This window comes from Natator depressus, chromosome 24 (assembly GCF_965152275.1).
Source record: "Natator depressus isolate rNatDep1 chromosome 24, rNatDep2.hap1, whole genome shotgun sequence".
Lineage (NCBI taxonomy): Eukaryota > Metazoa > Chordata > Testudines > Cheloniidae > Natator > Natator depressus.
Window position 1 is genome coordinate 4685903 of NC_134257.1, and position 121896 is coordinate 4807798.

The following is a 121896-nucleotide window of genomic DNA, read 5'->3' on the forward strand; positions in this document are numbered from 1 at the left end:
GTTTCCCTGTAGCTGTCATCACCAACGCTACTGCTGCTAGATGCAATTCATCCACCGTAATGCATCAGCCCAAAACAGAAAAAAATAAAACATTAGAAAGACAAATGCTTAAAACGTTCAGATCCTCAGCTGGTGCAAATCCACCTAACCACCAGATTCAATGAAACTACCACCCCAGTTCACACCACTTGAGGATCTCTCTCTAAGTGACGAAACTTGGTTTTAAGTAGAATTCAATAATAAATATTAAAGACTTGATTCTGCTTCCTTTGCAACTCACGGCTACTTCTGTGATAGATGGATGTGGTCCATCAGTTCTGAGGATGAAGTACACGAGATAAGGATCTGGCCCTTAACGGATGTGTACCTGTAAATCTGCCACACTGCTCCAAACACGACAGGACAGAACAGACAATATTAGGGGCCTCTGTCTAATTAGAGCAAAACCCCTTTACACAACATACAGAGACCACAGGCCGAGATTCTCATTTGTAGCACAGCTCCTTTACACCGTTCTGGCAGTGAAATGTAGAGTGAATGTTACTGCAAGATACACCTATTGCAAAGCCCCTTCGCACTGCCAAAGCCTATGTAAAGGAACCTGAATGTAAATGAAAATCCAACCCTAATATTATATCGGTCTGATTCTTATCTCACCCTGGTGTAAATCAGGAATAATCCCCATTCAAATAAATGGAATTAGTCAGGCCAAAGCATGAAGAGGGTCAGACCTATTTGTCCTGATTCTTATTCACACTAGGACCCCTTTCCAGTTCTTTAACAGTGCAAAGGGCTCTTAAAGTGCGTGTAGACGTAATTTCAGTCTACTTCACGGCCCTCCTGGGGCAGCGAAAAGGGGCCTTGGTAGAAAAGAGAATCTGGCCCATTGCCATTTTGAGTCACGTGTTGCGGGCATTCATTTTTCTAGCATTTTCCACAATCTGCCTTTCTCTCTCTCGCCTTCTGTACGTTCAGCCCCAGGGAAGCCACACTGGGAGTGCAGTGCTAAGGCTTCTACCAGCAGAGGCTCCCACTGCCGTTCTTTCTGCCAACCGCACTGGCCTAAGACTCCTGGTTTTTCATGTTCCGAGCATCTGAAATGCTCCTGCCCACACTCGGAAAGGCTCGCCTGGGCGAGGGGCTGTGACGCCACTCGGGACAGGCTGCTATACGCTGCGGATAAAAAAATTAACACCCCGCGCCGCCATGGGTGCCGGGGAAGGAATCAAACATTCAGCAGCGACACTTCTTGGAACAACGGGCTTTTCCTTGGAGATCGGTTCTCGTCTTTTGTAAGATTTCTGACCCGGCTGGTGTACCCCGTCCACACGTGCTGGATGACACGGCTCTGTTCTTCGCTTTCTTGCTCGAACAGAGAGTCTCTGCGTATGTCCACTCTGCTCTAAAAAAAAAAACCCGGAGCACCCGATCTCAGGGCCCCGGTAGGCTGACTCAAGCTGGGGCTTGTGGGGCTAAACGTATCTTAGACAATTCAAGCTTGGGCTGTGAGACTGGCACCCCCCCACCCCACCCCGCAACCCTGTGAGGTCTCAGAGCCAGGGCTCCAGCCCAAGCCGGAACATATACACCGTCCTTTTATGGCCCCACCCTCTCAAGCCCCGCAAACCCAAGTCAGCAGACCCAAACGAGCCACAGGTCTTTTTTTGCAGTGTAAACAGTGTAGACGCAGCCTCCTTCTGTCACTGTAGTTTTCCCCATTGCTGTAGGAACTCCCGCTCCCGGAGCAATTGTAATTAGACTGATGGAAGCATTCTTCCATCACCTAGCTGCGTTTACACTGGGGCAGCACATCTACAAAGCGGAGGGCTGTGGATTTCTTCACGCTCCTGTGCGCCATCGCTATGTCAACCCAAAATTTAAGTGCAGAGCAGGTCTGAGTTTCATTCCCACCTCCTTTTATGCTGATCCGGAGAAGCAAAGGGGTCTTTAAGCAGGTGAAACTTATTTACAGCCACTTTATGCTGCCAGAACGGTGTAATGATCAAGCCGGGCGGGGCCTGATTCTCCATTGCCCTGCACCTTGCATGGTCATTTACACCATGACACCTGTACCAAGTGAGTAATGCGCTACCGGTCCGATCCAGTGCAAATGACTGCACAAGACGCAGAATAAATGGAGATGATCACTTCAAATAATTAATTAAGGGCCAGATCCTCAGCAGGGCTACGTCTGGCTAACACAAAATGGAAATTTTCATGCAATGTCCATGAATTTTTTTCAGGGGGTGGAGGGTCATTTAAAAGTTACACCACGGAGGGTCTGACCCCGTGAAACTCCCTCAATTTGCACTAGCAGAGAATTTGGCCCTCAGCCTTTTGGTTTACCCATATACCAAAAATACGCAGTATCACCCCCCCAAAAAAAACCCAACAACCCACTAAAAACCAAGCTGTTCTAACAAATGGTGTGAAGCCCAGCAATCAGTCAGGAAGCAGAGACAGGTAACCTGGGGGAATTTCAAAGGCGGCCAAGAAAACCTCTGGGATTACAGAAGGTGTAACCCCACTGAAGTGGATGGGGTTACCCCTGATTTACATCAGCATAATGGGGAGCAGGATTTGGCCCATGTGGGACGATAGTCCCTTGCAGGGAGTAAGGAGAGAGAGGCTATCGCTCAGTTCAGAGTGATGCTCCAGAGCCCTCTTTCCATGGCCCTGCTCTGGGTTCCTCCACATGGCTTTGTCGCCACTAGAAAGCTAGGGCCACCCCCCCAACACCACTCCCTTCTGCACAGGCCTCTGCCAAAGCTCTACAGAGCCCCGAACATGGGGGAAAGCCGGAAGGCTTCCCCTCGCGTCCCCATGCTGCAGAACCAGGGTAGTCTGGCTGCTCTGGGAGCCCCAGCCATCACGGGATGAAACTGACCCTCCGCCCCTTTCATTTCCTGGGTAAGGTTTTCCTTTGGCTATTAGCTTCAACTCACTGTTGCCTGGATCCGTCTGCCCCGTGGATCAAAGTTGCTTCTATCCACGCTGGAGTGAATCCTCTATGCCCAACTCTGCCATAGGAGAGACACTGCTGTGGCTCAGTCGGGTGAGGGGAGAGGTCTGTGTTGGCCCTTTGGTGGGGGCAGAGGGGTCACTTTGCAGGTGGAGAAGAGGTTCTGGAAAGGGGCGCAAAGGGATCCTCTAGAGCCCGCAAGTCTGGCTGGTCTGTCGGGGCTCGTGTGCAGTGGGATGCACTGAATGTGTCTGACTGGATGGGTGGTCTAGCATTTCCCTTTGGCTCAGGTGACCCCCCAGTTCAATTCCTGCTCCGCCACAGATTCCTTGGGTCTTTGTGCCTTGGCTTTCCATCTGTAAAATGGGGATAACTGCCCTTCCCCCGCCTCACAGGGGTGCTGACCAGATAAATTCACCTTTAAAATAAAATTGGTGAGGTGCCACAGACGTCCCTTCGCCAGACAGATTTCAGCACTGGTGTAGCTGTGCCATGGCAAAGCCAGCACAGGACAGCTCCCTAGGCCTGACTCCTTATTTACACTAGGCCCCTTTAGGCAGCTCTGGGGCCTGCTCTGTCTACAGTGCACAGCAAACCCCTGTCAGAGGGACCTGTGCTCGTGGACTCGGTGTTTCCAAGCCCGTGCTTGAGTGTCCACACTGCATGGTAAACCTGGGTTTACCATTGCTGGGCTCAGGTCTTACAACCATGCTACTGCATCTGCACTGCTCTGAGCCGACCTTCTGGCTCGGGTCTGCAGCTCGAGTTCCTTCCACCTTGCAAAGTGACAGGGCTTGGCCCGGAGTCACAGCAGCACTTGGGCTCGGCCCCCCCGGCTGGGTCCGTTAGCCTAAGTCCACGGGCCCAAGTCAGGCTGATGTGTGTGTGGATGGAAGGGGGGCTTGGGTTTAAGCCCAAGTCAGAGCCTGGGCTTAATGTACAGTGCCAGCACTCCCCACAAGTGAGCGTAAATGACACACGAGAATCAGACCCCAAGTATTTCAAAATGCTGTAAACTGCACCGGGGAGCCTGGTTCTCCGCTGGCCCGTCGCTTGTGTAATCATTTACACTAGTGCAAAAGGGGTGTGCATCCTCACTAGATCAGAGTGGCAGCTCTTGATTCTCATTTGCACCAAGCCCCTCCCCCAGGGTAAGGTAACGAACATTGTTAAGGGAGCTGCAGTTTTCACCCACTTTGAGGGCCCCCTGGAGCTGCTCAAGGTAGGGGAGGATCAGGCCTTGCCCTGTCGATGCAATAGTGTTTCACGCTCCCTTTCCACCAGTGTCAACAGCCACACACAGCGCGGCGTGTGGGGAAATCGGCTCCCCTTCCCGCAAATCTCCTCAACCTCTCTTCCTCAGGAGAATTTTCCCAGGCCCCTCGGCACACGGGAGAGACCGAGGGTGAGCTGGAAATGGACCCTAGGAGTCCTGAGAGCCCCTTGTTTGGGGGGCTCAACAAGCCCCTCTCCTCACTCCTTTGTGCTGCTACCTGGATGCGTCCACTCGTGAGAGGTCTGCTTGCCCAGAGCATTTCACTGAGCCGAGGGCGTCCCCGACACGGCTCCCTGTGCACGGACTATGCCAGCCTCGCGCCTACCACCACCCCTTTTGCTTTACAGCATTTAAAAAAAAATAAAATAAAAATAGCCCATTAACTTTTTTTTTTTTTTTGGTTCCATTCCTCCGCCCCTCTCCAGCCCCCTCCCTCGTCTCGAGTAGCGGGTCTGCACCGTCCCCCGTCTGGCACCAATACCCCTCGACACGAATGCCATGGCAAAGCTGTGCACAAAACGCATCGTGCAGGGCTTGCCTGGATCCCCCGGCTGCCATAGAAACCCTATTTAGCTGAAAGTATATTAATGGTGTCGCCCGCCCTGGCGATGAATTCGTCACATTGTATTCCCCCCCGGGGGGGGAACCCACCTCCCCTTTTGTCTCTCCCACTTGCTTTCTCTGGCTGAAAGACAGTCGTTTTATGGATCATTTTGCACTGGCAATTCCAACCCCTCCCCCCCCAAACTCCACTCAGCACGCCCCATCCCCGGGAATGACTGGTCACGCATCTCCCGCACCCCCTCTCTCGCGGCGGTCTTAATATTTTCCAGCCACCACCCGGAAGTACCAAAGCCTCCTTTAGAGCAACCGGCAGAAGGGGGGAGCTGGGGCAGGGGCAAGGGGAGGGGGAAAGCATTGGATAAAGCTGCACATCAGAGACCCCTGCGCTCTGGCTTTGCAAGAACGATGAGAAAGTGTTCACCCCGCGTCTCCCCCGCACTGCCCTCTGGGTAGCCCCTCGCCGCCCGTCTGCAAGCGGCAAACGACAGCACCGGCGCTCGCCTTTCTTTCCAGGTGCCGGCGGCGAAGACAGCTTGTGCCAAGCCACCATTTTGAGCCGCTTGCCCTTGCTGAGCCAGCCCCCCGACAAGCGAAACGGGGTTGGCCCCCGCTCTGATTTTGCGGGTTTCCTTTTCCTTAGACCAGGCTGGATTTTCAGCCGGTGTAAACACACATAGCTCACTGCAATCCAGTAGGAGTTAGGCAGATTAATAGCAGTTGCGAATCTGGCCCAGTGGATGAGCAGATCTGCCAGGGATCTACGTGGAAAAAAAAAATCGATTTGGGGCAGGGGGCAGAAATCAAGGCCAGCATTTCCCCCTTGACTGCTGCATCTGTATGGAACCGACAGCCCATTGCAGAACCCAGTGAAATCAATGGAGTCTTTCCATTGGCATCAATGGGTGTGGTCCTTACCTAGCACAGGAGACATTAAGTCTGGTACCAGATACCAAAGCACCGGGCACAGGTTTGATTTAGACTGGAGAGCGAGAGGCAGAACACGGCCGATTGTTCAGAGACACAGACAGGCTTCTGGCGGTCTGTTCGCCGTGTCTGTCTTAGGGTTTGCCTACATGATGCCGCGCTGTGACTCAGAGGTGCGTGAGGTCCAGAACACTAGCTGCCCCGTGTAGATGTTGCTGGCGTGGACTAAAAGCTGGCGAGTTTGTGCTTATGTAGTGCTAATTTAACCCACAACAGAGCGTGCCAGCAGCGTCTACACAGGGCAGTCAGCGCGCAAACGCATTAGAAGGCTCTGGAGAGTAGTGCCATGTAGACAAGCCCTTAAACGGCCGTCCAAGCAGCAAAATACCCCACAAAAATCAACTTCTGGATACAGATTTTTTTAAAATGCATTTGGAACATTCTGCTCCACTCACAAGGTCTCTAACCGTTTTACGCTTTCTGAGAGAGATGCTCCACACTTAAGCTTGGAGCAATGTGCTGGGGTGTTGCTCGAGAAGTAGCTGACAATTATTCCTCCTTCAAAATTCGAGACAAACGCCCGGAGTTATATGGCACTATTTGCCCAACGGTATCAAAAGCCCTTTCCCAAAGCTGGAGGAGGCGCATTATTAACCCTAGTTTTGGAGATGGATAAACTGAGGCACAGGGAGGGTGACTGATACGCACGGCCCACAGCCTGACACAGTGTCAGTTTGGAACACAAGTCGAGTCCCCCCATTCTCACTACGAGACTCGTCGAGCTGGCAGCGAACCCAAGAGCCCAGCCTCCTGCTCAATCCATTAGACTACACTCCCTCCTAGCACCGGGAATAAACCCAAGAGTCCTACTCCCAGCCCCCCACCTCCTGCTCTAAACCACTAGACTCCCCTCCCCTTCCAGAGCTGGGAATCGGCAGGACTCCTGGGTTCTATTCCCAATCTCCCTCTGACCACTACACCCTACTGCCACTGATGGCATCTTGGATTGCATACTGGTGGAGCAGAGCCCGTATGATGAACCTAGAAAGACACGTGTGGTTCAGGGATGAATTCTTGCACTGGCCTGCGTGAAGCCACAAAAAAAAAAAAAAAAAAAAAATCGGTGGGCTCGTACTGGTTCAAAGCGAATGGAAGGCCTAAGCGAACCACAGGCCTTGACTGAACAAGAGGAAGGGGTGAGGAATTGCTATACACACCCCGCAGGGATCCAGCGAGCACTGAGGTGGCTCACGTTTCCCTTGGCTTGAGCTCACCTGCTCACATTTCACAGGACAGTAAAACTGACACTGCCACTCAGAGCTCCAACCAAGACACGACTGCCCCCCGCAGTATATCATCCGCCACTCTGGTGTGAAATATCTGATCTCAGGGGGTTTCCACCGCTCCCCTCAGGGAGTTCGGACATTTTCTGTTGGTTTCTTTTCAGCCCATTACTCACTGGTACACCCCCTTGCAGCATCCTAACCTATTACCACGACTTGTATTAGACTAGCTCTAAAGAGAGGAAGCGCTTCCTAGTGGACAGAGCGTTAGTCTAGAAATCAGAAGATCTAAGTGTTATGTCCCCGTTCTGCCATTGGCCTGCTGGATGACCTTGGGCAAGTGACCGCCTCTGTCTGCCTCAGTTTCCCCATCTGTAAAATGGGGATACGGGTACCACCCTCCTATATAAAGCACAGATGAAAAGCACTATCGGGTTATTATTGTTGTTAAAATTGTGGTCTCACTGTGCTAGATGTGCTCCAGGCACATGAGGCCAAATTCTCATCTACACCAATGCCTCTTCAATTGAGCAATGTTGCTGACTTATGCACGTCTCACAGTACCTGCTGCTATTGAAGGCTCCAGCTCCTGGATTCACAGGATCCAGTGACCCTCTCAGTTTTCATTAAAAAAAAAAAAAAAAAGTATGTTTCTTGCCCTTGTGGAGAAAAGCTTGAAAATGGGACCCGAGTATGACCCTAAAAGGCTCAAAAGACATAAAAAAAGACCCACATTTTAGTGTTTGGCTTAAAAATCATGAGGGTTTTTTAAAACAGTCTCAGGATTTTGGAGCATGTGGGGTTGGTCATATTGTGACTAATTTATGCCCACTTTAAGACCCCTCTATGCTGCCAGAGTAGTGGAGAGGGGCCGTAGTATAAATGGAGATCGGGCTCAAAGAAACCCTTCCTTGTCAAACCTCACCTGTGTGTGACTTTGCCAGCCATCCCATGGTAACCAAGGAGGAAATGCTGGGAAGGCAGGGAGTTAATTTAGCTATTTCCCAGACACATCGGGCTGTTTCAGCTGGAAGACATCTAGTCAGTCGGATTTCACGCCCTGCCACTGGACATATCTCTATCAGAGTGGCCAGCAGAGGTCTTAATAGAGAAGTGTATTCACTGTGTGGCTTGTAGGTTGAGCCACACACAAACGCATATGCATGCACACACCCATGTTTTCCAGACACATTTCCACAGATGAGCACAGGTGTCGATTTCCACCCAGGAAAGGCCTTGGGGGAAGGTGAAAATTTTTGGATTTTCAATGAAGACCCAAAACCTGAAGAATTTAGGCTGAAAACCAATTTTTAAGCAGAATTTTTTTTGTCTTTCGAGTGGTAAAAGACACTTCCATTTTTGGCTGATGTTTTTGTTGCCACGCAAGAATGTTGGGTTTTGTTTTTTCAGTGAAAAACCTGAAAAGTTTCATTGAAAAAAAACCAGACAAGATGGGTGAGGTAATTTATCTTTTATTGGGCCCACTTCTGTTGGTGAGAGAGACAAGCTTTCAAACAAAGAAGAGCTCTGCGTGGCTTGAAATCTTGTCTCTCACCCCAACTGAAGTAGGTCCAATATAAGATATTGTCTCACCCACCTTGTGTCTCTAATATTCTGGGACTAACACAGCTATAACTGCCGCATACATCATTGAAAACAGACGTTTCCCCCAGAAGTTTCCATTTTGACGAAAAAACCAACACTTTTTGTCACAAAAAAGTTTCACAGGAAATGATATTTACCCTCCTGTGCAAGGTGCTTTTGAGATCTCTGGCTAAAAATAAAGTACGTTAGCACCTGAAGGCTCCAACTGAGAGCCTGGCCTCTTTTTGGTAGGCATACAGACACAATGAGAGACCGCCCCAGTCCCAAAGACCTTCCAGACTAAATAGACAAGAGAAATGGTATCATCCCCATTTTGTGAATGGGGAAACTGAGGCCCCGAGAAATTAAGTGACTTGCCCAAGGCAATATAGTATGATGGAACTGGAAAAAGAGGGCCAGGTTTCAGGATGGGCTTTATTTAATGTGATACCAGAGGCTCTGGTACCCAATAGAGGCCAAGCTGCTATTTCTAGAAATGTAGCACCTCAGCATGTAGCCCATCTTGTCTAGAGATGGTTGGGAATTTTTCAGTTAAGTGTGGAAAAAAGTGCCCATTTGTCAGAACTGAAACTTTGGGCGGGAAAGGGTCGGTTACGCAGAGTTTTCCTGGTTAGAAAAAAAAAACTGGAAAAATAGTTTCTATATTGTCGAAAGGAGACTTGACATTTTCTAAACAAAAAAAAGTTCCATTTTTGTGGTTCACAGCGACGTTTCACTTTGATATTTAAATTAATTCACAGTAAAAAAAAAGTTTTTAAATGAAGGTGGAAATCAAAGCAGAAATGGGTTGAAATTCTTCCAATGAAACCTTTCAAGGGGCCTGAACGGATTGACACTCCCCCTTAAGATTTCCGTTTTGTGAACATTTTCAAGATTTCCACCTCAATTTGGGACAGGAAACGGTTTCAAAAATCTCCAAAGTTTTCGTCCCACCCAGCTCTAAGCTCTTCTCTACAACTAGACCTGCTGCCTTGTGGATGAAACGGTTCACACCCGGCCTTTAGCGGAGGCGGAAAATTGAATCCAGAGCTCCTTGGTTCTAGTTCAGTGCAGGACAGACAAGCCTCTCTCTTCCTTCTAGAACAGGAGGACTTGTGGCACCTTAGAGACTAACAAATTTATTTGAGCATAAGCTTTCGTGAGCTACAGCTTTGATGAAGTGAGCTGTAGCTCACGAAAGCTCATGCTCAAATAAATTTGTTAGTCTCTAAGGTGCCACAAGTCCTCCTTTCCTTTCTGCGGATACAGACTAACAGGGCTGCTACTCTGAAACCTGTCTCTTGCTTCTGTCAGTGACGAATTTAGAACTTGGTCTCAACTGGATCCCTCCCCCTCCCTGGAAGATCAAAAACCACCTTTCTAGCTGGAAGGAAAAACTATTTCTCAGGGGAAAGTCTATGAAAACATTGGAATGTTTATTATTTCATTTCAATTAACGGGTGAAAGAAAAAAAATCCCTCTTAGCTAATACCACTCCAGACGGAGAAAAAAAATCTACACTTATCTCTGGGCAGGGGGAGAAATATTGCTGGCCATTTCTTGATGGCTGGGAACTCCATCAACAAAGGCCAGTTTCTCAGCTCAAGTATGACCCCTTCATTCACCAGCCACCCTCTCGCCCCCTCATTCAGGAAAGTTTTAAGATCCGTCTTTGCCAGGATAATCTCCTGCTGCACAGAATCATGTGAGGTGAATGTGATTGTGGGAGCGAAGTCCTCCTTTGGCGATGAAGGAGGGAATGAAAAACGAAAGAGGGAGAATGAGAGGGAAGCTTTGTTGTTATTCCAGTTCCCCTTTTCTCCCTCCCACAGCTCTCAACGTGATTTGATTTCAGCTGCTTCCCTGGAAGACAGGGTTGGAGAGGCTGAACTGGGGATGCATTTCAATGCAGAAGACCAGGGGGCAGATTTATCGTTGCCCTAGGGCCCCGGGGGCCAGACAGGCTAGTCCAAAGGGCTGGAGACTGGGGGGGGGGGAGGGAGGGACTCTGCCTGGTTATACTGCTGCTGCAAAGCCAGTCCTACAAGCCTTGCACCCCCTGGAGATGTGTCTAGGCAGTCCTCCACCCCAGCAGTTCCTCTGCTGGGTCACAAGCCACAGCAAAACCCTAACTCTGTTGCGGTCAACTGTTTTCCTATCTGGGTCCAGCTCCCATCTGGCCTCACATCCCTCCTCCCCCTTGCATTTTGCCATATGGGACAGGTAGGGTTAACAATAACCATTCATATTGCAAGTAGCTCCTAGGAAGCTCAGTCCTGGCCCAGGACCCCACAGTGCTAGGTGCTGTACAAACACAGAACAAAGAGGTCATGACCTGCTGCAGAGGGCAGGAGCCGAGCGTGTGTGAGAGTGCACAATCCCAGGCATGTGTCTGGGAGGGGCCGCGCAAGCTGGTTGGATGGATCAGAACACAGGCAAGTCCAGCCTAGCCCTGTCTGGTCCTACGTGTCACATGGAGACTCACCACCAGCACGCCCCCCCTCTGGTCGGGATGCAGCATTGTAGGGTTTCTTCCCACTCAAGCCACCCCTTTAGTTAGCGGATCTGGTTGGCAGCGGTTTTCTTTTGAGCGACTTCAAGTGCATCCCCTTCAGGGGTGAGAAAAGTCCAGCTGTAACCAGTCAGGTTTGAAGCTGGCCTCTTGAGAGACTCTCTGCCCAGCTCCCCCTGGGGCTGGCTGAAAAGTCCTTCCAAATCCAACAGAGCTCGACATTGGTCTCATCCATTAAGGCTGTGATGCAGTTAATTACAGCACAGGTGGGGTTGGTCGAACACGGTGGGGCTAGCCCCAGGCCTCCTAGCCCTTACAGAGGTGGGCCAACATGTTACACTCCTGCACCGTATCTTCAACTATCCATTGATAATACCCATCCACAGTATCCATTCATCCATGGTATTCCTCCATCCACAGCAGTCATCCATCCGTGCCTTCGTCTAGCCAGTGTCCACCCATCCCGTGTGACAGGGTGGGTGGCCCTTTAAAGGGAAGGGGGGTCTTAGAACTACTTGTTAACTCGCCTCCTCAGGATGGGGAAATGAAAGATGGGCCATGTGTTTTGATCAGGCCTCTGGGATATATAAGGGGAAGGCAGAGGAAAAGCTTCAAAGGCCTGGAGAAGATTGCAAATGAAGGTCTCACCCAGGAAACCCTGAGATGTCAGGAGAGTAGCAGAGGGGATGATTTGCTGGCCTCTGAGCCAGAGTTTTGGATCCTCTTCCAGGGGGGAAGGAAGGAAGGACGAACTCCAGATAGGAAGCCCTGGGAGTAGCTGCTGGATGAAAAGCCCTAAGAATGGCAGAAGACCTCAGAGCGGGGTATGACCGTCTGGGTTGTGGTGATGGACTTTATTTTGGGACTTAGGAGTGTTTTCAACTGTTTGTTATTAAACCAGCCCCACAGCGAGGGTGTTATTAGCCATGAGAAAGTCTTTGTGGATTATTTACAGGAATCTGAGGGAAACTGAGGCAGAACCACTCTTGGCCACAAGGGGACACTTTAGAAGCAGCAAACCTCTGACACAGTGTCCCAGGGTGCTGGAACAATTTGAATAGTGGGGGTGCTGAGAGCCATTGAACCAAACTGTTAACCCTGCATATAATGGAAAGCACTTCAAGCCAGTTCCAGCACCTATGACCATGCTTATCTATCCATGGTATCCACCTACCAATCTGTTCATCCATCCACAGTATCTATGTATACCATCTATCTTCAACCACACGCCTCATTAGCATATCCAAGCATGTCACAACCACACCCTCTGTGCGTGTGTGTGTAAAAAACCCCTACTTTGCATTAATTTAACTTGCCTTTCTAGTAATTTGGTTTGACGGAAGGGGAGTTTTCCTGTTATTATTATTCAATCAATAATCAAAACTTTTTTGACAAAAACAAGATCACTAAGTCTGTTGATAACTTTCGTAGCTTTTTGACAAAAGTTTGTGGAGTTTCTCTGGTTCCTCTCCCTCGCCCCCTTATCGCCCATGTTTCCAGTAGAAAGTGTTGAGAGCAAGTGGAGGGGGGGGAGGGTGGTGACCAAAACCAAACTGATTTCTCTAAAATTTTATTTCAGTTCATTGAGAAACTGATCAATTCTATGAAAAATCACCACCATAGCACTTAGGAGCCTGAAGTACGGACCAGGGTCCCATGGCGCTAGGTGATGTACAGATACTATGAAATAATAATTAAAAAAAACCAAAACCCAACTTTTCAAGTTTCACAGAAAACACTTGCCAGTTTCAACCAGCTACTTATTATTTATTATTATTGGGGGGTGGGGGATTGTGGACCCGGCCTCTAGTGCTCAGTCTGGTCTGGTCTCCACCAATTTCCATAACAAATGCCTCAATTCTTGTGAACCTGGGTGACCTCTTGCCCTCCCCGGCTCAGGGAGTGAATGGCTTTAGTCTGTAACCCCCCATCATGTCACTTTGATTAGTGCGTGAATAAACTCTCAATCCAGGAGGAGAGGCTTGCCTGCCAGTCTCTGGCCCCTTCCCCAACCCACCCGCCCATCTAGGGGCTAAACTTATTTAAACGTCTGCATCACATTCACCTCCTCTTTCTCTGAGACAAAAAGCGTATGGATCTCAAGATCTAGGAGCAGTGTTTGCTTCCCTTTCTCCCCCCGCCAACCCCAGGCTTCCCCCGTGATTTGGCCTAATCTGTTTAATCCACTTTTCTGCCTCTTGTAGGTGAATAACCCACAGCTCTGCCCCCTTGGCTTCGTTATTCACCCTCCGCTGTTTCATCCCCTCTGGTAGCAGCCTTCATTTGGGTGTTGATCTTCCCAAAGAGCCTGTAGGGTCCCGAGTGACTCTGCTACACCCGCTGATGACAGTGAGATCGCAGGTGCCCCGACCCACATAGGCCTGATCTGCCTTAAGCAGAACAAAAAGGACGGCCCTGTACCTCTAGCCTAACACTGGGAGGCCACTGTAGTTGGATAAAGGGCCTGGAAGAGGCTCCCTGAGAATCTGCCTCCCCAGCCAATGTGTAAATGGTGTGAGAGCCCTGTTCCAACCCCCAGATCTAATGGTGAATCCAGGGCACGGCCCGAGTGCACCGTGCTGTGGCTAGTTCCTGCTTTCAGGGCCGATAGGGAGCGTAAGTTAGTGGCCCTGAGTCTGCTCTGGTTTACCCTACAGGGCCCCAGAGCACAAGGAACTTAAAGGTGGCTTTGCACTACCCTAGGCTCCCTTCCTGGGAGGGAGAATGGAAGCCCTTCATTGCATTTCAACGCACCTGTGCGCGCACAAACACACACCCCCCATACAAGCAAAGCATTTCAAAAGTGGCCACTAATGTGGGGTGACTCCATTTTGGTGTTGCTCTGGTTCGGGCATCTGAGACCTGATCTTATTTCTGAACTCCAGTTTTCAAATCAACCAGGAGCTGTGGGGTGGGTTGGGACTCTAAAAGCCAGGCCTGAGGTATTAAGCTGAGAACCCAGGAGTCCTGGTTAGAGCGGGGCAAACAGTTGTGGGGTGGGCTGGGGTGAGGAGTTGATTCATGGGCAATTCTGAAAGAATTTTTTAAAAAATCATTTCAGGTCAAACTGAAAACAAATTCTTTCAAAACGTTTGGAATCCAAATTTAAAAAAGCCCTCTACTGTAGGTCAAACGTTTGACCCAAAATGAAAGGTTTCATTTTGATTAATCAGCGGTTCTCAAACTGTGGGTCAGGACCCCAACATCCTCTGGCAAGGAGTTCCACAGGTTGACTGTGCGTTGTGTGAAAAAATACTTCCGTTTGTTTGTTTTAAACCTGCTGCCTATTTTCCCCTCTACCAAGGTCCAGGAGAATTATTATGTATGTGACAGCAGTTGGAGACCCCACTTGAGAGAAGGCCTTCATTATGCTAGGTGCTATATAAACACATACTAGCTTAGCGGAGGATCTAGGGATACTTAATGGGATGGCCCAGGCATACTTACTCCTGCCTCAGCATGCGGTGGGTGGGGCAGCATGGCCTAGACCACCCTTTGAGGTCCTTTCCAGCCCTACGTGTCTATGATAAGACACTTCCTGTCCCAAAGAGTTCACTGTGGTATTGGGAACTGAACCTTTCCTGGGTTTGCTTCAGAGACAAGAAATCTGCAGAAGCCCCCGTTATGCAGAGGCAACTGGAAGTGGTACCTGAATCAAGAGGATCTGCCTCAAGCACCGATGTGATTATCGAGCACCACACCTACAATCTAAATGGGAAGGGGGAAAAAAAGAGTGAAAGATCCAGTTTATAAAGAACTTGTCTAAGGTCGCATGGGGTCCACAACAGCACTGGAAATTGAACCCAGCTCTCCCGAGTCCCACACCGCTGGGTCTGCTTTAAGCCCCCCGGAATCAGCACCAGTTTAAAAACATTGCCACTTATTTCACTTGCCCTTCTCTTCTTTCCGCATCACAGCAGCGCATAGGAAACCTCAGGCAAAAGCCCGCCAGTTAAACAGACTAGTAGTCGGGGGCAGATTGACAAAGTCCAATCCGGAGGTGGCAGTAACTGACATCACTCTGCCGGCTCCCCGTCTTTATGCCAGTGGAGGATCTGGCCCCTGTGTGCTTTTGCTTTCCTTCCCGAGCCAATCCACCAGGAGCCAGGCAGGCAGGCTTCAGCCAATCTTAGCTGTGATGATTCAGGAAGGCTGCAATTTTAGCATCAGCCAGCGCACAGCTGACCCGCAGAACCTGTTTGCTGCATTTCCGTGCAAGGAGGAGACGTGCAGAGATTGGCGGCAGAGGGCATCTGATCACTTTCAAATTAAAGAAAAACAGCAACGGCAGAATGTGCTTTCCGACCCTCCTTGCTTCGCTTTTTGTGCGTGCACACCATCTCCAGATACATTAACGGCCCACCCATGTGTTTCCATGACAACTGCAGCCAGGGCTGCTCACATGAAGGATGGCATCAAGGCTGTATCCATGTGCCAGGTTGTAGAGGGTGGGGGAGCTAAGGGTGGGCTGGATTTTGTGAGATTGGAGGCATGAGGCTTCAGCAGATGTTGGCTCCAAGGACCCAGGATGTGTTTGTGGCACTCAGGCAAGGCAGATTTTAAGGAGGGATTGGCCCACAAAGGACCAAAGATCCCATCCCCGACCCCACATCATCAGTAATAAAAAATACACTCAAAACGCTTCACAAAGGAAGTCACTATCACCCCCATTTTTAGGGCTGGCTAGAAAACAAATTCTGTTTCGTGGGGGGAAAACACTGAGGTTTCGACATTTGTTTTTGTGCCTAGGCAGAATGAAAACGCGATTCTGAATATTTTTGTGAAAAACAGAGCGAGAACCCAGAACAGCCAAGAGCCCAGCAGCTCGGGTACTCCGCTGGGATCTGCAAGATGCAGAGCAAGACAGATCCTGTTCTAAAAATCAGACAGAGCTATGACTTGAACTGGAATGTCCCACGTCTCCGGTAGTGCCCAAACCACCACTCTGCTGGCAGGACACGCACGCTGGCTGAACGGATCCATTCCCGCAAACAGGTTTGGGTTTTTGACAAACTGGCATTTTCTGACCAAAATAAATTTTCTTGTCAAAAAATTCCCGACCGGCTCTAAACCTATCTTATACATGAGGAAACAGAGGCACAGAGTGGGGAAACTGACTTGCCCAAGGTCACCAGCAGAACTGCAAAGAAAATTCCAGTATCCCAGCCCAGGACCCTATCCACTAGGCCCCAGGCTATGGCAAGGAACTCATGAGCAAGGACACACACACACCCCTCAAATAGGACACGCACACGCCCCTCAAATACTCATAAGCTTTGAGCAAGTTATTCAAAATCTTAAATCCTGATCCTGACATGGGATTTGCAGAATCAGCTTAAAAAAACAAATCATGATGTTTTGGGACCGACTCATGATTGGCTTTTTATACAAAATCATAAAAGTTGGCTTCTTTTCTTTTGCCTTCTGAAACTCTACAGATGCACTGGGCAGGGAGCGTGGGTTACACTTTCAAGCTTTTCTGTGCAGCCACTGGGACTAGACACTCTCTTGTTTTAAAATGAAGACTGAGATTTGTCGTGTCAGCACGTGACTCCAGCAGCTGGGGCTTTAAGACACAATGTTATGGGTGTTGATGGAATCATGAGAGCTCACAACACTGATTTTGCAACTAGCCCAATGCAACATCCTGGCATTTAACCACTTGCTGCTTTTCGGGGGAAGCTCAGGCACTTGATTTCACATATAGGGTCTGATTTACATTTGCACTAAAGTCCTTTACATCACTCTGGCAGACTAAAGGGGCCTTAAAAGGTAAGTCTACACTGCACAGCGAGCCCAGGCTCGGACTCAGGTTTAAGCTCATGCCCAGCTTCCGTCCACACACAAATCAGTTCGACTTGGACCCAAGCACTGTCCTTGTGCAGCGTGGATGCAGGTTGAGCCACTGATCCAAGTCACAAGGTCTGCATTGTGCAATACAGACGCGTTAGCAGGGTTGTAAAATCCGGGTACAGCAATTCTAAGCCCAGGTTTACAATGAAGCGTGGACCCTCAAGCGTGGGCTTGGAAACATCAACTCCACAAACCCGGGTCCCACAGACTCAGGTTTACAATGTGGTGTAGACATACCCAAAGTGAGAGCAAGGATCTGGCCTGTGATCAGTTTTTGTTTGTTTGTTTTTTAAATTAAAGAGTTTATAAAGATGAACTAAACGTTTGTTTCATTCATAGCTATCGATCCCCATACACGCCCACTGATCACAGTACATGCCCTACTATATCTATCCATCGCTCTGTCTAGCTCACCTGAAAACCTCTCTCAGCACCTAACAAGGCTGCCGTGAGGCCTTTTAATCTTCAACATAAAACTCAAAGGCCAGGGAGAGGGTTAGAATTATGGTACATTAGGCGCTGTGCTGGGGGCTCGACATGGGAAGTTAATGACCTTTTGTCTCTCCTGTCTACAGACAGGCCTCATTTGCATGTATGCGGTTGGAATAATTGAGCTCCTATTTAGAGGACGTGGCTGGACCTGCAGCTAGCCCATCTCCTGCTGTGCATTGCATTATAGCAGTGAGGCCACTCCTGCTGTCCTTTAAAACCACATGGGCTAGCCCCTGAAGGTAAGAAGGGAGTCGCTACCAGAGAGAGAGCTCCCTGAGCGCTAGCGTGCTTTTCAAATCATGATGCATGAGCGCAAAGCATTGCGTGCCCAGAGGCTGCACGCCTTGTGGTGGCTTCCCATGGAAGGCCCATTGCCCTGCACCTTGGGCCTGAATCTAATTTACATTAAAGCACCTTCGCACCCTTCAGCAGCGCTCAGGGTGGCTCAGATCCCCAACTATTGTAAATTTACAATTCAGGGAAGCGTTCTCGGTACACATTGCCAGAGGACTTCACGCTGAGAAGTCGAGAGATTTGCTCGAGGTCCCACCGGAAATGCAGAGGCAGAGATGGGGGTGGGGGGGCTAGAGCACTGGTGCATCTTGGCACAGAATAGTCTAGGTTCCTGAGGGCTGTAGTAACATGGTCTCCTTCCGTTTTGGGTTTGGTGTGCCGGTGCCGAAGGGTGTCGGTGGCCTGTGAAATACAGGAAGCCAGATTAGCTGGTTCCTTTTGGCCTTAAACTCTCTGACTCTAATCTCAAACTCTTCCAAAAGTATTGATGGCCCTAATTCTCATTTACACAACCTGGAGGGGCTTTAAAGTGGGCACAAATTACCGCTGTATTCGGGTCTGGGCCACATGCACAGCTCGGAGCAGGGCAACCCTTTCAGTTAGGAGGGTGATTTTTAACAGCTGCAGTTACGTTGGTACAACCTCTAATGTGGATGCAGAGAGACCGATATTGAAGGTGCCTAATCATAGAAGATTAGGGTTGGAAGAGACCTCAGGAGGTCATCTAGTCCAACACCCTGCTCAAAGCAGACCAACCCCAATTAAATCATCCCAGCCAGGGCTTTGTCAAGCCTGACCTTAAAAACTTCTAAGGACGGAGATTCCACCACCACCTTCCAAGGTAACCCATTGCAGTGTTCACCACCCTCCTAGTGAAATAGTGTTTCCTAATATCCAACCTAGACCTCCCCCACTGCAACTTGAGATCGTCTGTCATCTGCCACCACTGAGTACAGCCGAGCTCCATCCTCTTTGGAACCCCGCTTCAGGTAGCTGAAGGCTGCTACCAAACCCCCGCTCCCAGGTTAGTTGATTCTCCTTCCCATACAGGAATAGCTATACTGGTATGAAACACCTTTCTAAGGCTATAACTGTATCCACACGAGGGAGGTGGTAGCGTTTTAATGATACCAGTGTAGAAAGGGCAGTACAGTGTGGGTGTCGTTAGTTACACCTAGCTAGGCTGCCAGCGTGGTGGCAGGCCCAGATACTCCCCAGGAGGAGTTAGGCATGTAAATACCTTTGAGGATCTGAGCCCTCAGGTCAATGAGAATCAGCTCTATACATCCCTACAGATCTGCCTGAGCACGAGCAACTCCTGACCAAGTTTCTTCCGAGGGCAGGAAAAAGATCCAGACCCGATTCTCATTCGCACCGAGGCCCCATTGTTGCAGGCTGGTGTCCCTTTCCACTGCCGGTGAGAATTTACCACTGGGAGAGAAAACACTTAACAATAACTCCTCTTTTTTATGATCCCTGTGTTCGGCTCTGGGAAGGTGGCTTTGCAGTGAACGCAAGGCCTCGGACAAGCAGAGCTGTCAGTCCAGCTGGGATCTCTCAAAAGATTGATTGTTTAAGGACAAAAAAAAAAAAAAACCCCACAAACAAAAGAGAAAAGGAACTTATGGACGTAGGCTAAGGGGCGGGGTAACGGGGGGTGGGGGGGGGTCAGACGAACCAAGTTAAAATTCCGACAGAACGTGCAGTTGAACTATAGAGTCTAGACAACCATTCATAGACCAGGCCCCAATTGTTTCATAGCCACTATTGTCTTAATTAACCATTTTAGCTGAAATGGGAGCAGACAAATCTTTTCTTCTCCATTCTTCTCCCTCTTCTGCTGCACACTCATGCAGACAAACACGCAGCCAAGTCAAGTGCCTTGATTTAAAACATACACACCCCCCTCTTTCTTGGGCCATCTTTGCTAGGTTCCTTGAGAAACAAAATTACTCTTGCAAGAGAAGCAGTGGAGAGTGGCTAGTTCGAGGTAGGGAAAGAAATGCAAATTTCCCTCATGATGTGAACAGGAACAAACAGGTTGATTCTTTTAATCTCCTAATGGGCTTAATAAAGCATTATTGCAATGCAAATTTTATTTGAATGCTTATACGTATTTTATTTGATGTGCCGGTAATTTTAGTTGGCTGAACAATTGACTGCTTTGTTTTATTGGAGGGTTTTTTCTTGGTCCTGTGTTACTATTTGAAAACTCTGGGAATCTTTTGCAAACCGTGATTTTATTTTGGGGGTGGGAGGGTCTAAATAATAATCTGAGGGCTAAATTCTACTCTTACTGATGCCAGTGTAAATCCAGAGTAAAGGCAAGGCCCTGGATACTCCATTGCCCTGCTGCTTGGCCTGAATTCTTGTTTACACCATGGCCCCTTGACACCACTCCCTTAGATAAGATGCAGTTCACACTTCTACTCCGTTTAAGGCCCCATTGCACTCATGGGACCTTAGTGTAAATGGGAATCAGGCCTTTAGCATCGTAGTTTACCCCAGTGCAAAGTGGGTGGGCTTGATTCACATTGAGGCCCTTTTACACAGCCCTGGTGGCACCAAGGGGACTTAAATGGGGGGGGGGGAAGAGAGAGGAAAGGGACCTTCACACGAAGGAGAGCCCCTGCCCTACAATTCTGATTTGCTTGGCTTTTGCACTCCATTTGCCCCTATGCAATCACTGCCCTGTCACAGCCCCGGGCAGATGTTTACACCAGTGCAAAGCAGAAGCAGAACTAGATTAGAATTGGCAACGATCAGCGCGTGCTTTGCAATAGCGTCGATGCCTGCACAAGATGCAGAGGAACGGAGGATCGAGCCCCCGCTGTCCCTGCACAGAGCAGCAGGGATTGGAGGTGCAGTTGGAAGGACAGTGTGAGAAAGTCAGACCATCCCGTGGGGTTCCTGTCACAGCCCTCTGCAAGCCTGATCCAAAGCCCAAAGAAGTCAGAGGCAGGGCTCCTCATCACACCCTCTGTTTCTAACAATACCATGGACAGCGCCTCTTCCAGCATCTCTGAAGGCTGCACAAGAACATGGGCGCACCTCAGAGGCAGAGGAAGAAAGGAAGGATGGCCCAATGCTCAGGGCACCAGCCTCTTACTCAGGAGTCCCCTCCATCTGTCCTATAGCTGTAAATTATGCCAACTTCATAGACTTCAAGGTCGGAAGGGACCATCATGATCATCTAATCCGACCTGCCCATCGTAGGCTACAGAATCTCACCCACCCTCTCCTGTAATAGACCCCCTAACCTCTTCGCACTGACAGGGCAAATGTAAACAAAGGGACTGGCAGAGTGGGTCAGACCCATGTCCATCTAGCCCAGCATCCTCTCTGGCAGCAGTCAGCAGCGCATGCTGCATAAGAACATAACATAAGAACGGCCAGACTGGGTCAGACCAAAGGTCCATCCAGCCCAGTATCCTGTCTACTGACAGTGGCCAATGCCAGGTGCCCCAGAGGGAGTGAACTTAACAAGTAACGATCTAGTGATCTCTCTCCTGCCATCCATCTCCACCCTCTGACAAACAGAGGCTAGGAACACCATTTGTTACCCATGCAGAGGAAGGTGCAAGAACCCCCACAGTAACGGACATGGGATAATCTGTATCTCTAATAGTTGGAGAGTTTCTCCAACCCTGAAGCAAGATTTATGAATTTTGGAAGGGAAAATCAAAATGGAACACAGTCAGCCACCCCTCCCCAAAATCTGAGCTTTGCCCCACCGTCCGCCCCACACCACCTCCCTCCAGGATCCGCTCCGGCCTAGCCAGTTCAGTGGCAGTAATTAGCCAAGTGCGTTGATAATGCAACAGGCAGCCACTGGGTGGCCCTAATGGATAAACACGTCTCTTTGGACTCCTTGGAAGCCTGCAACCCTCATTAACATACCAATGAGGAGACATACAAGCGAAGGGCCTGAGATAAATGGGTGGGAGGAAGCTTAGATAAATTTTTGGTAGGGAGTAAGGGAAGAGGGGGTTGCATGAACTCTCCCCGAGAGACTGAATAGCCTCCTGGAGGTTAACTCCTTCCTTCCCTTCAGGAGACCCCCTCCCCTCAGCCTCTGTGCTAAACTGGGAGAAGACCACCTTGTTGAAGGGTGAGCGGCTCTTCAATCTCAAATACCCATCACTGTAATCCTCCGGGAGCAGGTTTTTCCTGGCACTTAGTATCTAAAACAGGGCTGGATTTTCCAAAGAGACCCGCTGCCACTCGCTGGCTCTGTGACTTAATGGGAGCGACGCTAATTTACGCCAGCCAGGGAAGCCAGCCCTCTGTGCTTGCAGAACCCTTTCTATCTCAGGCTCTCGAAGCAATGTAGGAATTAACTCAGCCACGCAGGGCGGTACCATGGGTAGCACCAGCCACGTTTTACAGATGGATAATTGAGGTGCAAGTCCTACCTTGCTCAAACTTGCATGAACCTCTGCTAGGACTCCTGCCTCCCTCCCTTTGCCTACTCTTCCCTCCCCCCTTCCCTCTCCCCAAAGCAGAGCTGAGCCCCCAAGGCACTCAGATCTTGGACTCAGATCGAAGCTGGCTCTGCCACCCACTCTGTATCACCTGGGGCACTTACATTTACTTAAATCTCTTGGACCTCAGCTTCTCCATCTGCCACTCAGAGATAGTAGGAGTCCTTTCATCTGTGCTCTCGATTGAGATTGCGAGCGGTTAAGAGCAGGAGGAATTATCTCTCTGTGGATGTACGGTACCTAGTCTCCCTTGAGGTCTCCAAATACTACTGCAATAGTAATGATAAATAATAACGTACAAGCCTTGACATCCCGGATCATGACCTCTGGGACCGGTTTCAAATGCATTCGAGCACCCAGCAGCTCCCACTCGGGCTTGATTACACCAATACCCAGATGCATGCAGGAGGGATGTATTCATCCCAGCTGGGGCATTTCCCAATCTCTGCAAACCTCCATCATTCATTCAACCCTCGGTCTTTCTTCTGAGGCTGGCACCACGATTTTCAAGAGCGACTAGTTGCCAAACAGAAAAATTAAGAGAGAAATCATTTCAGGCTGACCCCAAATGAACTTTTCCCATTTTTTTTCCAGCAAACTGAAGTTAAAAAAAAAATAAAATGCATGTCATGGGGGACAAAATGTTTCGTTCGACCCAAAACAAAAAGCTTGTTTTGTTTGAGGGTTTTTTCTTTAAAAAAAAATTGTGTAAAGAACACAAAATGAAAAGTCATTTTGAATGGAAAAGGGGAAACATTCTGTTTCAAAAATATTTTGAAATTTTTTGGGGGGGGAATGGCACAAAATTTTCTAAATATTTTGATCAAACAAAATCTGCATTTTTCTGAGAGGGGGAAAAAAGTCTCACCCATAAAGTGTCACTCAGGTCTTCTGGTGACCCAGGACTAAAGGCCCCATAACCCATTGCTAATTCACTCCCCCACGCCTCAACTGCCTTAGGGGAAACACTGTCGTAGCCAGCAGAGCTCAGAATGGTCTCCGTCATTTTGTGCAAAGGTGCAAACCTGATTGCAGGAGAAAGAAATTAGTGACAATTATAATCACCGTGGCGGGCTGCGGTTCACTAATAGAAAAATGTCAGTTTGGCATGATAAATGCCACGAGACGAGCTCAACAAAATAAAGAGAGCGTGTGCATGCTTCTTTGAGAGCAACTCTGTTGGTTCCCATTGGCAACTAGGTTTTGGAACGGAGCCAACACTTCTACTGGTTCTGCTGAATCCCAGGGCTGTTGGTCTCTCCCCAGTAGGCGCCAAGGGAGACCAGTTGAAAGATTTGAATGGAGGACGTTAGAAATTCCACTAAGGTGATCTAAGCTTGGCATTGCAGCTGCAGTTTAAAGTAATGGCCATGTGGTCTAGTTCAGGGTTTCTCAACCTCTTTGCTACCAGGGACTAGCTTGCTGCCTTCCTAAATAGCGTCAGGGAGATCTCACAGACTGGGCATGGGGAAACACTGGCTTGTAGATAGGGGTGCTGCATTTTCCCCTCCAAATAGTGGGGTTCTGAAGGTGGAAAATTTCCAGGTGGCAGCAAGGGTCTGGAGCAGAGCAATGAGTTGATGGGTCTGGATCTCTCCAACTGCAGCCATGCCCATGGCTGCTGATAGCACAAGCGGTTTTCAGAGGTCACCAGGGTGGGAGGGTGTGGATGATGGCTGGGGCCTTGTCCCTGCCCCCTTATCTGTCCCACATTGTGTTGGCGGAATGGTGGATGCCCACATCTGCCCCAGTTCCAGGCTCGAGCGCTGAGCTGGCAGATGGCGTGGCAGACAATCTGTCTCATCCCAAACAATCACCCCTTGCCCACGGTGGGAACGATTAACGTGGAGAATTTAAAACACTGCCACTCAGTGCATTGTGTTCATTCACTGCTCTCTGAATCACCAGAGAAAGAGCCCTGCGCCCTGCCAAGGGGAGAGAGGGCACCGTAGCGTGGTACCCCAGATGAGGTAGCAAAGCCCTTTGTCAGGATGGCATCTTCCACCCAACTCCACCTTTCATGCCAGCCCAGCAGACATGCCCCCCTGCATCGCTGAAATGGACAGATCTCAGACAAAAAAGGATTTCCTTCCCCCCCCATTTCGATTCTTCTTTGTCACTCTGATCATAAAACTGAGCCAGATCCCCAACTGGGGTAAATCAGGGGAGCTCCATCACCGCCAAAGGAGCTACACCTATTTACACCCGCTGAGCATCTGGCCCATCAACTCCAGTGGAGCTGGGCCCATTCACACCAGCTAGGGGTCTGGCTCTCTGTACTTACAGACCCTGTCAAAGGAGCTCAACCCATTATATGAATTAATTTTGCATCACAACATCCCTAGCAGAGCGGTACCAGGCACTGCATTAGCTACATTTTACAGATGGGTAACTGAGGTGCATGTTCTAACCTTGATAAACTTGCATCAGCCTGTACTAGGACTCCCCCCCACCCCCAGCCAGAGAGGAAGGGTAGCCTTGTAGGTAAGGAATTGGTGTTGGACTCAAGAGATCTGCACTCAGTTCCTGGCTCTGCTACTAACTCCCGGCATCACCTGGGGCAGTTCACTTAAAATCTCTCTGGGCCTTAATTTCCCAATCTGAGCTAGGACACCTTCTCCCATCTATGTTGTCTGTTTAGATTGTAAACTCTAGAGGGCAGGAATTGTCTCTTTCCATGAGGATGTGCACTACCTTGCACAATGGGGACTTGATCTCACTTGAGGTCCCCAAATAGTACAGCAATAGTAACGATAAATAATCACTTTCAAGCCTTGACATCCAGGATCATAACCTCCTGGACCTGATTCTCCAGTGCCCTGCATCTCCTGAAGTCATTTCCACAAGTGTGTGAAGCGGGCATAGAATGAAACCAGGTCAGAATGTTGGCTTTTTGCACTCATGAATGACTGGGCAAAGAGCAGGGTAAAACAGAATCAGGCACCTGGACTTCAGTCGTTGATTTCCCTAAAGTAAAGTCATACTCTGAATGGGAAACCCCCATCCAAGATCAGAAATCAGCTCTCACAATGCAGAGTCTGCGCTCACTTGCATTGGTGGGAATCCGCAGACTAATGCTAACACAGAACCAGAATGAGAGATGGATCCCAGCCCCTAATCCAGACAAACATAAGAGGCACTGGTTTTCAGCTTCAATGCTGTTTTAAGGTAGAGTGATCTGTAATTTTAGAAATGAAGGTTTGAGCGGTGATTTAGTCATCGTGTAGAGGTACCTATACAGGGAATAGATTTCTGGTAGTAGAAAACTCTTTAATCGAGCAGACAAAGTCATAAAGAGATCCCAATAGCTGGAACCTGAAGCTAGATAAATGCAGGCTAGAAATAAGGGGCAACTTCCTAACAGCCATGCTAAGTAATGCTTGGAAAACTTCCCAAAGTATGGGGTACATTCTCCATCATTTGAAGTGTTTAAATTCAAGATTGGACATCTTTCTGTAGACAGGTCTTCTAGCTCCACCACAAGATAGGGGCTTAATGCAGGGACTGTTGGATGAAATTCTCTGGCCTGTGCTGTTCAGACTGGATGATCACAATGGTTCCTTCTGGCTTTAAAGATCTAGAAACTCACTCGTGGATACGCTTCAGAGTAGCAGCCGTGTTAGTCTGTATGCTAATTCTGCTGCTGAATTACAATTTGTTGTGCTTATTATTTAAACAGAGATGGGCCTGACCCACAACAAGAAGTCTGGCTGTGGCAGACTACAACAGCCAGACTATCCACTAGAGTAGCAAGATGCAATCTGGAGAGTTTAAAAAAATATCATACCAAGACTGAGTTAAAAAACAAACACACCAACCAAGGACTATCTTCCAGCACAGAACTCCAAGGTCTCCTTCCTCCAGCAACTCTGACTACCAGCCCTAGGCTAGGGCATTTTATAAAGGGATTCCCTACCCAGAACTCTTTGCTGGGAAGTCCCGCCTTTGTCTCTCTGGGTGATTGACTGCCCATCAAGCCAATCAGCTCGCTTTTCCGCACTGCTGGTTCTACATAAGCATCACTCTGAGCCCCTCCAGGCAGCTGAGTTTTGGATCTAGAGCAAACTTTGCAGTGTGTGCTGTTCTCTATTGCTGGCCCACACCGGTACCCACAAGCCAAAGCACATTCAAACTTTCATCTGAATCCCTCTCCCAACTCTGTGTCTCAGCACCATATCCCTTGTTTTAGAGCTTGTGTTTGTTTCCAGTCACTACAAGCATGGGTGTTAAGGGAAGAATGTTGCCATATTGGATATATAGGCAAGGCCCTGCATACGGAGCTGCTTGAAATCCATCAGCTTCTGTTCATATGGCAACTTCATGTGTCTTTGCACCCACTACCCTTTGAATTCTGCATGGTTATTCACCATAACCAGTGTTGTGTCTGTCTAGATAGCTCAAGCACTTATCCCCATCACATCTGAGCGCCACACAAGCTGGAGTGTATTTATCCATGTGAGTGCCACAATCCCCGTGGTCCAGATGGAAAACTGAGGTTCAGTGACTTGGCCAAGATCATACACTCTGTATCAGAGCCAGGAGTTGAACGTAGCTCTCCAAAGTCTTACGCTAGTACCCAGCCCCCTGCACCAGCCTGCTGCTCCTAGGGCTACCAGCTGCTCCCTAGGTAAACTGTAAATCCCCCAGCCTCCCTCCCAACTTCCCCAGGGTTCATCTGAAAGTCGGTCCAATCTTGCCCTGAAAGTTCACAAATCTTAGCCAACAGGTAGGAATGAGTCTAAGCCACAATCCTGAATCCAGACCCCAGATCTGGAGCTGAACTCCATGCACCTAAATGTTAATTTACACTGAGGCCCCTTTAGACCACTCAGGCAGCATAAAAGGGTCTTACACCCCAGTCCTGTTTGTCTTATCCCAGTCTCGTAAGACCCAAATCCACAAAGGCATTCAGGCTTGTAACTTCCATTGAAATCACTGTCGTTGGCAGTATAGTTTTAGCCATGTCGGTCCCAGGATATTAGAAAGACAAGGTGGGGGAGGTAATATATTTTATTGGACCAGCTTCTGTCGGGGAAAGAGACAAGCTTTCAAGCATACACACATAGGTCCCTTCCTTATTTAAGCAGCTGTACATCACTGTAGGATGCTGTTATACCAGGCTGCCTGACAGGTTCCACCCCTGAGCTGGATGAGGCAATTTCAGCAGTGGGCAAAGTGATTCCTATATAGACACACACTTTGGGATCCTTTGGAACGACAGGTGTTGTACTCATCAAAATCCACAGGACTTTGTTGAGCACCATGGGATAATAGCAGAATAAAGTCCCCCCCGTGTTCATTCTCAAACCAACCTGCATGTCAGGATTCAAGCTACCATGAAGCATTATGCAACCGGCACTACTGCTGGTACCATCGGACTTCAGGGGAGCCAGGGGGTTCTGAACACAGGACCTCCATGGGATCAGGGAGGATTCCTCCTTCCAAAGAAAACGTGTCACAGATACATCCAGTAGCCCTGTTGCTAAGATGATAGTATATTGCGGTAGCATGGCCCAGTGGTTAGGGCCCTAGACATGGGCTCTCTCCTGTGCTTGGCGACTGACCTGAGATGCAACCTTGGGGGAAGTCACTGTGTGCCTCTGTTTTCCCCTTTGCCTGTCACTCTGCTTTAGAATGGACACTCTGGGGGGCAGGGACTGAGAGGAAGGACGGGGCAGTAGTTAGGGAATTAGCCTTGGACTTGGGTGGTCAGCATTCGAGGCCCAGCCCTGCTGCAGGCCTCTTGTGTGACTTTTTGGCAATGGTTCAGCTCTTTAAAGGTATTTAGGTGCCTAACTCCCATTGGCTGATTTCAATGGGTCAGGCACCTAAATCCCTTTGACAATCTGGGCCTTAGCTTCTCCGTGCCTCTATTTTCCCACCTGTACAATGAGGCTGACAGAACTGCCCTACCTCCCAGGGAGTTGTAAAGATAAATATGCTAAGGGGACTCAAGTGCTATGGAGGCCATAGAAGTAACTAAGACAGGTAGCCTGTCACTTGTTATGGGGAGGCCCACACCTCAGTGGAGGCCTCTAAGAACCAGCTTAATGCAAAACTAATATTTCGTCTGCCTGATCTGATCAGGTTAGTCTCATTTGATCTTTGGAAAACTCCTCTAATCACCTTGTAATTGCCACATCGTTTTAAATGAAGACGCCACAAACATTTTCAGCAATCCACGTTTTATTTTTGGCAATTTTTTTAAGTAGAAGAAAGGCAGTCGTAAAAAAAACCACAACCCACATTCTGAACAAGACAGAGGCTGAGAAAACATGAACAGGGTCCCCACGCTTTCCGCTGAAGTGCCTTCATTTCATTATCATTAAATTTGCCTAGTAATTAGATTTCCGTGCATGAATATTTAAAAAAAAAAATGTAACAGACAGGCTGTCAAAAAAAGCACGACGGCATCAATTTGATAATTTTTCAGACAGACATTCAGAAGCAATTAACGCAGATTTCCAGGTTTTTAGGAGTTTGCTGCTCTTTATTTCTTTGATGATCAAATTCTTTCTTTCCGGCTTGCATCCTTCACCTGCAAATCAGAAGGAGACAAAAACACTCTAAATATCAACACTTCAATTTTTTTTTAAAATGCTTTACCAATAGATTAAAGGGATCTCAAGATCATTTTTTCCCTTTATCCATCCATGCCGCAGGGCTTGCTTAACATGCTAAAAGCACTGTGGTCTTCCCCTGCCCCACATCCTTGCTAAACCAAGGCAGGCATGAGGTTGGGTCATATATTAGACCTCCCCTCTCCTGCAGGACCAGATTAAATTAAGGTTGCATGAAGCTTCTGTCTTGATCTTCAGGCATTTCTGCTGAAAACAGTGATTTTGATCATTATTTGCATAATTGTACAGTTACGTATTCACCGGCTCTCTAATTATACAATCTGTGTTCGACACCACTCCAGACAGGGAAGAGGCATGCCATGGGCATACTAAACTCTATGTACCTACCTCTGGACTCCAGCCTGGAGTCTAATATCCCCCAAGCCTGGATATTAGGGCACACACCGGAGTGGTTGGTTTGCCCTGTGCTGTTCCCACAGTGCTATTCCATGCTACTGGGTGAAACCATCCACCATTGTGCTGTAGAGTCACATTGTTTGACAATCCCTGCCCTGAAAAGCTAAATAGACAAGGGGTGGGAAAATTATTATCCCTGTTTTACAGCTGGGAAACCGAGGCACAGAAAGATTAAGTGACTTGCCCAAGATCACACAGGGAGTGGCAGGGGGCAGGAATGCAACCCAGATCACAAGAGTCCCAACCCAGCGCTTTAACCATACGATCACCCATCCTATCAGGGTCCAAAGGCCACTGGAGTCATATAAACATGGCCTCAGCTGGCCAAACCATATTGGCCTTCCACACCAGCCTATGCACAGCTGGCTTGAAGGTCCTCTCCACAGTTCATAGGGACAGTGAAAGAACTGTTTAGCCAGCGGGTCCCTCACACAGCCACTGAAGTACCGTGACTTTCACCTGGGCACATAGGACCACTGCAGCTGCAAGGACAGCACTATGGGAGAAAGCTTAGCTCTGGCGAAGTCACTGGGAGCGACTCCAGTTGGCACCAGCTGAGGATATGGCATGTGCTCACTTTGCCCACGGTCAGCATCCGGCCACAGAGACCTGGTGCTCTCTCGCTGATCATTCCCACCAGAGCCGGGCTCAGGGTGAAGAATTTATTCCCTGCATTTCACTCTTTTTTCTATCTGCAATTTTCTCGGAAGGTTTCACCCAAGAATTTCCTGCAAATAACTCATGCTTTGGAGAGGTTCATTGTAACAGCTTGATAGTCCAGCTGTTTTGATTGGATGCAGAGGTCACATGTGGTGGTTCCAGTCCAATTGGAAGCAGGTGTCTGCCGCCCAAACAGAAAATTTGCTTTCTATGAATATGAATAAATAATGACTTTTATGAATATTAAGAGTAAATAATGTATTGGCTTAAAATTCACTGTTTCCACTTACTATTGTTTTCTAATACAGTAGCACTGGGGCACCATTGTGCTGGGCACTGTGCAGATACATAGTGAAAGACAGCCCTGTCCCAAAGAGCTTACAATCCAAATAGAGCCAGACAAAGAGCGAGAGGGGAAACTGAGGCACAGAGCGACGGAGTAACTTCCTCAAGACCACACAGCAGGCAAGAGGCAGAAACAGAACCCAGGTCTCCTAGTTGCCGCATTGTCCACGGGCCCATGCTGCTTCACAAACTCTTCCTAAGAAACTGACTCCACAGGAGGGTCCGAGGAGCTGCGAGTTCAGTTCCCAGCTCCATCTGAGTCACTTTGTGACCTTGGACAAGTTACTGAATGTCTCTGGGCCTCTGTAAAATGGGGGAATAATCCTTTGACTAACTAGTTTGTAAATGCATTGAGCAGAGACCATCTCCGTTTCCTTTGGGCACATACAGCTCTCAGAAGAGCCGGGCAGAAAATCGTCAATGGGCCTTGTTTTCCATTGGACAATGCAGTTCTGTCGCAATCTGAATGCTTGGCAAAACAGCAGCAAATCCATTGAAATTTCATTGAGGTTGGGGAAAAAAAGAAGAGGGGAAATAATTCAGGCAACACTGAACCGGAAACGTTTTGATTTTTCCCTTTCAAAACAACTTTTGGTTTAGCCTTTTAAAAAAATAATTCTGTATTATAGTCTAATCATTAGATCCAATGCAATCTGTTCAAGTCAAAATAGAAATGAATCATTTTGATTGACCTGAAGTGATGTTTTCCCCCAGAATTTCCATTTTGTGAAGAATTTTGAAATTTGTAGGTTTTGTTCCTAATCAGAATCTCAAAAGCTTCCATGAAAAGCAATTTCCATTCTCTGCACAACTCTAGCACCTTGCACAACGGGGACCTGATTTTTGGTTGCTTCTGTAGCACCAATGATAAACAACTGTTATCAGAACCTGCATTTAAAGCCTTATCTACTTGATGATTTAGTTGGTGTTGATCCTGCTTTGAGCAGGGGGTTGGACTAGACGACCTCCTGAGGTCTCTTCCAACCCTAATATTCTATGATTCTATGACAAGAGCCCTGTAAACAAATTCTTCCCACATCAGTCCTTTTGTTGTGTCTTATGGCTTACGCAATTGACTGCCACATGGTTTACAGACAAGAGTTCAAATTCTGATCTCTGCTACTCTGGGGCAAATACGGATTAAATTCACTGACATTAACAGGGGTACGCTAGATTTACACTGACAGCAAAATTTAGCCTGTGGGTCCCACACTAGCACGTAGGACAGTGCAGGGCCGTGGACAGGTCATATAGCACATGCATTAGAAATGATCGTTCAGAGGGCGTACAGTTGGGAGAATGCAAGCATTTTGACCTGGGCAATGCGGATTTTTTTTATTATTATTTTGTGGACTTTTTTAAAAAGTTACACAAAGCAAAATAGAAAATCCTAGACTTCAGCCCAGGTCATGCCTCCCTGAAATCTCCTTTGTGAGGGCTTTAGCGGAAGGAGCAGGGGGTGGAAGCAGCTGGTACGAGTTAGTTGAGCACCCAAATGAAAAGCATGTGAGCAGATTAAAAAAAATATATATCAATCCTCCATTTGATGCAGAGGAAATCCCACTAATTATAAAGAAGGGGGTTATTTCCTGGAGTCGCTCTGTTTGAAGTCATCGCAACTAGTAATTCTTAATTACTCTACTTTATGGAATATGGAACATCAACCCCCGAGTCCTCTGGTGTAATGCTATGGCTGGGCTTTGCAGGTGTGGTTGTGATGCATGGCATGTACCTGTTTATTCAAATAAATGGCTTACCTGCTCTCCCATGAAACAGCAGGGAGGTATTTCAACCTGCTTTAAAAAGGGGGTTGTAACAAAAAGGAATCATTTGCCCGGGCAAGCTCCCCGATGACTGCCTGGTATGTGTGTATTCGCTGGGGGTCCCCCTTTGATTTAGCCACTGTCAGGACTCTTTTTTTGAAACAGGATGTTGCAAATAGAAACGGATCCCAGTAAAAGACACTAACCCTAAGCATAGAAAAAGGCCAGGCCCTTAAAAGGAAGGGTAGCCTTGTTGTTAAACTGCTGGATTGGGCTTTGGGGGTCAGGGGTCAATCTCTCACCTCCCTACACATTTCCTGGGGAAAGTCCCTCATGCCCAAACCCACAAAGGAACCTGGGTGTTGCCATGCTGAAAATCACAGCCTCTAACTTTGAGACGTCTTGCCACCCAGTGGAATCCACAAGCCCTGAGCTCAGGGCCCAGGCTCCCTAGGGAGTGAGGGGAGCTTCAGAAGGGGAGCCTCAAAATCCAGCATGTTACACCAGGCTCTGCCTAAGCTAGCCAAGGGGAGCAGCTGAAGAGAGGGATGTGACCCAAGCCCTGCTCCTCTCAGGGAGTTTGTCATCGAGCTCTGCTATATAACAACTCCATGGTGCACCCACATCTGGAATACTGCGTGCAGATGTGGTCACCCCATCTCAAAAAAGATGCATTGGATTTGGAAAAGGTACAGAAAAAGGGCAACAAATATGATGAGGGGTACGGAATGGCTTCCATCCGAGGAGAGATTAATAACAGGGACTTTTCAGCTTGGAAAAGAGAGGGCCAAGGAGGGATATGATAGAGGTCTATGAAATCATGACTGGTTGTGGAGAAAGTGAATAAGGAGGTGTCATTTACTTCTTCTCCTGACACACGAACTAGGGGCCACCCAATGAAATGAATAGGCAGCAGGTTTAAAACAAACAAAAGGAAGTATTTCTTCACGCAACGCACAGTCAACCTGTGGAACTCCTTGCCAGAGGATGTTGTGAAGGCCAAGACTATAACAGGGTTCAAAAAAGAACTCGGTAAGTTCATGGAGGACATGTCCATCAATGGCTATTAGCCAGAATGGGCAGGGATGGTGTCCCTAGCCTCTGTTTGCCAGAAGCGGGAAGACAGGATACTGGGCTAGATGGACTGACCCAGTGTGCCAGTTCTTATGTTTCTAACCCTCTCTTGAAGTCAGCCATCTAAGTCCTTTCATGGATCTAGGCCTCAGGGCTAGATTTTCAAAGGCATTTAGGAGCTGAATGACACATTGATATCGATAGGCATTAGGCACCTAATTTGCATAAGAGCTTTCAAAATTGCATCTGCATGGTTAAGTGGCAAAATACTTTGAAAATCTGTCCCCTCCCCCTCCCCCCCGGGTCTCCCTATGCTTCCCTCCACAGTCTACAAAAAACGGAGATGTGCCCTTCCTTCCCATGCTACCAATTTAGGCCCTGATCCAGCAAAGACCTGCACCTGGTACTGAACATTACCCATGTGATTTCAATGGGACTATTCACAGTGAAGAAAGTTAACCACATGTACAAGTCTCTCCAGGATCAGGGCCTTAGATTATAAGGATAACAGGCCACTGACACTCTGCATTTGTGTATGTGTGCTTGGACCGAGACTAACACAATGGAGCCCTGATCTGGGTTAGGGCCTCAGTTTGCCATCTTAATAATAAAAGAAGAGTGGATGCTGGGTCTTCATTTTTGGATGCATAGCACCAACTCCAAGCATTCAGCTATTATGAGCCAGGCCCCAAGAAATCCTGAGACTGGCCTTCAAATCATGAGATTTTAAAGGTTCTTTTTACTTGCTGTCCGGTGCTGGAGCCTTCAGGGGTCGCATCTTCTTTGCAACCACAAGGGCTAGAAACTTACTTTTAAAAAACAACTACCAGAAGCTGAGATTTTTCACCTACTCATCTGACTCCAGGAGCTGGGACTTTAAGAAAAGCACAGGGATCATAAAAGTTGGAAACACTGCTACACAGTGTCTTGGCTCATGGAGAAGTGGGTTATACAGGGCAACATCAGCATTTTATCTAGTTTGCTCCTCTGGATTTTCTTTGCTGCCACTAGGAGTTCTCTCCCGAGCAAATAACGAAATGCTACTTCAAAAATAAAAGGGGAAATTTGAAGCTACGTGCTGCTGCTTGAAATTCTGCACATGCCACGAAGCTTAAGGATTGTCCTACGAATGGCTCTTTCAAGTCATGAGGCATTTCAGACAGAAAACAAAACAAAAGAAAAAAGTATCCTTCCAAAGAAACACACTGGGGGAAAATTGATCGTCCGTAAACCAAAGGGTGGATTCATTCAGAAAAAACAAATGAACTCTTCCCTCAGACCAACTGTGGAATTGTAGGGCTGGATTTTTTAAAGGAGTCCCAGGTTTTGCAAGAACAATGAATTGTGCAGGTCTCAGTCAATCACAGGTGCAGTTCCAAGCATCTAGCTACCTGAATGGTCAGTACAATCAGGTATTCGAGACATTAATGACTTCTTAAGGGGAAGTGGAACAGAATCAGGCTAAGTGTTTGTAAAGTTCTTATAAATTCCATTTTCAACAGAATTTAGGCCTAGCTTCTGCTCAGATTTTTGTCCCAGTATAACTATATCAGGTAAGAATGTGATTTTTTTTTTTTTAATATCGATATACCCGTATTCCCCTTCCCCTATAGGAATAGCCGTATTCGTTTAAGCATTTGTACACCTATATAGCTGCAGCCATGCTATGTGGGGGTTGCATTGCTTTCACTGTACTGGAATGGTTAAAGTGACAACTTGTGCATATAAACAAAGTCTAAGTCATTTAACAATTAAGGTTAAAATTGTCAAAAGTCCCATACAAGGGAAAGAGAGGTTCCACGGAGAGGTAAACTGAGGCACAGAAAGGGGAAAGTGACTTGCCTGAAGTCACACAGCAGGTCAATGGCCGAGCTGGGGAAAAGCTCCTAAGAGTGACATGGTGGGTGGAGGTCATCTCTTTTATTCAACCAGCCTCTCTCGGTGAAAGCGACAAGCTTTCGAGCTACTTCAGTTCCTGTAAGCCCTGAACACACAGAACTCCCAGCGCTGTCCATGGGCGTTTAGCCTGCAGATGGTTTGAAGTATTGGGCCTTGGCCCTCTGTATCAGTGTACTGCCCCCCCCTCCCCATCCATCCCCACTGGCGAGTTTGGCAAGGCTTAATTTGTAATGAAAGAGGTGCTGGGGGTTCAAGCAATTTTCTTTACCTTCATAACAGATCAGCAAGCCTAGAGGTGCCAGGGCTCAGCCCTGGCACAAATTAAGCAGTCGCATTTGGGCTGACTAAGCACATGCTAACGCTTCCCCTACATTCCTCCTCTCAAAGCGATTTGCAACAGTTTCAATGTGCAGCTGTGCCCATCATCCGCCCTAACTGCCAGGTGACATGTTCAGAGCGGGTTAAAGGAGGAACAGCACAAAGGAACACACTGTCCCTCGCACGGAAGCCACGCTGCTGGCACAGATTTGCTCACGGCATGTTAAGTCACACTCAGCGGACATCAGCACAACCCAACGTGACACGCAGGGCCACAAGACGGAGTGCTAAGGGGCTGCATTGGAAGTGGGCCGGCTCTGCGCAGTGTAGCTCCAGAGAAGATCCCCCCCTTCCAGAACGGCCTGAAAATGGTCAGCACGTTCTCAGAAGCAAGCCGAAACGGGCTGATCTCAAAAAGTTACTGCGGACCAGGTCACTGGGTGGTGTAAACGGGTGTAACTACGATTATGTCAGCACAGCACCAGACATTTACAGCAGCTGTGACTCTGGCTAGTTGTTTAGACAGGCAATGAGGTCTAGCAGACAGACTTACAGGAGTGGAAGGCAGGTTTTATCCCAGGATCCGCCATGAGTCTTGAGCAAGTGTAGTCCCCTCTCTGTGCCTCAGTTTCCCCATCTGTAAAATTAGGGTAATAGTGATGTATCTCAGAGGATGGTTGTACAGTTTTATTACTTTATGGGCATGAAACACTTCTCATTTACATTAGATTTATACTGGCAGCTATGGAGTTAGTCCTAATTTACATTGGTGTGAATGAAATCAGAATCCAGCACTATAAATACAAAAATTACTACGTAGTAAGGAGCCTGACTCCCATCTCACACCAGTGTAAATCCAGAGCGGCTCCATTTAAGTCAATGCCTTTACACTGATATGAAACCAGTTTAAGTGAGAGGAGAATCAAACCCTGGTATTTGGACACCAGACTGAAAAAATCTCACCAGGAGAGGTTTCTCTCTAGATTTCAAGCACTTAAATTTCCAAAAGAACTGCAGAGTCACTCCAGTTAGCAGGTCAAGGTAAAGACTATGGGGATGCAAAGGATTCATCTTGACTTGCTGACTCATATAAAAGCTACAAACTGCCTTATCTTCATTGGGATTTTACCTTAGGTCAGTCACCGTGCATCAGCCTGGGGGCCTGATTCCTGTTGTCCTGTGCCTTGCACGCTTCATTTGCACGAGTGCAAAGTGAGCGCAATAAGCTATTGAACGAGAATAGGCAACATTCCACACCCACTTTGCTTTGGGGTAGATGACAGCACAAGGTCTAGGGCAATGTAATGAATTGCGCACGGCATTTTAAGTCAAAGGGACTTTTTCAAGCAAGGGTCATTAGGGCCACTCAAATTTTTCAGCTCTCTGCAGAAATCAATTTGCCCTTCCCTCGAGTGAGCACACTGCTCTGGTTCAAAGCCTCTTTGCACCTTGCCCTGTGCTGTTTGCGAACAAGCTCCAGCTGAGTCCAGGCCACATCACTCCACCCAGTTTGGCTCAGGGAGCTATCCACAGTGGGTCGGCATCCAGAGTAGTAATATAAACGAGTTAAAAAAAAATTTAATCCATCCTCCATTAACTTCTCTCTCAATAGCTATTAGCCAAAATGGTCAGGTATGCAACCTCATGCTCTGGGTTTCCCTAAACCTGGGACTCAATGGTAGCAGATGACAGAACGAGGAGTAATGGTCTCAAGTTGCAATGGGGGAGGTTTAGATTGGATATTAGGAAAAACTTTTTCACTAAGAGGGTGGTGAAACACTGGAATGCGTTACCTAGGGAGGTGGTAGAATCTCCTTCCTTAGAGGTTTTTAAGGTCAGGCTTGACAAAGCCCTGGCTGGGATGATTTAACTGGGAATTGGTCCTGCTTCGAGCAGGGGGTTGGACTAGATGACCTTCTGGGGTCCCTTCCAACCCTGATATTCTATGATTCTATGACTGCAAGAAGCATATAGCACCGGCCACAGTCAGAGACAGGATACTGGGCTAGATGGACCGTTGGTCTGACGCAACATGACTGATCTTATGTCCTTATGAAGGATGCACTTTTGGGTCAGACACTCCTTTAGGACCTTGGAGAACCGGGTTCCAATTCCCAGAGCTAGCCCAAGTTTCCCTTAATTGTCTTTGGCAAGTCATCTAGTGGGTCGGTACTCCAGGGCTTTGATGGGGCAGTAGCTGGAGAAGAAAAATCCTCTGAGGTCTTTCGCTGAAGCTGATGAGCAGAATATGGGCCATCCTCCTAATGGGCCAGCAGCTTTTCTCTGTGTGGGGGGCATTTGGGAGGGGGAGGCAAACAGCTTGTGCATTATACAACAATCCAAGATGGACCCAAAACAAAACACCCATCTCCAACCACCACTGGAATCTAGAAGAGGTTCAAAACTGCACCAAAGTCGAGTCCCTCTAATACCACTTTGCCTTTTCTCTAGCACCTGCAGAGCCAAGGATGGTTTCACACATGAACAAATTCATCCACTGTGAGGTAAGTCTCCCCATTTTGCAGATGGGGAAAACTGAGCCAGGGAGAAAGAAAATTATTTATATGCAAAAGGCCTTTTGTAACAGGGCACATTTTGTAATGCAATCCACCTCAAATCACCTACAGCATAGCTGGGAGGAGAACTAGCTCTCCTAACTCCTGGTCAGTTATCTTAAGCACAATCACTAATTAGGTTGGCAGATCTGGTTAGATCCCAGCTAAAAGGCAGAGGGGTGTGGGAAAGTCTGAGAACCACTGCACTAGACTAGACCCTCCTACTGCTCAAAATGGGTCAATTGATCTCACTATAAATTCACACTAAAATATATTTTTTTAATTATACTGAAAATTAAAACTATTCCCAGGGTCTTTGTCTTCCCAAATGTAACAGTGATCTGGAATGGGGATCTGTGACATTAGAGATCCATAGATCCAGATCCTCAAAGGTATTTAGGTGCTTCACTCCCCTTGGGGAGTGCCCAGAAAGAAAAAAAACAAAACACAAAAAACCACCCCAAGATCCTTGCCTATCTGACAGGGAAGAAAATTTCTTCCCAACCCCAAATCTGGTGGTTAGTTAGACCCTGAGCATGTGAACAAGACATCAGCCAAGCATCAAGAAAGAGGATGGAACCATCAGCAAGAGAGCACCTAACAATGACAAAAATATCAGAGGACAAGCGAAATATTCAGGGCTGTCTATTGTGCAGGTCATTCTAGGGTAACAATTGACAGCCATTTTGCCATGAGCCCACATCAGCCAAAAAAAATCCAGAGTCAGCACCAGACAGCATGATTCTTCCCCACAGTCCCTGACTGAGGCAGGACACCCTGATTGGGGGCAGCATTTCAGCATGGGTGTAAATCCCAAGGACATTATGAGACTTAAGCACATGCAGAAAGTTAAGCAGGTGCTTAAGCGCTCTCCTGATTTGAGCCTGAAGCAAGGGCTGAGACCTGATTGGGGGCAATTTAGTAGTGGTGGGGTAGAAGGAAATTGGTTAAGATCCCACCTCAGCCACTGTGGGGAGCGGAAGGCAGGAAGTTTACAGGAGTGCCCCCCCTTTTTTTTGTCCAGATGAAGAGGTGAAAAAAGGGCAAGGGGAAGAGAAATGCAGAAGACCAAGTCCCTGCTGGCAACGTTGCTGCTCTAAAACTAGGATCTCACTGAGAATCCCATAACAAACAGCTCATCAAAAACAGACCAGGGTCCGTTTGTCAGCTTTGCTTCATTATTTGCAGTTTGTACACAGCGGTCATTAGGGATTCATTCGGTTTCCCTAGCAGCAGGCATTAGTCTAGCTTTTCTCTCCTCTCGCTCGCTAGCTCTCTTTATTTTTAGGGTCTTATTTACAGTTTGACAGAGTAACAGTATCCCTTGCAAAGTACTCCGGCGGCTTTAATCGGGGGAATAATGGGGCCTGTCTGGAGCTGAATAGAGTTTAGGGGACAGATTGTTCCACACTCACGCGGTGGGGGTAATTTATTTATGTGCGCACATGTCAGCGGGAGAAAGGGACGGATGGATCAATATGCAGCGGGGACACCGACAGAGCTGAATGGCTATGGAGAAGGGAGAATTGAGTCAAATGCCCAACTCCCCCCCCCCCCCGCCTTGTCAACTGACCTCCCTTGGCCATGAACTTGAGGGGAGGCAAAGACCCATTCCCAGGCCCTCTGGGCGTCACGGGGGCCAAGTTCGGGCTAGTCTGTTGGGAGGTAGGCCTCAGGATCCAGATGGGTCTAGCGGCAGTCGTCACCCCTCCCCAGCCATTCCCCGCATAGCGACGGCATAGGGAGCGTGTCACATAGCAACCGTACAGTAGCAGGAGCGCAGCAGGGGTCTGGGAAGAGAGGCAGAGCCCTAAGAAAAATACAGGATGGGCCCAGACAATGGCGGCCTCTCATATCATAAATTACACGGCAGCTACAGAGCGGCACCCTGCCCCCACTCCCTGGATTCTGGCTGGCACCGAATGCAGGGGGTCCGGGTGCTCGGAACTTGGTGGCATGAATGTTTTCCAAAGAGAAATGCTTCTTTCTTTCCCCTACCCTCTTTTCCCACCAACGAGCCCCCACCTTCCTCCTCCCAGCTCCATCAGCGTTCGCGTCTCTGTTGCTGCACCTAGTGAAAGAAGAGGCCTACTCAAGTGCCTGGGATCTCTCCAGCCACCTAACAGGTATCACTTGGAATGGTCATGGTGGACCCTACGAGGTCCTCGGTCAGGATCACGGAGCCCCATTGTGCTAGGTACTGTACAAACAGTAGGGAGAATTAGGCCTGTCCTGGAACCCTCATAATCCAATTGTTTAAGACAAACAACGGGAATGGCAAGACGGAGAAGGGGACCATAGTTACAGAGTCTTGCCATGTGCACCTCAATCCATCCAATAGTAGCTTCTGCTCTCTCGCTCACTCTCCCCTCCCCAGTATATCCCCCCTGCATCCTTCCATCCCTAGCATCTACCGTTCCATCCCTCAGCCCATGACATCCATCCATAGCATGCATCCTCAACACCTGCCAAATGCAGCATCTATCCTTCATACTTTTAAGGTTCCTGGAATTGGGGCATCTCAACATTGAACAACTGAAGGTGGATAATCGCGTCCCAGGAAGGAAGCTAAACTTTCTTGGTTTTCCCACATTCCCAATGTAGAATACATTTTCCCCCCTTCTACTTCTGTCTCTTATTTTGCTCAGTGGGAAGGGGGGGGAAATGCCTTGAGCAGGAGAAAAGCCTTCTCAGAGAGGTGTTCTGATGTAACCTGGAACCAACCCAACAAGGGTCTTGTAGATTAGGACTTTGAATTCCAGCTAGAAATGAAAAAAGGACCTCGTGCCCCCTTCATTGGCTTCCCAGCTGATATCCCGTCAAATTTAATCTTTGCACCATTGTCAAAGCTCTGCCCCCTCCTTACTGATCCTCCCCAGTCAATCTCTGCTTTGCTCCCCCCACCCCACCTTTGTCCCAGCAATGCTCCCAACCTCATCAGCCCATTAGTCAGATTTCCATACCGTCACCTTCCTGCCTTGTTTTGCACAACCCTGTAAGCACGGTACGACCCCCCCGAGCTCATCCACAAGGTCCCCTAGTAGGGTGAGGCAAAATTTTTCCATCAAAACGGTTTATGGAAGGAAAATTGTCAAAATTGGGTTTTGACAGACAGCATCTGCTTCCCACAGGAAGTTTTGTTTCTTGTCAAAAAATCTTTCTGCCGAACACCAGATTTTGGCTGAAAACCAAAAGCTTTTTCTGGTATTGGCTGAAATCTTTTGGTCTTCGAGTTTTTAGCTGAAATCTTGGTGATTTTCAGCTGAAATCTTTCAGCTTTTGAATTTTTGGGATGGAACCTTTTGGGTTTCAAGTATCTGGCTGAAAACTCAACAATTTCCGTGGAAAATTTTGGAGGATTTTCAATCAGCTCTATCCCCTTCCCCATCCACATTCAAGTCTCTCTTGAAGATCCACATCTATCCCCCCTGCCCATGGTGAATCAAGTTTACTTGGATCTAAATTGCCTATCATTCCCCTTCCCCCAACTTCCTTCTGCTAGCCCATCCATCCTCTGATTGTGAGCACCTTTGAGCAGAGATGGCTCCTTCTTGAGAGCCTGGAAAGCACCTAGCACGCACTGAGTGCTACTGTTAAGTATATAATATTTTCAGGCACGGTACACACTGGTGCTCAATAAATAACGTTAACAACGGTATAGAAATTCATTGCATGGTCAACATTCAGACTCAGCTAAACACTGGATCCCCGATGGTAAAACCGCTTTAGTCAGTAACTAAATTGCTGCCCTTCAGTGGTGTTGGGGGGGAGGGGACACGACACAGCAGTCACAGATGCCATCAATTAGAGTTAAACGTACAACTAAGATCCTTGTGGACATTGGATGGCTGAACCACACAGAGTCCAAGCAAAATGGTGCCTCTCCGCACCCAATCTCAAAAGGAGATTTCAGAGTAGCAGCCGTGTTACTCTATATCCACAAAAAGAAAAGGAGGACTTGTGGCACCTTAGAGACTAACAAATTTATTAGAGCATAAGCTTTCGTGAGCTTCATTATGCATCCAATGAAGTGAGCTGTAGCTCACAAAAGCTTATGCTCTAATAAATTTGTTAGTCTCTAAGGTGCCACAAGTCCTCCTTTTCAAATGGAGATGGAATTCTCCTTTGGCGGTTGCAGGCAGGGCAATGGAATGAGACCCAGAACCTTGGCTCTGCTACTAACCTACCGGGATTGTAAGCTCTTGGGGCAGGAATTGATTCTTACTACATGTCTGAACAGCACCTTGCACAATAGGGCCCTGATCTTGGTTGAAGTCTCAAGATGCTACTGTAATACTTACGGCTAATAATGCTGGAGATCTGGGCAGCTCTCAGTGTTCAACGGAGAAGGTTCTACCTTGAGACACGCGTCATGCCCTCTATTCAGGTAGGCATTAGTCATTGCAAGAACTTCTAAGGCGCCCATCAGCATGGTATTTGAGAACCTGCACCTCCCAGAGCTAATGCTCAGCATTTCTCCAGTTTGGACCCTATTTTCTATTCACCACAGATCATCCAATAGGACTCACACCAGCTGAGCTCCCAAAAGTAAAGAGACCAAAGCCCTGGGGGGTTCCCGAAACCCACACTGAAGGAAATGCTGGCTAAAGAGAGGCATCTCACATCACAAACCAACCGTAAGACAAGACTCTGGCCAACTATCACCAAGAGTAAATTCCAGAACCAAAGAACTTCCTGTGAGAATATCTGGTTCTCCTAATTTCCATCCTGAGGACCCCCTTACTCTCATACATCCACCCCTTTTGGACAACCTCATTAGTACATCAAGAACACCCCAGAAGAAATGCAGGGACTCAGTGGGTTCATACAATGAACAGACATTTCTGCAGTGGTCCCCACTGTTCTCCCCTCCCTCTGCCTGGAGCTTTGGAATGAACACTAACACATTGAGTGATCTGAAAAATGACAGCACCACCTAGGGATGGAGCTGGTCTTAATGCTGATCTCAAACCACTACAGCTCCACCGACCGGTGTAAGCTAGAGGAGAATCAGTAGACATGATCGAAAATGCCAATGACATTTTTTTGCATGGAATTTTGAAAAGAAAAAAATGGTTTTGTTTTTAGCCGTTTCCAGTGTAAAACTTTCAGTTATTCAGAAAGGAAAGGGGGAAAGGGAAAGAAACTGAAACAGGTTTGGTTTGCAAAACCTGTTTTCAAGATTTTTTTTTTTTTTTTAAAAAACACAAACCACAAACAACTTTTTGGCCCATTGGTCAACTAAAAACTGGAAAATTTCAACCAAAAAAATGAAACATTTCTCTCTATTGGTTTAAAAGCCTCCCCACCTCCCCCCTTGAACATTTTTTGTTAAAAATATTTCCAACAGCTCTAAAAATCAAGCATTGACTTCAGTGGAATTACTCGACTCACACTGGTATCAGTCTGAGGAAAGGGTATATTGCTTTCATTGTTTAAAAGGCACCACTCAAATACCCTTCTTTCTTTTTATTTTAAATTCAGTGTTGTGCCTGCAGTCTGAGTTTTCTGGATTTGAACAGGCCCATTTCTGCAGTAAACCATTAGTGAGCATGAGTGAAATACAGACTTGTGGTTAGGGCAGTCAAGCGGGACTTAAGCAACCAAGGTTTAATGTCCTCCTCTGCACAGATTCCTTGGGTGATCTTGAGCAAGTCACTTATGGTTTGTCTACACGTAAAAGTGCCTTAATCCAAACTGGATTAAGTTTTTCTTTCAAGCATTCATTCTGAATTGAGAGTGTTCACACATGGTGATATTCTGGAAGAGCTATTCTGCTTTTAAATTCACTCCCAATTCTGAAATAACTTGCATGTGTAGACAAGACCTTGCACCGGGGCTGACAGATGTTGTAAGGTGCTCTGATATTACAGTAGATGGACAGAGGAGTAAGGGGGCTCTTAATGACAAGCTGAGAGAACTACCCTCAGACCCACCAAAGCCAGAGGGAAGCCATGACCAAAACATTAACCGGTCCGGGGCACTGTTAAAGGAGGACAAGTCTTGGCAGGAAAACGATTACCAATAAGGATGTGTGGTACTTCTAGAGCACCTTTGATCTGCAAGTCTGACAGCGCTTTACAAAGGCGGGCAAGTATCGCTGTGCCCATTTTACAGACAGGGAAGCTGAAGTCACTTCCCCAAGGTCCCAAGACAATTCGGGGTCAGTGCCAGGCCTAGACCTCAGCTCTCCGGATGGCACGAATTGGGCTCTGGTTACATAGCCATGCCGCATCCACTCTGGAGAAGATTTTTTTTTGTTGGTTTTTAACCCATTCCACCACATTTTGCCACTAAAGTAAAGGGGGGCAGGGGGAAGAGGGGGAAAAGGAGAAACAAGAGGCAAAACCAAACACTGAAAGGTTTTCATTTTTGAATTTTGTAAAAACAAGGGGGGGAAATTTGGGATAAAAAATATTTATTTGAGGGAGGAGGGAGGCAAGAGAGGGGGGGCAAGGCCATTTTTCAAAAATTGGTTGCAAAATTTCAAACAGCTAGTGCTAGTTCTGGCCATGCGTAATTAACTAGTTCGGCACTATTTCCACCCAAAACACTGGCTCAGCATTTCCCAAAAGTGCTCAGGGTCAGATTTCCAAATGTTCAGCACCCACAATTGGGACCCAATTTTTCAAAATGGCACAGCACCCAGCACGCCGAGCTATTTTGCAAATCTCTCCCCTAATGAGAGGTGCTGGGTTCTTTTGGGAAAAGGAAAAAAACCCCCAAAAACAAACAAACAAACAAAAAAAAAACCACTCTTGGCCAAACTCAAAGCAAACTAGCAACACAGCCCAGAACGTTACCCAGGTCTCCTGGGTCCTGCTCCTCTGCCATAAGAGCAAGATCTATCCCTGGAGCAATGCTTCCCTACTCCCCCAGCCCCAAGGGCAACTAAGTCTTCTGAATCAAGCATCACCGAAATGTTGCCAATTAACGAGCAGTTGTTATTGTACTGACAACAAGCCAAAAGGTAAGACATTTGTAAGAAGCGTTCCCTAGTGGTAAGAGCATAAGACTAACAAGAAGCAGAAGAGCGAAGAGTCTATTCCACCTCTCTGACTCTGGCCTGCAGATTGTGTCACATAGTACAGATGTGTAGCTTCAGATCCTTTCACACCTCTCTGGCAGGGGATTTACTCAGGAACAGAAGGGAGTGTTTTGGTCCCAACACTGCACTCTCATGCAAACACCGAGCTATGGATTTTGGTAGTTTAAGACTAAACCAGGACGGCCGATGGCACAAAACTAGGTAAAAAATCTCCCCTGGTAACGGAACAGCATGTACGTGAGAGATTCTTCCCCTTATCCCCATATGCTGGGATACTGCACCATTCAGTCCTCCACTCAGTCCCAGATGGTACACCGGCATGCCTATAAATGCACACACTGCAACCTCCTATCCCAGATGCTGCCTTTGGCTCCCCAGGCCGAAGGGAAGGCCTGATTTGCTAGCTGCTTGAGGCGAGGAGATCTGAATAACGCCCTGTACAGTACTAGCCACAGAGTACAGTGTATTAAATCCATCTCTCATCCAGAGAGCCACCCAGCACACAAAATGGACGCCCCGACTTTGGCTGGAACAAGGCCGTGAAAGGAGAGGGGAAGGAAGCACGGGGAGGGGGGGATAAATCAAGCTAACTGAGCCCTCTGTCCTGCTGTGTTTACATGAAGCCACTTTGTGGAGAAGAAGGATCTGCATTGTTCTATTCATCCTCGTTCACCCTGCAAAACGCCGTGTGCCCTCGACTCTCAGACATCCACAGGAATTGAGGGTGCCAGGCTGGATCGGGCTCATGGGTTCCTCTCGCCCAGTCCCCTGGCTCTGACAGTGGCAGGCACCAGGTGCTTCGCGGGGAGGTGGAAGAAATTTAGAGCTGCAGTGTGATCCAGCGGGCAGGCCACTAAACTACTGCTCAGGAGACCTGGGTTCTACTCTCCATGGCCATGTTCTGAGATCTTAGATGAGACACTTGCCCTCTGTTTCTCTTCCAATGCTTTGCCTGTCTTGTCTATCCAGGTTGTAGGCTCTTTGGGCAGGGACAGTCTAGGTACAATCATGGTCCCATTGTGCAAAAGTCTCTTGTTGCTGATTTAGAAAATTAAGCAGGCAGCTATGGAATAACCTGCCTCCCAGTGAGAGGTTGTTTTACTCCCTGAAGAAAGAGGATTTATAATCCCTTCTCAAATGCTGGGGGCTTTTAAAGTCATCCCATTGTGACTCTCTATCGTCTGGTTACCCAGATAAACATCTAGTTTTTGATTGTTTGTTTAATCCTGCTACACTCTTGGCCTCAGTTACATCATGTGGCAATGAGTTCTACGGGCTAATTGGGCAGTGGGTGAAAAGTCAGCCTTCAGAAGGCATACCTGAGCAGGACTAATATCCATCCTAGGCCTTTCCAATTGGTGTCCAATGGGTATTAGGATGTGGGTATCTATGGGAAAATCTCTGCTTTCCTTTATCATAGACATTTGGTTTCTCCAAGTACCTACATAAGGAGAAGATTTTTGATAGAAGAGGGCTCTTTAAATTTGGCAGGCAAAGGCATAAAAAAATCCACTGGCTGGAACAGAAGCTAAGTAAATTCAGGCTAGAAATAAGGTGCAGACTATTAACATTGAGGGTAATTAACCATTGGAACAATTTCTCAGAGGACATGGTAGATCCTCCATCATTTGAAGTCTTTACCTTGGGCATCTTTTCGAAAACACCATGCTCTGGCTAAACACAAGCTCTGAGTCTGATGCAGGAATTACTAGGTGAGAAATTCTCTGCCCTGTGCTATGTAGGCGGTTACACTAGATGGAAGTGGCCCCTTCCGGCCTTTTAAAAGGAAATATGGTCCTCAACTTTCATCTTGATTGACTAACAATCCTTTACCCTTCTAGAACTAAAGCCCCCCGAGATGTTACTATGCTCACCTCACAGATGGGGAAACCGAGGCACAGATCGGCAAAGTGAATTCAAACCCAGGGCACAGAGAATATCTGTGGCAAAGCCAGGAGAAGAATCTTGCCTTCCTGACACTGAGTCCTCTGCATTAAACACAAGGCCATGCTTCCTCTCCAGGTAGTATGAAACCATCTGTGTCTGATGATTTTCTTCTATCCAATACCAAGCAACCTACTGCTCCATTAGCCGAGAGAGCTGGACAGCTCCTCGGCTGATCTAAATTGGCATAGCTCCATTGAAGTCAATGGAGAGGTGTTGATTTGCAACATAAGAACGTAAGAATGGCCAGACTCGGTCAGAACAAAGGTCCATCTAGCCCAGTATCTGGTCTTCTGACAGTGGCCAGTTCCAGGTGCCCCAGAAGGAATGAACAGGTGATCAAGCTGCCCATTCCCAGCTTCTGGCAAACAGAGGCAAGGACACCATCCCTGCTCATCCTGGCTAATAGCCAGTGATGGACCTATCCTCCATGAACCTATCTAGTTCTTTTTTGAACCCTGTTATAGTCTTGGCCTTCACAACATCCTCTGGCAAGGAGTTCCACAGGCTGACTGTGCGTTGTGTGAAGAAATACTTCCTTTTGTTTGTTTTAAACCTGCTGCCAATTAATTTCATTGGGTGACCCCTAGTTCTTGTGTTAGGAGGAGGAGTAAAGAACACTTCCTTATTTACTTTCTCCACACCAGTCATGATTTCATAGACCTCTATCATATCCCCCCTTGGTCGTCTCTTTTCAAAGATGAAAAGTCCCAATCTTATTACTCTCTCCTCATACGGGAGCTGTTCTATACCCCTCATAATTTTTGAAACAACTGAAGATGTGGCTCCATATCTATGTGACAGGTCTTCTCTGGTGTCTAAACCTATGCAATGGGAAACCCAGAATTTCCTTCTTAGACTTGTCCTACAGCCAGGCTTATCTCCAGTTGAAAGGGAATAACCTGAGTGAATATTCCTACCCAAATCAAGTCATACGCTTCATGTATTTCACCTCTTTCAGCTGGCTGGGTGTCCATGAGCAGATTGCAGATTCCCCAGATTTCTTCAGAATTTGGAATTATTCATTGGTGAATTGCATAGACCAGACGGGACCACGAGGAGCATCTCGCAACCATCTCATTAACTCCACAGCTTTGCTCTGCCTTACTCAGTCGCCAACATTTTTGATCTTCATTGGTCAACGGGGTCACAAGGTGTCACTTCCTTTCCCTGAATGGAGGAGCATAAACTCTCAGTCGAGTTAATGGTGTAAATTTTCATGGAAAAGTGAACTAAAAATTCACTTCCTTGCCAGTACTGGAGCATATGAGCTGGAAACTGGATTCTCACAAGCATTTGTACCATTGCATGTGTGTTTGTGGAAAGTGAACACAACTAGGGGCATAAAACAAGATGCAGTCAAGGCCCTGATTCTTATATCAGTTTAAATCTGGTTTATATGCTGCAAGCTAAACTGATATAAACTAGGTCTAAACAGATTTAAGATTTCCACACACAAAGTTGCACCAATTTAACTACATTAGTTAAAGTGCTGCAACTCAGGGTGTGAGATCAGGCTTTAGACGTATCTTTTGGAGCAGGGACTGTCTCTCATTATGTGTACGTGTGATGGCTGCTATCTTGGCCAACACACCAGGGTTTGAACTGGGGACCTCCAGAGCTAAAAACAAGAGACAACTGTAATAGCTCATAACCTCTGTGGATTGGTACAAAGGGGGATCTATAATACACTCACCAGCAGGTTACATGCCTCCAGCACCGAACATAAATGCCCCAACTGAGATCAGGGTCTTATTAGGTGCTCCCATAATTCTAATAAAATAATAAATAATTGTGAACTGACTCCAAGACATCAATGTCAGAGGTCTTTCATCTTCCCATAAATTGATAAATGAGATGTGGTCACCCTAACAATGAGATATGGTCACCTGTTCACCCCAGCTCTGCCGCAATTCACCGGTGCAACTCATAGCCTCAATGATATCTCATGGCAAAGAGCTTGGCATCTGCAAGCAGGGTGTTTGGGGCAGGGATTGTTCAGTGGCAAACAGCTCAGACTAAGCAGAGTCATTCAGTCCACCTCAAAGCGGAGATACATGAGAATGTATGCAGACATTTTTTTAAAAATTCCCCTTTCAACTGGTAGAATCTCCAGCTTCGCATTTAATTCGCACATTTCCAGATCTTAGGCTGGTGTATATTGGCAGAGCTCCAAAGATGAGGAGTTGCGCCCCGTGTATCTCTCCATCCCAATAAGATAGGAAAGAGATGACAATTGACAGAGAATTTGAGTGAGATAGACTTGGGGGCTGGAGGGGGAAAACACACACACAGGCTCCTAAGGGTACAATGACAGTCTATTCTCCCCATCGCAAGGGCTAATCCTCTTCGGTTTTAATTGGCATTTGGGCTAAGCTGATTTAAGCCTCTTCACCTTGGCTTGTTTCTTCTTTTTCTTTCCTTTTTTTTTTTTTTTTGGCCCAAACAACACTGCCGCTGCCGAGTCCCCAGCACACTGACATCTTTGTGTGAGAGAGAGAAAAGAGGAAAGAAGAAGGGAGGGGGGCTGGGGAGGGGAAAAACCAAGCTGAACCAACTCTAAAACAATGAGGAGTTTGTGAATCAAGCGAGGCCGCTGGCACAGAACCTGCTTCAGCTGTGCTTCATTAATAAAAGCACTGTCTGTGGGTCAGATCCAGACTTCAGTCCATTCCCATCTCCCTTTCCCTTCCCACTCCAACCCCTCCCCCCAACCTTTCTCGGAGGTCAAACTTTGAAGAGCCTGTCAGCTGAAGGACAATCCACTATTGTGGGAAGCCTTTCCACTGTCACCCGCAGATTTAATTTCTTTTGGGATGGAAACACCTGCTCCAGTATACCCTAGCACCCACAGAGAAAAGTACTCCTGCCTTGAACCATCCTCCAGCCAATCTATTGCTCTCCTGGCTTGCATATCCATTGCCACACATGCATATCTATCTATCACGCCACCTGCCATATCACTCGATCACCACTTGTCCGTAGCGATCTATTGCTTTGCATGCTTAACGATCTATAGATCATTCTGTGCTCAGGTGCAGATCTCGAATATCTATTCTGTTCCACGCCTGGTCTAACTCTGAAGTCATTTATATAGCACTTCATCCCTGTCGAATCAGATACCTCTCGGTAGCTCCTCTTGTCCATAGAAACTTTTGGGCCTGATTCTCATTTCTATACTAAAAGGCCACTCTGGCAATGCAAATAGGGTGACCAGACAGCAAGTGTGAAAAATTGGGCGGGGGGGGGGGTTTTATAGGAGCCTATATAAGAAAAAGCCCCAAATATCAGGACTGTCCCTATAAAATTGGGACATCTGGTCACCCTAAATGCAAAGGAGACTTGAAATAGTATAAAGTGTGAGTTACACGAGCTTTGTGGCCCCTTTATGCTGCCAGTGCTGTAGGGTAAATGAGAATTAAGTTCCTTTATTTCTTCAGAAAGCAAAAAAAAGAGTGATTATTTCTGTATGCAGCCGTGGCTGTCAGGCACACGGACAATAGACAGACAGGTAGATGCCAACTCTCCCAATTCAAGAGTTATTCTATTCTGAGGTTTTTCTTAAAGCTCCTGGAGTCATGTTATTTTGAGAGAATCTCAGCTTTTGGGTTTGTTTGTTTTTTTTAAATAAGTTTTGAGCCCATACGGTAGTGGAGAAAAAGCTCGAAAACGTGAAGTGAGCATGGCCTAAAGGTGTAGAAACCAGAAAGCAAAGCAAGCCACCCTCTCCCCCCCACCACACACACACACTCTATTTCCAGTACAATCTCTCCTCATTCTTTGAGTGCTGGGGTTTGACAATACTGAAATATTCAGGGGAGGCACAAGGCGGAATGGGAAAAGAAGTACAAAGTCACACAGCCAGATCCATATCAGAGCCAGGAGGAGAACTCAGTTCTTTTAATGCCCAGTCCAGCATCTGGGCCTCTGGCCTCTTAACTGTTCCTGTACCACTTTTGCAGACAGGAAAGCTTAGACACAGTGAGCCTGATTCTCACCCTCTAGTAGCGGATGGATGGTCGGGTGGTTACAGCAACAGCCTTGGACATGGGAGAGCTGCATTTGATTCCCTGTTCTGGCACAGTCTCCTTCTGTGACCTTGGGCAAATCACTCTCTGTGCCTCAGTTTCCCCATCCGTACAATGCAAATAATAGCTCTTCCCTATCTTCACCCGCATGGAGAATTGTGAGGCGCTCAGCTAGGATGGTGATGGAGGGCCATATGTGTACCTAAGATAACTAAAAGGACCTAAAGTGAGTGTAAATTACAGTTATGTCCACTTCAAAGCCCCTTTATAGGGCCTGGGTATGAAGGAGAATCTGGCACAGAAAGATGGAGTGACTTGTCCAAGATCACCCAGTGAATGAATGGCAGGGGTGGGAACAGAATGCAACAGTCCAGGTACCTAATCCTTGCTGTACCTCTAGACATACTTCTTCCCTCCAACATGATTTTTAGGGAAGCTTGGTTTATTACACTGTGGTCTTGTGCCTGCCCATAAACACACACGAGTTGGAAACTCACCCCCACTATACTATGACTCCATGTCTGTGTTTAAAAAAAAAATAAACAAAAAAAAACCTTGCCCCCGTTACGGGAGCAGATAGAATGCTTTTCAAATACCTCCACTTACCCAGGGATTCCAAGTGAACTTCCGCAGGGTCTAAAGACCCACGATTCGCCATCCAGAGAGAAGGTTGCATGCGCAGAACTTCACCTTAAAATGTCATCCAGGCTAGTCTCTAAGAGGAAAAAGAAAGGAAACCCTTTCTGTGTTAAACAGCAATAGACTCCATGGCTGGATAATTCACAAGCAAGAGAGAGATTGTTGGGAAGGTCTCTTCGGTTCTCCTCCTGCTTTTTCCAGCAGGAACTGGGACAGGAAGATAGAGGTCAGTTTGTGAATGGCCCTTTCCCCTGCATTACTTCCTTTGTGGTTGTTTCCAGAATTGAGCCCTGGTAGAAAAGATCATGCAGGTTTTCAATGGAAAAGCTCACAAGCAGAGCTGGGTGAAGGAGAGAAAAACCCATCCCCCAGAACAGCCAATTCTGTCTCTGCAATCATTTGGGATGTGGAAGATCATGGTTTAAATCTCCAATTTGGACCAGCAATTTGATCCCAGTTCTGACTCTCTGATTTTGATCAGAAATTCCATCTTGGACCTGAGAAGCCTTGCCTGACAAAGGCTGTTGCCTGAAATAGGTACATTTCCAGGAAAAACTGGTCTCAGCGAGTTAACATTTTTCAGTGGAAAACGGTTTCACCTGCAAACCCCCAACCAGCTCTACTCATGAGCTCGTTTTGGCTTGAGCGGACACAGCAACTTGGATCTTCATTCATGCTAAGATCTCCCTACACAGCTTGGGCAGCATAAAAAGGCCCTAAAATAGATGTCACTTACAGTCACGTTCACTTTCAGGTCCCTTTGCACTGCCAACATGATGCAGAGACCTTCGTGTAAATGAGGAACAGACCCAAAATATTTCATTTAAGTCAAGGGAGAGGGAAAAAAACCTAACAGCCTTCGGCCTATAGGCCTGATTCTCCATTGTAGTTTGTGCAGTCATTTACAACAGTGCAAAATGGGAATCACACACTACTGAGCCGTTTTACGCCCTCTTTGCTTTGGTGTAAACGACTGCACGAAGGGTTTAGTTGCCCGGCTAATGTTATGGAGCCTTGTAGCTCATCTGCAAACAGTTTGTGGCATATCCGTATCAGAGCTGTTTTGATTGGATGTGCAGGCCCAAGAGTTCTGATAGTACAGCGAAGTACTACAGGAAAACGTTAAGCATGATGGAAACAACGCCACGTGACCGGTTTTCTGACTGCATAGGTGTAATGGTTAGAACAGACTTTCAGGTGCAAATACTCATAATTACACTCTTGACGACTCCAAAAAATCATGAGTCATGGCTTTCGGGTTTTTGAGGCTTGAAGACTCATCAGATTTAAAAAATAAATTTGGGGGGTTCTTTATTTGCCTTCTGGTTTTTGCACTTTTCTCTGTAACCAGAGGGACTAGACATTTTCTTTAAAAAAAAAAAAAAGAATTCAGATTCTCTCATGATCACATGACTCCAGGAGCAGGAGCTTAAGAAAAAACCAGCAAATGTTGCAAGACTGGCAATAGAAGTCACCAGAGTTGGCAACAACTGTGATTATGCATTTGAAATTCACCATCCACAACTATTTGACAGATAAAACAAACAGAATGAGCTAAGATTCCAGCCTGAATTATCCCAGACAGCGAATGCTGGCGGGGGTGATGAACTCTCACTTTATGTCACTCTGGCAGCATATCAGGGCCTTAATGAGGCCTTCGTGTGAACAGGAATCAAGCTGCCTGGCTGGAATTTTCAGAAGGGATCTACAACCACAATGGGTCAAAGAGCTTAGTTCCCATGCAGTCAGTGAGTAGATTTTCAAAAGCACTCAGCACACTGGGCCCCACCTGTGGGTGCTGAGGGCTTGAAAATCTGGCCTCATCTATCTTGCCCTGTCCCTCCCCAATCACTGTCGTATGGGAGAGGTTGAGGACAATTTCACTAACACCCCAGTGAGGAAGTGTATTTTACAGATGCCGATCACAAGGCATGTGAGAGTGGTCGGGGACAAAGCAACCAGTTACATGGATCCAGCTCTGGAATGAACTTCTAGAGTAGATTAGAAGAATCTGGAGTCTGGCTTCCTTTAGGAAACATGGCAAAAACCTCCCTGCTCGATCAACCTGCTGTATTGGAACCAGAACGACATTCACAACATCAGCTGCTTCCTTCTCTCCTTCCCCACCAAGAACCAAAATGCTACTCCAGAGCAGATCTTTCTATCACCTGACAAGGGAGAAGAACCAGAGACTCATCAAGCCCACTAAGCACGTAACCACAGCAGATCTATTTTAGAGGGAAGGCACTCACGTAGTCTGGTGATGGGTGTGGTTCAAAACCCCAACAGAAGAGGACACAAGTAGCGAGTCTGTGATGGAACCCAGTGCCCAAGTTCCAGGCCTTTACATTCAAGACCATCATTTGCTCTCTTAGGAACTTCTGCACACACTCCCATAGACTCCAACAGGCATTGGATGATGGCCTTAGAACACAACACTTTGGCATCCCGCTACTTGGGACGGGGCGGGAGGGATCCACCAGCAGCCAAAATTCTAGTGCTGATAATCCTCTTTCCACCAAAAAGTAAACACAGCCTACTGCCATTAGCAACACAGCCATTCTCCCGTCATCTTCCCAGCTTTGCAGGGCCTCCTCTCCCTGCTTCTGTAAGAGGAGGGGACCCAGGAATGGGGATCGGAATGGGTTTGTCCTGGCAGCTGGCTATGCATAGTGTATCATCATTTACTTAATGCTGTTTCATACCGGAAAGGATCCGGTTTCCCTTACAGCAAATCACTTGAAATGTTGTAAAATATTGGGCCAGATCCTTGACTGCTGTCAATGGGGCGGCTACGTTGGCTTCAGCAGAGTCAAGCTCATTTACGCCATCTGGGCCATACCATTTGGGACCATTATGGTGTCACTTTTATGAAAGGCTTAATTTGCTTATAGTGCTAGCAAACTCCAGGTACCTGTCTTGTCTTTCATCCCTGGCTGTTCAAGTGCTTCATGTTTATTTTAGCTTCCCAGCACCTAAGGTTTTGCTCTATCTGCTTTCCAGATGGGGAAATAGAAGACTTTGGATCTGACCATGATCCCATTCTTCGTGTTTAATAGTACCGTAAGCCACAAGTAATTCCTCCAAAATCAAAGGAGGCTATTCAGTGGAAGTAAGTGGCTCACAATCCGATCCTGACAGAATGAAGCAAGGTCACACGGCAAGTCAAGGGCTGTGCTGGGAATACAACCCAGGAGTCTAGACTGCTAGTCCTTCCATGCTCTAACCATTAGGAAACGCTACCAAATAGCTTGCAGTGCTCTGCATAAGAGCGGGAGGGAAATCTCCCTGCAGTGACTATGGTTATACGTAAAAGCAGTGGGAAAAGGGCTAACTGGATGCCACTATGCTAAAATAACTAAGAGCCTTTGCACATTTTTGCAAGCTCAAGGCAAATATTTTCCCCTTCTTGGATAAGCAAGTTAACAGTCAGAGACAGACGCACAGCTGCTTGCCCTTTATAATTTGGGCTAAAGAGAGTCCAAGCCCAAATTATTATTATTGGCGTGATTTCTCATTTACACTAAGGCCTCTTTATGCCACTCTGCTAGTGTAAAGGAGCCTTCAAGTGTGGGTAACTAATTTACTCCTACTTTAGAGCTGCTTCTCACGGCCACAGCAGTATAAAGAGGCCTTAGCGTAAGTGAGAATCAGGCTCACTTCGATTATATTTATTGCCGTAGCACTCAGAGGCCTCATCATGGTAGGTGCTATACGTGCACGTAACAAAACGCTGGTCACTTGCCCCAAAGAGCTGAGGGATGCGAGGCAGATACAACAAAGGGAGGGGGTCAGCACAAGGGATCAGGGAGACACTGGGCTTTTATTTTGAAGCTCTTTCAGGGTAGGGACGGTCACCATTTTTGTTGTGTTTGTACAGCACCTAGCATAATGGGGTCCTCTAGTCCATGCCTGGGGCTTCTAGGCTTGACAGTACTACAAATAAATCAAAAAATCAAAGCTTTACCAAACCCCTAATGAGAATGTTGCCTTTCCCCACACATGGGCAAAAGAGAGGGATTCACATCATGATGCCAATCTTGCCCTGCAGCATTAAGAACCCAAACCCAACTGCATTGCACCATGCCACAAGAGCAGGGAAATAGACTAGAAATAGGGAATTAATTGGAACTGGGCCTGGATCATGCAAAGCCAGTGCTGAACTTTAAGCCCCAGTCTGGGTTTGCCAGAAGCTGGGAATGGCCAACAGTGGATGGATCACTTGAGGTTTACCTGTTCTGTTCATTCCCTCTGGGGCACCTGGCATTGGCCACTGTCGGAAGACAGGACACTGGGCTAGACGGACCTTTCGTCTGACCCAGTCTGGCCGTTCTTATGTTCTAAGTGGTCCCACTAAAGCCAATGCGGCCCCCTCACAAGCTTAAAGGGAAGCACAAGAGTAGGTCTTTGCAAGATCAGAGTCTTCAGTTCGACTGGCGTCCTGATCAGTCAAGTGGGAAAAAGCGAATGAGACTTTCAAAAATTGTCTCAGTTGCAATAATCTCCAGGGTGTGTGCACACATTGCACTGGGCACCCTCACATATATGTGTATAGGAGAACACTTGGCTTACATCACATAGGTAGCTTTTGCTCCCATCCATGACAGAGAGCAATGCCTATGGTGGCCTAATACAGTAAGGTTTTAGATAAAAATAAATAAAGTCTCCTTGCATTGTCCTTTAAACCAGCAAAGTGAGCATAAAACACCACCATTCTTATCTGGGAGCGTTTCACACCCATCTTGCACGGATGTAAATGACAATCCAAGCTGAAGGAAATTAAGCCCATAGAGATTTTTACTCAGAAAACCAAAAATATATATATTTTTCCTACTATTTATTGCAGTCCACAAAAAATAATAAAGATGAATAAACCATCTCACATAGAGAAAATTCTGCAGTCAAGGGTTAAAATAAGTGATATCAACTGTTCTGTACAGAGTTTTTGGGGGGATTTTTTTGTTGGTTTTTTTTTTTTTTTTAGTGTTCACATACACTTGTATCCCACCCCATTGCAAATAGCGCGTGAGGAGATATCCTGAATTAACTCTCCCTTTGTCCTCACTGCATTTTTGAGACCACCATAGCGATCGCAATGTAAAATCCTAGTGCAGACAAGGCCCGGGTCGTTTTTACCTCGATGAGACTAGGTGAGGTCAATCTTATAACCCCTACGTGGAGTTTACCTCGAGGTCAAAACTACCGTGCATTGCCCCCACTAGCATTTTCTCTCGATGTCAACACACCTCTTTCCTGCAGTGAGGACGTAGCCTCCGCTCAGCTGCTAGCGAACCAGCCGCCTCCCGGTGAGGAATTCTGCCACGGGTCCCCGTGCCACGTCCCTCAGTGAGGTGAACAATACAGCCACTTTGACACGCAGCACGCTACCGAGCACATCACTCATTACCTGTGAGGAGGATCGGCCATTTTAGAGATGCCAGCTGCCTAAAATGGTGGATTTCCTCCTTTTCCTTTCTGCGATCCTTTTTATCCCCCCCTCCCCACCACCACCACCCCCCATACGCACATAAGCCATGAGTGTGGGGGGGGGGGTTGGAGAATAGATCAGTGAAACAATTTTTAAAAGGATGTAGTTCGGCAGGCCTATCTGTCTTTGGCTTGTGTGTCCCCTGCGGAAGGAAAAGGCAGTCAAGATGTTGTGTTAAATTCTCCATTTGGGGGAGGATGGGGGGGGGGGGAAAATGAGAGATGTGGAGGGGGAGAATCTTCCCTTTTTTCCTTTGCCGACCTCCCTTCGCCCTCCCCACAAACCCGCTTTGACTTTTCCCACAGAAGTAGCCAACCTCCAAGAATGCAAATGACATTCATTATGCAAATGTATGCAAATCAGGTTTAACTATCGGAAGAGGGGCTCGGAATTGCTAATGGGTTAACTCTTTCCCTGGCCACCACCACGGTGCTTCTGAAAGAGCCAGTGTCTTCCTTTGGCTTATTTATTTATTTTATTTTTCTCCCCTATTCACTTTCACAGACACACCATCGCCCCCCCCCAAAACTCTGACCACCACTCCAAATCCAAAATCGGCTGGTAAATGGCGACAGAAACACGGCCCTTTTCTCCTGCTTGCGGAGCCCCGCTTTTCACACAAGCGTAAGGTTGAGGGAACATAACCAGGGCATCCGGTAAGACAAAGCAAAAAAAACATTGGCATGGAAGCAGCTACCCCCTTCGTTCACTGTGTCTGCAGGAGAAGAGAAACAAAGCAGGCTTAAGCCTGAAATTTAAAAACAGCCATCGATAGAACGTTAAAAAAAGCCCCTCTGTGATAAATCGGCAAAAACTACGGCAGCCGCTAGGGATTCGGTTGCTTTAATCCAACCAGCAGCCGGATGCCAGGATGGCCGCAAAAAAATTCTCTCTCGCCTTCACATGCAAAAAAAACCCAACCCTATATTGGATGTTTAATTTTTGTTTTAAAATTGGAAAACGACGGGTCATTTCCCACAATCGAGAGTGATAAAAAAAGACAGAATAAGGCTCGCAATAACTGCAGACAACCCTGCAAACCCCTCAAAATTTTCACTCGGGCAAAGCATGTGGTCTGGTTGATGTTAACAGAACTACTCATGGGAGTAAAGGCCTACAGACAAACGTTTACACAATAGGATTATTCCTTGCTCCACAGCTTCCACTTATTGTTCTATTAATTTCTGGTCTTACAGAATATGCTACAATACAGGGACTCATTCTGCAGTGAAGGAAACAGGGCAAGGATGGATGGATGGATAGAAAGAGTAGCCCAAAATCACTCTAACACCTAAACTAGATATTTCACTTAAAAGCAAAATAAATGTATGAATCACAAGAATAATGAATATTTAAGTGACCAGTAAAACACAATTATATTAAATATATATCTAATTCTCAATATTGAATAGATCTGTTATTAATTAGAAATATTTTATTATCATTGCCGCTATTTGGCTACATAATTATACGCACAGCTAGCCTGGGCTAAAGTATCCTATAATTTTGGTCACCTGGTCCTTCCTCACCACGCCTACCTCTTTATTTCAACCACCTGTTATCGCTTGTCTTTTTTGATTGCAAGCTCTTTGGGACAGCAATGGTCATTTATGATACGGCCAACATTCTCCCAAAGCATCTCATGATTTTCGGTGTCTCACTAAAGGCACCTTAAAGGGGTTTCCTTTTAAGACAGTGCTGGTCACTCTGAAAAAAAATCAGGCCCCTTTAAGGTGTTTCAAGTTGGGCAAGACTAAAATTCAGGGGCCCAGACTCGTTAGCCACTTTTGAAAATGCTGCCCTATTTTTGTACAAGGCTTAGGCAACAGGGCTCCAATCTGACTGAGGCCTCTGCGTGCTAACGAAATATAGAGCATTGCATTTGTACAGCACCTTGTGCAATGGAGTGCTGAACCCTGTGGCTCCTGGGCACTACCGTGATGCAACAAACAACAACATTGGCAATACTGTCCTAATCATAACCTCAAGCGTTCAAAAATCATAAATCAGAGCTGCGCCCCCCTCCCCTCCCCCCCCCCAAAATCCATGGGATTTAAAAATAATAAAGTTGGGGTTCTTTTTATCAGTCTTCTGGTCTCAACCTTTTGGGCATGCTCAGGTCATTTTTTCAAGCTTTCCTCCCAAACTATGAGAACTTACTTATTTTGTTAACATAGTTTAGCCTGCTGAGGGCTGGAAAACGTTTCTCTAATTTCAGTTGTTGGGTTTAGCGTGTAGGTCCTGGGTGGTGTTTAGGAACCTGTGATATACAGGAGGTTAGACCAGATGATCTGACGGTCCCTTCTGGGCTTAGACTATGTTATTACATGAAAGTTGATTCTCACATGACTCCAAGAGCTGGAGTTTCAAGAATAAAACCCACCAAATATTGTGACACTTGAAATTTAAAAAAATCACAATAAAAACAGCAAAACCACAACAGCAGATCCAGGAATGGAAACGGTCCTTTAAAAAAGGAGGGGTATTTTGCAGCGATACATTTAGACGGTTCATATTTACACTTACTTTAATATGCCTTTATATTGTCAGAGGGCTGTTAAATGGGCCAGAGGGTAAATGAGAATTCAGGCTGGAATTTCGAGGGACTAATGACTCACAACGGAGGGTGCCTGGTGGGATACTTTCCTGAATCAGGGCCCGGGTGTGTATTTTGCTTCGGAGAGACAGTGGAGTGGAAATTAAGGAGCAGAGAAAGGTGGGAAGGGAGCAATAAAATCCAGTGAAAATACAGCATGGAAAACGGAGCAGGTGAAATGAAAAACAACTAAAGAGACAGCGTGAAGAATGGAGGAAAAGAAGTGAGGTGAGGGGGGGAAGGATCATTTACAACGAAAAATGAATACAGTGAGCACGCACTCACATCAGCGGAACACTATTGGGCTGATTCTCAGGTGCACCAAGGCCTTATTATGGCAAAGGAAAGGAAAGAGGCCTTAAAGTGAGAGTAGCTGTCATTTGCCTCCACATTAAGCAGACTATCCTGCCAGAATGCTGTCAAGGGGCCTCCGTGTGAATAAGCCTCTGGCCCTACTGACTTGAGTGGAGCTACTCCCGGTTTGTTCAGGTGCGCATGGAAAAAGAATCAGACCCAATATGTACAAGGGCACCCACGTGTGCCAGCCTATCTTTAACGGGAGTCTCGCTATTGACTTCAGTCGCGGCTGGATTGGGCCCATAAAGGACGGCTGCTGCAAGGTGCTGAGTCCCCTCAACGTCCGTTGGCTTCGGCGGAGCTAAGCATGTTCAGTTCCTTGCTAGACAGTCCCCCGGAGGATAGGGCTCCCTTAGAATTCATTACAAATTGCATGTAACTCGCAGGGAGTTAGGTACCAAAATTAAATACGATTTAGGTGCTTAATTTCTTTTAGCTTCTCCTTCGGAAAACCCCAGCCTTTGTATTTAAGTTGGAATAACTTCAGACTTTAAGGCCAGAAGGGACCATCTAGTCTGATCTCTTGCAATTCACAGGCCACAAAATCTCACCCATCTGCTCTTGTAATAGGCCCGTAACCTCTGGCTGAGTTACTGAAGTCCTCAGATCTTAATTTAAAGACTTCAGGTTACAGAGACTCCACCACTGACTAGTTCAAACAGCAAATGACCTGTGCCCCATGTGGCAGAAGAAAGCAAAAATATCCTAAGGGTCTCTGCCTATCTGACCCAGGGGAAAATTCCTTCCCACCCCAATATGGCGACCATTTAGACCCTGAGCACATGGGCAAGACCCACCAGCTGGGAACCTGGAAAGAATTCTCCGTAGTAGCTCAGAGCTCTCCCCCTATAGTGTCCCATCTCCGGCCATTTGCTGCTAGGAGTCATGGATGGGCCATATGCCACTGTAGGCAATCTCATCATACCATACCAACTGTCAGGGTTTAAAAAGGGATTTAAACTTAAGGTGAAGAAACCAACTCATCCCGCTTCAGAAAGGTTCAGCCAGGCTTGGGTTGGGTTTTTTTTGCAAGCACAAGCTGTCATCATCAAAAATGCCACTGCTCATAGGTGCACCTTGTCTGCATTTTCCAGGCATAGCCCGAGAAACTGACACAGACAGCTACTGATTACTAACGACTAATATGCAACGTCATTTTCATACCACAGTGCTGAGAAAGCAAACTTCACTCATGCTTTTTTATGAGCACACAAAATAGCATGTAACTTGTCATTTACCTAAGATGAAAGCTGGTTAGGATTCACTTAGCAAATACTCAGTGTCAAATTCATCCTAGGAGTCAACAGAGTTGGATGAAGCTGAGTTTCTGGAAAGGAAGATGGATTTATGATTAAGACACTGTGTTCGGAAGCTTGGTGATGTCAGTTCAGTTCCTAGCACCGACAAACTCACTGAGTAAGCAGTGTAGTCAACTCTTGTGACATTTGGCGATTTTCTTGAAGCCCCATTTCCCGGAGTCATGTGATTAATTGATACTCTACTTTCATTAAAAATAAAAGAATAATAAATTTATAACCCTCATGGTTGCAGAGAAGAGCTTGAAACTTAATCCTTTTAAAGGCCCCAAAACCAAAAGGTAAATAAAAAGAACTCAACATTTAAACAAACAAACAAAAAACCTCATGGTTTTTAAGCCACTTTCAGGATTCCCCCCCCCCCCCCACAATATGATTTTTGAATGTTTAATTTGGAGAAACCAAGCAAGTCACTTAAGGTCAGGTTCATCTTCTTAAAATAAAATGAAGAAAAACACCACGCAGGGCCCATTCCCATTCACTATTTGCAGATTTTCAGTGTGCGAAGTTCATTCAAAACCTAGCCTAGTGGGAACGGAGAACTCTTCTGAAATTTCCAGCCTCACTTGCTGGCAGAGCCAGGGCTAGAAGCCCTCCTGCAGCTCAGTTCAGTGCGATACCCACCAGCCCATGCATGTTAAAAGCACAAGAGGGGGAAGTGAGTCACAGGCCTCAGATCTCCATATTCTGCTTTAAATTACATGGCCCAGTAGGTACGGCAGTGGTCTGAGACTGAGCGGACACGAGTTCTCTTCCTGGCTCCGCAGTGAGACTTTGGTCCTCTTTTCCCTCCCACACTTTATCTAGAATAAAAACTCTCCCTACTATGTGTTTGTACAGTGCCTTGTAAAATGGGTCCTCCAACTCAGCTGGGAACCTCTGATGCTACTGGAATACAAATAAACATCATATTTAAGGACCGTCATTTACTTCAAGATCTCAGATTTCATCCAACCGGTCAAAAATATTATCCAATATATTAATGCCAAAAAATGAAGTTCTGTGATTTTTTTTCTTTAAGATAGTATCTTTCATGCCCCCTTTTGCACTGCCTTTCTGCCAGCATTTCCACAAGCCAGTCATGCTGGGATAAACATTCCTGTAACGTGGCTTTCAATTAAAAGAGGTTAAAAAAGTGAGAGAGAAAACAATTGTGGGAAAAGTGGCCTTTGGGGGGCATTTTTCATCAAAATTTCAACTTTCAACCAAGCTCTGCTTTCAAAAACCCCACAAGTGAGTTTGGTACGCTGAGTGCGCTCATCCAAACAGGGTGCAGAATCAAGGTCTTGTAGCGTTTCTGACCAATCACAGCTTGAACAACAAATATTTGTACAGAACGCTAAACTATTGCTCATTAGGTTAAAGAAAAAAAGGAAAAACAAAACCAAACACCTGGATTTGTGAGGAGGTAGAAAGAAAGAATTGAAAATTTTTGGCACATCACTAAACCAAGGAAAATTGGCCATTTCCAATGTTAGGTGGGGGTGCAGAGGGAAATGGATACAACTGAAAGTTAAAACAACAATCTGCTGGATTCATGCTTCTGGAAAGGCAGCATGTTCCAACAGCTTGAGTTTAGAATCCAGGACTCATGGGGTCTATTCCCATCTCTGCCACTGATTTGTTTGGCTTTCCTCATCTGTAAAATGGGGAATCACAGCATTGACTTACATGGGAAGGATCAGGCAATTGATTGTATTAGAGCTGATTAGAAAATGGGGTTATTTTTCTATGGAAGTTTTCTCTGAAAAACTGGAGAGAGAAAATTTTTCAATGAATAGGAAAAGGAGAGGCGAGCAGACGTTTTTTTCCAAAAAAAATGTCTTTGTCACCAAAACCCCAGTTTTCCACGCCAAACCACTTTCAACCAGCCCTCCTGAATATTAATAATCTTGAGGATGACAGAGAAGTAGGCCATAGGGGAAAAAGAAAAATCTCTTAGGCCTGGGTCTACACATAAAACTTGGCTACATTGCTCAGGGATGTGAAAAAATGTCAGGCTCTGTGCGACGCAGTTAGGTCAATTTAACTCCACTATAGATGCAGCTAGGTCAACAGAAAGATTTTACCAAACAAAAATTGTAAAAATGTACCATATTTTTGTAACTGAACATTTGATTTCTTTGCCCCCCTCCCATCCCCTCAGAAGCAAAATGTAGCTTGCAAGGCAAATATTCAGCAGTTGAAGTTTCATATGTTGCCTATTTGAAAAAAAGGCCACTCAGTGGAATTTCAGGGAAACGTGAAATTGGAAGAATGCAAAATAAATGAAATAAAGTAAAATCATCAGAAATTAGTAAGAGTTTGCATCAGAAATCTCTCTCTCTCACACACACACAGTCCATTAGTTGCTCTTCATTGCTCTAGTCTACACGCAATCTGGACCCCATTTCCAAAACTGACTGCCTCAATTGCATATGCAAGACGAGAATTCGTCATCTATGCATAGCAAACTAGGATAGGCAATAATCGACAGACATGCACAAAACGTGGCCCATGACACCGGCTTCACACGTTACGTCCCTAATACAGGACGTGAGATTAGAACCTTTGAAATCACTGGAGTAAGGGGTTGCAGGCACAAATACTCAAATTTGGTGCCCAAGCAGATTTTAGGTTTTTGGTTTTTTTTAAATTAGCATCTCTCCTGTACAGAAGTTTGGAAAACAGTATAATGGTAGCATGGTCTAGTGGACAGAGTCCTGACTTGGAAGTCAAAAGACCTGGGGTTTTATTCCCAGGTCTGCCACGGACCTGCTATATGACCTTTCGCAAGTCACTTTGCCTCTATGCCTCAGCTTCCCCTTCCATCCTTTGTCTATTGAGAGTGCAAGCTTTCTTGGCAGGAATTGTTTCTGACTATCTGTATGTACAGTGCCAAGCACAGGTCCCCAGTTTTGGTGAGCACTTCTAAGTGCAACTGTATGCCAAATAATAATGAAAGCATATTCCAAAATAATGCTGACTTTTGGACATTCCTCCTGAACAGCAACATTGGAAGAGGAGAAAGACAGCGTTGCCAACTCTCATGATTTTAACGAGTCTCGCAATACTGACTGTTTTTCTTAAAGCCTCAGTTCCTGGACTTAATTGATTAGATGAGAATCTCTGGCCTTGTCTACACTTAAAACTTTGAAAATCCAAAACCAAAACCAAAACCCCCACACCGATACAGCAATGCCGATAAAACCCCCATTGTAGACACAGCTATGCCAAAAGAAAAAAGTTCCTAACTCTCATGGTTGCAGAGTAATGCTTGAAATGTGTAACCCTTAAGGCTCAGACACCAGAAGGCGCACACAAAGAAAAAAAAATTTTTTTTAAATATATTATATTGTCAAAAAAAAATCTCGTGAGTTTTAAGACAATCTCACGAATCTTTCCAGGGCCTCACTCAATTTTTGAATGTTTGAGGCTCGTGATCCTTTCACAGATCAGCCCTTTCTCTGGTTTCTCCACAGCACCCGGAGGCACAAGTGTTCGAGAGTCAAATTTGCCCAGGACCCCCGTTCCTTAAAAAAGCAGGGCTCGTTTGCCTTCTACAAACTCTGCAGCGGCAACAAAAGACCCTTTCAAACCGTTCCAGACGCAAGTCCTTCAGCTCAATTAGTCAGGCACACAGAGACACAAAAAAAGCCTTCCATTCAAGCTAGTGGCTAGCTGTGGGGAACAAGGGAAAAGAATGGATCTTTCTCCAGCGCTTTCACTGGGTGTCATAACAAGCAGAAAGACCTCTTATAGGGGGATTATTGGAGATAAGAGCCCCGTCAGAGGAGCTGGTGCAAAAGCTGGGATGGCAAAAGCTGTGGGGGGGGGGGGGGAAGAAGAGGAACTGGAAGTTGAAATTCCCAAGCTCAGGAAGAAACAAGCTGACCATAATTCCCTCTCTCAGCAATTTTTATTCATCATTCAAAATCAGGTAAAGAGGAGGAAAAAACCCACTGATTCTTCACTGCCCTGCACCCCTGTGCAATTATTTACACCAGCTACCACATCACCATGGAAGCATTTCACAGCCACTTTGCACTAGTCCACACAGGATTCAAGCCAATGGAGAATCAGGCCCAATAAATATCCCACTCCCTTTAACTTGCCCCTGTCTGAAGGAGAAAACAGTCTGAGTTGCCAGCTCTCAGGATTGGATCATGAGTTTCACAATATTTGGTGGTTTTCCTCAAGCCTCAGCTCCTGGAGTCAAGTGAAATCAATGGGAAGCAAGTACCTAAATACCTTTGGGGAATCTGAGCTTAAGTTTCTCGCCCTCGTCATCATGGACAAAAGCTTGAAAATAGGGTCTCAGTGTAACCTCAAAGCTCAGAAACTAGAAGACAAATAAAAAGAACTACTCAGTGTTGCTTTAAATCTCATTTTTTGAGGCTAGACTCAGGATTTTGGACTGCTTGCAAAGGCAATACTGGGACTAGGTCAAGAGTGACTAGTGATTTCGGGTGTCCATTAAAGGGCCCTGATTTTCAGAGATTGGAATCAATGTGCAGAATTCTGCCCCATGTTTCAAACACCACTCCAAGGCTGATGGGTGGCAGGGAGGAAGGTCAAATCACGGCGCTTTTGGATGACTAAGTATCTGGGTGCCTGATTTGAGAGAGACCATTTTTAGAGGGCAGATGCTCTGCACAGTCTGAAAATCAGATCCCTTTAAGAGAGTCTTAATTTGGGACCTCCAAAATTGAGGTATAAAATTAAAAAAAAAAAAAAAAATCACAAATCACTTGGCCCCCGACTTCCAGTCCTGGTCCTTAACCTCAGAGCAATCTCTTCTCCGTGGCTACTAGTGCAAGTCAGAGGCTGTGTCCCATCCAGGCCTGGCATAATTGTACTGCCATCCCCAGATCTCAGACCTCCATAAAGGTTCTTCAGACCATGCAATGGGTCTTCTAGATGAACGAAAGCAGGGGAGGGTTTGGCAACTCCTGGACGAAGTTCACAGCTAGACTTTGACTTAAAAGAGAAAAATCCATATGGAAATGAACGATAAATCAAGCACTGAAAGTCACCCTGGGCCAGATTTATGAAGGTATTTAGGTGCCTACAGATGCAAATAGGTGCCTAGTGCGATTTACAAGAGCTCCTAGACCAGCGGTTCTCAGACTTCTGTACTGGTGACCCCTTTCACATACCAAGCCTCTGAGTGCGACCCCCCCTTATAAATGAAAAAAAAATTAATATATTTAAAACCATTATAAATGCTGGAGGCAAAGCAGGGTTTGGGGTCAAGGCTGACAGCTTGTGATCCCCCATGTAATAACCTCGTGACCCCCAGTTTGAGAACCCCTGTCCTAGACAAATGGGCTCCTAACTCCCACAGATCAACAGGAGTTAGGTGCCCCACTACCACACCACTGACTTCAATGGGTGGATCAGCCCCCATGTGCCTAATTCCATTCCCCCCCCCAAAAAAAAAAAAAAAAAATCCTGACACAGGGAAAAGCAAAATCCATCTAGGGTTTGTCTTCTTAGGGATATCCAGGAAAGTTAATTCAGACTGACTAAAGGTGTGAATTTGAAGGGGATTAATTAAACTGCATTAAATCCCTGGGTAGATGCCCTCATTCAGAATTAAAGTGGCCTTAATTTGGTTTAGCCCAATTCACTTCCAAAGTGAATCAAGCTAACCTGAATTAAGGCCACTTTAATTCTGAATAAGGGGTTCACACAGGGGTTTAATGAGGTTTAACTAATCCCCTTCAAATTCACACCTTTAGTCAGTCTGAATTAACTTTCCTGGATGCCCCCATGTAGACAAACCCTATGTCATTGTAGAGGCACCTTTCCCAACTCCTCCGACTCCAGACTGTATCCAGAACAACTGGTGACCAGAAGGAGTCGGTGCCTTGAAGATACGTTTTCTGTCCCCCCCAAAAAGTCAGATCACTTGAGAGGAATTGTGCTAACTCTGGATACATGGGGGCAGATCCTAGCTCCAAGGCTCTATGTCAATTTAGGGGCTTTGTTGAAGCCAACAGGGCTAAGCTGACATACGCCAGCTTGGGATCTGCCCATAAACTCCTGCTATGACTTGCTCCATGGAAGGCCAACCCTGATCTGCAAAGCTCAGCTCTGTTCCACTCAACAGAAAGTCAGCTGAAGGCATCTGATCCTTAGCGAAAGCCCCACAAGGCTGATTACTGCTAATGCCTTGCGAGAAGAAAATGTTCTCCCCCCAGCTATTTAACTATTTGTTACATCAATTGCCCCCTTTTTGCTGCTTTTTAAAATATTACTAACCAGATCTTCAGCTGACACCAATTCAAATAGCTTCATTCACGTCAATGGAGCTTTGCCATTCACACCAGTGGATGATCCGGCTATCTCTGTTATTCTGGGAAGGGTCCTGCATGGGTCTAGAACAAGCAACACTCTAGGTCTTCAAAGCACCAGTACAAACTTCAACGCATCCTAACCACAGCCCTGCAAAGCAGGTAGCAGCCCACTGGCCATTATACAGATAGGGCATTGGCATCACAGATTAGATCCTCTGAGGATATATCTCTACTTCAGTGGGGGCCATGTCCATTTATGCCCGCTAAGGACCTGGCCCTTAGGGTTGGGTCAATCCTTAGTGTAATTCCATTGACCCCAGTAGAATTATTACACCACAATGCATATGACCCAGGCAGAATGAACTACAAGGGAACATAAGAGTCCAGAATAGAACCCAGGAATCCAGCCTCCCCAGCTCAGATTCAGCCAGCCAGACCATTCAGAGCAGACAAAACAAAAGCATGTTCAGTATTTATTAATTAGGTCTTTTGGCTAGGATTGTGCCGTTTCCCTGTGTCACAGAGCGAGCGAAGCCCAATACCCTTAAAGGACCAGATCACTTTGTTTCAGTGACTGCCTGTAGAATTCTGCATACAACATCAGGGATTAAATATTGAATGCACTCTTCCTCCTGTAAAACAGGGATTTGGGATTATTCAAACTCTCTTTCAAGAATTGGCTTGCAGTACCATCAGCGTGAGCACAGCATCTCTCACTGAGCCCCTTAAATATTCCTAAATCTTTGAAACCTGTTACCGAGCTGTAACATAGTACTGGTCTCCAACAGAATGTATGCTCCATTTTCATATATCCAGCTACTCCTAGTCAGCATATGCACTTAAGGCCTGTTTGCCATTTATACTAACATCCCTTTATACAACGCAAAGAGGCCTGAAAGTGGAAATAAACTACATGCACACCCAGTTTACATCACTCTGGCAGCACAAAGGGCCTTTATAACTGAGATTTAGGCCCACCGGTATCACTGTTCATTTAGGATTAAGCTGCATGCTCTTAGCATTACAGATTCTAGGCCAGTTTCTGATCACAGTCACATGGCTGTAAATGGCAGGTAACTCCCCGGGAGTCACTCAGGATGTCCACCGCTAACAGATTCTGGTCCACCCTATAATAATCAGAGATGGACTTGAACCAAATCCACAGATCCGAACACCCCATAAACTTCGGAGGAGTTTGGACCGCAAGCCAACGGACCAACCCCAAATTGGCAGCTGACCTGTTAGAATGGGACACTCCACAATTTGCAGCTTGCATTTGCCGCTCTTAATAATTTGTACAATCGTGCATTTCATCTTCCAAAACTGCTTTGCAAACACTAACACTTGCAACCTTCCCAGCACAAGAGGTAGAGCCGTGAAAATCCCATTTTCCAGGTTGCGTGGGGTGTGTGGGAGGAAATGAAGCAGAGAGATTAGAATTACTCCAGCCCATAAATTCCATTCTCATTCACTTTAAGGCCCTTTTCACTTCAGGACTTCAGTGTAAATGAGAATCAGGTCCTGCCTATTACTAGGGGCTTGCAGACACATATTTCAGCCATACAGTGCTCTTCAAGGCAGCCAGCTAGATCTGATGCTGTCATATCAGCCTAGGCCAGCAAAATCTTCCTTGATTTGCTTGTGCGCGCAGGGAGAATGGGGACATGTTCTCCAGCCTGCTGGCGGGTAACAAATACCCTGGAGCAAGCTCTGCGGCTCCCCCATCACATCCAATCACCTCTTGCTGCATCTGAGCGACCTTTCTGGCAGAGGGCCGTCTCTTCGGACTAACCGAAGAGCAGAGAGTTCCACGTCAGGCCATGCTCGGCGTGAATTCAATCAGGCTACCCCCTCCGAAGTCCAGGCTGGTCCCATTGCAAGCTGCCCAACGCCTCACTCAAACCTGGTGAATGGTCTGAAGCAGGCCCCGCAACTCACCCTTCTCCTCAGAGATGCCAGCGTAAGGCAGCTTCATTACACCAAACAGAGCTCAGACACTTCAGGGACAGGGGGTTCTAGGCTGCCATCACACCCACCTGGGGACAAAGGACCAGGACCACCACAGGGAGACGAGGTACAGGCCACCATTGCCTCAACGGACACGTGGCCCAGGCCCGTCTAAATAACCCGCTGCCACCGCTAACCCCAAGCTCTGGCATTCCTAGTCACATGCAGGCAGCAAGTGGGACTGCGAGGCCTCCTTGAGCCAGATTTATCCAAAGGCCTTAGCTGCTCCGGGTCTTAGGCCCAGGAGCTCACATGGCTATTCATCGCATCGCACATGCTCCCGTTCCCACAAACTCTGCCACTTGCTGAAAATTAAAGCAGAGCCTGAGCTGATTCGTATGGCAGCTTAGCTCTCCCACTCCGCCGGTTTATCATAATCCCGACATAAAAATCACTCCCTTGAAAACGCTCAGCAATTCTGAAGCCCCAATTGTTTGAAGAGGGAAGATTGTGTTCTCTGCACAAAGGCGGCCTTTCCCTAGCCACACACACACATACACACACTCCTGTTTCAACAGCTGGGGGTTTTAATAAGCATTTTGTCCTCCAAAGGCACAAATGTCAGGAAACCTCTCTCTTTCCCATGGCTCAGTGGGTCCCCCCTAACCCAGGAAGCTGGTGTGACAGAGAATAATCATTCCACAGCTCCATATTATATCTGACCTGCCACCTTTAAGCAACACAGGAATTCCTTGGGCTCAGATCAAGAGCTGCCTTTCCCTCTAGGGACTGAGGACAATCTTTTGGTTAAAGCATGGGACTGAACTTGCAAGATCTGGATCCAATTTCCAGCTCCGCTACTGACTTTGTGACCCTGGTCAAGTCACCTAGTGAATGTAAAGGAGAATCACCAGTTTGCTCCCTACATCTATACTGCACGGAAATAACCCACAGCAGTGAGTTGCAGAGCTCGGGTCACATGCTACAGGGCTAAAAATAGCAGTGTGTACAGCCCCCCTCAGGCCGGAGCTAGGAACCCAACGAGGAGGGTGGGTGTATGCTCCTATTTTCAACTCCACGAGCCCACGTCAGTTGACCTAGACTTTCTGCTCCTAGGGGTTTTTTTTTGGTATAGTGTAGACTTACCCTTTAAGGCCCCATTACGCTGCCAGAGCGGTGTGCAGATGCGTTAGTGTAAATGAGGCACACACCCTTAATCTCTCTCTGCCTCAGTTGCCATCTGTCAAACTGGGGTAATAATCCTTTCCACCCACCCTTTACTTAGGCCCCGATCCTACAAAGACATGCTTTACTCTAGGCACTGCGGCCGCAGTTCCGCGGTCAACTCCTTTTTAGCAGCGCACTAAGCACCGATTTAAATTTAGACACACGTGGATGTTCCATGGACTTCCATGGGACTTCAGCACCTGCTTAAAGTCAAGTCTGTCCATGCTTAGGTGCTTTGCTGAATTGAGGATTATGAGGCACCATCCCTGCCACCCAGAAATCATGGAGAAACCGGGGCTTAGATTTTCAACAGCCTAACAGAATGCCATGACCCATTTCAGCTGGGGCCTTGAGGTGCTACCCTAAGACAAATGATCACTGGTGGTTAGGAGACCCAATCTTTCCTGTGGAAACTACAAACAGAGCTCTTACCATGAGGTTTCTGTGGACTGACCGCGTAATTAAAAAGCAAAAGGAGCAATATAATATGTCTATGTTGTAATTAAATAAAAATTGCTTAGCCATCTTTCTAACAGGACCTGTTAATACTGAAATGAAATGAATGCCTTGTTTAAATTTAGAATTTTTTTTTGACAAAATTTTCACCATCAGGGCTCTGATTAAATGTATTAAAAAGCAATAATTATCCAAAAGCAAAATTTACACAAAAGCCCCTTTCCACCCTTGCATGAAGGAGCCTGAAAGTAAATAACTGGAGTTTACACCCATTTAAAGGCCACTTTAAGCTGGCAGAGGAGCATAAAGGGACTGTAGTGTAAATGAGAAGCGGGCCCTTTGTATGCATGAAAGGCCAAGGTTTTTAAAGATGATTGATGGATTCAGGGGTACCCAACCTGAGATGCCTTAAAGGGGCCTGACTTTTCCCTCCCATCCCACTCCTCAAATTTCAATCTGCCCTCTGAAAATCAGACTTTTTAAGGCATCTCAAATTGGGCATCCCCCTCCCCCCAAAAAAATCACTATTCCCTTTTGCAAGTCTTGGTCACTGGCTCTAATTCTGCTCTGATTGTTCAACTCCATTGAAATTGGTAGTGTCGCACAGGGTAAAAATTTTCATTACAACAGCCCATGAGTTCCCCATGGAACAACCACAACAGAGGAGCTAGGCGCGGAATAAACCGGATGTTGGACTGACAGCTTGGAAGAAATGTCACACACAGGCCCTGACCTCATCACTTTTCACAAAAGTCAGAGTGTCAAACACGGGATCCTGGCCAATTTCAAATGTGGAATATAATAAAGGCTTGCTTTTATAGGACACCTTTCATCCTAGAGTCATTGTACAGCTATATATGTACAGCACATGTATGAAATGCAACCAACTGGCCCACAGTACAACAGTGGAAGGAACATGTTTTCGGCTAAGGACCGAAATTTATTCTATTGTAGGGCTGGTCAAAATTTTTCCACTGAAGTATCTTTACTCTGGAAAATTGGGTTTGTGACAAAACAAACCTTTTGGCAGAAAGGATCTACTTTCCTCAAAAAGATAAAAATAAAAAAAAATCAATTTTTCACCTGAAAACAGAAAAATTCAATGTCCCAAAGTTTGGGGTCCAAAATGTTCCCATTTTCAGTCACCAGAAACCAAAATACTTCTGCTTTTTCAATTAAAAGTTAAAAATTGCCACAGAAAATTTAGATGAAATGAAAATATTTTCATATTTGTCAAAATTTCTAGGGGTGGGGACATTTTTGACCAGCTCTATTCTTATGGATTTTGACTATTCATGCAGACCAGATACGAATTAGGTTTTAAGGCCACAAAGGACTGGGTTCATAACTGAGACGTACGAAGGAGAAGGCAGCAATATGAGGATCTGAATTTATGAACCCAAGAAATGTAGGAAGTTTACAGCTGATAGTTAAAGCAGATCATTTTATTCAACAACTGCTTTCGCCTTACCTCATGCCACTCAAATCCAAACCCACAATTCCATTGCTAGTCTGCCTCCCACCTCAGTACTGTTGTGCAGTGTTCTTATTAATGCACATGGGCTGCAGTAATTCCACCTAGAAGTGGCTGCATTTCAATGGTAGGGCCTGATTTTCATATATTCTGGGCCTAATTTGCATGTATTCTGAGGCCCCTTTACACCATTCTGGCAACGTAAAGTGGCCTTAAAGCAAGTGTCAATTACCTTAAGACCCCATTACACAGGCAAAGTGATGCTAAGGGGCCTTAATGTAAATGAGAAATTGGTCTGGAGCATTTTGTGCCCACTTTACATAAGCATAAAAGGTGCAGGGCAATAGTGAAATCAAGCCCACAGTCTATAAACCTCTTTGGGAGCCTTCCAGATTAATGTCTCTCTGTAAGAGTAGAGATTATTATTATTTACTATTATGATATAAGACATCTCCTCCCACAGTGCTTCACTTAAAGACTGAAGAGGAAAATAGGACTGCAGTTTCTTTTTAAATAAATAAATATCGTGCCACTCTTAAGCGCGTAACAGAACATAGGGCGCTAATCTCTCTCTACGAGAAATGTAAGCATAACTCCTATGAATGTCAGTGGGAGTTATGCCTCCATAAGGAGGAACAGAACGGACACTGCTGAGTATTTACCAGTCAAATCAGAATGTCCAGGCAAGCTTAAATGCAGCTTACATGCAGCCAATTTGGATCAATGTCACGCCAACACATTGGGATTTCTGATTGCAACTGGCTTGCGCTGAAGTACATTGGGGAGGGAGATGGGTTTGCCAGATCAGTATTGAAATGGCCAAGCCTTTAGCTTGGTAGCTAATTCAATACTTAGCAATGGCCAGACGTTGCAGACAAGAATGGAAAAAACCCACCCATCCTTCCTTCTCCGATCATTTCCCCTTCAACATTCTACACTAGGCACCTAGACTGCCCCCGAACTACACAAGTCTCTTGGGATGATGCCATAGCTACGGAATATTGCCGAGTCCCTAGGGACAAATCGACCTGTCAAAATCAGGGAGACGAAATCAACCAGCAGGAAGAAAACTCTGTCCCTGCCTCGATAGCAAAGGCTTGGAGGACAGGAACCAGCACCGCACAGAATTCACAACCTGAAATCCTGCTTGTGAGGCACTAATAGGGCTGATTGTCATTTACATGAAGATCCCTTTATACCACTCTGCAAGCGTAAAGGGCCCTTTCTGGTGGGTGAATATTTACTGCTATTTTAAAGCTCCTTTACCTTACCAGGTTGATACAGGGGCCTGAGCAACCATGAGAACCAGGCCCATTGTCTATACAGGCTCCAGATCATCACTGACCTGCACACTGGGCCTGGCTCCTTAGTATAAAGGGGATATAAGGAGGATATACATCTGTGCCCACTTTAAGGCCCCTTTACAGTGCTAGAGTGGTATAAAGGGAAAATTAGGCCCAAAGGGATCCATTCATGCGAGTCAGACAGCGGCACTTCGGCCCCACAGCCCTTGCTCCTGATTGCTTACTACGAGCCGTGAACGTTGCAGCCTACTCCCCCACTGCAACCTGCACCACACGGATCAAATTCATCCTTGGTGTAACTCCACTGACTTCCATGGGAGGAATTTTATCCCAGAGGTCGGTGACATCTGACAGAATTATTTATTGTGAATTAAATTTTCTTCTCCACAAATCCCCATTTCTGATAACGTCTTTGCTATTCCCAGGCAGTTTACGCCAACAAATTACAGCCTCTGGGGTCCCCCCTACACTACTGAGAGCATGTGACTGCTCACCTTAAAAAAAAAAATCACCGAGTATTGTCTCTGATTGGATGACAGATTTTTTTTATTATTTTTTTTTTAATGGAGAATACCCAGTGGCAGGTCGCAAGGGACCGACAGCCAATGCTTTTGTTCATGCATAACACGCACCCTCGCTTCCATGGGACTCCTATGTGTTCACCCTACCAGCAGCCATGCCCCAAATGTTCAGGTGAACAAATGCATTTACACGAGTGCTTGTGCATAGCAAATGTGTGTATAAAATGAACAGCCATGCTGAATTGCAAACGCTCCCCACTCTGCCCCCCGCAGTATTCAGACATCTCTAATGTCAACCCATCTCCTCAACGTCACCCATTTCATGAGTCTGCTTTTTGGGGAAGAAGGATGCTGCTATGATAAACCACTGGACTGGGACTCACAAGATTGTGGGCAAAATAACTGGCTCTGTTGAAGTCAGTGGTAAAATTTTAACTGACTTTAGTGTGGCCAGGATTTTCTCTGAGTTTCTGGCCTTGCCACAGACTCTCTGCATCACTTAGCTTAAGTCACTTTGGATCTGATCTGAAATCGATGAGAATCTTTCCACTGACTTCAGTGGTCCCTTAACTTTACCTGATCTGATTCTCCATCACCCTGCATCTTGCATTGTCACTTATGCTAGTGCCCAGTGGATGTGGAAAGGCTACCAAGCCAGAATAACAGCACTTTGCACTGGTGTAAGCAATGACGCAAGGAGATGTACAAAAGAGAATCAGGCTACTGATAAATTGGAGCTTTAATAACTTCCCTGCCTCACAGGAGCACTGGGAAAATAGATCCATAAATATATGGGAAGTGCTCAGATACTAAAGTGCTTGTGATGATATAAATACCTAAATAGATCGATGACAAAATAGCTAAGGGAGATTCCTCTTAGATTTTCACTGAGTAGCTCGCAAATAGATAGTATGCATGTATTGAATTCTTTTGAATTACAGGGCCATGTCTGAGGGGGGAAAAAAATCTTGTTTATTAATTTGGAATCATCATATAAAAATAGGACAAATCTTTCATATTGCACTAAGAACTACATCAACAGCAAGGATTAGGTATATCAGTGTTGGTTTCTCCTGCTCTTTTTAAAAATTTTCTGATGAACTCGGTCAACACAGGATGGAAATTAACAGGTCCAGCAAAGTTCAAGAGTGAAATCCTATTGTATACATCGCAGGAGAGGATTCACATGAAGTTGCAATGCTACAAAACGTTCTTTTCCAAAATTATCTCAGGTGATGTCACTGAAATTTAATATTGACTTTTTTTATTCATTGACTATGAAATCTGTTTCTTGGAATATAGTCCTGAGTTGTTGTTTTTTTTTAACTCCATTACAGGACCTTTGAGTTCCTCGAAGAGCAATCAAGATACCTTTCCAAACAAGTTGGTATATTTTGCAGGTGAAGTCTAAGTCAACCAATCTGATCATTAATGGTCAGTAAAGCACAGTTAGTCCAAATCTTTGACCCAAAATTCCCTTTCAAGGTAAAGTAGGTACGTTTCTCAAATTGCATCTGGAGCAAGTTGGCAGGAAATCCAATGACAGGGGTAAAAACCAAAGTGAATTTGAAATCAGAAGGGAAGTATTATACACAATTCAGTAAAATCTCATTATCCTCACACAGAACAGATTCTTTGTAAATTCCCAATTTTGGAATCTTGAATCCATGAAAAGGAATGTGCAACAAAATATATATATTTTAAATATTCAGGTAGATATAATGGGAGGAAAATGATATAGAAAATGTCAAGAAACCTTTTTCCAAACCATCATGTCACTTTTTTCCCCTCCTCGCCCTGATAAATGATCTCTGTTAGGGAACAAAATGTTTTAAATATATGTATATAACAGATGGGGGGTGGGGAGAGAGTGGAAAAAAAGCAAGAGCCCCTATTTTCAAAGCAACCATTGATAAATGCTATGCTATTACCGCTTTTTTATGTACAATGCAATACCCAACCCCCTGAATAGGGAAGGTAACATTTACATAAGTAAGAGTATTTTTAGAAGACAATCCAACGTTCCTCCGTATGGTCTGATTGGTTATGCAACTATAGTGCATCCCTTCTCTTTAGTCAGTGTCCTGCTATTTGACTAATTCACCATTTATTAGAAGTTTTCCTTACTACAATTCAATTATAGGAAGCTAGTTTCGCTTAAGACTGGTATTTTCTTGACATGCACTGAACTGACAACCCCTTATACGATGCAAATAGGTGCAAAAAAAATCCTACCTCAGGTTTTAAATCCAGTTTCCAAAAGGTGCCTTTTTTCCTTCTTCTTTTTTCTCCTCTTTTCCTCTCTCTTCTTTCTTTCCCCCCCTCCCTCTTTCTTTCAATGGCTTTCTTTCTTCTCCACATCCTCCTCAGGCGTGTAATGGGGTTATTTTTACTTTCGGTTATCTAGCTTTATGAAGAATTGACACCACTCATACAGCTAGATAACCAAAGATAACAACCAACCCCTGAAGTCTACAGCATCAGCAGCAAAACAAAAAAACAAAACACCTTCTTTTTCTCCAGTGGGTTTCAGTGGCGCACGTCTTTTTAGGAGGAAGGGGAAATAAATAAAAAGATGCAAATATTAAAAATAGGAACCAAAGCATGAGAACATACATACATTGGGGACCCTGATCCTTCAACTCATTGAAGTCAATGGCAAAACTCCCACTGATTTCAATGGGACAGGATTCAGCCCTTTGAAATTCATTTTTAAGCAAAAGTACAGTGTTTAGGATAGCCACACAAAAGATTCAATTCTTAACTGGGTGCAAATCTGTTTTGACTCACTTCCACTAATATCAACAAAGGTTTTTAATGTAGAGAATTAATATATATATATATATATATATATATATATATATATATAATGTTTAATGTACAGAGCTTTAACAAATTTGCAAACCCAAAAAAAAAACCCACCAAGGGTCTGACATAGGTGAACATAATTTATCCATAGATAAGCACGCAACTTTATAGATGCCTATACCACTAAGTGACCACACAAAAATATTTCCTGATTCCATTAGCATTTCAAGAATGCAGAGGGGAGAAAAAAAACAGTAAATTGTAAAGCATCAGGGATATAGATTTTCTAAAACCAATGCCTTGTAGAATAGGAGAAGGGAGGATTGAAAATACAGAAGGAACGGGAGCGAGGAACGAGAAAGAGAAACATATAGGCTCAGACAAGCTCGAAGAATCTCTATCAGACCACGGGTGACCCTGTGCAAACACCCACCTCAACCCCATTCAACCCCTCTCTTAAAAGCAGCTACTCCCTTCTAGGCTAAAAGCACTTACATGCTTGGGGGTGGGAAAGAGCCGATTTCCTTGAAAAAGCCGCGGGCTCGCCTCCTGTGCTGCCCCCCCCCCGGATCGGTCTTCTGCTTTGCCTTCTCTGCAGTTGGGGCGTCCTTGCAGCAGGCAGCCGAGGCGGGCTGCCCCAGAAAGTCCCCCCCTCCAGCATGGACTCAATGCCAAAGGAGGGCAAAAATCCCCCCCGGCGGATCCGGTGCGAGCAAGGGGAGCCCTGCACATGGTCTGAGCAACTCTGAGCTCACCGGCTGGTTTTTGCTCCTTTTCCATCCCTCCCCCTCCAGCCCCTCCGCTTCTCCCACCGCCCCTGCTCGCTCGCCAGCGCTGCCCGCAGCCTCTGCGCCGGGAGGGGGGGGGGGGGGGGGAAGGGATGCGAGCTGCACTTTTCATTCATTTTTTCACGCGGCCTTCCCCCTCCGCTGCCCCTGATTGGCTCGGGCCGGCCTGACGTCACCCGCCCTGCCTCCAACCGCTTTGCGACTCCCACCCGTTCATTCAATGAGCAGAGCCGAGCTGGCAAGTGGAAGTAGAAACCTTCATAGACAGACACACACTGGAGCAGGTTGCTTTCCCCTTAACAGTGGATTATAATTTGCCAAACACCTAGTTCCAGGTGCACATGAAAACAGAAGCCAGGAGTCAGTCAGATATCTGAATTCACTTTTAAAACAATAAACCCGAATGCCCTTTTGGTTTTTTGTACATCAAACCCTTTTAATTGACCGAATTATAATTTGTACTGCTCACTAACTGTAGTCGATCAGGTTAGTATGGAAGGCGTCAAACACTGATTGTGTCCTTGCATAGACATCTAGATGAGTATGCACACACCTATAGACCCATTTATCTACATCTGGCTACAGATATGTTTGCATACCCAGTCATATCTATCTCTTTATTTGCAGATCCCTCCTTTCACAACCAAAATAATTTTGTAAAGCAACGACATGACATTTCTTCCCAATGCATGTAGCTCCTTTGAGCCAAAGCCACCTTTTGTTTTCTTGTGTGCATTTTCAGTGGTCTCCTGTGAGTCGTTAATTACGTGACGGGGGTTGATGATTTTACTGGGACTTTAGATAAAATCAGATTTGAATCGTTATTTAGTTGTGACCGGAAGGGCTGCTAACTAGTTATCCTTTTATTTGCTGTTTTGAAATACGTATATATAACAACAGGGTTAGTAAAGTGGCGTTTTCCTTTACCCTAAAACTTGAAATAAAATACAATTAAAATAAATCGGTTTGCCCTAGAATTTTTTATGGAGACTTGGGTGGGAATTCATCTGGTTTAACATCAGAATAGGATTTTTTTTTTAAATCTGGTTTTACCTTCTCCTGAGCATGGCTTGATCAAACCAACTCTTTACAGCATCCAAGGACAAAGATTAGAACTGTAACTCGTCAAGGGAAAGCAGAGAAGTCTATTATTCCAACCCTTCTACCTTGCAATTTAACAAAGCAATCTGCTTCCCAAGGTGCTTTTTCAAGGGTCTCTGATACCCACCTGACCCAGGGAACCAATGGCTAGTCGGATTGTTATTTATCAGGTTGACTTTATTATTTGTCATTACTGTACTTTCATTTTGATGCTCAGACCTGCAATTCCCCTTGACCCGCCTAGTGGAAATAATCTCCCCCAGATCCCTACGTTCTACCCCTCTGAGGAGTGAATTCGGTTTCACTCCTGGTGTATATTCAGATGCATCTTTCCTGATTTGTTTATGTTTGCAACCTGCTTTAGGCCTTATTCTGCATCTATGGGGATAACTAGAAACGTACGCATGTCAAAAGCCTTCGGAACAGCTGCCCAGTGAAGCTAGAGAGAGCTACCCAAGAAAGGGATCGTGGTAATCATTTTAAAAAGCAGACCAGGTGTCTTTATCCTGGCTCCATGTTAACATTCCCCACCTCCGCCGCTTTACCCCTTTCTTGGAGATTCAGGCGCTCCGGATTCAGATCGCGTGCGCTCCGGATTCACGCCGCGTTCCCTCCGGTTTTGCTATAGGATCAGAGAACTCTCATGACCCAAACATTCCCAGCGAATGGCCACTGCTGCGTAGTCTCCTGGCTTTCCAGCCTAAACTCAAGTGCTACCTGCGGCCTCACATGTCACTCCATAAGGAAATGGTGTCTGTGGCAGACCTGACGGCGGTCGTCCTCAACCCTAAACAAAATCACGCTGTCTGTACCAGACTAGCTAAACCCGTCCTTCACATTCTCTCTGGTTTTCTTTACAACCTACCTCCTTTGCTCAAGAGTGATACCTTTGTCTCCACCCGCGCAGTGCCATTAAGAACAGAGAGGTGTTTCCTTCCTGCCCAACTGCGCTCCTCTCTGTCCCTCCTTTTGACAAACCACGGGGTTGTGTTTCCTGCTATAAAACATATTTGACCAAACGTCATCCCGTCTGCGGCAATTCACAGAGAAGCAGTAACCGACCAAGAAGCGCTTTCTGAGCCACAGGAAAGATGTAAAAAAAAAAACCCCAAACCCATGTATGGGGATGTGGTGTGTTTATTCAGATTCTTATTTTGTCTTTGAAGGAGTAAAGGTGCCATTAGCAACTCTTACCCAATGAGGAGACTTGCATAGGTCTCTTTGTGGTCTTGGGGCGAGGGGTGCAAATCCACTTTAAATTGTATAGAAATCTTCCTTCCTTCTTTGTTTCTCCAAACTAAGCCTGGGGAATTTTTGTTTGCAGCTGTGAATTTTCTCCTGGTCAGAACCTACCAAAAATTCCTGGAGAAATAACGGTATTCTTTTGACATCAGATTCTTGGTGGGAATACCTTTGAAGGAAGTCTCAAGGAAGTGTATGAAAGAGGTTCCCAGTGTGTTCCATTTTTGTTGCTTCCTTAAATGTTTGAAATTCCTCAGAGGTTATTTATATTCATCTCCTTTCTCGATGCCTTGCTTCCCCCCCCCCCCCCGCTCGGGCTTTTAAACTTAATGTCTTTTCCATTCTTCTAGCCATTTAAGCGCGGGGGTGGGGGGTTTGGAAACAATTGGGGGCCGAAATACAACTCACAAACTTTTCTATAAACACTTTATATTGAACTGTTTCCAATTATTCGAAAACAAACCCCCTTGACGTTATAAAACGCTTGCTCACACACTGTTATCCACACTATAATTATTTCATTTTTCAATGTTGTTATTGTTGGTAAGATGGCTAATGCCTTATTGATGATATACAATATTACTGATATCCCATTTGCTTATATATTGTCCTCATCGGCCTATACCGGCCAGATTTTTCCTTTACTAAACTCTTTCCAGTTAATTATCTCAAGAGCCTGAGTAAAATTTGAGAGAGAGAAAGGTGGGTGGAGGAATACCGTTTATTGGACCAACTTCTGGGGGTGAAAGAGAACAGAGCTCCTCGGGTTCTTGGTAAAATCTGATTCTTTTCGGAATCAAACCCCAGGATGTCTGAATGTGCTCTTCAAACCTAACCGAAACTCCGGCATTTTCATAATTAAAAGAGTTTGCTGATCTAGCTAATCTATTTTAACGTGTCCACCAATTCAAAGGCCGGAAGATGTGTCTTGTATCCGGCTAGAGATTTGAAAACAGTATCAAAGGGGATGGTGCTGGATATAATATTTAAAAAAAAATCTAGTTTCTTTTTAATTCAAGATCAGATAGCAAAAGGGGGGGGGGGAGGAACAACCCTCAGAGAATGCTGGGGGGGGGCACATTTTTCATGCCCATTGAGGATAACCTATGTCTGCAGCCGCCGCAAACGTATTTGTGGCCTCGAACCACAGACGTGACATAGAAAAGGCTGATGTTCCAAAAACGTCTCTCCCACTCTTGCCAGGCAGCCGCAGGCCCACCCTGTCCTGTACCTGTGGAAATCAGTGGCACTATTGCAGAATAATTCACTGCCTTTGCATCGTCTGGCTCCATTTTAGCCCCGTGGTTTAGCATTTGGGACTGAAGCTGCTGAAGTTTGGTCCCCAAGACCAAAATCAAATAAAGTACCCTACGATTGTTTGCCTCAACGGCTTCAGTGAAGCCAGCCACCCACTGATTAGATTATTTTGATGTATTATTTAAATCTCAGACCCCCAGAGTATTTTAACGCTCAGCAAACAATTCCAGTTATTGAACTAAAAAATAACCCAAGAACTTTTTAACATACCGATTCCAACAGCATCCGAGAGATCTGAGTTCCCAAACGAGTGCATGGGGATTTGTTAAACAGTATTTCTCCATTAACCCTATCCTCCTCTCTTTCCACAGGTCTAGCCAGCCATCTACTCCCTCCAAATTTGTAAATTTCACCATTGTACGCAGTGCTGTTGCAGCCCTGCGCGCTCACCGCCAGAAGCGGGTCCAATACAAGATATTACGCCCCCCACCTTGTCTCAGGAACATCATGTCTCACAGACCGCAGCTGTGTTGATTTAAGCGCCTTGTTTTTAAAGCGCACGTATTTTATTTGACGTGTGTATGTCCTAGAAGCAAGGAACTAACATCAATCCAGCCTCAGGTCACTGATGGTATTTCTGAAATGTACAAAACTGGACACAGACACTAGCGGAAATAGCATCCGTGACTTGCTGGCTTCACGGATGGGACTTCTTTGTTTCCAGGACGTCTGTGTGTGGACCCCCGAATCGCTTGCTGCGAGTTCCTTGTTTTTAAAACCATTATACCACATCTCTAGTCCCCAACCCTGTTATTTACAGATAATTTTACATCTAATTAAATGGGTCATTTATGGAACCCTATGCCGCTCTGAAGTGTTTTGGTTTGATTTATTTTGTCTTACATTCCTCTGCTTCCATCCAAAAGCAGGGTATGATCACACATTTATTTTCTTCCCCATGGCTTTTACCATCACTTTCCTCTCTATTCCCCCGCCCTCCGCCCCCGGTTTCCTCCAACAAATAGACCAGGATATAGAGGTCTAGCGACTGTATTTATTTAAAGTATTTCACATATACGGGAGGTTAAATTTAAATAGTTCGAGAAAATTCTGTCTAGACGCGTTGCATTTGCTTTAAAATCAATCTTTCATTCTGATTTCAATTAAAAATACAAAAGTTATTGTTCTCCACTCTGTAGACAGGGTTGTGTTCTTGTTTTTTAAGTCACCCTTATGCAAACAAAGAAAACTTGCACCTTTGGCCTGTAAATTCTCCAGCCAAGAAGAACAGTCAGATTTCATTCAGAAATAGGAGACTTAAATGGCAGGTAATTTTTTAAAGAGAAGAACAAACCCGATGGGCTTAGATTTTGCATTTGCAAACATTAGCGCAGTTGGGGGTGTGTGCAAAGGGACCCAAACACCTGGGAAAACGCAGGCGGAGACGTGTGGCTACTTTGCGAGGTGTTAGGTAACGTTTGCCTAGATGGCCCTGTTAAAATGATTAAGGCGTTTTCACGCCCTGTGGCTGCTTATATACAGAAAAAGGAGGAGACTCTGAACATTATACACGAGATTCAGCACATCTTTATAATAATATCTCAGGGGGGAACGCGTACATAGGCACATGTAACACATATTTGTGTTATTTCTTTATATATGCGTGTGTGAGTATATACCTACACCCCTGTCCCTACAGCTGCGTGTATCTATAGTTATGTCATGTTATGTGTATTTACAGAGAGATATTTATATGCCCCCGTATTTAAGGTCACACACATACATATATTTAGATAAACACGTGACTCTCTATAAATACACACATATTGTGTGTATGTATATATAACATGTATATTATATATACGTACACACACACACACGATGTATTCTGTACATGTGTAGTCCATGAAACACTGCATTCGATCCTTTTACTTTTCAGACAGACGCCTTTAAAAACCGTCGTTTCAAATCCCTGATTAGATCCCTTCACTTTCTTTATTAAAACTGGCAAACCCCAGAAATTGCTCTCTTTGCTCGTACTGTATATGTCCAGAGGGGTGTAATAGGCGTCCTTTCAACTGCCTTTTATACCCTCCTCCTGGCACTGGCAAAGGATTGCTTTGGGTTTTTTGTTCAGTGGCTTTTCCCTTAAACACTCTATAAATGTGCAGGAATGATATGGCTTTTAATAGTTACTCTCATTGTAATAGACTTGTTTCTGTTGTAAGAAATGAGCACACAGGACAGATTCCTACCTGTCTGCTTGATATGGGAGAAACGTGTCTCATCTCCCGAATCGGCCTTTCGCTCATAGGTGTGTTTACTATGAAGATTAGATTAGATTAGATAGATAGATAGATAGATAGATAGATAGATAGATAGATAGATAGATAGATAGATAGATAGATAGATAGATAGATAGATAGATAGATAGGGATTTGTAATGTGTGTGTAGATGAGTTTACCAAAGCAATTGCTTAAAACTATCGGTCTGCCTTTGGAAGATAGTGTCTACAGAAAAACAATGACTAACTGTGTCTCTTTCCCCCTGAATAGAAAGAGCCTGCATCCCTGTTTAAGGGATCTTGCACATGTTGCAGCGTCTATGCATGCCTGCAGGGCTGAACCCGAAAAAGCACGCTGGGGTTTTTATTCTTGCTCACCTGTGTGTGTTGCCTGCGTGTCTTTGCTCAAAGAGGTAGCTACCAGCAGTGCTTGCCTTAAGAGAGAGGGAGGGAAGGGAAAACGCTGTGTGCCCGAGTATGAAGAAACGACATTACTGGGCGGATTGTATGACACAGCAAGAGTTAAAGTGATATTAATCAGCTTACAGGGCTCCATCCTGCTCTCTCTTATACTGATGTAAATCAGGAGTGACTTCACTGAAGTATAAGATAATGCACAGTGTATGAAGCTGTCCCACCCATTTTTATCTTAGTAGCATCATGGGACTATATCACACTGTAGTAAAATATATAAAGGAAGCATGCAAAGACTTATGCAAGCGAAGCAATAAACAGATCTGGAATGGCGTAGGGAAAATCCATGCAAGGCGTAGAGGAGGGGAAAGGAGAAAGTTTTGCAAAGCGAGAGTAAATGCATTTCCCGTTCTTGCATTCAACTGAGGCAGAAAGAGATCTAAAGCAAAGCAAGGACTATACCTGTTACCTTTGACAGCAGGATCTGTTCTGCAAGAGAAGAGATTAAAAGGGAAGAGTTAAGAATGCTGCACTCCTGGTCAGTTTCAGCCCAGCTCGGGAGCTGGTCGATAGCTCTGTTGCTTAGTGCAGTCGAATGGCTACACGGGGCCCTTTAGGATTTTGGGGATTCCGGGGAAATGACATTACCCTGAAATCTATTTAAGTTTAAATATTTCCCAGTCCTTATTAAGGCAGAATCTTTAAAATACAACCGCTTTCCTTTCTGACCTATCTATATTTTCTCTCTCTTTTTAAAATCCACATCAATACTACAAGCTCCTTGGGGGTGGGGGACGGGGGGGCGGTGGAATCCAAAGGTTTATGCTTTTGTTTATTGTTCGTTTTTTACCTGCCAAAAGAAGAGACCCAAAGGACTTGGCTGTTTAGCTCGGGATACATACACTAGGAAGACATGTATTCAGCATATGCACTCCAAATATCATGGGATAACCCTGATGACAGTGTACTTCTTTACTAACAAACCATTTTACACCTACCGATCTAGAAGACTTATGGGAGGCTGAGAATAATTTGCAGAGGGGTGTGTGTGTGTGTGTGTGTGTGTGTGTGTGTGTGTGTATGAGAGAGAGAGAAAGAGAGGGATGCACCTTTTCATGAACAAGTGAGGCATTAAGATGAAACCATGCTGTGGATATTTCTATATAAAGTTACGTGGGGCTACCGAAGGCAGGCACATCAAAGGATCGATTGCAGACTCTGACGAATCAAGATCGCATTCTGAGCTGCAGGCTTGAAGATTCCCAAGCGTCTCTTAGGATGAATTTTTTGCATTGTTGGCCCAAAGGTGATTAGAGAGAGCCGTGCGTTCCTACGCTTCAATCCTATCTTTCAGAAAAATAAAAATTCCATCTTTTTAGGCATTAAAAATCTCATAGCACCTGGCCTACTCAAAAGTATACGTCTCCACGGGAGATCACTGGGCAGCCCGCGGATTGGAGCTCCGGAAAATGCTGCCGATTTTCCTCGAGACACAAAAGATTGTACCACAACTGTGTATTCCTCCCAGTGCATGTGAACCGGAATGCATGAACATAACGCACCGAGGTGTATTTCATAACACAAGGTGAGAGGAGCCGCCTGGCCACAGGTCTGCAAGCCACTGGAAGGAAATTCAGACAGGAGAATTGGAGAATTCTTAGAGCCTGGCATTCCACCTTAAACCCTCCTCTCTACACGCTGCACTAAAACCAGGCCATTTGGATACAAGGTTTAGCTCCTTCTATTTATAGTCAGGAAGCCATATTTCTCCTGTGTGGTGGTAACGGACAAATGCACTTCCGGCTGCTTTGGTACGTGTATCACCTCTGAGGGAGAGCTGCTTGCTACACATTTTTCTAAGACAGCTTTTCAATTCTATAGGGTGCTTTAAAAGAGATTCTTCACCCACCAAGCGCAATAAGGTGGGCCCACGGTCGACTGCAGACCTGTATTGCTAGATGGGAGTGGGTTTTTTTAAACCCAGCGTTGAACTGAACAGCAAAATGAGGGCTTTGAGAAACGATTTTGCCATCTGTCAATACACAGGTTCCAGAGGAGCAGCCGTGTTAGTCTGTATCCGCAAAAAGAACAGGAGGACTTGTGGCACCTTAGAGACTAACAAATTTATTTGAGCATAAGCTTTCGTGAGATGAAGTGAGCTGTAGCCCACGAAAGCTTATGCTCAAATAAATTGGTTCGTCTCTAAGGTGCCACAAGTCCTCCTGTTCTTTTTATCAATACACACACACACACACACATATTACACAGAGAGAGAGAGCCAATAGAATAAGAAGTTTATTGAGGAATAAATCTTTCCCTTTCCCTGTCTGTTTCTCCAGAAAAGGTGAAAGCAGGCTCTGTGTAATACCCTTTGTACTTTTCAAACTTGCTCCGGTTTAACAGGAGGGATATATAACAACTGCAAGCTGGAATTGGCATTGGTATTGAAATTCCAGAGCTAATGCCCAGCACTTAAGTCTATTGTAACTCAGATTTAAGTTTCTTTTATACACATAAACCCATCAGGGCAGATCTGCTTATTTGATCATGAGCTACAGATAATGTTATTTCGGAGTTCTGGTTTCGAATACACTAATAATCTTTCCTGTTAGAAATGTCAGTCGTTAACTAGTCAAGCAGGAGGGTTTCAAATCACTGTCATGCTAAAAGAGAGAGATTAAAAATACATAGATATCAAAGAGAGTTAGAATGGGGTGTGTGTGTGTGTGCAGAAACGTTGTGGTATATATGTGTACACAATTTAGAGCAAGTGAGAGAGAGATACACACAGTTAAAGAAAATATCCATATATTTTTCCATAGAATTTCAGCCATGTGTTTCGGGGAGGAGGGGAGGGATCCTGGATCAGTGGCTGGTATGTGTGTGTTATATAAGGGGGAATTATATGTTTGTGTGTGTGTGTGTGTACATATATACACACAATTAACATATAGAGATCTGAGTGTGCTTGCAAAAAGACATATCTATGTGTGTGTGTGCAACCCCTTCCCCCCATCTAGGAATTAGTTATATTGTCTAAAGGTCTGTGAGGTGTTTACATTCTTTCTTCCTCTTCTTTTTCATTGTATCCCTCATTTCTCCTAGACATATGAACTGATTCCAGTTTAAATCCAACCCCAGGCCTTCCAGAACACCTGTGCTATGTCGCCCCCCACCCCTTGGGATAATTAGGAGGAGTGCATTTTTTAAAAATATTCATTCATTTTTGCTCCCTCACCATGCACGCTTAGGTCTTATAAACCCCAAGACCCTTTTAAAAGCAGAAGGCAATAAATTGACCCTGTCACATCTTGTATTTCCGCGCAAAAGCGAGCTTACATTTCTAGCGGGAGGTTTCCTGGGGGTGGAACCGGTATTCAGCAGACATAGAAAGCATCAGCCTGACATGAAACCCACACGAACACAGCTCATTTGAATCTGCCAGTTGATGGTCAACCTAAACCACCCTCCCCAGAGCGGTACTTGAGCCGACACGATTGTTCTTTGAAAATTAAAGCTGCCCCTTATCCTGCACCTCCCTTGAAGGGCAGTGGATGTAGAAGGTGAGAAAAGGTGAAAGGAGGGAAATAAAGAAGAGTTACAGTCGCTGGGGGGTTCCCCCCCCCCCAGTGTTTTAAGGATAAAGGGACCCAGTTGGCCCTCCACACTCTGAAGCGACTTCATTCCCCTCTTCCTGGCGAAATTGAGAGGCCAAGCGGATTTTAATAGGACAGGAGCAGGCGTAACCCCTCGCCTTTCTCCCTCGTTGCAAACTTATCGGCTCCTTCTAATCTGCTGGAGGCAGCCGCGACCTGAGCGGGGGAAGAGGGGCAGGGAAGTTTTTGTTTGTGATGATGTCTAGGCTCTATTGCCAAGCGCCATCCCAGCGGGTGGTTATTTTAAAATGGGTGCTTTAAATCAGGCCAGGTCCCCTGCTCCCACCCTCAACGTGCCTTTTAGATCTTTGAGGCTTGGGGAGGGGGTGGTGCAAGGGAGAAGACCCTGGTAAAGGGGTGATGGGGGGGGGAGGTTTGAGGACCTCAGCAAGCAATCGCCTTTGAAGAAATTAGCCAGCCTTTCCCTGCGCAGCCGACTCCATCTGCAGCTGCAAAGCAGGAAAGCCCTGAAACAGAGCCTTTAAAACACACCAGGCTCCGTTGCAACGCGGAGCCCTAGCCAGTCCCCCCCTTTCCCCTCTTGATTGCAAATAATAATTAGCACTTACCCTTAGCTTGCCACGGAGGTTCCGTGCCAAAGTCTGCAGCCCACCAGATGTACCTAGAATGAGCCTGTCCCTCCTGCATCCTACCCACTTGTGGATGGCTGGTTGGAGCTCGGGGTGACGTAGCTGCGGTCTACCCATTCAGGATTTTTTTTTTCCTGCCTCTCCCCCTTCCTCCCACCCTCTTCCTGGAAAAGAACGCGGGGCTTTACCCAGGTAACAAATCTTGCAAAGAGCCCAGCTTCCCCCCCACCCCCGCAAAAAAAATCCACCCCAACCTTAACAAAAAAAAATATCCTGATCAAAAATGAATGGGGAGAAACAGATCAATCATGCTGCTGGGGTTTATTTCAAGTACAGGGAGCGAGCGCTGTTGCAGGATCCAGGCTATTCCATGCCTATCTTTTGATCTAAAGACAAAGGGGAAATCTTCCCAGACACCCCAGAATGATCCAGCCATTCCCATTCTCCCCTCTTTCTGCCCCACTAGGCTCAAGAGAATATGAAGAGATCCACATGAATGGCAAACATTCTGGTGGCAGGGCTTTTTTAAAAAAAAAAAAAAAGGGGGGGGGACGGACCTTGAAGTGGGGGTGATGCCTCTTTCAGCGTATCCAATAACCTTAAAGCCATCTTCTCCACAACCCCCCTCCCAGTCCCTCACCCCCAAGCCTCTTCAAGTCTAGGAATTCGTCTGGGTCAGCCTCAAGACCGTGGAAATGAAATAGTTGGTTGTCAAGCCCCCAAGTTGAGCTTTCCAGACTGGAGGTCTTTAAAAGAAGTGGGGGAAGGAGTGCGGGGGGGGAGAGTCGAAATTACCATAATAATCACATCTCGAACAAGTTGCTTTGAATAAAGGAAAAGGAAACACTAGAATGAAAGTCTAGACTGGGATGGGGAGGGGGAAGGTTACGTACCCCCTGGTTTTGCAAAACTTTGAATCTAGGGGTGTGTGTGTGTGTAAAGCTACACTCTCAAACTGTAGGGAGGAATCAGAGGTTTGATTTTCCCTCTGATGGGAAGAGGAGGCTTTTGCCCAGTGTCCAGAAATGACCGGCTGGCGAAGGTCCTGATTTGTTTTTGTTTGTTCTGGTTTTTTGTTGTTGTTTTATATCATGTCTGGTTTCCAGGGCAGACTCCCCGGCTCCCGCTGGAAGGCAGCAGGATCTAACGGCCCGTAGAAAATGCACAATGAATTCACTTTTTATCCGAGCTTGCATGGGAACTCAGGGCGCCCTGAACTTGAGAGAGACCCTCTTGCATGCTGATGAGCCCCGTCTCAAGTTCATTGTCACAGAGCCCTCGCAGACAACCCAGCCCCGCCCCCCCCCCAAGCCTAACTTTTGTCCCACAGCTAGAACACACCCTCCCTTGGGAGATTGCTAAAACAAGTGTATTTAAACTACAACTCTGAGGACAGGCATAATTCCACTTCACCCCTCTCCCAGCAGCAGCCGTTCAATCACCAGGCGTGCCTTCAGGCTGCTTATAATGCCCCCCCCCCTGCACACACCCTCAAAGTTTTTGGCTTTGTTTCCTGATGCTTTTAAAATAAATATCCGCATTAAGCACGCTGCCCTGGCCCCTCTGGGATGATGCCGTGTTCACTTCACTTTCCTTCTCTTATTCCCCCACAGTGAGAGGTAAAGATGCCACCTTCCTGCCTCTTGCAACGTGATTTGGAAGAGCTGGATTTTTTCCCCCGCCTTCCTCTCTTGGGGGTGTCTCCTATTTTCCCATGGGGGGGGCGTATTTATGTCTCTCTCACACACTTAAAACACCGATCGCTGGATTTAAACACAAAGTATGATACGATTTGCGCCTCAGTCCATCTTCCAGCCGGCCCCATCACACCGCATTGTGTTTGCAAAGCAAGCTGCCTGTCCTGCAAAATCTGCATCCCCACAACACACTTCGCACTTCGCCTTGGTGACCTCTGCTTCGCTGCCTCCACTGAAGAGGCTCTGAGAGAGAGAAATGCTCTAACCTCCCCCCCACCCCCTCCTTCTTCTTTTACCTCTATTATTAATTATTATTAATTATTATTTTCTCACCAACTCCAATAATTGAGCGGCCTGTCTGGCCTCCGACGTGTTCAGCAACCAAAGCCTGCAAGCCTTTTGTTCTGGCAAATCTCATATTGTTTTCACTCTATGGGACTTGATTTAAACCCGCCTTCCCCCCAACATCACGTGAGTCTGGCTTCCCCCCCCCCTTCCCTCCTTCCCCCCCCCCAAAAAATTGCTCATTAGCAGAAAGGAAGCGAAGAGGGGGGGTAATTATAATTAAAAAGAGACACCTCCTGATTGCTCGCTTTTCACACACACACACAGAGACAAATTCTCCCTTGCGATGCAAATGGGGTTCAAGGAATTGAGGGGTGTTCTTTGATCCCCATGAACGGGGAAGCTTCCCATCTCAATTTCTGGGCTAAGCACGCGGATAGATCTGGCTAGATATTTTTAATTTGATTTTAAAAAAGACACCAGCACCACCCCTGTTCCAGGGGTGATACCTACTGGATCCAGCCCCCAAAGCAGGGGAGAAAAAAAGACATCTAACTTCTTCCTCCCTGTTCCCCTCCCCCTCCCCCCCACCTCTGTGGCTCTGATGAAGAAGGGGGAACGTAAGCATTGGAATCTTTTAAAACAAAACAAAACAAAATTTCCAGGTCCTCGTTTTGATGCTTACCTCGTGGGTCTGCCTCGAAGCCCCTCGCTTTTTGCTGCACAGATGGGGAAGGAATCTTCGCCTCAATCTTCTTGTTTGGATAGAGCTAGACAAGAAATTGGTTTCTGCATCTTTTCTGCCTCGCTGTCCTTGCTCTCTCTCCTCTTCCTTTAATCCTCGGAGGAGAAAAAAAAAGTCTTCAAAGAGGGAACCTGAAGATGGAATTGACAAGGGGGAAAAAAAGTGGGGGTGGGGGAAGAAATGCGAGACGTAAGGATATATAGGAGCCGCAAAAGGAGACTTCCACGTAGCCTATACGTAAAGTATACGTATTATATTTAAAAAAGATGGTATGCAAATGTTGAGAGCTCAAACTAGTACATTGCAAGGATATTTTGAAGGGGTGGTGGTGGAGGGGAGCAATATTGCAAAGCTTTCTTAACCTGTGTATTTATAGCAATCGATCAGCAAAGCCCATCAACCTGGCAATTAGAAGCTTATTACCATATATGCAAATATGGCACCCAAGCTCCGCAGCCGTGGAGGCGAGCAGGATGAATTCGAGCTGCGTTTCTTAGCAATGCCACAAAACGACAGCACGGCTGCTGAGTTTAAACGTGGGGGGAGGGAAAGGGGAGAGAGAAACGTATTGGAGGGCTTTTTGCTGGTTTTAAACAGGAAGCAGTTAAATTCGGAGCTGATTGCTCTCCGGTTTAATAAGCCAGCGGGGTTTTAACTGCCCAAAGTGGGGCTTGTTGGAAAATCGGGAGCGTTGTCCTGGAGGGCAGGGGGAGCTATCTTTTGGGTCACTAAAAGGAGTTATTTGAGTAGTCCCCTAATTAGGCAGAAGTTAACGGTGCCACGCGGCCTGTCCTAGGTCCCTGGGGGGGGAGGGGGTGGTATCCATGTGAAATAGACAGAGCAGCAAAGAAGCAGGGGATAACCACGTCGTGATGTTGCATCGATTTGCTGCAGCCCCAGACAGACGCACCGACCCGGCAGGCAGCCCCAATCCGCAGTTTGGGGCACTGCAAAATAACATTAAAAAAACCCAAACCCTCCTTAAATAAAATCTCGGGTGCCCAGCTCCGAGAGGGTCTGAAATAAACAAAACTCAGCCTCCAGCGTCTCCTCCTGGCTAGCTCCCCGGGAGACTTGGCAGGGAATTTTCACGCGATGACCCCGCTTCACGGACAGTGTTTACCCCCATTCATTAGACTCGAGGCAACTCCAAGCTTCTTTGACAAATCCAAACCACTACGCCTTTACCTTCCGGGTGTACAGACACCTTCCCTCAGTGTGCTTTCCTGGGCATGCCTTTGCCCCGAAGAGTTACCTGCAATCTTACAGCGGGGGTCATTTGATTGCTTATTAAAGGATCAGGATTTTGTTGCTTAATAAGGGTAGATTAGCAGCAAGTCCCCTTGGCACTGGCTGGACAGGGATCGAAGTTGAGTAGATATATTTGCAGAAGCAAGCGTGTAATGGGGAGAAAAAGATTGGTAGCCTAGCCCAGATTTCTATTACTGCTGTGTCAATGTATTCAAGTACAATCCACTGCATGTTGGCTTCCTCCCCCCGTCCATGGATTAAATCTGAATTTGGATTCCCCCCCCCACACACACACACACACAAACCCCAAATCACATCTCATTTAAAGAACAGCAATGGCTAACTCCTAATAAAATGTTCTTCCCCACCTGGGTTAATGTTTTTGGAGGAGAACTGTAAATCCTGAAAATCAAAGGAAAACAGGAATCGATTCCTACCAATAAATAATTTCATATTTTGCCGGGGGAGGGGAGAAGGAACCAGGGAATCTAACGTGGTACAGTCACCACAAAAGCACAAATCGAACATCAGGTTAACTCCACATAAGGGATGACATGTCATGCAACAATGCTAGGACGTGAATAATATATTTGACTTCCCTTATTTGGAGTCCCTTACCCACTTACATATCTCACCCTCCCAGATCAATGTAAATTTCAGAGAACTGTGGATGCCACTGGTTTACAGTTGACAAATATAACGGCAGGTCTTTAAAAAGCTCAGAGGTGCAAGGTAAAGTCCCCACAGAACAGGTCTATGAAAGCAGGTCTCAGGGTAATATGTTCTCTCTCAATATTCCATCAGACAGGTGGAATAGATTATGTCTTTTCCCAATTGCTTCTTGATCTACATTCGTGTTTGTTTGTGTGTTGTTGTTTTTTTAACTTAGAGTGAATGGACAGAAATGGGACATCCCCTTTAAGGAGATCGATTCTGGGATTCTTTTCCAAACTGGAAATTTCACTTCCTTTTTTATAAGGGAAACATATTTCATATTTTGATCTAGGGGTTTGTCCATTTGTTTTTGCAAAGCCCATGTGCAACTGAGTTTGGCAATATGCAACGATCGTTTTTTTCTGGCAAATTCTCAATAACGTATCACACACACACACGCACACACACACACACACTTTCCTGCAGAAAGCAATCCAGATTTGTTAGGCCACGGTGCCATTTGATTGAATTTTAGGGAGGGAGGTTGCTTCTTTGACCAGATTATGCTAAATAAATGGATTTTAATTTCTTCCATGCTCCCAAGTAGCCATTAAAATTAGTGATGACTTCTGCCTTTACACGACGATCATATGTTGGCACCGCTCTCCCGGGGTGGGATTGATCTGCAACCCGGCACAGCCAGTTTCTTGTCTTTGCTTTATTCTATGGGGCTGGTTTTGTTTGTTTTTTAAAGACAATTCCTGCAAAGAAAACCGTCAGACTTTGGAGATTTCAGCTTCATTTGTAAACCTAGATTTGTTTTGTTTCTTTATTTTACCTTTGTAAATATTTGGAGAGTTTTATGCTCACCTGATATTATATCTTTAAAACAAACCAAACCAAACGTTTAGTCATTTAAACGACAGCCCAGCAAAGGAAAATAGACATTTTCACTTTTTAGAAACTATATAGTTGTAGGTTTCAGAGTAACAGCCGTGTTAGTCTGTATTCGCAAAAAGAAAAGGAGGACTTGTGGCACCTTAGTTGTTATAAATGAATGGATACACAGACACATTAATCAGCAATAGTTATTATCCCAGAGCATACAAAAACCGGAGTGGTTTATAAACTATATTCCAGCACAATAGCTAAAGCTAGGTACAGGAAGGTGTTCATACAAGATTATAAATCTGTAGCTAACGTAAGATATGGACTTCTATAGAGGTGTTCTAGCTAGCTAGCTAACTAGATAGATGGGGGTGTATGGGGATAGATAGATAGATAGATAGATAGATAGATAGATAGATAGATAGATAGATAGATAGATGGGGTGTATGGGGATAGATAGATAGATAGATAGATAGATAGATAGATGGGGGTGTATGGGGATAGATAGATAGATAGATAGATAGATAGATAGATAGATAGATGGGGGTGTATGGGGATAGATAGATAGATAGATAGATAGATAGATAGATAGATAGATAGATAGATAGATAGATGGGGGTGTATGGGGATAGATAGATAGATAGATAGATAGATAGATAGATAGATAGATAGATAGATAGATAGATAGATAGATAATCTGACTATCCCAAACGCATGCTGCAAAAGTTCCATCCCCACACGCTGAAGCATATGGGGTGGGGAGCGTGAGAAGGCCTGTGCCTGTCTGAAACCAGGCCTGGGTTTCCCCTCCCCTCAGATCCTCTGAAAAAATCGCAGCAGGGCCAATGCTGGGCAGCCCTCTATTTATTGACAGGGAATCGCTGACGGTAAAGAATTCACGTCCATGTCCTGATTGCCCTTAAAAACAATTGCTGTGTATCAGATTAGACAGTGAGAGCTTTAACGTGGTAACTTTCCCCTAGTCAAAAAGGGATCCGTATTTTACTGGGGGACAATGCAGCCTCCTTACCGGGTTGCCTCTGCAGGGTAAATAGTCATTAAAATATGATTAACACAACTGCATGTGTTAAATGCATGGAAGCTTTGGTTTGATTCGGAGTCTATTCCGTGGACTGCTACCCTTCTAGTGTGGTCCAATTATAATCTACTGTATTAAAATGTAACATGCCACTGCTGATTGAACAGATCTGTTAATACACGGCTAGCTAAAGGCACAAACACAGACAGCTGTAGGGCCTTATTCTCGGTTACACTAAAGATCCTTTACCCCGTTTTAGCATCGTAAAGGGACCTTAAAAAGTGAGCCACAGTCCCATGATCTCTATATAAACATATAATATTTATATAAATACATCCATCTATAAAACGTAGATAGAGATGCAAATTTGATAGAACATCTGTATCTCTATATAGATAGATATAGACACAGATGTTATATATAAAATTTTGCATCTCTATCTCACTTTTTATATAATACACACACACACATGCATAGCTCTCTCTAGAGGGATGGCTGGGTGTGTGTTTGTGTACACCGACCCACTGCACCCGCCCACCCACACTTATATACACCTACGTCATTAAAATACAGCCTCTATGTATGTAAAGGTATGTGTTTTGTGTAGCGAATGTATCTACATAATAGGCAGCATGTTTTGTGCACATAAAAAGCATAACTAGCCTTCTGGGGGGGGTGTAAGTACACACACATTTCTATGCGGCAGAATATACGTAGTGTATTTAGGAACACACTTAGGTGTATATATAGCAGGTATAAATGTGTAATGTGTGTGTATATAAGGGCACACATATATAGCAATTATACACACCCTTCCAGCCCTGCCTTCCTGTGCGTCTATACACCTCTAACTCTCAGGCAAACATAGACGCTGACACTGTGCACAGGCTTACATCAAATCCTCTGATTTCCACTGATTCCACAGGGCTTGGATGGAGGCGCAACTGCAGAAAACTCATGCTGGATATCACGCCTATAGCGGGGCTGCACATATGCACAATGTGTATGGTAGACACCACACACGAGTAACACGACTGTAGTCTGAGGTGTGCCGCTCTAAAGTGAGGGAGCGAGTGAAAGCCTATTGCAGGAACACGTATTCCCAGGCCTGCTGATGGACTGTCCCACCATGAACAAGGACAGACAGGGAAGGATGAGAAAATCCTTTCTAGACCCTTTGCGCTGAAAGTAGTTGCAAGGGGGGGGGGTGGAAAGCGTTAGAAAAAGAGGGCTGGTAAAGGTTTGAACAATCTCTCAGTCTCGGGGGAAATGTGGCCCTAATTTGGCCTGGGAATTCTTCAGCATGAGAAAGATACTCATGGAGTCCCTTATGGAACCTAGGGTCTTTGGGGGCAGGTGGGGGGTCCCTTTAAAGCAGACTAGATCACCCAGTCAAAAGGGCTTAGCTTCTGTTTAGGCGCCTAAATGAAGCGGCTTGAAAGGGCTGAGCACCTACCTACTCCCCTTGTGCTTGCTCCCTTGGGTGCTGAAACCAGCCCCTTGCATTTCGGAGCTAAGCTCTGCTGAAACCCCGCCCTGGCGTCTCTGCTCTCCCCCGTCCTTCACTTTGGTAAGGCGGCTTTAGACCTCTTTAAAGAGACACTTGCTCAGAGCCGGGTTTTCACAACCGCCCGTGGCCTCTGGCTGCTCAGCGTGGATCCGAAGGGACCCAGCTGCGCCGCGAGGAGTTTGGTTCGTTCCTCCTGCACCCTGAGCTGGGTGGGAGACAGTGGGGGGTTCAAACTTGGGATTGTTTTGGTAGGCAACACAAAAGATGGCCAGACTGTATGGTGCCCTCCAATAACCAATATGACCTTGCTGGATTGAGCCACTGTCTTTTTCTTTCCCCCTGATTGAACTTTGCAAGCGCGAAGGCAGCGGTGGGACATTTGTATCTGTGACTATTGGCACAATATCAGGACTAGACAACACGGACGGCTGTTCTGCTTGGACGTGTTATTTCTCCTGATAGCGGTCGGGCTTTGGCAACATCCATTTTGCATCCTTGCCTTGAGTCTGAAATCTATTTTCTATCCCTCTTTTAAAGAGAAAAAAAAAAAACGACACAAGCAGAAAGCCAAAAACGCTGAAGAATTGATATCTCCCCCTTCCTCTTGATTTAGCTTTTCTTTCTTTAGTGAAGTTAAAATTCAAATATGCCACTTAGGACCATCCAGTTCAACTACTTCCTAACATAATCAGCTCATCTTGGGCACGATTGGCTGCGTGCAATTCTTTAAGATACAGAACCTGCTTATATTCTGTTATTACACAGGCTATTAGCTATAGGCATGTGATAATGCAAATATGTAATACGCGTGTAAGTGCCCAGAGGTGCATATTGCATGTAATAAACACACATACACATGATATAAATTTGCCTGTCCTATCTGATGGTGTCAAAAAGACGTTTATTTTTTAGTATTAAGAGATCGCATCATATTAAACCAGAGAAGCATATCCAGACACACTTCTCTCTCTCTGGGGGTACACACAGACACACACACACGTCTACACTCACAGGAGATAGATGTATTTTCCGATGTATACATCTTGGTACAGGTAGTTATGTATGCACATACCCCCCAAAGGAGATAAACACAGACATATTGTACACACACACAGTATATACTGCTCACATATGGATAAACACACACATCACATGCAGTGTGTGTGTGTGAGAGAGAGAGAGAGAGATGCATCAGCTTTTGCATCTTCAATAATTTTTTTACTTAGTTTTACTGAAAGGAAAAGTGGGTTTTTTTTAAATCCTTTGCTTCTTTTAATGATTTTTTCTCCTCGTTTCAATTCAGTGCGCGGTGTCGTCAATTTCTTTCTTTGCTTGGTCCCGATTCCTACAGCCACACTCCAGAAGACCCAGCTGACCAATTCCCTTGAGTCTGGCGAGCACTAAAATCGCCCGGCACAGCACCTTGTTCTGCTTAAAGGTGCAATTCTTTTCTTGTTAATCATCACAGTGTGTGTGTGGGGGGGGGGGGAGGGGGGAGGGAAGAGAGATTTAAACAAAACCCAGAGATCAGGAGAAACGCGGCTCTTTATAAACCGGTCAGATAGCGCAGGTACTTTGAAGAGATACGGTACTTTGTCAAATGAATCGTTTCTTTGAAACAATGCAGCCATTCTGGATTTTTTTCGGAATTGGTTCCCCAAACTTTAGTCTCTTTCTTTCTTGCAGAGGGAAAAATGCTCTTTAAAAAATGAAACGAAATCGAAGGACTTTAACCACCTTGTGGTATGCTAAGAATCTTTTTCCTACCCCGATCGGGGGGAGAAAAACCCTAATCTAAATTTCAGCGGCGCACGTTGACTAGCCAGAATTCCGCCCCAAGTTCTGGAGGCAACAGACGGGAATCCCTTGGCTGTAGGATGCAAAAGTTGAGCATCACTTGACTTGCTGCAAATGGGGTGCGGGCAGGAATTTAGCACAAGGAAACTGCTCCATCTGAAGACAGACTTCTTTAGGGTTTCTTTTTTGGAAGGGGGGGGGGAAGCACTTCTCTTGCTATGGAATGATCTGGCTCCATCTCCGACCTTGGCGTGGTCTTAGGAGCCCACAAAATAGATTCTCCTCCCCCCTGGAACTGGGGGACATTTTAACTCAGCTCCCATTTGCACAGAGCCAATCACCTGGAGACACTTGGGCGGACCGGTGAGATAGTACCAGAGACACAAAACGGAGGAGAGGGAAGAATGCCCTAGCAGAGACCAGGGGTTACACTGAAATATGCATCAGATCGCCCGTCCTATTCCCACACCTTGCTCTCGCTTGTGGTGCACGGGGAGAAAGTCGCTCCTCTGCAGCTTAGGGCTTGCACGTGACTGAAAAGTGCTTTGGGGTGTGTGAGTGTGAGAATCAGAATCAACCCAGCGCTGGGGTTATGCAGCCGGCCAACAACCGTGGCAAAGCAAAAACAAACATTTGCGCGCACGCACACACACACACAGACACAGACACTCTCTCTCTCACACACACAATTGATGGGATTTCCTCAGCGAAGTTGCAAAAGGTCACTTCGGAGGACATCTCTGCAGTGAGATGCAATCAGATGCAACAGGCTACCGGGTGATGGTACCGGGTTAGCGGTTGGCACAGGGGAACCAGAATGGATCCCCCCGCTTCATAAAGTCCACACACACACACACACACACCCCTGGCCTCTTTTCGCCTGCTTCGAAAGGGGCAACAATTTGGCCAACCGAACCTGCTCTGGAAGGGAATGGGAGCGGGTGGGGTTTGCTCGGGTTTCTTTACTTCGAGTTTACACTGGATTTCTCTACCGCCTTCACTCCTGCAACGGGGGGCGCCCACACAATCGACGTGTGTCACCTGCTGGGGAACAGGATGGTTCCTCTTGGGGCCCGATCCTGCATTCTACAGGGATCGGGCCCTACAGCCAAAACTCCCAGGGAAGGAGAGAAAGTTGTTCCTGGTTTTTAAGGCAGAAACGAAGGTGAAGATGTGAAATCGCTGCTGAGATTTTTTTTTTTAAAAAAATCTTCCTCAATAGTTTAAGTTTATAGGGAAAAAAAGCAATTTCTCCTTTGGTAACTGAATGCAAAGAGCATATTTATATATGATGCATAATAGCTAAAAACTATTTAATATTATAAAGAGCTTCAAAAGCTTTTAAATATTATACACCGAAATTAGATGCCTGTTATAGACACATATTATATGAGCACTATGTAGCTATGAAATACACAAGCAATTTATTATAGAATATTAGCTTCTTCGTGTTATTTGATATCGTGTATTATAATATGGAATATTGTGCCTAGTACTCTATATCCGATTAGAGATACGCCAAATATATAGTCACTAGACATTATTCTGTATATATTACATGAACCAGCATCTAATATGTATGCATGTTAAGTATATGGAATAGCACATTATATAGTGCATAACACAGTGTCTAGCATAGATGAATGATCTGCTTCTATCGTCTGATCATGGGTCCAGGGTCCAGGTCTCTGTGTTTCATGCGCCCAGCTATAATTTCTGCACTAGGATTTCTTACCGCTGTCGCCAGCCGTTCCACTCTTCTGTTTTCCAGTACTGCACCGGCTGCGTTCATTCTTTTACCTGGCTGGGGAAGAAGTAATTTCAGAGAAGGGTTGTTGGGTTTTTTTAAAAATAAAGTTGTTTTAATATTTGCAGGATTTTTTCCAGATTGAGTGGTTTTGGTACAGCCATGCACGATACAGTCACACACACGTTTCGTTTTTTAAAAATGGTGGAATTTAAGATACTGGGGACTCAAACAAACAAACAAACAACCCCCCTATCAGAGTGGCACCTGGAAATGATGTTTTTATTCAAAACGCAGTCCGTGCCTTGCAATTATTTTGATTTTAAAGCCAGCCTGTTATCGGCCAACCGAAATCACTCTCTGCCGGGAAGAGCTCTTCGGTCTGTCTTCCAGGCGCACCAGAAAATAGAGAGTCAACGTTTTAACCGGTGGTGACAAAAAGGAAGATGCCTCTAGAAAGACGAGCCAGCTCCCCGAAGAAGATACACCCCTTCGCTTGCAACAAGCGAGATTCTGTAAAAGAACAGGAGGACTGGTGGCGCCTTAGAGACTAGCCCACTTCTTTGAGCATGAGCTTTCGGGAGCTACAGCTCACTTCATCGGATGCAAGCTTATGCTCAAATAAATGGGTTAGGCGCTAAGGTGTCCCCCTGTTCTTTTTGCCGACACAGACTAACAGGGCTGCCCCTCGGAAACCACCGTTAAAAGGAAGCTCACAAAGGCAGAAAGTCACTTCAGTGCAATGTCCCTTCTAACCCCTCCCACCCTCCAGTTTATACCTTAGCCCTCCACTCGACAAAAGCATCGAGTCTCTTGTACAACGGCAGTGGAAGGATTTTGCTAACTAGACCCCTGTGCGTGGGGTTATGTGTAACCCCGAAGTTTGGAGGGAGACGAGGTGGGAGAGGTGAGAGAGACAAGCTTCGAGCTACTCAGAGGCAACATTCAGAAAGGCTGGAAACAAATTCTTTTGACATCAAACACAGGGAAGCGTTAAAGAAGGGAGACCCTCCTGGCTAGGTTCATCTAGACGGGGTCTGAGCGATCTAGACTATCTAACCCCCAAATAAACAAACTTTAAACTCCCCCCACAGGGATTTTAAACTGGAATAAGAAGCTACCACACTTCAGCTCTGGTGCAAAGATCTGCAGGGCTCTGGGTCTGATGTGTTGCTCGAACTATTCGTTCCGCCTGAATCTCTAGGCAGGGTTAGACTCAGGACACTGGGTGGTGGTAAGAAGCAAGGCAAACGAGCGGCTGTTGCAAGCCCCCAGCTTGGTTCAAGAACTGAAAGTCGCACAGTGGAATCGACACTTCTTCCAGCCAATTCATGCTCTTGCAAATCCTTTATTTCTTCCTTTAAAAAACAAACAAGCAAAAACCCTGCTTTTCAAAAGGCTACACTCCGCGGAAAGTCGAAACCTTTCACCTTTCTGAGAAGGGATTTTTAGAACCACTAGTAGAAAAAAAAAGTAAAAAAGAAAATATTTGTTTAAAGTTGATCTCAACATAGATTCCTTAGGGCTTATTTGATCAGTTCGCCTGAGAACTTTCCACCGGTTCTAGGAACCATCTCTCAGCTTCGGTGCCGGCCAGGCTAAGGGAGAAAACCGTGTTCACAACACAAGTTGTCGCTTTTCCGAAAGAGCATACTCGTTTTATACTCAGAACTGTTCTGCTCCAACTCAAGGAGGATTGTTGTAAACCTATTTGCTCATCCTCCACCCCCTTCAGGGTCAGTTCCATAATGATCTTTTCAGAAACATCCTTCGCAAGAAATTGGACTTTTTAAAGTCACAAATATTAATTGTTTAAAGGGAAATGCTGACATCTACTTAAAGGCACTATGTTAAGGCAGTTCCTGGGAGATTGATTTAATAACTACAGGATCGAGCCCACCATCTGTATTAATAATAAAAAAAACAATAAGAGAAAAGAGTAAACAAGAAATATATGCAGACATTTTACATAGAGTACCTATGTCAGTTTCTACACATATGGGAATTTTTAGCAAGTATATTATAAGCAAGACACACGTCTGATTGAGTGTCAGATGTTTGAGTATATATGTGTGTGTATTCATACGCACACACACACAAATATACACAAGCCCACATACATATTTAATTACACACACGTAGATATTTGCAAGATCAGGGCCACAGACTCTTTTAACAAGTGTATTAGCAGGAAGATTTTATACATGAACATGCGTTTATATCATTTACACATATAAGCTACCTACCCACAAATTCATCTATATATGTGTGTGTGTGTGTGTGTGTGTGTAGCTTATATGTGTAAATGATATAAACACATGCATTCTAGATATGAATATATGTGTATACACATTTTATGTACACATATTACTTTATATTATATGCTTACCATATGTAATAATACTGTGTAGGATATTCATACATGTCTTGCTTATAACACCCTTATGACAAATTTCTGTGGCCCCAAAATTGTAAAGATTTGTGCATGTGATCAACTCTAAGTGCATTACTGGTCACATTGAAGACAATGGACTTTCCAAGATTGGGCCCAAAGTGAATTTAAAATAAATTTAGTTATATGAAATCTACTCCCTATATTATGCAATACGGTTCACTGTAGAACGTGAAACAGAAATAATAATAACTAAATAAGAAATCAGTGCAGCTCTCTGAATTTAATTATGATGTAGAGTTCCTCTTAATCTTACTGTTTTCTACCTGGGCATTTTAGGTGTTAAAAACTAGTCTTACAGTCAAGAAGCAAGATTTTATTTGTTTCTCTGAAACTAAACTATCACTTAATATGATGGCAGCAAGGAAAACCCCACACCCAGAGAATTCATGTGAGAGCTTAAGCTGGATCGATGAATGTTGTTAACTGAAATGTTACAGGCCAGCCCTTAACAACATAAACCCTAATTCAGTAAGGGCCTTATGCACATGCTTAACTTGGAGCATGAAAGTAATCCCATGGGAGTGCGGGTGCGCTTAAAGCTAGACACATATTCAAGTACCTCGCTAAATTGGGGCCATGAGCTGCTGCCCTTGGTTCTATGTAGACAGAATTGCTTAGGAACCAAGGAGGGGTTTACTGGGTTATATGAAATGGGTTAAGATCAAATGTGGCTTCATATTCTTCCCCAACTTCTCGATTTCATACCAGTTTGTAACCATGACGGGGCTCATCCCACCCACCAACGGCCCTAAGGGGCAAAAGGTTCAAATGCACCAAAGTGACTTGGGCGTCTAGATCCTGTTTCCAAACGTGATTTAGGCCCCAATCATCAGAAGTTTAGACACTTAACTCCCATTCAGCCAGGCACCTAAATACGTCAGAGGATCTGGGCCTTACACCAGGCGAAATCCCACTGAAAGTCACTCGGTGCTTTCCCCTAGTGCCCCAAACTGGACTCAGAAGCTAAGGACATGATCCCAAGGCCCCCCAAAGTCAATGGAAAGTGCCATGGAGTCCAAAGGGCTTTGGTCAGACGTTAACTGCTCAGCTGGAGAACGGTCTGTGTTATCAAAAGGGGCCTGCATGCACATGGCCTGATATTAATACGCTGGTTAAAAAAAAAAAAAATCCATCTCTGTGTATTTACGGGATAACCTGCATTTTCACATATTCTCCTCTTTGAGCAATAGGAGGTAGGGACAATTGTGACCATTTAGTTCACTCTAGTTCCTTTCAATCTCCCACCAACTTCAATAGCAGCAGCCTTTGCTTTCAATGGGTTCTTTATTCACACACGTTTAGGCACAGTATATGCTGCCTAGGATATAGACCTGCAGGAACTGAAGGATACTGAGCCTTAGTGGGGTGAATTTAGCTGACTATAGATGGGCTAAAACTTGGATGCAAGCTTTCCCTGGGGTAATTAAGGGCGGAGGTGGTCTATATATATAACAATAGAGGCCTGGTTTCAGACTGGGCCTCCAGGTGCTATCATAACTAATATTAGCAGTATATGGGTGTTATTATTCATAGTCTATTTGAAACTCTCTTTGTCTGAGACTATAACCTCCCTGGTTTTTGTCTGTAGCCTGCAAGGAACCTTTCCAAAGCAACAACAAAGGCATTAGCCCTTCATTACCCCCAAATCTGGTAGATGATGAGGATGCCTTAAAAAAATATTGTTTATTCCACTTCCCGGGTAAAACTGAATCTTAGAATGCATAAAATGTGTACAGTAAATGAGACACAGACATACTTCCAATTGCACGTAATGGCCACAGCCCAAGGCTTATTTAATCACACCTGCACAGAAGCGCGAGAGGGGGTTGGAGGAGGTGTTTCTGGACTCTGCCACAGATTTGCTGTGTTACCTTGAGCAAGTTTCGGTCTCTCTCTCTCTGGCTGAGGAGAAGGAAGATCTAAGGGTTCAGGCGGTAGCCTAGGACTTGGGAAACCCACATTCAGGCCCTTACTGTGCCACACGCTTCCTGTGTGACTTTAGACAAGCTGGTGAGGCTCAGTGCCTCAGTTTCCCCATCTGTACAATGGGGATAATAGCTCTGCCCTGCCTCACCATGGTGTTACGAGAGTCAGTCCTTTAAAGACTGTGAGGTGCTCAGTGCCAGGGGGCGTATAACTACATACTAGAGAGAGAGTCTCCATTTGTAAAATGGAAATGATCCAAACATAATTCACCTTTCCCCTGTGAGCTCATTTATATTTGCTAAGTGCTTTAATATCCCCTCACGGAAGGCTGCATAGCAGCACAAGCTATTAGCATCATCATAGACCACTGGGCAAGTCACTACCATGCCCAATGCCTCAGTTTCCCCATCTGTAAAATAGCAATAGTGAGGCAGACCTCCTTTGTAAAGCACTTTGAGGTCTACTGATGAACCACCCTACATAAGAGCTAAGTTGTTATTGTCACTCCCCGCTAAGAAGAACACACTTATTTTCCAAGCCTCTTGACCTCACATGATCATTGTTATTTATGTCCATTATTTATGTCCTCCAGTCCCCTGATACAGGAACTTCATTGTGGTAGGTACTGTCTACGCACACAATGAGACACAGACCCTACCACAGAATGCTTGCAGTTATTCACAACAATAGGGCAGATCCTGCGTTGACTTCAGTATCATGACACTAGTTCACACTCGCCAAGGATCTGGCTCGCTAAGTTAAGATATTTCAAGTATCAGGCGGTAGCCGTGTTAGTCTGTATCCACAAGAACAATGAGGCATCAAGGTGCCACCGGACTCCAAGATATTTCAAAAGCAGCAATTCCCAGATAGGCTCCAACGAGCTTTGGATCAGGCCCTGCTTTAAAGGAATCTACTTCTCCCCCACCCCCAAACACACACAGATAAGAAACCCATCGTAAATAAGGCAGTTTTTGATGGGGACAGAGGACAAGCCTTTAGTCACAGGGGCACGAAGGGACCGTATCAATCTTCTGAAAGGGGAAATCTTATATAGATGAAGGACAATACACTCAAAGGTCTGCCCAGGACACAACCTCCTCTTGTGTCCTAACCTTAGGGGAGGATTGGTCTCTAAACTTACCCAGCCTCCCATAAAACCCTTCTCCATTCTAGCGAATAACCTTTATGTCCAGGGACCAGCAAAGTTTGTTTTTCTCCCTCCAGGGTTAGTCGCAGCAGGAGTGAAATAGAAAGCCACGGTTTTGTAGGAGGTTCCCGTAGCACAATAACCTCAGAGGAGTTTAGGTCCAAAGACTAAAAGGGTCTATTTACTTTCACTGACAAGGAACAATATAAGCAGATGTCCTTTGATGGGATTAGGTTATTAATCCCTGAATCATGCATAAATGGGAAAATGATCCATTATTTTCAATGAAATCCTTCACTACTTTAGATTTCAAGGGACGAAAGAATGGGCGGAAGGCCATTAAAAGAAAGGGCCAGAATTGTATATTTTTACTGTTGGAAATTTATTTCACAGTTTGATCTGTTGAGTTTGACACGGACTATAGGATTCCACTTTATCCTGAGACTAATTCACCGTGTGGGACATTTATCTCTAGGGACCCCAGTATTCCTCCTACAGTCATAAAAACACAAACAATAAAATATACCCAGTGCCTTGCTCTGAACAGCCTTGGAAATCCGGCCTAAATGTTTAGCTCTTCCAAACGCCTCTGTGTTGTGTTAGCAGCAAAACACAAAGCAAACGACATAATGGGATGTTTCATAGGAAAGACACGGGGCTTGTGTCTGCTGTATATTCCAAGGGGTGTTTTATAAATAGCTTGTGTAGGTGGGCAAAGGGAGGTCTCAAGATAGAGAGGCATGACAATATCTTGTAAGGAATAGCCAACAGTCAATAGGGTTATATCCTCAGTTGGTGTAAAGCAGTGTATTTCCATTGGACTAGCTTCTCAGTCAGACTAAGACCCCTTTACAGGATTCTGGGGGTGTAAAGAGGTGTTAAAGTAGGAGCAAGTTACAGCAGCACCCACTTTAAGTCCCCTTTACATTGTCTCAGTGGTGTAAAGGGGCCTAGGGTAAAGAAAGATAATGTCCATTTACTTCAATGGACCTGCACCAATTTAACCAGCTGAAGATCTGGTGCTCTTTTAGTAACCCATTCCTCGCCCCTCTGAAGGATTTATAACTATCAGTGGAGAAATACCTGGGAGCCCTAAAGATGCATAAACAGGAGGCTGCAGGCAGCCATGCAAGCCCTTGACAGTGGGGATATAACTCAACATATTAGAATGAATATTAATGGCACTAACAGCCCCGCACCCCAGAACTAGGCAGCCGAATCTCCTCTGTAGCAAAAGCAGAAATAGATTCCAAATGAATAATTGACTAGGCTTCCTTTTGATTTGCGTTCCGATTGTACACCGCCGTGCAAACTCGGAGGGGAAAAAATACGTTCTGATTAAAGATTTATATGGGGTATAACACTTTTTTTTGTTGTTTAAATCTACTTCAAAGTCAGAGCATGGTCTTCTGTAAAATAAATACTCATTAAGCAGAGAGATACACACATAAAGTGTTTGTAAGTGTGTGTGTGTGGAGATGTATATTTGGATCTGTTTGTGAGAGTTTGGATATGCCTTTGTCTGTCTGGAATTATATATGTGTGTCTGAATAGGGGTGTGTCTCTCTGGATGGATACAAGTGTCTCTCGTGTGTGTGCGTGCATGGATATATGCACCGGCCTTGCTAGGTGTGGGTTTCTGAATAGGTGCACATCTCTAGATGTGTGTATGTCAGGATGTGTGTGTGTGCCAATGGTTCTCAACCTCTTTACCACTGCTGGCCACATATGCAGCTCTCTCTGTGTTATGGGGGCCACATCCACACAATAGACACACTACCTGTATGGCCCTGAGGATGTCACATGGGCTGCAACTGTGTGCTGATTGGGCCACCAGAGGCCCACGGGCTGTGGGTTGAGAACTACTGGTGTGTACACATCTCTAGACATATGTATAGCAGGGTGTGTGTGTGTTTGTACATGCACCTCTCTAGCCAAGAGGTTGTATATACAGACGTTGGTGCCTGCCTGGATCTATGCATATACACCTATGGATGTGTGCGTGTCTCTGGATGCGGGTGCAGGGGTGGGTGGGTATGCATATCTGAGTTAGTGCAACTGCAAATGTAATAGTGTATGACAGCCACAGGAAGGCCAGGAAGCCTCCCCCTCTGCGACATGGACATCACACAGGCTGAGTACAATGAATGCCACTCCTGCACTTACCATCAGCAAATGAAGATGATCTGTGATTTTTAATACTTTGTGGTATCTTCTAGTCTACATTTCATAGCAAGAAACCTTCCTCAAGCAAAAGTCAAGCTGGGAAATGCCAGAGACAGGGTTGTGCGAATAACAGCAATGGAATACTTTACACCTACGAAGAGCTTTAGAAAAGCAAGACCCCGGTTGAACAGATAGGGAAACTGAGGCACAGAGCGGGGCCATGACCTGCAGACCACACAGCATCTACTAGCACAGCCAGCCTCCCAATTCCCTGTATCTTACTGGGGCAGTACACTAGATACTCCTGAGGGCATTCTGCATCAAAAAAATAAAAATTCTGCTCACAATATTTTAAAATTCTGCACATTTTGTCAAATAAACGTCGCGACGCCAACATGGCATTGGGGAGCATAGGCCATTGGCTGCACAAAGGTGGGAGATCCCTCTGAAGCTCCCCCCCAGGACACAGACTTAGTGGTGAGGCTGCACCTGACACAGAGCAAGGACCTGGCCTGCCCCAGAAACACCCCAGAACCCTGCGGCTCTGTGCCAGGTGCACCAGGTGTGGGCAGGCAGGCTCAGCAAAGCAAGATCCGTGTGGGGAGATCCAGATGTGGGTTGAGAAGGTTCTGTGTGGGGCAATCAGGATGCAGGTAGCTCAGTGGGGGATCCAGGTGTGTGTGGGGGGGGATATCTGGATGCATAGGGATTTGTGGGGTGTTCTGGGTGCAAGGGTAATGGGACTCTGCAAGGGGATCCAGGTGAAGATGGTTGGAGCTCAGCAGAGGTGGGGAGGTCTTGGGGGGGGGGGAATAGAGCTCAGCAAGGGGTTCTGGGAGGTTCGGTATGGGGATCCAGATGCTGGGGGAGTGGGGCTCAGTGGTGTGGGGATCCAGGTGCAGCTGCTTGGGGCTCAGCAGGAGGGGTTCTGGATGCAGGGAGGGTGAGGCTCAGCAGCAGGGTCTGGGTATGAGGGGGTCTGGCTGCACGGGCATTGGGTAGATAGGGAAGCAGGTCCCATACAGTGATCCCTCCCCCTGCACCTGAGAAGTGATGGGTGCAGGAAGCAGAGGGTGGGGAGAATGCAGAGCTTCCTGCAGCCTGGGGAGAAATCTGGGGGTGAGTCTGACCCAGCCCTGGATGCCATGCAGGGGAAGAGAAAGTCCTATCCTCCCCAGCCCAGCCAGGACTAGCAGCTGAGGCCAGGGCAGGGTAGGAACCACCAGCCGGGTCTTCCCCAGTCCTGCCCCCTGCCCCACAGTGATTTACCTCTCTGCCGGCTGCCCTGGGCACCTGAAATATACTGCTGGGGAGGGTCACATGACTGCTTTTGTGGCTTCCCTTTGCTTCTCCATCAGAAAGTCATTTTTCTGCAGGGATGCAAAGAAATCTGCAGGGGACATTAATTCTACACATGTGCAGTGGTGCAGAATTCCACTAGAGTGAGAGTCTGAAAATCCAGATTTTATTCCCAGTCTGCTCTGCCACTGATCTATTGCCTGACCTCGGGCAAGTTATTTCCTCTCTTGTTTCTCCCCCACCCTTTGCGTGGTCTCTTTAGGGCACAGACTGTCTCTCACTAGGTGTCTAGCACAATGTGGCCCTGTAATACAAACAACATTATCGCTCCATTTTTAAAAGTGTCTTTTAAAGTCTTCCAGTTGTTCACATGTTCAGCATCTGTTGACTTCCAAAGAGTTACTCTCTGGAGTTATGTCAATCTACAGAAGCTAAGGATTTCACTCTTTGGGCCTACCCCGGAGTCACTGAGATCAGAATTTGGTCCCACACGTGGAAATGTGTTGTGATACACCGAGGGTCAGACTCTGTCCCCAGTTACACTGGTGCAGGAATTTACTGGCATAACTCCCCTGAAGTCAACCAAACTGGACCAATTTACCCCAGCTGAAGATGGGGCCCTTTTTATTTATTTTAATCCCGAGGAATCCAAATCAGCAACAGGAGCTCAAAGACGTCGCAGCCAGGTGCCAAATTAACCTAGCTCCATGCACCAGTTGAGGCTAGTTTAGGACACGGAGCTGTACAAGGACATCAGAACAGACTCCATGCTGCAGGTCAGAGAAAATCCAGGGAAGCTGTGGTAAAACCATGAAGATGACAGGCTGACCTGGGAGCACTGGGAAAACTTTTCTGAAAGAGGGACAAGCTAGGAAACACCTAATTTCAATGCGGAGTAAGAACCTCAGCTCCCAGGAAGGCCCAGAATCCATGCACCGAGCTGATCGGGCCCTATTTATGATCGAAAATATCTCACCTGCTAAATCAGGCTTTCATGAATCATCCCTACGCTTTATCCACCCCCCTGCAGACCCTTCCCCGGCTTTTCTCTCTCTTGCCGACAAGCAACCCCTGATGTCTTATTCCGCGCAGCAATGAGTGGTTTGCAGTTTGCAAAATCTACTGAAGTCAAAGGAGGATGGCCAGGTAGATCCGGGCAGGTGTCAACCCTTCTGACTGCGAGAGGGAGGTAGAAGGCCTGCATTTCTGAAGGCTAAAAACGCAGCACCATGAAGGTGTTGCCATGCCAGTTGTCAGAGAAGGAGATTACAGGGGCAGAGGGATGGATGGCTAGATAGAGGGATGGGTAGATATAGCAGACAGACAGGGGATGGACGGATAATTAGACAAATGTAATAAGACTGAGAAAGGACCAGGTTGAATCTTCTATTCTAGCGCCCCCTGGTGGCCAGTGCCGTGTAAACATTAGGGAGAAAAATCCACTGTGTAAGATGCTTATTTTAAAAGAGAGAATGGGAAAGAAATATATGTTCCATTAAATTACCCATACAAGCCAACAGAAGAAATACCCAACAGTCTGGCCTGCGAAGCGAAGGGAGTATCCGTTCAATTTGCTTTCTACCCATGGGCTCACCTAAACATGTTAAAAAATAAAATATTTACTTTTCAATAATGAAAAACGAAATAAATATTGACATTAGCCTGTTATTTTACCGGCGCCATTTCAGTTCAAGATTTGAATCTTCTCTGGCCACGCTTCACCAAAAGATAAACTTCTCAGGAGAGGAATTAGGCAGAGATTTGGACAACCTTTGAAAGCCATATTAAAAGTGCCAGTGAAACTTATCCAGAGCAGATTCCCTGAACCCCCCCCCCCCCAAGTGATAAGGAGAAGCCGTGATGTATCCCCAGATTTTAATCGAGGTATCTTTAGAGGGACGACTCTTTAAAAAGGGACGTTTCTATTTTTAAAATCCCAGTTTAAGGGTTCTTCTCCGCCTCACTCAGAATCACAAATAGTGAAACTGAAAGCTTTTTTTCTTTTAAAAAAATACCCTGTTTGCTTTTGAGTTTCTTTCTATTTCTCTGGGTTTAAGCAATGGAAAACAATTGTGTCCATTTCACGTTTGTTTCTAGTCACTTTCACAAGCCATTCCTACAGGCTGCAATATTTGGGGTGCAAACATTCCAGGCAGGGGATGTTTATTTCGTTGGTAAATCATGTGATTTCCTCTTTGATGGCAGCCGAGCTATAGGCCTTAGGTCTTCTAAGAAGACTGGCTGGCTGGTCCTTCTCTTTTGGGCTGGGTTGTTGGTGTTTCCCTCCAAGCTCTGGCGTGTGTTGGATCCCCCTCCCCCGAGGACTGATCTGGTCTGTTTCGGAGATTTGTGGGGTTGCTTCTGTTCTCGTGCGATGCTGGGGAGGTTTCTTTGCCGCTGTTTGGGCTTTCTGCGTTGTTTTACAGGTGGGGGGTTGGACAGGTTTTTAATCGGTTTCTTTTGTGTTTTTCGGTGGTGTTGCTGTTTGAAGGGGAGTTTGTGCCTTTGTGTCCGTTGTTTGTTTCCTGGGGGAAAACCTCAGTGTGAAAACACGGCTAGATTTGATCATTTCTCCACTCGAAAAGGCGTTTTCACTAACAACGAGGAATCGAGGGGAGAGTTGCACACACAATCCTGCCAGCTACAAAACCATCGGTGAAGTTCAGCTTCCTTTCAAGGCAACTTGAACTCCTGAAACCCCCCCTTGCAGAGGAAATCCTGAAAATAAAAAGGGTCAAATCTGGACTGATCTCTTCCCTCTCCTTTCCTGGCTTGCAGACGATGGGGAGACCTGGTTTTTAGCCACGTCCCATCCCACTGCTGCTGCATCAAATTAAAACTCTCACGCCCTTGGAGAAGAGCCGACAGAGCTAATGCTTCTGTTGCCACAACCTCGAGGGGAGCTTTTAGCTTCTCCATCCCCACCCGCCGTCCTTGGGCGTTATTGGTACCTGCCTAAAACAAAACCCAGGAAGAAACCCGTGAGCCGGGACTTAGTGCTGTGAATTCCAGGTGTGTGTGAGAGAGCGATCTGGACGAGGAAATCAAATACAGCGAGAGGGGAGACTGCTAAAGGTCTTATTTGGCAAGGGGGGCTCCTCTCCAAACCAGCCCATCCGAACATAAGCTCCCTTCCCATAAACTCTGCTTCCCCTGTTGCAAGACTTCTGCAGGGGCTGAATATTTCCATCCCTTCGTTTGCCCTGCAACAATCAAATAGACCGGCTTTGGGGGGGGGGGGTAAATAGGCTGCACCAAATGAAGGCAGCCCCCGTCAAAAGCTGGGTGGGCATTTTTTCTTTCTAGAAACCCCCCAGCTCGAGGGCAGGGAAGGAAGATGCTCTTAGTGCACGGTGATAATAAAACAGGGGTGGACTTAGCGTGGGGGGGGGTCCGGCTCAACCCCCCCCCCGGATGCATCCACACAGAATCGCTGCACTATCTGGCTGTGCTGGGAGCGGCCAGAAGTGGAAGCAGGTGGCCCGGGGGTGGGGGGCCATTTGCTCCCAATCCTTGGCTCTGAAATGGACTCGGCTGGTTGGTGGGTTCATTCTAGTCTTCCAGCCTGTTGATCTCGCTGGGGTTTGTTGTTTTCACCTGGCTCCACCAAAAAGATCAAACAGCCCACTAGAAAAGGGGGGTGAGAGAGAAGGGAAGGGGGTTGTAATGGGTTAAAGTGACCCATCAACGAGAGAGTAAAACAAGAGTTTTACGGGGAGGCTGTAGTCTAAGCAATCCCGGGTGATGTTTGTGTGTCTACAGACAAGGCAAGCCCTGTGGTCAGGCAAGCCAGCCAGGAAGGGGAATGAACACGAAACAAAACCATATAATCCTTCTGAATTGGGTCTGTTAATGAGTCTGTAAAGGGGGTTCCCAGAGCTAGATCCCAGCCGTCTGGTACGCCTGGAAGGTTGAAAATCTGTCAGATTTTGCAACATTTAAAAAATATTTTTGAGGGACAAAACAAATGGAAAAAAGAAGAAAAAGAAAAAGACCTTTTGTTCTAATTTTAAATGTTTACAAGGGAGTCTAAAGTTTACAAGTCATAAGGTCCTATTGGAGAGAGCAAAATTAAACAAAAAGGCAGATTTTACAGATGTATGTGTTACATTGATCAGCAATATTTTCCACAATTTATCATCACACACACACTTATCAGGCAAAGATACACACACAGACTTAGAACTCATGTATTCAGCACGCACTGAAGTCACACAATTAAGTTACTAAATGAAGGTCTTTCCCCATCTTTGCACACAGACGCCTAGGATAACTTCATACCATAACCCAGTAATACTCTCCTGCCTCCATGTTTCTGTTAATAAGCACTTGGATGTTAAATAAGGAGAAATCTAGAGACTCCATGTAGTTCTCTAGGAACAAATCTAACACACCAACAGGAAAACACAAGGGAAAACGACATCCCCTCTTGCTGAAGTACAGCCATAAGAACAAAGATGCAAACACAAGGCCACACAAACACACAGGCACACACTTTCAAAATACACAAATGTTAACGATTTTTTCTCCCTTAGATCCTAACACAGTGTTAACCATATTTCTCTGGAATTTAACACCAAAAAGACAATAAAATATGAGATGGGGGGAAAAAAGCAAGTCTGATTCTTGGGGGAAAAAATAACAGGCATTAAAATATTTTAGTTAAACTAAGTTGTAATGAAAGAAAAGGAAATGTTTCTCAGTAGCAGAGGTTGAAAAGGGCTGGAACGATTGTCAGAGACAATGAAACTCACCTGCATCTTTGCAGAAATAATTTCTATTTAATAGGAGTCATTCGTTTATTTAAAATGTATTAGCAAAATAAGTCCTAAACTAGCATTTGGGGGCTAGAAGATTCAATATTTGCAAGTGCATTCAGCAAACATAATTCTTGCTTATATCACCTTATTGCACTGTATATGATTAATAATTATTAATCAGGAATTTTGATTGTTACAGCAAAGGAAATAACCATGCCTGTTATATTTCTAAGGAGGAGCCAGTTGGAGTCATTCATTTTAAATTGTTTTCATTAACTTCCCTCCAATCTAATCAACTGCATAAGATAAAAAAATGCAAGTTTTAAATTCAAAAAATATAATTCACTGGAGAACACATTGTTTATTTAAAAGCAGGTGGGAAAAAATACCTGATTGAAATTATATTATAAATGTAGCAAAGTCTTTGGAGTTATGAATAAAAGTGCTTTGCTTATATTTACGTAAATATCATAGTTGGGAAGCAGCATCACGATAGTTAATATGGAGACTAACTTATTGCTTTCCTATAGATTCCATGCAAAGGGGAAAAAAAGACATATCTTAAAGTAGAGTGAAAAAATTAGAGCTCCATGTTCAGTTTTATTCTATTGTAATCTTCCTTCCTTTAAAAATAATATCAAAAATGCACTTTCCCCTTCTTCAGAGGGATATGTTAACCCACCCAGCTGGCTGTCTCTTCCAGATCTTTTCTTTCTTTACCTCCCATCTTTGATTTGTAAGCATGGGTTGGATTTCTGCTCTATTTTCCAAATTCATTTAATTTCCTACTGCAAAATGTGACAAGTTCAGACAGAAAAATAAAAATAAAAATAAAGCTGAATGAGAAACAGGGTCAGTTGATTTTAACTCTTTCAAGTAACAGGCGCTTTGGGCCGGATTCTCATTTACACTACGGCCTTTTTACACCACGCTGATTGTGTAAGGCCCCTTTAGGGCTCCAGAATGGAGGAAAGAGGCCTTAGTGTAAATGAAAATTAGCCTCTTTGGGCTTCTTGCAATTTTTCCTAAGATCCAGCTCAGCCTTCTTGTTCGGTTTCAAACCAAAAGCTGCACTGCTAGACAATAACACCTGCTTGCATAAATACAGTCTATTTCTTCCCTGCTGTTTCTCTGTAGGATTTGTTTGAACAGGGAAAACAATAGAAAAAAACAAACCAGAATAAATTAAAATCTTAAAAGTCATGTCTACCTTTCAGGGCTGTGTTTAAATGTTTCTTTGTCTTTTTCAAGTCGATGAAGTGAGCTGTAGCTCACGAAAGCTCATGCTCAAATAAACTGGTTAGTCTCTAAGGTGCCACAAGTACTCCTTTTCTTTTTTCTTAAAACAATAAAGATCCAGAATTAAATTTCCACTTCTCACCATTTGCCAGAACCATTTTTAAAAGCCCTCCCTCACCCCCTCCTGGAATTTATTTACAGGTTAACTGTTAGTAGGTGAAGAGCCCCCCAACAAAGAAAATGGATCAGGACCAAAATCTTAGCCACTCACCACACTGGACAAATTCTCTTTGAGCTGAGGCAAGAGACCTGGCCTAGGCCCTGAGCCTTTAAACATGTACACAGGTGTTTCACTTTAAACACACCAATAGTCCCGTGAACTCCAACAGGCTTCCTCAGCTGCTTAATACTAAGCCCATGTGGGTCTGCAAGGCCGACGGGCTACTTTTAGACAAGAGCAGTGTTGGAACCTGGAAGAGGAGGAGGCGATGGTGAAAGAGAGAGAGAGAGAGGGATCGTCTTTTTTGTCCTGTTTGGACAGCATCTAGGCCAGTGGGGTGCTGGTCAAGGGGCTGCAGTAATACAAATAAACAATAGATCTGTTGTATAGAAACATCCACCTTATTTTCTTTGGGGCTGAACATAGGGCATTTGCTTTGTAAAAGAGTCTGCCCTTGACACTGACTTCTGCTGCTCAATACTGCCCCCTGGTGGACAGATTGGATCATTTGAGAGGCACAGATGTTTGGGGCTCGGTTTGCAGAATCACACAGGTCTTTTCTATCTCTAGTCTATCAGCTAGTCCTTCTCCCCTAGCCAACGTGGGAGTGCTCCTGACAGTGCCTCTTTTGTCCAGTCTAATTTTAAATGTCCCAAAGGGAGGAGGATCCACTCACCGCCTTTGCCTTCAGCTACAGATGCCTGATGCTCTTACACCTGGGATGCAATGACCCAGATGGTTCATCAGCATTCTCTGAGGCTGTGCCTGAGGACAAAGTACTCATCTGAGAAAGCCAAAGGAGGGCACTGAACCAAACAGGTCTGGGGGGAAGCTGTTTTGGGGGTTCTTCTTCTCAAACAACGAGGATCACCTCAGCAACATTTGAGTCATAGAATATCAGGGTTGAAAGGGACCTCAGGAGGTCATCTAGTCCAACCCCCTGCTCGAAGCAGGACCAAGCCCCAATTTTTGCCCCAGATCCCTAAATGGCCCCCTCAAGGATTGAACTCACAACCCTGATTTAGCAGGTCAATGCTCAAACCGCTGAGCTATTCCTCCCCCCTTAATGTCATGAGGTTGCAGGGCAAAGTTCAGGCATTTAATATTTATAATGCACTAGCCCCCTCCCCAACATCTATTGCAATGGCCATGCCCCAAAGAGCTTAGGATCTAAATACATACTCAAGCCAGACAAAGGGTATGAGAGGAGATATGACGTGGCTACAGTCACACAGTAAATCAGAGGCAGGGATGGCACCCAGGGCTCCTGATTTCTAAATCAAGCCACTGGACTATGCTGCCCCTGTAAAAATGACTCTCAGGGCTTGAATTTACTTCATTGTGTTAGCGTCACAATCCTCCGGTTGCGTTCTGAGCAGAGACTGAGTCCAGGGTCTATCATTCTAAAGTACTGGCCTCTATTTGCAGAGCTACAGAATCAAGAGCTATATTATTATTGTTAGGTTCCACCTAATCCATCACTCCGTCAATGCAGGAAACTTCTCAAGAGTACATTTTTTAATGCTTAGAGTTAGGCTGTCCAAATGCTCCTGAGATACCAGCCTGGCCCATGTCACGTTGAAGCCTTTCTAATCTCCATTTGTAAGGAAATATGCCTTGGAGAGATTGGCAAGATCTCAAACGTATCGTGCAGGAGAAAGCCAAGCCGGGAGGTGATGCTACAAATGATGATCTGGTGTATAATTTATGGGTTGGTCCAATAAAAGGCCCGGCATTATCTGACTTTTACATGTCTCAGGCAGATGTTGATGCAGACATCCCAACAGAGAATGGGCCCTGTTTTCATAGGCCCTGAAGTGGTGAAATACTGGCCCCAGCAAATCTGCAGCTGTGTGCCCATTAGCCAGTTCTATGAGCGAGAGGAGAGATGGGATTTATTTTTGAGTCCCTGGGGGGAAAATTTGACACAAAGAAAATTTTTTTCTCTTTTTCGCCCCCAAATTTTCTGCTTTTTGTCAAAAAGCCTAAACTGTTAGGGTTCAGGTTTTTGACGGAAAGCTGAGCACTTTTGACACAAATTGACTTTGATTCTGGGGAGGGGGATGCACATTCCTGTTTTGTTGGAAGACATTGTTCATTGGGGGAAAAACCAGTTAAATATTTAGCTATAAAAATAAAATTAATACACAAATACAAATTAACATCAACTCTTTCTATTTGGAAAATAAAAATGCTTCATTTGTGAGTATGAAGCAGGTAAAGGTGCACACAGAGAGAGGGGAAACTGAGGCACAGAGTGATTTGAAAGAAAGACATTAGGAAGCTTTATAAATTTTAAGGCCAGAAGGGACCACTATGATCTTCCTTTTTGACCTTGTACATAACACCCACCAGACATCTTCCCTCATCCCTGCATTGAGCCCAACAGCCTGTAACTGACCTGGAGAATATCTTTTAGAAGGCTGTCCACTCCTGAGTTAAAGATTTCAAGTGATGGAGAATGCACCCCATCCCTTGGTGGACACAGTCACCTAGTTCACTGATCTCAAAGTGCCATGTAAAAAAATCACAGTTCCACTAGGCCCATTTCACAGATGGAGAAATAGGGCCGCAGAGAGGGGAAATTTAAACAACAGCCCATTGGCAGATCTGGAAACTGAATCCAGGTCGCCTGACTTCTGGCCACTACCCACTGATTCGCGCTGGCTCAAATGTTGCCTATACAATGACACTAGTGGGCACAAGGTGGAATCTTCTTGTGAATGGACCTGGGCTTTTCAGGTGCAGAACCTGCAGGTGCTTTTTCAACCAGGAGTCTCTATAGAAACGATTTATATAAATCACTGTGAGCTGTGTAGGATCAGATTTGTAAAGATGCAGACAGACCCCTCGTGGGAGTTTCAAAAGTGCCAGGTGCCTAAAGGCCATTGATTGCAAGTGAATGTTGCCCCTAACTCAAAGTCCCAGCACCCTGGAGTGCAGCTAGTCCTCCAGTGCCTTCCCACAATTCCCCCTGTGCACCCAGAAAGGACAGAAAAGTTCCCCTACAATTCACTGGGAAAGACGTCCTAGAGCAGTTCAGCTTCCTACAGCTCAAGCTAACTCAGCAGCAAAGTCCTACCCAAAGTTACCAACCAGTTAAAGAAGCATCACCGGGCACGTTCGCTGGAGAAAGGGATGGCTGTCGGGATGCTCTGCTGCTCGACAGACGGGAGGACAGAACGTTACAGATGCGGGATCGTGGCAGTCAAAGCGTCATACACAGGATGCAGGTCTCAGCGTAATCCTCTTTGGTGGTGTAAATATTTCTATTACAATCACACCTAGTGATCATAGGCCTGCTGTGCAAGGCGCTGTACATTCACTTAGCAAGAGGCAGTGCCTGCCCCAGAGAATTTATAGTCTAAATAGAAAAGACAGGCCAAGGAAGGATTATTCTTCCCATTTTACAACGGGGGAACTGAGGCCCACAGAGAGTTCACTCTTCAAAAGTGCCTGCGTTTCATTGAAAGTTAATGGAATTTAAGCTCTTAAATCCCGGAGGCACCTTGGAAAATGTTAGCTTAAGTGACTTGCCCAAGGTCACGCAGGGAGTCTGCTGACAGAGCTGGGAACTGGACCCAGTGTCCTGCCTCCCAGTCTGCTGCCTCAGCTACAGACCTTCCAGCACTTGTGGGGTTCTGTTTAGCTTTCCCCCATTGTGTCGCTACCTGGTGCCACCTTGTGGCTGAAAGGAAGAATTACTCCAAGTTGTTGTCCGTGGAGGTGCATGACTCAAACTAGCTGTTGCTACAAGATCAGTGAAGTTTTGGGGTCTGGTTTGGTTTTTTTTGTTTGTTTTGTTTTGCTTTTACAGAAAGTGAATTTAGTGCAACCAAGAGCAGCCAGGAAAAAGAAATTCTCTGTTTTAGAAAGAAAGAAAGAAAGAAAGAAAGAAAGAAAGAAAGAAAGAAAGAAAGAAAGAAAGAGGACTAGCACAGAGTGTGGTGGTATAAATAGACACCTCCAACCATCCAGGACCCATGTGAATCCTGAACCAAACAGCTCAGATCTCTACTGGGTCAAATGAAAGATTTGCTGAACGTGACACAATCTTTTCGCCAATTTTTCTGGTATTCACCCAGCTCCAGGAGAGAGGAGAATGGAGGCATGAACCCCTCCCACCCACCCCCCCAAAAAAACTACCACTCTGATGAGGCAGCATGGTGGCATTTCAGAATCGAAATATTGTGTTTTTCAGCTGAAATTTTTCAGTTTTTGGCTGAAAATGGAAAAGGTTTGGGGACCTTTTTTGGACCTGAAAGAATCAAGATTTTTCCACAGAAAACAGACACTTTTTGCAAAAAATTTTAACTTATCTGAAACCCCAATTTTCCATCCAAAAACAGTTCAGATGGAAAAATGTCGACCATCCCTAGGCCTGTACAGCTTCCGTGTGGGAAGCAGCACCAGGCATGGAACAAAACAGGATGGACCGTTTGTGCGTTGCGTTAATGCTTTGTCGTTTGGCTCCTGGCTTCACAGAGAGATGATGCCCATGCCCCTGCATCAGAGAGGCTTGCTAAGGAGGCAAGTGGGTGGCCTGGAGGATCGAGCGTGGGGCTGGGACTCAGAGACCTGAATTCTCCGCCTGGTTCTGCTGCCGGGTGATCTTGCGTTTAAGTCACTTCCCTGTCTGTAAAATGAGGATGACGCTACTGACTGCTTTTGTAAAGCGCGACAGGTAGTGCATTTGGTCTATCAGCGGGAACCTGCCCCTGCAGGACAAAACTCCGTGCTGCAGAGATGTGCAACCACCCCGCTCAGCTGTGGGGTGAGAACCTCGATATCTTTGGCTGTGGCAATTCTTCTGCTGCATGAATTAGAGGAGAATCACCCTCGGTACTCACCCGTGATAGGTCTTTCATTGCTTTTCTGTGCACCAGCCACTGGGGGAGGGGGGTAAATGCACATGCAAACACACATACGCACGCTCCTGTACAATTGCTCGGCCCAGCCACTGGAGGATGAGGTGTTCATACACGCACCCACACACCTGTACAATTGCTCGGCCCAGCCACTAGACAGAAATGACCCGTGCCTAGTGATAGTGGGGGGGGGGGGGGCGCAAATTGAGGGCAGACAGCTTCAGCAGATGTTACTGAGCATGCTCAGTCCATGTCAGCATGCTCAGTACAAGCCAGGCAGCAAATTGGGGGGGGGCACATGATCCAGCATGCTCCCCCCAATGTCACCCTTCTAGAAGCGAGTTGTACAGACGTACACCTGTACAACTGCTCTGCCCAATTAGGCAGTTTGTTTCTCGAGTATTTAAATGCAACCAGAGGTCCATTTGACCAATGCAAACAGATAAATGGCCCTCAGCAGAATGCAGCTCCCAGTTATTTCTGGCAGTGCACTCTGGGGCATGAACCCCGAGCAGAGGGGGTGTGGGCGGGCTGGTGCGAGAACAACCGACCCCTTCACGAACACCCAGAAGCTAGTGCAGAATGCAGCCACCTTCTCAGATAGGGTGAGAGCCAGTCAAAGGCCCAATCCTGCAAGGTGCTGAACAAAGCTCATCAGTGTCCTTTGGAACCAATTAGTTCATCATCAAAAAACTTTAAAATGTTTTTTTTTAAATACTAAGTTTCCAAAACTTTTCAACAGAAACTTCTAATGCAAAATGGTGTCTGTTTTTTGGTTTCTGGGCGTGATTCTCATGTACATAGAGGTGCCTTTACACTGCTGTGGCCGTATAAAGGAACCATCAGTGAGTGTAAATTACACTCACTTTAAGACCCCTTTTTGTACTGCTACAGTGCGTGAAAAGAGCCTTTACATAAATGAGAATCAGGCCTTGTGTTTTGTTGATTGGTTGGTTGCATTGATGGTTTTCATTTCCCCTTTTATGGCGGTATCACCAATGCTAAGAACTTAGCTTAGTTGCAGATTGGGATCTGTCCCCCCAAAATGTGAACATTTTCCAATTCTGAAATCGAAAAGTTGCATTTCCAGTATTCAATAATGAAAAATAAAAATAATTCTGTGTAAAAATTCTTTTAAAACACAAAAATGCATCCCCTTTCAAAAACCACACGACCAAAAAAATCTTTAGAATTTATTGCAAAATTAAAAACAAAACAAACAAACAAAGAAAACCCCTCCCCCTTTCCAATCACTCTAGAATCTGATCCAAAACCCACTGATGTCAAGAGGGACCAATTCGTCCATGTGTCCTGGATTACCACCCACTACATATGCCAGGGCCTTATATGGCCTGTTACTGCAGTAGCTAAGCACTTCACCACCTTTAATGCACTTATCCTCAGAACACAACTGTGAGTGCTGGTATCCCCAATTTAGAGATGGGGAACGGACGATTAAAAAGCCCAGATCCTAAATACGTTTGAGGTATGGACCATCCTTCCCTTCCAGCTGTTTTACTGAGCTAGAAGATGGAGATCCCATGGTGAAGCTGG

At 45.7% G+C, this 121896-nt stretch overlaps 1 long non-coding RNA gene across 16 annotated transcripts; it reads right to left on the reverse strand.

Annotated features, from left to right (window-relative positions):
* Positions 1-28404: 28404 nt before the first annotated feature.
* On the reverse strand, positions 28405-115652 carry LOC141977386 (uncharacterized). Of its 16 annotated transcripts, XR_012636219.1 has the most exons (10): positions 115526-115540; positions 101384-101617; positions 100248-100316; positions 91314-91504; positions 84863-84889; positions 51506-51614; positions 47824-48041; positions 35878-35961; positions 29197-29368; positions 28405-28766 (listed from the first exon to the last, which is right to left on the reverse strand). It is a non-coding gene; the product is annotated as an uncharacterized LOC141977386 (long non-coding RNA). The 16 variants fall into 16 exon arrangements; XR_012636218.1 differs by lacking the exon at positions 101384-101617 and having other exon boundaries at positions 115526-115652; XR_012636216.1 differs by lacking the exons at positions 101384-101617; positions 115526-115540 and adding an exon at positions 100527-100845.
* Between the last annotated feature and the right edge of the window lie 6244 nt (positions 115653-121896).